This window comes from Ostrinia nubilalis, chromosome 12 (assembly GCF_963855985.1).
Source record: "Ostrinia nubilalis chromosome 12, ilOstNubi1.1, whole genome shotgun sequence".
In the NCBI taxonomy this organism is placed as follows: Eukaryota; Metazoa; Arthropoda; class Insecta; order Lepidoptera; family Crambidae; genus Ostrinia; species Ostrinia nubilalis.
In genome coordinates this window covers 1,903,574-2,040,198 of record NC_087099.1, presented here as the reverse complement: position 1 = coordinate 2,040,198, position 136,625 = coordinate 1,903,574, and the positions used below count along the sequence as shown (strand labels likewise).

At 36.1% G+C, this 136,625-nt stretch overlaps 1 protein-coding gene across 1 annotated transcript; it reads left to right on the top strand.

Moving 5' to 3' along the window:
* Positions 1–15,876: 15,876 nt before the first annotated feature.
* LOC135076772 (uncharacterized) lies at positions 15,877–125,301 on the top strand. The gene is made up of 8 exons (XM_063971199.1): positions 15,877–16,556; positions 76,714–76,925; positions 78,036–78,171; positions 93,119–93,327; positions 99,340–99,475; positions 100,292–100,425; positions 116,332–116,533; positions 125,015–125,301. Exons 1-8 carry the CDS (start codon positions 16,478–16,480, stop codon positions 125,098–125,100), a joined length of 1,194 nt encoding a protein of 397 aa, XP_063827269.1. The 5' UTR covers positions 15,877–16,477; the 3' UTR covers positions 125,101–125,301.
* The last annotated feature ends 11,324 nt before the right edge of the window (positions 125,302–136,625 follow it).

Sequence of the window (136,625 nt, the reverse complement as noted above, 5' to 3'; positions counted from 1 at the left end):
AACAAAGAGATCACGATATGTTTGTGATACTCGTAAGTTGTTGTAATTTATGTTTATTTGGATTTTATGTTTGTGTTTAACAGAAATAAACCTTGTTAAGTACACATTTCAATTATAGTTTTGGACCGAGATTATCAAAGCTTTTTTATTATGAGATAACAGGTAACTATTGGTTATCGAAAAGATTAAAAACATTATTTAAAAAAGTTAAACGGGCGTTGGACACTGTCTTCTTTAAATTTACATTATTTTAGTATAGAAACACAATATTTTTATACATAACCCGGACTCTACATTAAATAAGCCTGTATTGCTAGCCCACAAAATGTTTATGCGAGTATACAGTATGTACGCCTTAATTAATATATGTATACCTAGAAGTAAGCTCTTATTCCGATTCTGATACTGAAAAACTCTTAACACGATAGTAAGACCCGTGTCTTACTATTTTAGTTAAAATGGAACGCGAAAGTTTAAAATCTTTTATCATAACACAATTCTAATATTAAAATACCAACAAGTCAATTTTCTAGTTATAATTTTTTTTTAGAATCACATTTTGAACTATTTTTTTAAGAAACTTAAAAAGTTCGAATTCCCTAGGTAATAAACTAAGTCACTTTTCTATTTTACTATCTATCTTCATTATTTACACACTCTAGACGTTAGTCTAGGTCATATAAAAGTCTAGCTGTAACTCATAACAATTCGAAGTACGCAGGATCTCCAGACATACAACAAATAAATAAACACAAATAACAGCACTTCACTCAAGGTTTCATCACAAATCTAAGTAACTGTCGTTAAACAGATATTCGAGATAAAGGAAAACATAGAAGCGGCTACGAAAAACATTAAATTAAGCAAAATAATTTAGCGCCTTTATGTTATTATAACAGGCACAGTTTTACTAAAAAAAAAACATAAGTTATTATAATAATATAATGAGTTATGGAACCCAAAAAAAATTACATGCAAAAATTTTGACGGCAACGTTAATTTTATGTTAAGTATGCTATGAGTGAATTTACATTAATATTATTATCAATTACTTTTTTAAATTCTATTGATATTTTATCTAAGTTTGTTTTTAAATAATTAAACCGCTGCCTGGTAAATAAAATAAATAAATATTTTTTACTGGTTGTGAATATTTAAGTTTTGGATTTATTTCAAAATCCGGTTAAAGTAATAATAGGGGTTTAAGACCAGTTTCACTGTGGATTTATGAGGTTGTTGTACTGGTTGACTAGTTGCTTCTATGGTGGGTGTTTCTAGAGACATCTAACAAAAAAGTAAGTACCCATTATATCGGATTACAGCCTTTGCCACCCCATTGACCTAGAGTCCTTCTATTGACCCAGAAAGCCGTTACACGAAACAAAGATGTAGTAACGCAATAAAATCCAAAATATGTACATCGTATCGCGCGCAAATAATAAACTCTACCAAATCGAGTGGCTTGAGTTATGTGGAAAGTTGGCCCATACTGTACCGTGTTTGAGGACTGAGATGTAGGGCGGATGGATGCGGCTTAGGCCTATGAAATATTGATATATAAATTCCCGATGGTAAATTTATTGCACAAAACTGGGAGTTACAAATAGATACTAAGAAAGAAAGAAAGAAACATTTATTGCAATGGACATCACAAAAGACAAAATAAAAAATACAGAGGTAATTCCGGCGTGATTAATACAATAACCTCCACAAAATTACAGCTCTCTAGTGCCAATAGTTTGCAAGCAAAACCTCGGACGGACAGACAGACAGACAGACGAACATGACAAAACTATAAGGGTTCCTTGTCAAAACTACGGAACCCTAAAAAGTAAAGTGAGTAATATTTTTGAAAATAAATTAAAACTAGGGGTAATTTATTAGTATATTATTATTATACAGAAAATAAATTAAAACTGGGGGTAATATTAGTATATTATTCCTAAAAAATTACTTTAGTACTTCAACATGTCACTTCCATAGTCCCTAATTCACCTTAAGGGGTACATTCGCAACCATAAATAATAAGTGAGAGACCGGAGGCGCCGTGGATCCGTACAAAAAGTAACAAACAGATCTCTTAAATAAAGAATACGCGGCGTATGTTCGCATCTGTCGGACGGTACAGACGCGCGGACAAGTGTTTAACGAAGACTCAAAAATAACTGGACTGTGAATTATTTTTGTTGTCTGAGCTAACTAGGGAGAATGTTTAATATGCTTCTTCTGTCGCTGTTTTATGTGAGGTCTTCCCTGGTTTTGGACATTGTGTGGCTGATCACACTACTTTCCTCCACCAATGGGTACAGTAAGTACCTTGGGCCCACTTGGGGCTCGGTATATGACCAAAGCCCCCAAAGTTGGGTAGAGGCCTGTGTCTCTACTTTAAAACATTGGTTTAGTTAAGATGTTTTGCTTCTATGTACTTACTAAATACTGGTTCAAAATCAATTTCCGATCCATCTAAATTCTTAAGATTCTCTACTGGCGAAATTTGGTCTCAAAATCACTATCAAAACTTTTTTATGCCTAATGCTGCAAAATATTATTATGTTGCAGAAAGATAGACACGGTTATTTCAAACTTGTACGGTACCCTAAATACTACACTAGACTAAACGGGAAGACCAAGTTTTAGCAAAACTTACACACAGATAATTTACATTCAAGTAAGTATAGGCGTTATAGTTATGTAGCTTCTACAACTCAGAATTAGTATCAGATTTTTTACCCAAATGCGCCAGAAGGAGGATTATTCTCATATTAATCCCTAAAAATAAGTATTTGCACGTGCAGTGAGTAAAAAAGCGTGTAAATAATGAGAAAAATCCACCAATTTTCCTGGTCAAGTTTACTGGAAAGAAATCCATTATTTATTTTCCTGATAAGGAAATACTTTTACCTATTAAGTAATTTGGTTTTGTGTATTTTTGTAACTTCAGTGTATTTTTTTTAATTAAAAACGACAAAAGAGGTTTTTTATCCTATTTGAAAAGGAAAAACTGAGATTGTTTGTGTTCAATTAAAATGAAAATATCTTTATTACAGTTTTTGATTATATTTTATTATCATCACGATTACAATCTTTGTCTCAATTTGAGTCTCTGAAGTATAATTGCATTAGTATCTTAATTTTAAAATTTTAATAAATCAAAGCAAAAATCTACACTTTCCGCTCGACTGTAAAATGGTGTAAATCGACCTCATTGTAACTAATTATAAAATTGTAACCCTATCCCTGCATCTTCAACCTTAACTCAAATTATTTGAGTTCAAAATGGTTCAACATTAGTTTTAAACACTTTCCCTGTTTACGTGAAACACAAATCAAAACAGCAATTAAAGTGCATTTTACACGTTCTATTTGGGATTTGTTTCCTCCAATAAACGGTAGAGGGTCGTTAAGAAGTGAATTCTAGGGCAGAACACTTTTAAATCCTTTCTATGGTTTTATTTTTGGAACGAGCTCTCGCTTTTGTTTTCAAAGTTAGGTGTAAACAGTTCGAACGGGTTCAAACAGGTTCTGTAAACATCTGGACAAGGAGGTTTTAGTGCTGTTAGGATGTTTTTTTTTACTTACTGGTTCCCCAACGACTTCGGCTCATACCTACAATTCAAATAATACATAATAGGTAGTCATAATTATACATGAAAGAATATGTTAGAAAAATCTGAGTAAAAATCCATAATTTTACTATTTTAAAACAGCTTATTTTTACGAAAAATTCATAAGAGAAATTTTGATGGAATACAATGGAAGAAGACAAAAGATTTGTATGCAAGTGTAGTTACATTTGAAACTTGAATACAAAGCTACTTTGTAAGTTACTAACAAAATATTACTGTCTGAATAAAAGACAGATTGTTCCGCGCTTGTACACATACAGACACGTACGGTTTCTAATTTTACACGAAAACTCAAATTTAGACGAAATGAAGACAAATTTGAAGCGATACAAGAGTTCAGACAAGGGGACCAAAATAAGCGTACAATCCGACACGACATCATTTGAACATAGGGGGTGATAAAAAGCTTAGAAGCAGCTGGACACACATCTATTTATATTAATTTAAAAAAAGAATTAATAATGAGCAAAATTTGATTATGGCACTGTTCGTCTTGTGTATGCAAATGAAGAAATATCAAAACAAAACAAAGATCAAATCCAGAGTTCAATTCTGAAATTGTTTGAATTTTAATGTAAAATCCATTGCAGGCAAAGCTACTTAAAATTGAGTGTAATTTCATAGTAGAGTATCATACATATTTTGAAATTATGAAAAATGCAACAGAAAATTTCAAACCTCTAATATTTAAAAGTACATAATATTCGACAGGTCTGAGTCGATGACAGCCTGTTTGAGCCTCATGTTGTATGAGTTAAGTAGGTATGTGAAATATTCTAGCAAGGAAAAAAGCTAATTCGCTATTCACTGTCACACCTGCATCGAGGTTGAGTACTTTATATCGGGAATCGATTCCGAAACTTGTTTTCTTCTTCTGTTCTAGTTACGTTCTACGTTTTTTCCGTTCGTTGTTTTAAAACATGACATTTTTAAAAGTCCCCCTCGGACGAGCCCGATATAGTTTGACGTTTCGCATTTGTCGTTATTTATCAACGGTTGTTTTGGTATTTTCATTAAAGTCCAGATCTGTTTTGGTGTTTTTATCTGAAAAGCAATTATTAGAAGCGGCGCGCTCTGCTTTAATTTTTACCTTCAAAATGATGTATTTTTCACATGGCTATATCATCAGTTTAATCTTTGTTTTATGTTGTTTTAAATTAGGTACTGTTGGGAAAATAGACATAGCAAATACAGAAAATAAAACAGTTTTCATGTAGTTAAATATTTTATTCAAGTTAATTATCAATCTAAAAATAACTGCCTCATTCTACATATATGAAAAATATTTTTCAAGATTACTTAATGTTGTTCTACTTCAGTAACAATTTAAGTGAGTCCCAACCCATTCCGCGGCCAAAATTAACCCAATAACTTTTTACACCAAAAAAATTATCACAAACAAAACAGTCGGATCGAATAAACAAAACAATAAATACGCCCAAGAACGATTCCAGAAACCCAATAGGCAGCTCTATTAAGAAGTTTTATCATTCGAATGGCATTCGAAAACGAAAGTTAATTTCTTGTGACATAAATTAAAACGAAACGAGAGGGAGGACTCACCCTCCGAGGAAAAAATAACAAACATATCTTTGGAAGTAAGAAAACAAACAACGTATGTTAACATCTGTCGTGGCACGGGCGGTACAGTGGCGTGGTAAAGCGTTCTGAGAAATTCTTTTTTTGATTCCCGTGTCACTGTCGCAGATTCGGATTGACGTTTTGCGATTTTCTTTTTGCTTTCAATTCAACCGTGACCGATGTTCATTTGTTTTGAATGTGCGCGACTTTCGTGTCAGTTAACGGTTAGTCCTTGATCACATTTTTGTCCGGAGTCGGGATATAAAGTGAGGTCAACTACAGTTTCTTTTTGAATTGTAGTTACTATTGATTATAATATTTTTATAACAATTTTTAACGATTTAATTTTAGGCGTGGAAAACATATTAACCGTATTGTGTTTAACTAACAGTTACAAGATAAACAAAAAGGCAATTTTCGTAACTTTGAAAGAACGCTAACGGTTCATGCTCGAACAGTTTGTTATCGAAGTTTCATTTTAATCTTTTTACATATTAAACTTTCTGTTGCTTTGGTTGGTCTTGCGGTAGTAGTCAAAGTAAAGTTAAAAGTATGCTATAGAATTTTAAAATAAAATCAAACATGAATATGGAAAACTTCAAAAGTAATTTTTTGTTCCAAAATAGCACCTATTACAACAAAGCAGAATTCCCAGATAGCTAAATTTTATTAAGAAGTTAGTTTTTTAACTGTTTTCAGCCTCCGTATAGGTACGTCATTATTTTTAGTTTTATCATAAGAAAAAAAGTAGCAAAATCTTAATGCGCGCTGAATAAGTACAGCGCGTAATTTTGTTCGTTCAGAAACAGAATTTTGTAATATTAATTTTATGAGTGACGGTACGGATGCCAGAAATTCAATACGTCAGTGTTGATTGCAGTTAATTATAAATTCGTCTCTCTCTTACGGGCTATTCTAATTTTGCTTCTGATCTTTGCCCCATTCAAGTTTCAGCTTTAACTTAAAATTACAAAGTAGGATTTTCTTTGACGGGATTTCGTGTATTACAGTTCTTTAATCTGCTCCGATCCTAAATCACATTGGAATCAGTGTTTAAAGGAATCCTTTTGAGGCGATTACTTCCGGCGATGAGATAGCCTTGTCCGGCAGTTCTGTTCGACTGAAAAATCGCTCGTTTGATGCTGTTTGGGTCAGCTCAAATTATCATCTGATTAGTTTCGATTCGACTCTTCGAGTTTTCGAGTAAATTGCCTGCGAAATGGGCATTCTGTAGCAAAGTCGCTTAAGTAAGTGCTTTGAAACCTATTTGGGGTTTGGATTGCTGCGTTAAGGTTGTTATTTGAATGTAAATTGATTTAATTTGTGTTTATCTAATGATATAAATAAATAAGTTGAAGAGGGCGTAAAGATTCAAATGTAGAGTTTTTACCTACTTTGAGTATTACAATGTCTCACAGCAAACTAGATTCAATTTAATCCGTACTAATGGCCTTTAGCAATATTACAAACCAATGCAACGGTCTACAATAATATTTACTTGCATAGGTATACATTGTTGGTAGCAAAGTGAGTTTGTTGGCGAGAAATACCTACTGATCCTCTATTCTACATGTATAGAGGAGCCTTTTCATAGAGTCTAGTGTAGTAATACCATCGTTTAACAGAAGAAAAATCTTCTTATGACATCTCATAACAAGACTTTATCCTTAATTGATTAATTTAAATCATGTACCTAAGCGCATCAAAAGATATTTTTTCAAGTTCCATGACAACCATTTATGCTATAGACATACAATTAGTTTTCTATAACTAAATCTTCCATCTAACAAACATTCTCAAGCACAGAGGCGAAGTAACTTAACCTAACCCAAGTCTTAGATGCAATTATACGCAAGGTAACCGCTGCATAACTAAATTTAGGGTAAACTGTGCCAAAACGCCGCCACCGCTCTACCGATTAACTAAACAATGTAACTAAGTCAAACCACAAATACTGGCTTTTGGTTTAAACCAGGGACGTTATGGATATCCGTAACCGTAACAAAAACCGAAACTATCGGATATCCGAAAAAATATATCCGTAACCGATTCAAAAGTGTCGGATAGTTTCTGATAAAGGCGGAGTTTTTTGTTACTTGTCTGGTATCCCCTGGCACCATTCTGATATACCCGCCTGTTTTACATTTATAATAGGTACCGTCAAAGTACTGTAGTGGCTAATGTGGGTCGCGCAGCATCTTGCTATTTGAATTTTACCATTTTAAAATTCTAATATCTGTAACCGAAATTATCCGAAACTTTCGGATAATCCGAAATGATTTACTACCCGTAACCGTAACCGAAACCGGTATAATATTATTCTAATATCCGTAACCGTATCCATAACCGAAACTTCATATCCATAACATCCCTGGTTTAAACCGCCCAAAATTATAGTAGTCTATTACCATTCATTATTTCGGAAAGCGTTAGTTAGCGCTACCCAATTTTAGGGTTAAATTGTAACATCAATTGTGGAGATTTTAGCGTTTGTGTTATTATGGCGAGGATTTAAGACGGTTAATAAAGAAGAAATGTGACTCTCATAGTCTGTTTATCCCTTTAATAATAATTGGAACAGTCGATAGCTTATCAGACAATAATATTTTTGTTGCAAATTATCACGAATTACCAAAACATAAGATAGTTATTGCAGTGTTAAGGTCGATGTGTCTTTGTCAGACATCATACACGTATGTTTCAGCTGTCATCCACTGCTAGACAAAGGCTGGTTCCACAATGACTAGTCTTGCGCTACCCGCATCCAGATACTTTCCGCGACGATCTGGTGACAGCACTAGATCGTCGGTCCACCTTGTGATGGTAGTGCAAGACAAATTATGCAAATATTTTAAGGCACGTCTACACCACCTTGAATGGGATTTGTGATCTCAATCAAGAACAAAGTCACAAAATGTTAGAAAGAAAGAAAGATAGAAACATTTATTACGATGAACATCACTTAGTTAAGGACAGAGAACGTATACAGAAAAAAAGACAGAAATAGCACATAAATATAACAAGGAAATAAAAAGTGAACTGAGCAGTGCTATCCTGTCGCAACAGCGATGCCCATCGCAATGGGACTCCACTCAGCATATTATGCCGTGGCCCACGGTGGGGAAGGCCACGACCCTGGTTTTCAGTGGGCCCATTAGAACATGTACCTAGCTCTATCCAAATACATTAGGAATGTACTAAAATAGACGTATGAATATTATATGCGCAAACGTCCATATCTCCAGGCGTAATGCTCAATGCTCATCCCAGTAACATTTGCCGCCGGCAATTTGTATGTATAATAAATGTGTGAGACGAATGGATTACTCCCAGGAGATTGTTTGACACTTGTAATTTTTTTATTAACATTCCATAATTCAGCCCTTTTCGGGGAACTTAAATACCTTCGAGAAATTTTCTTTGCCGCCACTTGACGTATTCCACTTTGTGCACCGGCCCAAATAGCATCTGCACGAATAGAACCTGCCCTATTCCACTTAGATCCTCTATCAATATTTTGGGCAGGTGCTCTAAATCTTCGAGTCTTTCGTCATCGTAGTGCGCACTCGCTAAAATAATATATTGTATGCCTATGTTTCTGAAAGTGTTGTGAATGCTTATACTAAAACGTTTATTTTTATTTGTATAGAGAACAACAGTGTCTAGACAAACCTCAAGAGGATTTAAGACACTATTTAAATCAAAGATGTAATGGCTAAATAATGTAATAATAATTAAATAAATAAATAAATGGAATTAAATTTATTTTTACGACGTATTCTACTTAGAGCACCTACGACAACAGCATAGTGCTGGCTGCTAATGTATTTGATAGGGAGAACTTAGTGGAATAGGCTAGGTGCTATTTCAACTGGTGCTCAAAGTAGAATACGTTCACCACATAAGGATGGCATAATATCAGCTGTCGACAACAGCATAGTGCTGGCTGCTAATGTATTTGATAGGGAGAACTTAGTGGAATAGGCTAGGTGCTATTTCAACTGGTGCTCAAAGTAGAATACGTTCACCACATAAGGATGGCATAATATCAGCTGTCGACAACAGCATAGTGCTGGCTGCTAATGTATTTGATAGGGAGAACTTAGTGGAATAGGCTAGGTGATATTTCAACTGGTGCTCAAAGTAGAATACGTTCACCACATAAGGATGGCATAATATCAGCTGTCGACAACAGCATAGTGCTGGCTGCTAATGTATTTGATAGGGAGAACTTAGTGGAATAGGCTAGGTGCTATTTCAACTGGTGCTCAAAGTAGAATACGTTCACCACATAAGGATGGCATAATATCAGCTGTCGACAACAGCATAGTGCTGGCTGCTAATGTATTTGATAGGGAGAACTTAGTGGAATAGGCTAGGTGCTATTTCAACTGGTGCTCAAAGTAGAATACGTTCACCACATAAGGATGGCATAATATCAGCTGTCGACAACAGCATAGTGCTGGCTGCTAATGTATTTGATAGGGAGAACTTAGTGGAATAGGCTAAGTGCTATTTCAACTGGTGCTCAAAGTAGAATACGTTCACCACATAAGGATGGCATAATATCAGCTGTATATTGTTTTAAACTTTCATGGTCACTAACATTACATTAATTATTTTGAACGGGATTTAACAGGATGGCAGCAATCCCGTTAAAATTAATTATTGTAATATTAGCTGTCGATGACAGTATCTTTTATATTTTATATGAATATTAAAAGTAAGCCACAATTAATGCAAACAAAATATCCTAATTTGACAGTGATAAATACGTTTATCAATATTGTACGAGTGCATAATTATATTATAACCCAGACCAAAGTCTTCTTGAAGGTCAGTTAAATAGACTCAACATTGATAAAACATTACCAAAACATATGACACAGTAAACAAACTTGTTTATACATGATTTATGCAGATCACAATCAGAATAAATTATATTTCAGAGCTTTGGACCCTGAATCAATATTATTAAAGATGACCCGCTGGCTATCTGTATAAATATTTAGGTTTAATTTTAAGAGGATCTTCGTACAAAGGTAATACATAATTAATTTTATGCAAAAATCTAAAATGGAAGGGTCAAGCGGTTATATTGTGAACCCTATCTTTGAACCGTGGTCAGGGCACTTCTGATTAAAACACGGGCTTAATTATGGTAAAAGTAACTTCCATTTGAATTTAACCACTCACTGGACCGTTTGTCAGGAGTTCAGAAAAGACAAGTATTTTGAATGAATTTGGCAATTTACTAATGATAACTAAAGACACGATTACGAAATTTCAACTGTATCCTGAACACAAGTAACTATTACTATAGTAATCGTTTATTAATCGTATTCCTTAGACTACTTTGTTATTCAAACACAAAAAAAAAACAATAATCATACCATAATGAGAACGGTATTTATTCGTGCTCTGGATACTTAAAATAATGTTAAGATCATACTACCCCTCCGTATGTATTGAATGAATCAGATTTTTTTAACTTTATGCCTGTATAAACTCTACAAAGTGAAGTTTAAATCATTGAAATCCTCTTAAAATAAGATTACTCATGATACATAAATGTAGTACATTCCCCAAATATGGGACAGATCCAATAAGTTAAAATGGCAAAAAATAAAACCATGTATCATGAGTAGAGTTCTATTTTAAAAGGATGCCCCATTGGCCCTGCCTTGTGATTCCCAAAGTATCCCCTGGGCGTTGCGCTTGAACCGTTGAGGCAGTTGAGGTGTAGGCCGCCGCTGGGAAGGCGAAGGGCATGCGATAAGCGATCCTCGATTTCACTAAAAGAGGGACTTGTTGATGGTTAAAAGGTTTTTTGCTTGGGTTCAACGAATAGGAGATTCTAGTATATTTGAAGGGAAAGAAAGAATGAATGAACAGTAGAAACTGTCCCGCGGAACAAAGTTTATCCGTAATTTGTCTTGGGACTGAAAATGTTTGTCAAAATGCCTTGTTTCTTTTTTCAATAAGAGAATGACGTTAATGGAATATATTTTTGTCAATGAAAAAGGTTTGAAAATAAAAAAGGGATTGAACGTCAGTTAATGAACTGATAGAAAGTATATTTAGGGCATAGTGAAGCTCATAGCTATAATACATAATAGGTAAAAAATATAAAACACCTTCGCACCACCCATCTAAATTCAGATCGTGGCGTCGGTTGCTCAACTTCGATGATCACTGGGAAAGCTGCATCATCATCATCATCATCATTTCAGTCACAGGACGTTCACCGCTCCCTACATAGGTATTCCCCAAAGTAGAAAAGTTGCGTCAAAGCCAAACCACCTTTAGCAGAACGCGCCAAAATTCCCACCTTTCCAAACGCTCAATTCACTCACTTCACCTAGACTTAACCCAATCGCGTCAATTTATCAGAAAAGTAAAATAATAGAATAATCACAACACCCGGATTGTCAGCTCAGATTACCCGATTACCCGGATCGGCGCCTTTGTCCCGCTTAATCCTGTTTCAAGCATCTCAATCGCTGGAAGGGTTGAGCTGATTGTGTCAAGAGTTGTGAATAATTCTGATCTGATACAAAAGTGTGACTGTTTTTCCGGTATTAAACAACGTAACCTTCTCATTTGAATCAAAAATTTGGTATCACTCTTATAAGCACTGGGCCAACATTGTTCTCATGCATCAAACAATTTTGTGCTATAATAATATTTACTGAGCCTGTATGGGGTACTTCAATTTAATGCATTTTTACCTTACTCTTTAGTAAGTTTGTCTATCATCTATACTTATAATAAATCTGTAGAGAGGTCAATTCTGTAATGAAATATATTTTCAAAATAACTATCAGGGGGTGATTAGTGATCGATACTGATGCCAAAAATGCAATCAGTAAATTTTTGTCTGTCTGTCTGTATGTTCCTTATAGAAACAAAAACTACTAGACGGATTTTAACGAAACTTGGTACGATTATTCTTTATACTCCTGGGCAGGTTATAGTATACTTAGGAATTCCTACGGGAACAGGAATTAGCGGGAATATCCATTTGTATGAAAAATCTAAACCGCTTAAGTTAGACGCTTGAAATTTAGCATGTAGGTACCTTAGTAAACTTAACCCTCCGTGTACGAGGTGACTAAAAGTTACGTCCCGTACCAGGTGGGGTATGACATACCCCAATATACAAAGTGATAAAATTTTCATTGAACATTTTTTTAGGTGGAATTTAATATTTAATATAGATTATTTACGTATGCTAATTAGGTTTAAGAAAAGCTCTGAGCTGAAAATATGTATTATAACATTTTTATCATAAAAAAAAACAAAAAGACACAATTTCCGTTGTTCTTGTAATTTAGGAATCAGTTTCTTATGTATAATTTTTAATTAGTGCCTTTAATTATGACAACCGTTTTTATTTAACGAAATACAAGATATTTACTTATAATTTAAAAGTAAATTAAAAACTGGAAGGGTATAAATTTATTTTGATCATCGGTTTTCAATTTACCACAATTCTGATGAAAGAAAATGAGTATGCTCAATGCATAAAATGGGAGCGTAACAATTTTATTTATTTATAAAATATGTTATTCCATTTCAGTAGCCCATAAATTGTACCACCAAGTATAAATTGTAGCCCATAAGTGTATGTTCACATACATCTTCGGATCTCAGTACCAAACTTCCAGATTCGCACTAAAAGTCATCTCATTTGACTAAAAGTGCTTGAAAATTTCAGATACCGTGAAAATCACGAAAAATATTATTTGTATTGAATTTTATTCAATTAACAAAGCTAAAAATATATAAATTACAACAAATCTGTTAGATTATTTTTAAAACTTTTTAACAACGTCCCGTACCAGGTGGGGTGTGTGACACCCACACGCACGTTAAAGGCATGTAACTCAGTTGGTAGTCACCGCTGGACTGATTTTGCAACGCTGATCGAAGCAGCAGCGCCATAATTCCAGCTACTGAGAATTTCAAATTCAGCACTTGCAAATTTTTAAAATTATGGCGATTTTTATAAGACTGGGGTGTGTCACACCCCACCTCGTACAGCGAGGGTTAAAGCTTAGTTACAACAAGGAATTCCCGAAATTCCCCCGGGAACGGGAATTCGCGGGAAAATCCTTTTGTATGAAAAATCTAAACCGCTTAAGTTAGACGCTTGAAATTTGGCATGCAGGTACCTTAGTAAACTTAAAGCTTAGTTACAACAGGATATTGCAAAATTCCTACGGGAACGGAAGTTAGCGGGAAAACATTTGTATGAAAAAATCTAAACCGTGTAAGATAGATGAAGGGGTAAAACGGGATCCACGCGTACGAAGTCGCGGGCGGCCGCTAGTCATTCATAACACTCTTACAAAACGCTATGATGAAGAGAACGGTTTGAATACACGCACATTGCACCTATTGTAGTCTTCCACACCTTTTTACTTACTTCAAAATCTTTATTTTATTCTTCTGACACGACACGATTAAATTTACAGTAATAAAGTACATTGTGCGTGCTTTTATTTTGTGCATTTACATTTACAAAATTAATGTGCATTTGATTGTCTTTTGCGGGAGTTTGCATCGTGCGGTCCCACACAGCTTATGACCGCAGTCTGTGGAGGAACACTATCTGTGTGGATCCTCATGAGTGAGGGACCGAGGAAGAAGAAGAAGGTTGTCGTTTTATTTCACAGTAGGTTACTAATAATGAAGAAAATAATCATTAATAACTATTAGATTCGCGGGGTCAAATGACACACCCATTTTAAAAGGTTGGGTTTTTCAGTACGTTTGTCAATTGGCAGCTTAATAAAGTGCCCTTTCATTAAATAAAGGTCTTTGAAAAGGGACAACAAATAGAGCCCTAAAAGTGACGCTTGACATACTCAGGGCCTCACTTTGCTAAGTTTGCCAATTACTAAGACAAGTAATTTGTAAATACGGGTCGGAGATTCTTTTGTTGTTAGGGTCCCGTAAAATTTTGATACATTTTGAAGTATCGAATGAAAACTATTTCTTTGCAAATTTTTACAAAACCATTTTGGAAAATCCATACAAACGGTTCTGTTCTTTTAAGGAAACTGTGGGTAAACTAAAAAACATCGCAGAACAGAAATTCTCATAGTCTTAGGGAAGATTGCAATTATACACAACAAAAACAAGATAAATAAGAATGTCAGGATTATTTACAGGTAAGATCACCACTAACTTTCAATTAACATAGGTAGGTACTTAAAAATGTATTTAATCAAGTACCTACTCAGAATACCCTAGAATTTATTTGCGATATTTTATTATGAAAATGTACGAAACCCTTAGAACATGAGTACAACTCGCACCAGACTAGTATTTGTTTTTGTTTCAGACTAAAGATATTGAAGGAGCTGCGGGCTAGGTTTTCATTTGATTGTTTGTCTAATTTCAGAACTTCTGCCTATTTATTAGGTCTACCTTATACGTCTACATACATAGTCTCAAAGTTACTTCAAGGTAGATGTGTAAATAACAGACATGTACAATTACCGTCTACTTATAAAATTCAATAAAAAAAAACTCATAAAAGTCATTTATTTATGCAAGTAGGCTTTTAAAAAGCACTTTTACACGTCCCTGTATTAACCCTACCACTGCTTCAGGGAAATAAATGGGCCAGTGCTGGAAGAAGTAGCGCGAGAAACTCAGTCACTATTAGCAATAGTAAAGAAAGAAGTGAAGTGTGTGAGTTTTTACTTATCTTTTTATACCATCTCTCTACTGGGAAAATGTCACTCCCAAACTCTACCACCGATTTCCGTCTATTCATCGCCAATCACTTCCATTTTCATGTCAGTCAGTTTGGTTAGAGAAAAGACGGTGCGACACAGCACCGTCTTTTCTCGAACTTATCTCTACCAACTACTAATCGCAACTCTATATTTTTTTAAAGTTCTTACATTTTTTCAAAATTGATAATTTATCTATTTATTACCCCCTTACTAGTAATAAAGTTACACGCTCGTTGAACAGTGTTTTAAAGTGACGTTTAGTATGGAAATGTCATTTTAAAACAGCGTTCAACAACTGTGTAACTTTTTATTAGGGGGTTTAAGTTTAATTCCATTACCATACCTACATAAGATTACTATTTGCATTGGGTAAAGTCCATCTAAAAAGGTAAATCTACTTATGTCTGGTTTAAGTCATCTAAATCTAAGCTTAGTCAAATAAAAGTTCTGGTAGACATTTTTCAGTATTAAGCTCGGATAGCTCCATGAACTCTCGCTTTTCATAGGTCAATATACTCATAACGGCTCTTTATCTACTCAGTTGTGTATAATTTAATGACACGAGTGCTAAAGACAGGCAAAGGTAACGTTATTAACTCAAACCCGAAATAAACGAGTACCGTAATTGCTAATCAAAATGGAACGCGCAATCTCCCACAATTAAGAGTGTTTATGCGTTTACGGCGGATTAAACACTTATTATCACAGGTGTATGCCCTTAAAGTATCTCTTTCGGATTTAATTGCTTCTTCACACAAGATTTCAGCGCGATTTCAACGAATGCGAATCTCTTCCATCCCTCTCGGCTGGGTGCCGCACAACCTGCAACCCTTACGGGGATGTGTTCTGTCCTTGTCGCTCGCCACCCGGCTGGCACGGGCGATCCCTTATGTAAGCCACGGCTCCAGTGCCGCGAGTCGTCTCCAGCTGAGCAGACGTGCGTGCCCCGGCTACGCTCCTCAACACGAAATGCCGAAAACTGACTACGACAGTGACAGAACGTGTCCAAAAAAACTATGAACCGACAAAGCTGTGTGTGTGTGCTAATCAAATGGGGTGCCAAAGGGAAATTTACCACCGGATTTATGCCAAAAAACAAAACATTTAACTTATTTTAACACCGTGCTCAATATGTTTCTCAAACTAATCTTAAGGATTGCGCTGAAAAAGATTGGGATTACACTTAATGAGACCCCTTAGAAAAGTAAAAATAGACGCGCTAACTAACTTTTAATATATGGGTGTCATTAATTTAAAAGACCAAACTCCGTTGGGTATTTGTCAGCGCGTTAATTACGAAGTAGAATAAATGTTGACAGATTTAGTGGTAACAGGTAGAGTTGTCAAAGTAGATAATTTGTGACAAGATGCTTCAAAGCTATTTAGTAATTAAGAGATAGTAGACTATTTTAGGCAAATAGGAAACGTAAATAAGTGGTGATATTTTAAGTGACGATGAAAAGAAGAAGAGTGTCAAATTAAACTGTAGTTTAATGGTGTTATAGAAGATTAGGAAAAATGGCTGGAAGTTTGAAAATTATGAAGAGGCGTTCTTATGTCTTGAACGCGATTCTGCTGATCGTCTCCATGATTTATGGTGAGTTTCGTTTGTTTTTGCTGATCATTACTTTTTGCACGAATTCAGGGTCTGTGAGGTTATCTCTCATAAAACTCTTGGAAGTTATTTCTTAATAAGTAAATTCTTTTTACTAAACCAATTGTGGAACAAGTAACATGCAGTAACAGTTTGACGAAAAATATTAATAGAATCAGTGAGAAATTGCTGCTCTATATTTTTCTGTTATAATAATAATAGTAACATATTATTATCAGTAGATATTATTTTATTCAAGTAGGTGAATTATTGTATAATACGAATAATGATATACTGATAAAAAATATCTTATTCCTTAGCGATATGTATGATATGACTTCTTAAATCTTGGGGTCTAACATCATGCAGATTTTTCCTCTGTATGTCAAACAAATGAAATAAATTGCATTAATGACGCAACCTTTAAAATTTATTGCTCAAAATAAAAAAAGGCACTTTTCATAATTAATTTCATCCAGTTCATGGTATCTAAGTTATACAGAGTTCCGTAAAATATTTATTTAGGTGCATAATTAGAAACAATAACAATAGTATACTAAATCCAAATACTTTAAGAAAATTTGCGAGAATTCTAACTTCCCGTGAATTGCCGGGAATTACCTGTACAAACAATGCTTCGAAGTCCTTCTCAGTGCTGGTATTGAAATCCTCAATAAATAGCAAAGTAGCTTGTAGAGATCATCTAACCCAATTAGTCCAGTAGAATTAGCTTTTAAATCGGAAATAATTCCTACAAAAGATTTTATTGTTTTAATGGCTTCATTGGTTGCCCATTAAGACTCTCCTAAGTTTTCGACTTCGACGGAGTTGTGCTTAAGTGGTGGGGGCCCCCGAAAGGGGCATTTTTTCGGTTTTCCGGTTATACCGCGTAAAGGACTTACCCTATCAAAAAGTGGTCTTCATGACGGTTGAAGGGCACTTAATCCTGCATTGAATAAGATCAAATTCATATGTTTTGGACAAACCGTTCTCGCGCTAAAGTTCGGCAAAGTAGAAAATATACGTATAATTAATGACCCCCTCCATGTCCAATGGTTTGTTACCCACAGGCTTCCAAGTCTTGAAAAGGGCCACCTCAACCAGTGTAACCCTATCAAGGCTTACGAGCTTGATGCGCCTATCCTTGTTCGTCCCAGCCGTTCCTTAACTGCGGTTGCTGCACCTCTTCCTGGCACTCACCTGAACGACTCTGTGTTACCTACTGTGGCTGCCCCTCTTCCTTGTATCCTCCTGCATGACTACGTTGCCTAGCCGTATGCCTGGTCTAAGGTTCGACGCCAAAAATCAACAACAACAAGTTCATATTAAAACGCTGAAGAGTTTTTTGTTTGTTTGTTTGAACGCGCTAATCTTAAGAATTACTAGTTTGATTGAAATCATTATTTTTGTGTTGAATAGCTCATACATTGAGGAAGGCTATAGGATATATACAATCACTCTACGACTAATAGAGGCGAAGCAGTAAAGAAAAATGTTGCAAGCACGGGAAATAGTATTTAAACTATTTTCACTCGTACGAAGTTGATTTTGTGGCGTCGAACCTTGGACCAGGCATATGGCTAAGCAATGAAATCGTACAGGAGGGTACAAGGAAGAGGGGCAGCCACATTAGGTAACACAGAGTCGTTCAGGAGAGTGCCAGGAAGAGGTGCAGCAACCGCAGTTAAGGAGCGGCTGGGACGAACAAGGATAAGCGAATCAAACTCGTGAGCCTTGTTAGGGTTACACTGGTTAAGGCGACCCTTTACAAGGCTTTCAAGCATGTGGGTAACAAGCCATTGGACGTGGAGAGGGTCATTAATTATACGTATATTTTCTACTTTGCCGAACTTTAGCGAGAGAACGGTTTGTCCAAAACATATGAATTTGGTCTTATTCAATGCAGGATTAAGTGCCCTTTAACCGTCATGAAGACCACTTTTCGATAGGGTAAGTCCTTTACGCGGTATAACCGGAAAACCGAAAAAACGCCCCTTTCGGGGGCCCCCACCACTTAAGCACAACTCAGTCGAAGTCGAAAACTTAGGAGAGTCTTAATTGGCAACCAATGAAGCCATTAAAGCAAAAAAATCTTTTGTAGGAATTATTTCCGATTTAATCAATTTTTGTGTTTAATTCTACTGGGCTAAATAACTTACCCAATCTTAGGATGTATGTGCAAAAATACAGGGTGTTTTTTATAATTGATCCAACTAAAAATTTACTCTACTAGTCAAATACAACTACATTTCTTTTAAAAAAAGATATCCACATACTAAAATAAAAGTATTTTTTTTTTATTTAAAACTTCAGTCAGTTAAGAAAAGTTGTTACAATTATTGAGCAGTAGAATAAAACTTTTTGGTTTATCTAGTATAAAAATAACACGCTGTGTACGATGATACTGCTGAGGTAGTAAGCCCGTATTATGAAAAGATGCTTGAACCTTATCAAAAAAATATTTATAATTGATTTGATCTAAATATACAAGCTTAAGTCTAAAATTAAATTTGAATCGAGCTTTGAAAGTTCATGTTAATGTGAAACACAGAATATTCCATTTTGCCTCCCATATAACGCAGCTTCCATCAACTAGCTTCACCAAGTACATCCTAGCTAGTTTCATCCTTACATAAATACTCACCTGGTCTTAAACTAAGCACTGCGCCATCTAGTCCTAATTAAGCAAAATTTGTATCATCAATGGAATAATACCTACTCAAATACTTTTCTATTACATACTTTTAGTTTACCTAGTTCATTAAACAGAAATGTACGCAAATGTATGTATAATAATAATAATACGTGTTGGATCTGTATCCCCACGCAAGCCTCATAAAGGACCGGGCCACTTTTGACCCGTGAGCTCCAAAGCGTACAAGTAATAATAATAATAGAAACTGACGACTATTACACTCCACTAGACTTAAAAAACAGAGACATAGTATTAAAAACCAAAGAACAACACGAAACTGAAAAATTTGAGACATGGCGTAGGAAGGAACTTCACGGTAGGCACCTACATGACTTAGAACAGGCCCATATTGATACAACAGCTTCCAACAAATTTCTAAAATTAGGGTCGCTTTTCCCAGAAACTGAAGGCTTTATAATCGCAATCCAAGATCAAGTTATTAACACCAGAAACTATAAAAAATTCATTTTAAAAGATTCTCATCTCCCAACTGACAAATGTCGAAAGTGTAATAGACAGTCCGAAACTATTCAACACATCACTAGTGCATGTCCAAGTCTCACCCAAACAGACTACACTCACCGACACAACCAAATCTGCAACATAATTCACCAAAAATTGGCTCATAAACACAAACTTTTATCCGGGAAGACGTTGCCGTACTACCAGTACAAACCACAACCAGTACTGGAGAGCAGCAGCCACAAGATGTACTTTGATCGAGCAATACTCACTGACAGGACCGTACATAACAATAGACCCGATATAACTCTTATAGATAAACTAAATAAAACAGTACACATTATAGATATAGCAGTGCCAAATACTCATAACTTGCATAAAACTATAACCGAAAAAATCCATAAATATACAGAACTGAAAGATGAAATACTAAAAATTTGGAATATCGACAAGGTATACATTGTGCCACTGGTGCTCTCCAGCACTGGGATCATACCCAGACACCTACTTAGTGCCCTCCGCAACCTAGACATTCAGGAAAATATTTACATGACAATGCAGAAAGCCGCTATCCTTAACACGTGCCGCATAGTTCGGAAGTTCTTGCAGGACGACAACACCCAAAACTCCAATCCAGCAAACGCAGCTCACTTGGCCTAGGCCCGTGAGTCAGCCGTCAACACCGGAGAAATTTTCTTTCTTCGAGGTTTAATAAAACTTAACAATAATAATAAATATTAAAACGGCCTCTACGTGTTGGATCTGTATCCCCACGCAAGCCTTATAAAGGACCGGGCCACTTTTGACCCGTGAGCTCCAAAGCGTACAAACATAATAATAATAAATCTTTGGACAATTTCACACAGCGCCAGCTAGCCCCAAAGTAAGCAACTTAATGCTTGTGTTATGGGTGCTAGCTTAACGGATATACTACTTATATACTTTTTTTTTTTAAATACATAAATATTATACATAGTCACACCCAGACCCGTCACAGAAATTAAAATTCATCATTTCAATTTCTGCCCGGCCGGGAATCGAACCCGGGACCTCTCGGCATAGTAGTCCGTTCTGAACCACTACACCAAACGGCCGACAAAATGTATCATTCGGGAATCAAACCCTCGCCCTCGGCTTCTAGCATCATAGCGGCCGTATTTGTAATCTATTATTATAAAGAGGAAAGATTTGTTTGTTTGTTAGGAAGGAATAGGCTCCGCAATTACTGAACCGATTTGAAGAACGAATTTCACCGTTAGAATCCAAATTTTTTCACATTTATTTTAACGAAGTTCGCCAAGCCAGCTCTTGTCAAATTATAGGTTTCAAACAGTACTTATTACATTCAGAAATTAATACTGCGATTTTATAGATAAATTAAGACAATTTTTACTGACGGTACGAACCTCGCCGGGACAGCTCATAACATTAATTTACTTCCACAAATTTCATAACGCTCGTTCAAATAATGACCAGATTTTAATTATCTTCCATCATCAAGAACTTCTCAATGTCCCAAATAATCCGAATGGCAAGATTTGTTAGGATTGCAATAAAGATCCGGGACATTAATTCGTTCTGTCCAAGTTTATTAACTGTAACTTATATATTTCTGTGTCAGAACAGTTGTTGGAGTTGTGAATGAAATTGTCAAAGTTTCTGAGTACCTATTTCGTAGTTTATGCTGTTACTAAAGGTGTAAAGCTTTTGTTGCCTTGATTTCTGCAACAAATTTCGTTCCCTTTTCTAGGAATTTAGTTCCCCTAAGTAGTGTTTAGATATACTACCGTAGTCATAAACGATGCTTGCTTAAGTGAAGCAGAAAATCGAACGCACAGCGTTGAATAGAACTCTCTGATTGGTTCGTGTGTCACCCTGTGCGTCCACGCGCACTGTGATACCTCATAGTAATGTTAGTGTATACGGCCGATAAGCTTACGTAAGTGGATTAACGGAGCAAAGCTTGTAGAACACGAAAAAGTTGTTAGAATATTCCTGCAAGCGTATCAAGAAAAACTATTATCATAATAATATAAACTTTGTATCAAAAAAACTATATTTTGTAGACTGAAGCTTAATCTAATATTTATATTTCTTACTTGATAAAATGATGGATACCCCAAATCTTAAATTTAGGTTTTGTGATAAAAAGGCTAGTCATAAGTACCTACGCCAAAATTACAATATTGGCTCGGCGAAAATCACAAAACGATTAGACTTATCGATATTTACCTATAACTTGTAAGTCGGTGGAGAAAAATATTATTTTCTCGTTAATCAATTACATCCCTTAGGTAACGTAGAGTCATGATTACTATAATCATGTATCATCATCATCAGCATTTCAGCCATAAGACGTCCACTGCTGAACATAATCAGCACTAATGGATATATAGGGATTCTTCTGAAGGTATAATAATAATAATAATAATAATAAGTCTTTGGACAATTTCACACAGCGCCAGCTAGCCCCAAAGTAAGCAACTTAATGCTTGTGTTATGGGTATTATTGATATGTATATGACAACGTTAAATTGTGAACTCTGTCAGTTTATAATATAACGCGTTAGATTGTAAACTAACAGTGGGTTAGGATAGGTTAGAGCACCGGGGTCTTTTTAGTGGGTATGCCTTTGTCCTTCTGACTTGGTGAGCCCCACATAACCTACCCTGTCCCCGCAGGATAGGTATGCAATTCAATGCATTTTTTCCCCAAAAAAAAAAAAAAAAAAAAGGTTAGATTGTAATTTAACTACGTCAGATTATAATCTGACGGAATTCACAATTTTACGGTGACAATAAGTGACCTGTAAAGGACCTACATAGGTACTTTTAATTATTCATACATTTTTACTGTGGGATCGTAAATCTTCAACATGGTATGACGGCATCAAGCGTGGCGTCTTGTAGTTATGTGTATGTGTTATTTTGTTTATTAAGTTTTATTATACTGATGAAGCGGTATGTTACATAATGTACATTGTACAGTTATTTATAACCAAATACCCTCAGTTCCGCAAACAAAAGTATATTAGAACTCCTAATTGCTCCAACTTGAATAGTCCTTACGTAACTCCCTCGTTATTAATTTTGAGTCCTTCCTTCCTGTTTAATTGCTTGTGACGTGTCCGAGAATTATCCGACTTTGAGTCGATTAATCTACATATTAGAGAGATTTTCTATATTAATCCAAGAGGTTATTGAGAACCCAAGAGAACGACAAGAGTTTAAGATATGAAACTTGATGCTTTACCATGAGTTTCCATTAAACGTGCTTGTTAGCAAGTGCGTAAAAAATCTATGAATATTTTAGTTCTCGAAAGTAACCGGCACTGCTCTAGGGGCGCTGTACATTTTTTGCGCAGTCTCTTAGCTCATGCTCTTACGCCCGTATTCACAAACGATGCTTGCATAAGTGAAGCAGCAAATCGAATGCACAGCGTTGAATAGGGCTCTGTGATTGGTTCGTGTCTCACCCTGTGCGTCCACGCGCACTATGAGACCTCATAGTAATGTTTGTGAATACGGGCGGTAGATATTGAGATGTGTTCTAAATTTCAAACATTTAACGATGGAAGCTTGGCTGGATGTGCTGACAAAAATTTTGGCAATAGTTCCTAATCAATGCTGGACGTACGCTGACCTTTATACACGACTTCAATAGGAATTTGAGATTCAATGCTCGATACCAAGTTACATTAAGGAAAAGTTATGAATATAAGTAGCTAAATTTCCGCCCGCGGCTTCGCCCGCGTGGAATTTTGTCTGTCACAGAAAAACTTTATCGCGCGCGTCTCTGTTTCAAAAACCGGGATAAAAACTATCCTATGTCCTTTACCGGGACTCAAAATATCTCTATGCCAAATTTTATCAAAATCGATTGTGTTGTTTAGGCGTGAAAGCAAGACAGACAGACAGACAGACAGAGTTACTTTCGCATTTATAATATTAGTATAGACTAGCGGCCGCCCGCGACTTCGTACGCGTGGATCCCGTTTTACTCCCTTCATCTATTTTTCAGATTTTTTCATACAAATGTTTTTTCCCGGTAACTCCCGTTCTCGTGGGAATTTTGCAATATCCTGTTGTAACTAAAAGCTTAAAGTTTACTAAGGTACTTGCATGCCAAAATTCAAGCGTTTATCTTACGCGGTTTAGATTTTTTCATACAAATGTTTTATCCCGCTAACCCCCGTTCCCGTGGGAATTTTGCAATATCCAATTGTAACTAAGCTTTAAGTTTACTAAGATACCTGCATGCCAAATTTCAAGCGTCTAACTTAAGCGTTTTAGATTTTTCAGACAAAAGGATTTTCCCGCTAATTCCCGTTCCCGTGAGAATTTCGGGAATTCCTTGTTATAACTAAGCTTTAAGTTTACTAAGGTACCTACATGCCAAATTTGAAGTGTCTAACTTAACCGGTTTAGATAAAAGAATTTTCCCGCTAATTCCCGCTCCCGTGGGAATTCCTAAGTATACTATAACCTGCCCAGGAGTGTGAAGAATAATTGTACCAAGTTTCGTTAAAATCCGTCGAGTAGTTTTTGTTTCTATAAGGAACATACAGACGGACAGACAGACAGACAAAAATTTTACTGATTGCATTTTCGGCATCAGTATCGATAACTAATCACCCCCTGATAGTTATTTTGAAAATATATTTCATGTACAGAATTGACCTCTCTACAGATTTATTATAAGTATACCTAGATTTAAAACCTGCCAAGTGCGGATCGGGCACGTGTAGTGTAGAGTTCACAAAATCTCGTTATAATGACTATTACACGTTTTCACGTCTATTTTTAATGTTTTTACGAAGTTCATGGATTTTTCCTCATTATTTTTTCAAATACGTAGAAAATCACGAAGTAAGCGTAATAGTACCGAGAATTCTCATTAAATCTGTAGGTAAGTAGATTAACTAGACTAAAAAGTAAACATAGTATGTTTCTGTGTTAGTAGAGGAATAATCTAGAAATTATTCGTTTAATTCCGAAAACTCCTTTGGCTTTAGAAAGCTGAAAATACAGCGTAGCCCAATATTATATACCTAATTTATATTAGTAGGTAAAAGGGAGTTATTTTGACATACCTATTTAGAGCTTTATTGGTAGGTACTTGATGCTAGTAGAATATCCTTCAAGTTTAGTTTAATAGAACACAATTAAGTCCAAAGTGAAAGGATTTGAAACAGACTTTTTTCGGCTTCTAATTTGTGAGGAATTGGCCGATACCTACTTACCAAATCGGTGTAATGTGCGTACTTTTATACTAGTTCATACTGACAGAGTAAATACAAATGAGTAGGTCATCTTCATAGAAACGCACGGGCGCGGTTTGTATGTGAGGGCGCCAACACGTATTTTGCGACAAAATTTTGCGGGGATTAGAGGGGAGCCAGTTGTGGTTGCGCCGAATTTTGTCAGTGTATGCGTGCGCGCCGCATACGTATATTGGCGCGCTCACATACAAACCGCGCTCGGTGCGTTTCTATGAAGATAACCTACTCATTTGTATTTACTCTGATACTGATTAATAGCACAAAACATAACAGAAGGTAAACTCATGTATGTACTTCGCTTCGCGAGCCTGCGTATCGTATTTCGTTACGATAGAAAAATGTAACTCTTAATACTATGGAAGAAAGACAATAAGCAGATATCCACATTATCCACGTATAATTATGTAGTTATGTTTAGTACGTTATTATTATAGTAATAGTTTGCAAACAAATACACGAGAAGGAAGTAGTATCACGTAGTATGTAGTTGGGTGGTTGACACTATTATCCAATAATTCCTAAAACTTCGATATTCCTAATAATTGAGTTGGGTTTCAATTTGTCAACGTTAAACGAACTATTGAAATACAAATAAATACCTTACTTACCTCCCGGAATCAACTGGTAGTTTAAAAAACGAAATTTTAGTTTTTAATGTTGAGTGTAAGCAACCATCTACTTAACAAATATTATAATATCCCTTTTTTGTTGTTCACTCATTTTCGCACAAACAAAATAATTTCACAAACGCGTCACTCAAGCGAACGCAGTCGCGCCTCGCATTCGTCCAAGACAGTCTTGATAACGCGTACGTGAACGGTGTATATAGTGTGCGTGGCTCGAGCGCGCTTAGTATGGAGTTTACCTTCTGTTATATTTTGTGTTAATAGTGCGACCAAACTATCAGCCGACTAAAGTTTGTAGCCTAAGCTGCGGGGAATATAAGATACCGTCAAACTATAGGTGTAAGGCTTAACACAGACAGAGGTTGCCTGAGGTATGGGAGCGGCACGGGAGCGTGGTTTTTAGGGTTCCGTAGCCAAATGGCAAAAAACGGAACCCTTATAGATTCGTCATGTCTGTCTGTCTGTCCGTCCGTATGTCACAGCCATTTTTTTCCGAAACTATAAGAGCTATAATTGAAACTTGGTAAGTAGATGTATTCTGTGAACCGCATTAAGATTTTGATGCAAAAATAAAAAAATAATAATAAATATTGGGGGCTCCCCATACGTAGAACTGAAACTCAAAAAATTTATTTCGTCAAACACATACGTGTGGGGTATCTATAAGAAAATGAAAAATCTAAAAAAAAAACTACCAACGAAAATTGTTTTGAACGAGATCTAGTAAGTAGTTTTTTTTAATACCTCGTAAATCGTAAACCGCTTATTATTACCGGGTAATCTTTCATACAAATAACTTAAATTAAAAAAAAAAAATTTTCATAAATCAATGGTACGGAACCCTTTGTGCGTGAGTCTGATACGCACTTGGCCGGTCTTTTTTAACCTCAAACATTAGCGAGACTTCAGATCTCCTTCAGATTTATATGTACTCCCATTCTATTACGTACGGGTAGTACCTACCCAACGATTTTCAGTTGACTCATACGTTTTGGCGCGCTTTTAGCAGCTGTTCGAATATCACACGTTGCAATAAAATATGTCAATGTCACTCACCCCTCCCGTAACCGCTCCCTTACCTCAGGCACTGACTAAATAAAGGGATAGATCTTTAAATGATAGGTCGGATACTTTTCGGACAGATCAATGCGGGACTATTAATAAGCCAAGCAAAATTAACGCTAAGTACGTTTCAGAGTACGCACGTGAAATTGTGATTGATATGGAATACTAATGGCGCCCGATAATGAAGCTAACTTAGTCAATCAACTGTTTCCCTAGAGCAGTGGTTCCCAAACTTATTTAGTCTACTGCCCACTTTGAGAATAAATTATTTTTAGCGCCCCCCATTTTTGTAGTCAAGAGTCGAGCTCAGTCGATGTCTAAGAGTCCTCCTAGTAGATGACGCCTCCCAAGCCTCTACACAACGTCACGATTTTTTTTCTGGGTCTCTTACCGCCCCCCTTTAAGCCTGCAGCGCCCACAAGGGGGCGTTATCGCCCACTTTGGGAAAGACTGCCCTAGAGCGAGAAACACTCAGAGTGTATCCGATGCCACTAATTACTGCTTCTATTGAACTAATTATAAGTAGATAATAATATGACTAAATTTGCTCGAGCAGAAAATTATTTGGGAAGTAAATGGTTTCATACGTCTTAAACATCATCATAATTTTGTAAAATTATTGTCTCGCGTCATTGGTTTTTTCATTTTACTCGAAGTAAATTGCGAAAAACCATTCTATTGTTTCAAAACTCAGTAAAAGAAACTTAATAATAACTCAACATCCAATTAAAAAACATTTATTCTTGTATCAAAATAGCAGTAAAAAATACGTCTTAAAACTTTTCAAGACTTCCTGAGCTTTGTATGTTGAATACCTAGTACCTAAATATTTTCAACTAAGCAGATGGTTTTACCTTTCTTTCGAAAACACTTTTACTAATAATTAAGTTAATAAACACACTTAATATTATAACGGCGAAAGTTTGTGAGCATGTGTGTGTGTGTTTGTTACTTCTTCACGTCTAAACGGCTGGAGTGATTTTAATAAAATGTGATAAGGAGCTAGCTGACTCCCTGGATTAACATATAGGCTACGTTTTACCGCGGGTAACACCACGGGGCACAGCTAGTTTGATATATTTTCTCTAAAAAACTGAAACCTAAACAAGCAAAAGCTGAAATCAATATCAAACAAAAGAGCTCATAGGTCGATTCAACATACCTTTGAAACTGATAATATGTGTAAACAGCTTGAGAGGTACTAATCCATTGAGCTTAAGTTAATTTTGGGATTAATTAAGTTACAGGGAAACACAGAGTGCTGGTGAAATATATCGAACGAAATAAGTATGTTTATTCTGCATTCCTATTTTTTCGCGCACTTTTTATGTACTCAAATTACATGCACCAATATGATAAAACTTATAACATAGTCATAAATACTACGACCAGTCTGAGCATCAAAAAACCTTTCTAGTTCATCATAATAATAAATTAAGCAATCCATTTTGATAGTTAATTACAATTCCGCCAATCACACAGAGGAACTACAATTTCAGCCACGTCAAACACTTCCATTAAATCCATTAAGTGTTGCGCCACGTATTTCCTGGCTAAATGAGCGTCGACATAACCACAAACTCGTCTATGCTGTTACTAGTGACAGTGGATTGTTAGTGAAACAAATGAAGACCGAATTCTTTTGACGAAAAATAATTTTGAATTTCAAAATGCATTCCAAGTATTTAGAATGTTTGCGATTTTGTTTTGTTTCTGTGGAAGTTTTTGGCAGATTTTAAAAAGCAACAAGGATTCAATGTTGACATTCTATTGATAACATCGTTGAAGTTTCTATGACGTCACTATCTTTGCCTCTCCACTGTACCGTAAGTAGTATAATGTCACTCCACAAATACCTTCTGCCTAGTGACCTAGTCTAGTGCATCTCCGTCAGAATACATTACACTGATATGGTAGAGTGAATAAAAGGTCTTTTCATACAAATTTCGAAGCATTAAAAAGGCGACACTATGCCAAAAATATCTTAAATGTAAGTTTGTGGTGGTAAAATTATTTATCCCTTTTTAGCTGGTATAAAAACTATAGGATTCAACTCGTCTTTATTTATCCACATCTGTATTAAATTTTTCTTCTACCAGAATTTTTAATTCAGAATGCCACTCCAAAAAAATGTACCCACCTATCATGATGAAAAATTCACAAAGATTTTTCGGTAACTGGCTGTCAATAAAGCACTCTGGCACGAACTAGTTTTCTTTTAAATTTTTTGTATTGCTCGGCGTAAAGCATTGGCTTGACAGATTCCTTTGCAAGAAAATTAGGCAGCGTGGTTTGAAACCTTTGCTTGTCATTTGCATATTAATTTATAATGCCAAGCTAAGAAAGGCACTTCTAGCGAATTGAGTATTAAATATATTTTTCGATTGAATGGCTTGACATGTGTTTGATATTTTTTAAGGTAAATAAACTTTGTTCAATTTAGGCACAAAATTAAATGACCAAGTTCAGGCCTACGTTATTTTGTGTAACAGTAGGCTGGTTTCCTAAAAAAAACTTCACTCACGGGCCTCATCTTTTGAACTTTGGCGTGCTTTATCTCTTTAAGTTTTCATCAGTTTGAAAAAGTGAAAAATACGTGTCGAGTATTTTTATAAGTAACCGACGGACTAATTCAAACTCTTGCTTTTTTTTACCCAGGAAACATCCCTATTGCAATAGTGCTGTTTCTTCTCAGCACTGGCCCATATAACTGTCCCGAAGCAGTAGTGTAGGGTTGGGGATCTTTAGGAGCCTACTTGTAATCTATTTAGGGTACAGTTTTATTTGTTATATTTTATTTCCCTTTCAAATACCAACATTAGGTAATCCTAACTATATTACTGTAGCTATGTATGAGAAAAAGGGCCCAAAGCTGAGTAACGGCGAGAGTCCGCGTCGCATATGCCGGCTATGGCCCCAGAACTTTCGCTTTTTATGATACTTTGTCTTACGAAATTTTGCCGACGCACAAGTTGTGTTCTTACAACTATTTATTGGATAAAGACGATTCTGTTTGTGTTTACTTATAAACACGGGAAGTTTCTTGAGTTTTATTCATGCTTCTGTAGCTACATGAAATGGGACTGATTTGATATACTCTTACTTATTTATTTCTTTCAGGTCCATATGTACTGTATGAAGTGGTATTCTATAGTACCACTTATTAATATTTATGTATGAATCTTTAGTGTGTAGATAGCTGAGGGAAATTGTTACCATTTTATGAAAAAAATAAAAAAATAACAAATCACACCGTGTGGTTCTGGCAGAACAGGATAAGACTACAATCTTCCTCTGAATGCCGTAAGAAGACTAAGTAAGAAGACGACTAACGAATAAATACCTGAACATCAAGCCTCCTTAATACTCAAACTCATTGCCCGCGGAATTAAGAGGGCTTAGCGGATCTCAGTTTCAAACCAAACTGCATGCATGGCTTGTGGAGAGGTCGTTCTACTCATTAAATGAATATTTTAATTGTAATGTTAAGTGACATACAATAAGTACATTATTATCCTGAGGTGACATTTTCAATATGATATGACAATAATTATTAAATATGACATTCTGTATTAGTTTATAATTTAATTAATGATAATTTATTAGTTTTCTGTTTTTAATCAATTAATGTAATATGACATGTTAGTATTATTTTCGATATAAAGTCTACTACTCTTTTTAATATTTGCACGCTTCCTAGTTTGAGCAAATTTCAGTGAAACCTACCAAATCTATGTAAGACCACTTATGTACCTGGAATTACGCAAATAAAGAAATTTGATTTGATACTTCCAGCGTTGGAAGAATAGGGTCTTGCTTCTGCTGACTTAATGACGATTAACAAATTAAACCAAAATACTTTGGTTACTAGTAACCAAACAGGTGATAGTAAGTATAATTTGGTTTCAAATGCTGAAAATATGCCCCCGTTGGAATTCAATCCTGTAACCGCAACTGGCGCTACACTTCTTCCAATACCAAAATCACCGAGCCATGTGGCCGTCTATTTCAACCTACACAATACTGATATTGATGACAAATATCATGTGTATCAGTATGCTGTACAAATAAAGCTCACAAATCAAATGTAGAGCCTTCAATCGAAAGTAATATTTGTGTTGAACCAATTGTTTTGGCATACAAATCGGCAAATTCAATTAGTTTCGCCCTATTCATACTGTGACAAAGGATTATTAATTTAGTTTACAATGTCCTTGTTATATTTGCCAGTCCACGTTTTACATTATAAACATGATTAACACTGTGTTATTAATGTTTGTATTCATCTTAAGTTGGATTAAGTTGATCATTCATACCGCTCTCTAAACTAAATGTCAGTGCTTAATACTATGATAGTTCCATACATACACTTAATCTCTTTTTATTTCAATAAGTAAGTAACGAAAGATAGAGGCAAAAATGTATAGAATAAGGCATCGAACTGCGCACACGGCTGTTATCCGTGTGTACAGTCAACATAATATTAGTTATATTTATGTTGCACAGCACCTTTTACAACTTCTTATGCTGTCGTAGGATGTAGGATGACGTTACTTCGTCCATGAAGCAGTGGTAGGGTTAATATTGGGACGTGTAAAAGTGCTTACATGCATAAATAAATGAGTTTTCATGCGTTTTGTCAGACCCACTTTTAAGCAAAGTAATTAATAGAAACAGTTTGTCTCTATTGTTTACCTAAAAATAGAGCTAACCGCGTTCAGTTATTACAAATCAAATCAAAATCAAATCAAATCAAATAAATTTATTTGCTTAAAACATGGTGATATACATATATGTGGATAGATAATAATAATAACTGTGCTCATGTTTTACCTTACTACAAATGGCATGCAAATATTTACAATTTAATAATAATGTTAATGATGAAGATTAATTATTAATGTCAAAAAAAATACAATTTCCAATTAAAATAATATGATGTCAAAAATAATTAGTCAAAATTTCTTATTACAATGTCTCATATTAAGAAAGTCCTTTACCCTATAAAAATTCATGTCACTTAGCCATATTATAAGCGACCTTTTGAATCTTGCATTTGGTAGGTTTTTGATATGGTTCGGGATACAATTGTATATCTTAACACACATGGCATCACACTGATCAAGATAATGTTTAAGTTTAGGTAAGCTATCATATACTAGATGACTAGGATCTCTAACATTGAAGTTTACAACATCTTTTCGCTTTTTGAATAAATTAATATTATTTCTCACAAACAAAGCTACCTCAAGGATGTACAGACAAGGTAGAGGCAATATTTGTAGCTTTCTAAAGACAGGCTCACAGGATTGACGAGGGGACATACCACAAATTGCCCTTACGCATTTTTTTTGCGCTTTAAATAATAAATTCATGTCAGTAGAATTTCCCCAAACCAAAAGTCCATACCTCAGAATTGAGCCGACATATCCATGATATGCTGCAAGACAAGCATTCAAGGTAGATGTGTAGCGCAGTCTTCTCAGAACAAATACATAACGGTTTAATTTATCCCGTAATGCTCCTATTTGTTGCTTCCAGCCACAGTTATCATCTATGATAACGCCCAAAAATTTAGTACTATCTGCTTCTTGAATGTCTATATCATTATAATGTATATTAAGTTTTTGTTTAGTCTGTCTATTTGTCCCAAATTGTATAAAATTAGTTTTGTTTAAATTTACTGTTAAATTGTTATCATTTAGCCATGTTATTATTTTGTCAATTGTACCATTTATGTCAGTTTCATGTTCCTCAGACTTTTTTGTGGACGGGATTACTACCGAAACATCATCTGCAAAAAGTGTACATCTATGATTTGTTACATCAGGAAGGTCGTTTATGTAAAGTATAAAAAGTAGAGGTCCCAAAACACTACCTTGCGGAACACCGCATGCATTCTCTAAAAACTGTGATCTATTATTTATTACAATGTTATTTTTATCTAAGCTAGTGATTTCAACTGCCTGCTTTCTATTCCGCAAGTAAGATTCTAACCAACTTCGAGCCAAACCCCGCACTCCCATGTTTTCCAATTTAAGTAGCAGTAGGTCGTGGGACACAAAATCAAAAGCTCGTGTCATATCAAAAAATACCGTTGTTGTGGGTATTCCAGCATTTATATTCCTGTTTATTTCACGCAACAGATGAAACATGGCAAGAGTTGTAGACCTATTTGCCTGGAATCCAAATTGCTCATTCTTTAGTATGCCAAATTTGGAGATATAGCTAAGCAATCTGACTTTCATGGCCTTCTCGAAGATTTTTGACAAAACCGGCACTAGTGTTATAGGACGATAGTTTTCTAGCAATGATTTTTCTCCTTTTTTATAAATAGGCCTAACAATCGACAATTTTAACAATTCAGGAAAGCAACCAGTCTCAAACAAGTCTTACAACAATCGATTTATTTCAGAAAGTTAGAAGTTTTATGTCATAAAATAATTGATAGATGTCATACTTAGGCTAAGTTGCACCAACTATTACATTATTTTTGTGTGGAGTTTGACAGATTTTTGACGTTTGCTAAAGTTAAAGTAAGATGGTGCAACTCAGTGTTATAATCAGATATTTGCATTTTTATTGTAAAATCTTCAAAATATTTTTTTCAAAATCTTTGAATATTTTATTCTCCAATGACGTCAGCTTTGATTTAATTACAGGCCGTCATACTTTAGCAATTCAACTTGCCCAAAAACTCCGTAAGTACGTAGCTTAACAAAATTCAAATTCGGGGGAACAATACGGAGTCAGCCTTGTCTCCATTCGTTCAACTTGCGCCGTACTTACGAACTTGTTCGGGCTTAATATGTAAAGTGTCACGGTGTAGATTAGGGCCTTCTTCGTACAGTCAGCAACTGAAAACTCTACACTCTGTGCCAAAATAACCCTTATCAACTGCCACATAAAATGATAGAGTTCTGACTTGATGGCGTGTTAGTACAATGAAATTGTCGCTGTAAAGTTTCGAGGTCGTTGTATTTTTATTAGGAGTTGGATGTTGGGTTGTGATTGTTCTCTTCATTTTTACATATAAATGAGGCTGGATGAAGAAACTGATGTCGTTAATTTGTTTGGGAAGCTTAGAATTTCACAATGGTCTAGCGCTCGAAATAAATATTGAGTGCATATTGTCTGTAGCATTATCACGATTAATTCACTGAATAAATTTTGGTGCGAAGATATCTTGAATCATAAATTTATAGCAATAAAACAAAAAACATGGGATGTCGTCCACCCACAAGGTGACCGACGACCTGATAAAGGTAGCAGGAAGGCGCTGGATGCAGGCCGCTACCAACCGTGCGATGTGGAAGTCATTGGGGGAGGCCTATGTTCAGCAGTGGACGTCCTGTGGCTGAAATGATGATGATGAAAACAAAAAAAGGTGTTGAACATAATATTATTATTATTAGTGTTTTTATTATGTGGATATGTCGTCATTTCTCAAAATACAGTCACATAATTCTCAATAAAGAGAATAATGTTTTTGATGACGCTTTTGAACCTGTAGCTTTGACCTTTGTTCACCAACACAATAACCGCTGTAGAGTCCTTAATCCACTACTAAAGGGACATTACATCAATTCCCAAAATACTATGTTTGTTATTCAAGGTAACGCCCATATATCAATAGTCCAGGCCCGTATTTACATATGATATACTGTCTTTGATAAATATTTCATGTTTTATTCAAATTTTTGGGGAATTCCAATTCAATGTCGGGCATGTTGTACATCAAAGTGTTTTATTTACTTATTTACAAGCTTGCCTTGAATAGCTTCTTTCGAATATTCAAAAGTTACATCGACCTTTAGTATTTTATGGTATAAAACCTGTCATCCACTTTAGGAGATTACACTCCGAAATCCATTCACAATTAATGTATCTGTTACGGTTAATGTGATAAATTGAAAATTATTAATAATAACCGGTTATTATGAATAATTACCGACAGTCGCGGTAAAAGTGATAAATTAATCACATTTAACAGTGATTATTTAATAATTCAACCTTAGTACTAACAAATTTCATAAAAGAGAACAACATCTTGTGTACATGCTCCTGTACAGCCAAACTTTTGAACGTTTTGATATCATATATTAATATAATTTGGCATAATAAGTTTGGAATGTTTTTTGCATAATATTACTTTTCCATGATGTCTATAACATAATGTTTTGATTTAAAGTGAAAAATAGGTTAAGGTGCGGCGGGGGTGGCCCTTGGGCCACCCCTAAGCCGCCTATTTAGTTTTATACACACATAAATGACCTCATATTAATCACATTTACCAAATCATGCGGTAATTATTCATAATAACCGGCGATTATTCATAATTTTCACATTTATCACCTTGACCGTAACATATCCATTCAGTAGTTGAATATTACATAGGTACAATGGCACTGTATCACATATCACTATGGCATCCCATTCAGTTATAGATATGATTTTGTAACCCATATAGAGCGAAGCTTGTAGTATAGGTACCGAACAACGGATGAAAAAACTCTTTGTAAATGTAGTATAAATGAAATAATCTCATGAAATAAACCAAGACCAATATTAACCTTTATTTGTTTGCGAACAAAAAACGTGGCGAAAATTCCTGAAATGAATGTTAACTCACTATACCCATCAGAAACATTTTTTTCATAGTTTCTGATGGCAAAAAATCCTCACTCACTCAACCTCGTCAATTTTTACAATTATTCTATTGCAAGAGAAAATATGGCGGGAAACCGCTCGTCGATGATTGATTGGTGTGTTAAATTAATGGGAGCACCGCCATTTGTTATGTCGTGAGGGCTGCGTTTCATTACGCGGAATGATCGCGTCTAATAGTTGGAATGTTCGAGAAATAATTGTACGAGATCTGGACGGAAATAGAGCATTCACGGAGAATATTTGAGCGAATTTGATCTGCATTTGGTGCGCGAGCATTTGTTGACACAGACATTCTTCCGAACTATTATTCGGAACTATTAGTTTTGCGCACGTAAATATAGTCTTTTCTTTTAGTCTGTCCATAAAGAGTTGTACCTATTCGCGTGCTTAAAATATTCGGTTCGCGACAGAATGTGCTCGCGTAACAAACGCTCATGTGATAAAAGACTACGCCCGTATTCACAAACATTACTAAGAGGTCTCACAGTGCGCGTGGACGCACAGTGTGACACACGAACCAATCACAGAGCTCAATTCAACGCTGTGCGTCCGATTTTCTGCTTCAAAAAGCAAGCAACGTTTGTAAATACGGTCGTAACAAAATTTAATAAAAACGAAACTCGCGTGATACGGAAAGGGACACGGAAAAAAATAAGGGCTCGAATAATTTGTTAGAAAATCTTTAACCTGGATTTATGAAATTATGCTAAGAAACCACGCAATTTAACGCTGTGAAGGATCATACACCGAGCGTATTGTATTATTAATCAATTTTGAACAACCCAATTAATTACGCATGAGTTTCGTGTTTACCCGGAATTTCAATGAAACAGGATTCAAATAATGTCATCTCAAGTCACTCAAACGACTCCATGATCTTGAGTAGGTATAGATTTATTATCTTAGATGTAACTCTCATGATAAAGAAAAAACCAGCCAATTATTATTTTTATGGGACTAAGGGTGAATTCGACCAAATAAGAGTAAATATTAATCTCAGAATAAATCGTCAGTTTTGACATAATCCCATACTGAAACTGTCAATGTGTTATACCAGAAGTTATTAAGTTATTCTCGGATAAAAGTTTGGTCAAATCGGGCCTAAATCACATTTTTTGTTGTAGTTCTAAAAACCCATCTCAAAAGATAAATGAATCTGCTGTCGACTGCACAGAATTACGTCTTAGTTCGTAAATATGCAAATTCTTGCTGAAAGTCTAAGTCACTATACATGATTTCACTCGACAACTAAGTGAGATCTGCACTAAAGACGCCGAGTCACTATGATACAATTTTCTCTTCCACCTGCCCCGATTATTTGCACGTTGTATAGCATTACTGAGGGTAGGCACGTATTAACACGTCGCTGTAGACAGCATAAGCCGTCTCATGCGAGAACCGCGGAAAGCTCTCTAATTACTGAAAACTAGATCGCTCCTTAGTTTCAGTTGAATTTCAGTTTGTTTCACCATTTTCAAGAGGCATTTGAAGGAACTCGGTAATGGTTTGTGGTACGATTTTCAATTAATGTAGGTATCATTTTTGCAAAAGGTAAATCTACCAAAAAATCGTATTGTTAGAAAACTGCACTTATGCATAAAACTGTGCTTGTACTGACACAGTCATATCTCTTGAGCATGAAGTGATGTCTAATTTAAATTGTAATATTAAAATTACTTTGAACTTATTAGATACTAGCTTTCCGCCCGCGGCTTTGCCCGCGTGAAAAAAGGACTATTTTTTACGCGGGCTTTCCCGGAAATTATTCAAATTTTTCTCGCCGTAAAAACCATCCTTGGACTTCAAGGAACATTTAAAAACAAAATAATTTGTAAAATTGGTTCAGGCGTTGTTGATGTACACATTTTGCGATTAATTTGTATGTTATTATAGATTAGCAAACAAGCTCTATGGAGAAAAATAGCTTCAACATCTTACAAAAATGCCTCAAAAACTTGTCCTTTTATGTAGAGAACCATAAAACCCATTCCTACCTAAGCTCTAAAAATTCAAGACAATGCATTAAGTGGGAACTTCCCACTTTGAAATAATTAACAGACCATAGGATTTGCATGCGGAACCCACTAATTGTTATATCTAATGAAACTGCAGGGTTAGTTTCCGACCGACTTCCGGCACCATTGTTCTTCCATCTCATTCCCACGTATCGATAACTATCCTCCATCCTTTTCACTCGTGGCACAATTTTCGTACGTAATTTATTTATTTCCGCAAAGGATCCAGTTCGCTGAAAACGTGGGCTTTTGGATTGCTCTTTTAGAATTTATTGCCGATAAAGCTTGGGTAGAATTAAATTAACTAAAGAATAAGTCTTAGTTTCTTCTACTTACGCAAAACTATAAGTGAGTTGCACCATCTTACTTTAAGTAACTATAAAAATAACCGGTGTTTTTTGTATGGAGTGACAGATTTTTGGCGTTTGTTAATGTTAAAGTGGTGCAACTCAGCCTACGGGTTATTATTTTTATCACCCAATTTATTATCTTACTTTACCAGTAAGTACCTAATCGTACTAAACATTGCGTTAATTTTTTTGTTTAAGTTTTGATTTTTCCCACAAAACTATTAATAAATTAGTAGGTATTTAGTCAATAACCATTTTAATGAGAACTTTGTTGTTAGAAATAAAAGCATTTCAACTTCAACAAAATAAGTCGTTATTAATTATTTTATTTATTTCATGAAATATTAATTGATCTAAGATTCCTAACGATGTTAAGCATTTCTCAGAAACTTTGCCTCTATCATCTTTCCCAGGAAAAACGTTATTAGTTTGGCCTATGAAGACTTAATTAACTGAATCGAACTGAAAGTTTAATTATGAACGACAATATTCTATAAAGATATTTAACTGAATAATGACGTGTCAAAATGTTATTTAGGACCCATACACACCACGTATTTTTTCTGGCAAGACGTCCGATACACATTTTACAATCGCGCGTTTGTTTGTTGTTAAATTCCTTTGCTGTATGTATAGTTACACTACTTATATGTTTAAAGATTTTTTTAAATAGTTTTTTTAAATTATATTCGTGGCCAATAAGTATTGCCAAACTAAAAGTCTGGCTACGAAAAGTTCTCCCTAGTAATAAATACCTACACGGAAAAAATACCTCGTAGTGATTACTAGAACTCTGGTAACCAACAAAATTCTCGTGCATATAAGAAGCATAATATTTGTATCTGCTAGGTACAATAGCAATACAATATGCTTGCTCGATGATATTTCAAAGCGGTGCACATCGACATATTGTTCGAAATAAATTGCTAGTGGACTCGCCAAAACTAACAGATCGGGCTTGATCAGCGCTACACTCCAGGTGTCTTGGATTTTTGGAAGTTTTCCAATGCTACCGACAAAAGGACAGGAGATTAACCATTTTCCTGTCCAAGAAAGCGGGCAATTGTACAAAACGGACGGGACACTCATTAAGTTGAGAATGCTCTCTTTGGAACACCTGTATGTTTCTAATATTTTATTGGAAATGTTCGGTTGGAATCGGAATAGCTGTTACGTTTTTGTATTCTGTATCATTAGGATTTAGGGATGTTCTGTAAATTATAATGCTCTTAGGGTGGATTCGACCAAACAAGAGTAAATATTAATCTCAGAATAAATCGTCAGTTATTCGATATTTTGACATATTTCCATAGTGAAACAGTCAATGTGCCAGTTATACCAGGAGTTATTATCGGATAAAACTGTGGTAGAATCTGGCTTTAGTGTTATTGCTTCATTATTTAAATTAAAAAAAGGAGAAGTATGTGTACTTAAATAACGTATGTAATATTCTTAACTCATACATGATTGCTTGATAGATTAGCGATGTTTTTTTACAGATTCTAGTATCCCTCAAGATGTGTAGGAGATAAAACATAATATAAGCATCACTGAAGAAGTTTATGAAGCTCAACGTATATCCATCACTTGATATTTTTTATTTTTCCACAAAAACGGCACGGTATGTCGTAGACGAAGCAAGTTTCGGGTGTTCCCCGAAGAAACCGCTACGGGCGTCCATGGCCCGCCCGCGATATCATATACTACTACATCGTTTCAAAATAATAATTTCTTTTACTGATTCTAGCATCACTTGCAAAAGCTTCGGTTATTTAGGAGTGAATAGCACCATAATAATTTGCGTCTATGTTGTCAAATCAAAAATATAACTCAATATAAATATTTGGACGCTACCCTAAACTATCCATAAAAGGCCTAGTGTCCATAAGACGGCCAGTAGTCAGTATCTCATACTCATTAAGTATTGTTACGACTTTTCTATCGAGCGGAGGCTGAGTAATATTCCCAGTAGAATTAATGACGTCGTTTCCTTTAGCCTTAACTACTGGTCCACAGACAATTTAGTCGTATAGATGTCACATAAAATGGCTATCGTTCTATCTGAATATCCCATAGTTAGTATCTACGGGATAAGTGGGCATCTTTTGCTACTGTGCCAATTTCTTGCAGACTGCTATTCTGTTGATATTCTTTTGTTTTTAGTTAGTCTTCTATTGTTTTTGGGACTACCTCATTGATAAGTAGTTTTTCTACCACCATCCTCAGGCGATGCGGTGTGACAGTGATGACGTATGAAAAGGAAACGTGGTACCTTACTATGAGTATTATAAGAAGGCTCAACGATATCAACTAATAGCAATTACTGTTTAAAAATTTCAAATCAAATAAGAAATATCTTTATTTGTTTACACTAATTTAATTTGTTCTCAAAAATCAAATGCTCTGAAGGAGCCTTTACATATTTCATTATTTTTATTGCCCCACATGCGGTAGGTAGGTACCTACTCGAAAATCTACTTGAAAATTCTATTTCCCAAAATGGTCTCTACAGCGAGCAGTTATCTATGATCTCTACTTATACTGCAGCGTCATAAAATTGCGTGTGTTGTACATAATTTTATTTTTGCACTGTTCCGTAATGGACAATAAATTATAGCACTTTTTGCTAAACTAAGCAATTAATTGCTTCATCATCATCATCATCATCTCAGCCATAGGACGTCAACTGCTGAACATAGGCCTCCCCCAATGCCCTCCGTGTTGCCCGGTTGGTAGCGGCCTGCGTCCAGCGCCTTCCTGCTACCTTTATGATGTCGTCGGTCCACCTTGTGGGCTTATTTGCTTATTATTAATTGCTTAGGCTGAGTTGCACTACCTAACTTTAACGGTAACTATAACGATAACCGATGCTTTTTGTATGGAGTTAGACACATTTTTGACGTTTGTCAAAGTTAAAGTAAGATGGTGGAACCCAGCCATAGTTTAGCAAAAACTAAATAATTAATTGACTAAAAAGTCCATTAAACTTAGTTCCAGATTTAAACTTAAAATAAATCATTAGAAAACATTCCTAAACAAGTCGGCTTGTTATCTATAATAATCCAAGAAACTTTTAGCCGTAAATATTTTTGTTTACGCGACACAAGTTCATGTTTACTAGACTATAAACACTTCAGATTGTTTATTTATATCAAAACAAAACAAACACCGAAAGCAAATGAAACTGGTGTTGTTACGGTTTATTTTTATTGGAATCGCAATGAATAACTGATTATGCCCCGCCTTTGAGGTTTCCATCGGGGTTGAAAAGGAAAGCCTTGGGACGAATACCGACGTACGTACACACAGTATCTATGATTCTGTTACAAAATCATCCCTATTGCAAGGACATACAATTTATGTAAACTTACTTTGATATCCCATTGCCGTCATCCGTACAAGTTAAGTGATCTTATTTTTCTTTGGTCACCAATAAAATAATATAACTAACAAGAAGATATTTTTTGCCATTAGTATTTTCTGAACAGTTTTTGTAATATAAAGTAAAATGATATCCTGAGAAAAATTTATCAGTTTCTGGTGAACATTCTTATGCATCTAGTTCTTATTGTTCCTTTTTCGGAAATTAACACACCTAAATACATGGAAAAAAATGATACATACAGTGGAACATAGAACCTCATCTTTTTAAGCTCTAGAAAAAATTCTAATCTTATGCAACATAAGATTTTTTTTAATTGTGTCGGAAAAAATACTAGTGTATTTTCCCCAGCTTTTCATTTTGCAGTAAAAACTACAGATAAGCAACACTCTGGAAAACCAGAACCTTAAGCTTAAGCAGGATTTTATTTTTCGTTCTTTTTCAACACAGCGTTGTAAATCTACTGCATACAAGATGTTTCATTTTTTCTCACAAAGGCTTGCATTAAAATTGTAATAAAAGAACACTGGATAATGAATTACTAGGATCTAGGGTGTTCTTTTGTGTTTTGAGCGTTGGCCTTAATTTAAGCTTTTATTATCGCCTTCAAATTATAACAGCATCTAGTAATTTTAAAGTGGAATGCAATCCGAAAAGTAGATAAGTATTATGGTAACAAGAGTTGGTATTTTTTCAACAAACAAAATTTAATTTTATTGCAATGATAGTACCTATCGACTTACATCTACGAACAATTTATTACAAAATAGTAATCAATTCGTGTTCCAAGAATCGAATAGACCTTAAAATAAAAGTAAAATTCTACTGCGAAAATGCATAAGTATTTAAATATTTCAATTTTGTGAATGTTTTAACTTCTTGGAACAATTTAATTCAGGCCTGTATACGTAAATAGGCAATTAAAGATTCTAAGATAAATGCTGTCCAAAAATAAACCGTGTCGTAACCTTTTAAAAATCGCTAAAACCTACTCGTTTAAACTCAACTCAGCACCACGGAAAAATATTTCGCCACAAGAATTTTTATTCATTCTAGCTCTTATATTTAGTGGGATTCTTATACAGGGTGATTTTGAAAACAGTTGTTATTTTTTATTAATAAGCTCTATAGAACAATATATTAACTTTATCGTAATTATTTTTAATTGAGGTATTTTTCGAAAAAAAAAAAATTGAAGATGCAATTCGCGGATGGCCATTTATCTTAAGTTTAAAAGGCTAAGGTTTATTTTCGCACACCATAATTATTGTTTAAGCTTTTCTATGAATGAAGTAAATTATCCACGTGTGCCAATTTTGAAACCACGCACATTGGCTAAAAATAATGAAAAACGTTTTTTTTTTGTTTTCTTTACGTAATACGATTAAGTTACTGATTCTGAATCGTTCCTAAAAATTAGGCAACTGTCTGCAAAAACACCCTGTATTTTTACGCTGGCTCATCCATGAATGCCTGCTCTATTTGCCTTCAGTTGTAAGGAAAGATATTTCGTAATATCGAGGCTTACCCTTTCACGATTCTCACCTATGAGTTGAACTTGGACCCGTTTTTCCCACGTTAGATTCGTATGAATAAATCTACGGATAGTTCCTTTCTTCTTAACTGGGGCAACGTAGATATCGAAGTGAGAGGTAAAAATACAAGCGACTTTTTCAATGTATTTATTCGTCTCTCATAACTGAGTTATTTCCAGTTAAATGTTGAAGAAATATGATGAATATTAATATTGCAGTTCTATGATATGCATAAACAACCAATTAAGATCGTCTTTGGAAGTCTTATGCTCGTTTTTACCATCAATTCCTAATTTTTAAGTGACCCCTGGTAACACATAGCAGGATTTTTTTTCATAGGGGTCACTTAAAAATGAGGAATTGATGTTGCTGTTTTGTAGGGGTGGTATTACCTTCAACTGGATTAAAGGTTATTTTGACCTTCATCTTCTTCAGTTCTGCTACTTTTTAATCATTGGTCGAGAGATTTTAATCTGCACCACATTCGCTTCCAAAAAGACATACACCCGTATTCACAAACGATGCTTGCTCAAGTGAAGCAGCAACGCTATGCGAAGTCGAACGCACAGTGTTGAATAGAGTCTCTATTCAACTCAATTCAACACTGGTTTGTGTGTATCATTCCGCCTCTCAAGTATTGTCTATGAATAGGTTTTTGGGACCCTGTGCGTCCATGCGCACTGTGAGACCTCAGTAATGTTTGTGAATACGGGTGATAATCTCACTCTTTTCCCACGTCTTCACTTACATTTGTCTAAACGTTTTTAGCATCCAGCCTATGTAAGTATATTTATTTAACGCTGGTGTCAAAAAGCGAAACCCGGCCGCTTCGTCGCAACACGTGTCATCTCAAAAAGGTGCTTTAATGAATCTGCTTCGAAAAAATACTGATGTAATTAAGCCCAGATATTCTGCCCGGGCGAGTCCCTAATTTGCTCCCGTTGCCTCTCATTAACGATTTCGCTTATGTTGATTTACTTCTCTCCGCTTTGGCACTTTGATTAATATTACGAGCATTTCAAGGTAAAACTTGGGAAAAAACTGCCAGCGGAGGATTTTTGGAATTTGCATATTTTTATCTAAACGGAACGCGGAATTAAAGTATTTTAGTTCCCTTTTTGGATTCAAAATGAGTTGGAGAGCAGACTTTTTGAGGTATGTTATGCAGTGTAGGCTGTATTTTTTGCAACTAAGAATCTGCTTTTTCAGTGAATTGCATTTTTCTTTTAATATGATGAAACGTTTTTACTGGCCTCTATTAGTCAGATTCAGTTTAGTGTGGCCCTAGGTGAAACTACTGCTCAGTTAGGTAAACAGATTCAGAAACAATTTCTTGGGACAATTTAAAAAAGGCACGACTTCAAAACTATACTTAATTGCATCTTTTGTCGTTTCTTTGTAAGTACCAAATTCAATCTTGTCTAATAGCAGCCTCTTAGGGATTAAATAAGTTATATTTTGATGGCTACGAATGAAACAAAAATAAGTAAAATGACTTACAGCTAAATTTGTTTTCCAGCCAACTATTCAAGTATTTCAAAACAGCCTTGCAACGATTTGTACGATCACGGTGACTATTAACAACTCCGTCCGTTAAGAGGGTTACTCTAAACTTCTTACTCGGTTTCTGCTTCACCATTACTTGGGTAAAACTTCCCTTAATTGCATTCAGGGAGAGTGAAACTAGTGTTAAGAAACGCCCGTGCGTCGCGGTCGAAGAGTTACAAGTTGTAACACAAATATAGGATGTATAAAATGATGGCGATCTTTGATTCCCGGCTTATCAGTGTTTCATTAGATGTCAATTAACTTTATTTATTTATTAATTTGATCACCAACAAGGTTACATTGAGGCTTCGCAAAAGTATAAAAATGACACTTGTTAAATGCAAACTTAATTATAGGTGAAAACATCATGCGTTAGAGACTAAAGCAACAGCAATTATGGGTTAAAAACTGAAAATATTTAATATGGTGTAAAAAAGTCCCTACACTTTAATAAATAAATAAATAATCCTTAAGTATTTGCAAAAACAATCTGGAATTTTATTTAAAAAATACCTAATTGTAACTCTTGAATTTGATGTACGCGGCAATTTCCTAGGACATTTTCCGTATTTTTATTAATAAGGAAAAAATGTTTTGCCATCCACTCCCTCACTCAAAGCAAAATGTCAGCTCTATAGGTATTAGCATCCATAGGTTGATTGCCATTATAGTGAAAGCACTTAAAACATAGTTACTCTGCTATTAATCATTAAGGCCTGAAGCACAGCTTCAAAGTTCACTAGAGCTCAAGCTCTACGGTGATATTGCTACGTATTGTATATGGCACCTGCCTTCTACTCCTTTATACAAATTATGTACACCGCATATTTATTAAGAAATCCAAATCAAACATGTCTTTGTGTGTGCTCATTAAATTAGTATTTACAAATTTTCTCTAAGGAGCCCTTACAATACGAGTGTCATGTCTTATGATATTATTATTTGCCCTACCAGCGCTTCCAGTCTAAACTTTTGGCTGAGAAGAAGCGCTGCAACAAACTCAGTCACTATCGTCTGTCAGTTTTAAAATAGAAACAGAAAGGGCTACAACATTTCAGAAGAAAGTTACCGTTGCCGTATCATGCATTCTCTTTGATAGAAAGTAATCACTATTATGCCTATCTGTGTTACGAGACCGCGTAGCGATTTTGATTATCTCTTTAGACATACTAGATTGATTTACAAGAATACAACGTTTTAATGGGTGTGTAATGTATGATATAACTACATATCATATAATACTTAGAGGATATAACATCAAATTATATAAAATCGTTTAATATAATAATTATTTACTATAATAAACGAATAATATAATTTTAAAACGAATAATTTTAAGACAAATAACTATTAACTGATATAAAATGGTTTGATATAATGAATATTTTCTATAAAACTTACAATGTATACTATCTAAAACAAATAACATTCAAATCATATAAAAATAAAATGTCGAACAATCAAATGAGATAAAATTCTTTTCCTATAAAACTTAAATCATATAACAATAATAATTTTATATATAGTTCATTTGTTATAATAAGCATTGCATGCAGCAAGCAAGCAAGTGAGCAAGCAAGCAAGCTAGCAAGCAAGCTAGCAAGCAAGCTAGCATGCAGGCAAGCAAGCAGGCAAGCAAGCTAGCAAGCAGGCAAGCAAGCAAGCAAGCAAGCAAGCAAGCAGGCAAGCAAGCAAGCAAGCAAGCAAGCAGGCGAGCAAGCAAGCAAGCAGGCATGCAGGCATGCAGCATGCAAATTTGACTAAAAACTTGAGACTTCTGTCACGGCTCCGGCACTGCGGGGCTCTGGCGGTCCCTCGCGTGCTAATCGTCGCAGATGGCTTTCACTCGACCTCAGCCCGCGGGCCGCCTCGCCCCTCCGTGCCTACGCGCTTCTAAATTACACTCTAGGGGTAGGGCAGACAAGACTACGTGGAGTCGGTTTTATGGCGATTCGTTTTTGTCACTAAAGTCATTTATAAGTCAAGCTAAAAAAGAACATACTTAAAGTTATATCTATCAGAAATTATATCAATTAAAGAGTATAACAAATAATATTTATTACATGTAATGGTTATGTGAAGTAATAATGATATTAAACAAAATTACATCAAATGAGTCTTAGATTAAGTAAGGTTTATATCAAATGTCTTTATGCGTTGTGATTGGTATCTGAAATGATATTATTAGAAATGATTTATTATATGAAGTAAACATTATATGTTAAAAAATTATATCAAGTGTTATTATAACATACGTTTATTATACAATATGAACGTTATTGAAATGAATTTATATCATATAAACTTATATAAACTGTCACGCACCCCGTTTTAATTATATAGCTATACCTACAATTATAAATTCCCGCGACCTTTACCAGATCGTCGGTCCACCTAGGAGGCCTGCCCACGCTACGTTTTCCAGCCTATGGTCGCCACTCGAGAACTTTTCTGCCCCAAAGGCCATCGTCTCTACGAGCTATGTGCCCCGCCCACTGCCATTTAATTTTAGCAATCTGGATGCGGGCAGCGCAGGACCGTGCATTGTGGAAAACCTTGGAGGAGGCCTTTGTCCAGCAGTGGACATCATTTGGCTGAAACGAACGAACGAACGAACAAATATAAATAGAAAGGAAAAATATGTGTGTATGTAAATAGGCTTTAACAGCGAACTCGAGGCAGTGATTTAAAACTGCAAGGGACGTACAACCGCAGCCAATCGCCGCCGACCACAAGCGCGGGAATTTGATCAGTTATTTACGATTTGGTCGGCGGGTTTATTACGATTGATGCGAAATGAAGCGGGATTCGTGTTCGCGATTGTTCTTTTAATGGGGTTGGTAAATGTGGACAAGCTGATTGAATAATTATAATCTATAATATTATTGTCTTTGGTGCATCATACAAACGTAAAGGTTTTTTTTATGCTATACAAGGCAGGTATTTGACCGCAATCGCACCTGGTATTAAGTGATGCAGTCTAGGATGGTAAATATCTGCCCTGTAAGTGCCTATTCACTCTCGCCTTGAAAAGGTCCGGATTATAGTGTTCAGTTCAGTTTCAGGTGTAAACTGATAACTTTTTATAATATCGCTAAAAAGTTTTTGTTTAGTAAGTGTGTGATGCCCGTTTTCACCATCAATCCCTAATTTTTAAGTGAACCCTATGTAAACAATATTCCTGTTATTTGTTACCATAGGGGTCACCTAAAATTAGGGATCGACAGTGAAAACGGGCATGAATGTCTTAACACTGCAGTACACGCGCCCCTTTTTTTACACGAATACACGCGCGGCCTACTCTGGTAAGCCAATTTAAAATCACTGTAAATCAGTTTATAAGCAATTTATGAATAGAATTACTGTGTAAATGATAAAAGTGTTTATTATATTTATTTTATAATCAAAGTTTCTTTATATAACTATTTGGGATCAAACATTATAAACAGATTTAAAAGTTGTAAATTTTTTGGACCAAAATTGCACTCTGAGACCAATGTTAACAAAAAAAATTCACTGAAAAAATATGATTAGTTTTTTATCTGTCATAGTACTCATGACTTTTTAGTGCCTGGTACATGGTGTAAATCCATTTGTTACAAGTCTTTCATAATTTTTTTGTCGAGTGATTTCGGGCTTTTGAGTAGACCCGCAGTTTTGACGGCCAATTTTAGAAAAGTGCGCAGACTCTAGCGACCGAAGCTTTAAATTTAGTAAACGAGGCTTTCCTGGAATGCCAGCTCTCTGGCGCAAGTTTTCAAAAAGTTATAGCGTAAAATGTTACCCTGGTCTACTATAGTAGTCCGCGCGTGTACTCTAGTGTTAAGCTCACAAAGTAACTCTAGATGAGATTACTAACCTCAAATCATGCTCTAGCAAGTCATTAGCAATGTTTATTAAGTACATCTCTCTTCATTAGCAACCACATCGATTCGGCTTACCTTGTAACGCGATGCTCTCTAATCGAGTTCATCATACGTCGATGGATACCAGGAGTCCGATTACTGATAATCGATTAGACTTGACGTATACTGTCCTAATAAAATTAAGGGCGTCAGACAGTTCTAGCTAAAACTGATTCGATAGCGTTAAATACTCCTTCAATTTCAAAATCGCATCATGGAGCGAAGTAACTACCTAAAATACCGGAGAGAAACGATTTCGGGATAAAAACTGCCTTGTCTAGCTAGGGTCCCAGAATCATTCTTTTTTTATTTATTTTTTAACGAATAACTTCATCATTATTAAACGAATAGTTTTCAGAGGCACTCGTAACGAATCGATTTACATAGGTACTTACACTCCGTTACTTAAAAACCGAACCTCATAATATTGGACGAATGTTTTCAGAAAAAGATTTATAACAAAGTCACTCACCCTTGTCTTGTGTCCGTTGTAAAATATAAAATCAAAAAGTATAGTTATTTAAAAACCGAACAAAAATAGCAGCGACCACGTCAAGATATTTCAGTCAACGGAACTACGTGATTGAAATCTCGAAAGTATTTGTTAGAGTTTATTGAAGTTTATAGTAAAGTCGTATAGACAAGTTTTCCCGAGCGTAGCAGCGGTAAGGTGGCTCAACTTGTTGTGGCTTTAGAGGTTCTGTTCTGCGCAGAAGTTCCAATATTTCACTTTTATCCGTCTCTTTCAGTCACATAGAGATTGTTGCTTGAGAGAAAGAGACGGGATAAAGGTTGAAGAAATAGTTTTGCGGAATAAACCCCCAGTCTGGAAGTTGTGGCGATCCCAGTAATCCTATTGACGTGTTTGCGCGGTGGCTTCCATTGAAACTAAGAATTCTGGCTCCACATTCATGGATTAATTTAAATTCAAACTCAACTGTGAACTCGACCATAATCAAATAGTGTTGAACTAAACGTACAACTTAATAGAGGAAATACTAAGACTTTGAATAGTATAATATTATGTAACTTAATAAGCTGGCAAATGGATAGGTATTTATATATTTATTTTATTTTATTTATAGGTATGGAAAAATGCAGCCCAAGAATAATATTTTTTTTTACAAGATAACGTGCTTTAGAGGCTCTTTTTAAATTCACCTCTGTTACATATTAGTCCCATCCCAAAAATGTAACAGTTATAAAAATAAATGTGTTACTCGTAGATAAATAAAAAAATGAACAAAATAAGATCAAGATTTAACACGTTCATTTAAAAATTCTCTGCTCTTTTTTGTCCAATAATTGCTTGCCAAAAACATTATTTTGTTAAATTAGACTTACTAACATTGCAAACAATAATCTAACGGTCTACAGAAGTTATGTTTTTGTTTTGCCAAATTCTAATAATAACAGTCATGTAATAACAGCGGTACCCAGGGATATTTCATCAGATTACGCTCATAGAGAAAGGTCAAAATATTTCGTACAATTGTTATTTTCCTCCTAGATCTAAAAATAGCTGCACAAATATTAGCTTTGTAGCTGTCAGACAATTTTTGTGGCCGCTATGATATGGGAAGATAAAAAAAATACAGAAATAAACGTAGATGGAGAAAAGCCTGACCTCTATCTTTCAGTCTCAATGGCATATTGGTAGTTCAAGAGGCAATAAGCATAGTCCTGAGTCAGATTATTAAGTTTTCAGTTTTTACTCGTATTGTTTACTGCATTTTACGGTCGATAAAGGTTATTGCTAGGTACTTACTTTTGGTAGTATCGATAAGGTATAAAATGGTTGAGCCTTATAATTGATGACTGGAGTACTTACCTGAAACAAAAAAATGATAATATGATATACTTAGTTCCTTTGAAAATAGTAGAAATTGATTTAATTAAATAAGCAAAAATGTCTTATGTCCTGTAATAATAACGTACATTCAATTCAATGTCATAAACAAATTCCTTCGGTCGCTTTGTCACTTTCCCCAAAATGTAATCTAATAATCTAATACTCGAACGTTACATGTTGTAAAGAATAAATTACCATGCAGAATATTCCAATATCCGAGGCTTATTCGCGTTGACAGCTCACTTTGGGCAAAGAAACCTAATATTTGGCGAATTTCCAGGTTGGGGAAAAAATATATTCCATCCTAGGCGACTGTCAACCCGCAAATGCGTCATATTGTCACGCCGATAGAAAAAATATTTGATAAAGCGATACAAAACTCGAAGGTCGGACTACGTTGGTACTTCATAAAATCGAATGAATCGACCAGTACCAGTTGAGCGGTTCACCATAGTTGACCTTAAAGTCAACTAGGTGCCAAAATAGGTTGACGTTCGCTTCGAAATTTGAATGAATTTACAGGGAGACAACAGAATTCAGTTTATCGAAAAATGCTTTTTGCGAACCCCGTGAGAGGGCACCGAATAAAATAATGGACACGGGCGCTGATGGCCCACCGCGGTTGACTGGTACTCCGAATTGAATTTCGACTCGGTAAATGGTGTGCAGAGCAATCTTGCGTGAAATCCTTACAAAGAGACTAAATGCTACATTTCACCGGCATAAAATCAGGGTGACTTTTATTCGATTGCGCCTATAAATTGGTTAAAATCATCCCTCTGAGTTTTAATGCTGTTATCATTATATTGCAGCGTTGAGGGATTTCGGAACGTTCTTTGTCTCTGAATACGCAAAAATAATCAAAAGGTGAATCAGCTTGAAACTCATTTATGAATACCGTGTGGAATCTGACTTAAAAAAAAGTAATGGATATATCGTTATTAAATTAAATTTAGTAATGGAATTATACATTGTATTTCTTTCAGCTTTCAAAATTAATATTATGGTGGCCACTGACACTGACACTGCTACTGCGTATAGTTTAGATTTATTAATTTAAAAATTACTATTTAACAAACTCAATAGGTAAGTAAGTTAGTTCGTTCGTTCGTTTCAGCCGAAAGACGTCCACTGCTGGACAAAGGAGTAAGTAAGTAGGCTTATATCAATGAAATTCAAATATCCTACTAAAGTGCTGAATATAGCAAACTGTATAACAGTAGTTTTAGTAACTCCACTAAACCAGTTCCACGTATGTAATGAACTTAAGTTTGTAGCTGTATATCCAAAACACATTTAAGTTTGCGAAATAAATCACAATCCCTGACAATCCCACCTGCTCCAGAAAGTTCTACATATTTGGGCAGAGAGCGATACTGTGTATCTCCAAGCATGCCTATATTAAATTCCAGAGATTCCAAGCAGACAGGAGGTCTTACTTGGTATTAAGTGAATTCCTTTAGCGAATGATTTGCATGGAAATAAAATCCTTTATTTTAATGCTATATCTGTGGCTGGGGGTCTAAGTGCGTCTTCAAGATTAAGCTTTATAGCTATGGAAAAAGGTTTAACCCGTTTTCCCAAAATGTCAACCAAGTGATAGTTCGCAAGATTGTTTGTTACGTGGTGAACCCACTCTTAATACAAGCATAATATTTAGCTAAGTTGAAGGAGTTAGAGTGGAAATACCCTCGGTTGCACCATCTTACTTTAACTGAAACAAACTTCAAAATACTGTCAAACTCCATACAAAATCACCGGTTATTTTATAGTTACGGTTAAAGTTAATGCAACTCAGCCTTAGTAGGTAATTGGTGCAGTGATACTCTTAAATAAAGCAAAGTTCGAATAATAACATCAAAAGTATGAATAATTTTAAGTAAATAATATCGTATTATTTAATAAAATTTGTAGCATGCACGTATAACTCTAGTTATGGCGTGTATTACCGCACTCGCCACCACCATTTTTTGTTTAAAAGACTTTACAGGCTATTTCCATCAAGCTAATTTTGCTCGTCGTTGCCAAATTAATTTTATTATCGTGATAAAATTCAATTTGTGAGGAAATTCAACCAAAAGTTTTTGTTCACAAGCGCTAAATCCTTGCACTAATAAAACTGAATTTCTGCCATTTTGAGTGGTTTCTATGAAATAATTTGTAAAGTAGAACATGGGTGTTTTAATTCCATTGCTTTTCGTGGAGGCATAGGTACTTACCCGCAGCAGTTTTCAAGACGCCATCGGGTTCAAAGCGGGTTGTTCATATGACAACCCATTCGACACTCGATGCGCGCTCAAATTTGAAGTGTTTCAATGTTTTTTTTTATATTTTATCACTTCACTGCACTTTAAAACACAAAATAACACCGTGTTTGTACACTTATGTCCATTAAATAATAAATGAAAACTATTAAAGCAGATCGACCATGCTTTCCGTTCAACTACCCTCCACGAATTACGAATTTTTGAAACGTAAGGCGTGACTGTAGTGACGTTCTGCTTAGATTGACATCTGTCGTTCTTAAGTTGACAGCCTTGAGCCGAGGCACATTGGCCGCAAATCACTACTATATTCTTTTTTTTTACTTATTGGTCGTTGCGCTTCTTTTTCCTTTTACAAAATCCACGTGAGTCCAAGCATGTTTTGACGTCTCACAAAAAGTACTTTTTGTTTTACCGATAACAGCAGTTACCTAATATTTTATGTATATTGTAAGAAAAACTTGTTTATCGGATTTTATTACAAAGATCTTCAAAACTTTACTTCCCAGAGTTTTCCCAGTATCGAACCATTTACATCTCATACACTTAACAAGTACTTTCTCGATCCATAATTTCTTTATGTTTACATAAATCGTTAGTGAAGATATTTACGTAAACTCCTTTGGTAAACATAATAACCGTATGTAAACAGATTTCCGTATTGAAAATATATTTTCTTATTCGTAATAAATAAAATTTACATACGCTGGGGTTCTGTGAAGAGTTAAAGGATTTGTAATATCTAAGGGTAAACACCTTAAAGGGAAGGAGATCAACAGAGTTTTTATCCTATCCTACTAATATTATATCCTACTAATATTATAAATGCGAAAGTTTGTTACTCTTTCACGCAAAAACTACTGAACGGATTCTGATGAAACTTTACAATATTATTGTTTGTAATCCAGAATAACATATAGGCTATAATTTATGATGATATGTGTCAAACTTAATTTCACGCGGATGAAGCCGCGGGCAAAATTTAGTGTAGGGTAATCTTACTGTAAATCTGACATCTTCTTCTATACTTATAATAAATCTGTAGAGAGGTCAATTCTGTACATGAAATATATTTTCAAAATAACTATCAGGGGGTGATTAGTGATCGATACTGATGCCAAAAATGCAATCAGTAAAATTTTTGTCTGTCTGTCTGTCTGTCTGTCTGTCTGTCTGTCTGTCTGTCTGTCTGTCTGTATGTTCCTTATAGAAACAAAAACTACTCGACGGATTTTAACGAAACTTGGTACAATTATTCTTCATACTCCTGGGCAGGTTATAGGATACTTAGGAATTCCCACGGGAACGGGCATTAGCGGGAAAATCCTTTTGTATGAAAAATCTAAACCGCTTAAGTAAGACGCTTGAAATTTGGCAAGCAGGTACCTTAGTAAACTTAAAGCTTAGTTATAACAGGATATTGCAAAATTCCTACGGGAACGGGAATTAGCGAGAAAAAACATTTGTATGAAAAAATCTAAGCCACGTAAGATAGACGCTTGAAATTTGGCATGCAGGTACTTTAGTAAATTTAAAGCTTAGTTACAACAGGATATTGCAAAATTCTCACGGGAACGGGAGTTAGCGGGAAAAAACATTTGTATGAAAAAATCTAAACCGCGTAAGTTAGACGCTTAAAATTTGGCATGCAGGTACCTTAGTGAACTTAAAGCTTAGTTACAAAGGATATTGCAAAATTCCCACGGGAACTGGAATTAGCGGGAAATTCCTTTTGTATGACTGACTCACTGACATACCCACGCACAGCCTAAACGGCTAAACGTAGGCACTTGAAATTTATAAGGGACGTAGCTTAGGAACCGCAGAGGTGCACTAAGAAAGGAATTCCCGAAATTCCCACAGGAGCAGGAATTACCGGGAAAATCCTTTTGTATGAAAAATCTAAACCGCTTAAGTTAGACGCTTGAAATTTGGCATGCAGGTCGCTTAGTAAACTTAAAGCTTAGTTACAACAGGATATTGCGAAATTCCAACGGGAACGGGAGTTAGCGGGAAAAAACATTTGTATGAAAAAATCTAAACCGCGTAAGATAGATGAAGGGGGTAAAACGGGATCCACGCGTACGAAGTCGCGGGCGGCCGCTAGTGACCTAATAAAACAATCAAATACTGGTTTTGAATAAAAAAAAATAATATCTTTACTAAAATCTGAAAATATTTGAACATTATTATATTTCAGTATTCTCTTTATTTGATTCCCATACATTACACGCATAAATTTATCCTGTGGTCTCATCTACTGAGAATTGGGATTTATGCTCCATAACTACAAATTTATTCCCGTGACGTCATTCGGTTACAAGAGTGGATTCACATTTGTACAATTCCATTTGGGTTTTCAATAGTATCTTATATCGAATATAATATTATTTAGACCGGCCATTTCAGTCCGCCATTATGTGTGCTATCTCATTTGTGACAGGAATGAAAAGCTGAATGTTAGTTTTGCCGAAATAGAACGAAATTGCTTGATGAAAGATTTGAATTCAATTTGGATGTTTGAGACAAAGGTAATGAATGAGCTGTTTGCTTGAATATGAAATGGTAAAAATATTGGTAAAAGTAAATTACAACATTTACAACACACTAAAGCTCTTTCCCTCGGAGACATCCCGTTTTATGCAGGATCCCGTTCAGTAGTGCGATACGTGTTTCAATACTAACAATATCCCGGTTGAAAAAAACAGAGCCGCTCGAATTTTGAATTCGAATTTAAAACACACATTTGTGTGTTTCTGCGTCACTGGATCCTGCAAAAGTGGATTACCTTGGGAAAGGACGCTTATTTGAATCAATGTGTTCTTAAAACTTTAGGGATAATAATAGCATGATTTTTATACGCCAGTATGTAGGTGGAAAAAATATACTGAAACACATCTGCACTTTTGCCTTTTCGTATATTTTAGGACATGTCGCTTACCACCCTGTATGTACCTACAGAAAAAGAAGAAAGCGTAGCTTTACATTAACTAACTACAATTTTATTATTTCATGTAAGTGTTTTGCTTTGTACAATTAGGCATCTAAAGTATTCATAAGGAAAATCTTATCTTTTTAGTCTTCAATTGTTAATTCCCACTTTATAAGCGAAACGATGGTCTTCAAACTCAAAGTGCCTTAGTTCGCATATTGGGTCGCTCCGAAATAGTTTCGTCAAATTATTCGGGCCCGGTTAACAGCCAAGCGTTTATACTGTAAATCAAATGACTTCAAACCATTCAAAGCGAAATATCTTTTGGCTCTGAATCGAGAATGGCTCTTAGAAAAGTTACTACACAGGAAATTCAGTCTTAATGCAAGTGTTTAAGGTCGGTTTTGGACTGAGGACCGTAGATACGACAAGGTAATGCTGATCAGTATAAAATGTGGGTCCTAACTATATTCTAGGGGCTAGGTGGAATTCCTTTGTCGGTATTTTAGACATTGTTATGAAAAAAGTTTTATGTAGTCCATTACCACGACGGGTAGAATAAAACTTGTGCTTTATTTACCTCGTATAAGGGTGATATTTCGATGTAGAATGTTTTACACCATTGTTTGTAGAAGTTATGCTGCGAATTCATATTGCATAAAAATAAAACTGTAAAAAGATAAAACTTGCACCTTATATTTTTTGAGTCGAGTGTCATGTGGGTCTCCCCAATTGGTTTAGATACCTACTTCGATATTTATATTACTATTTAGGTACCTACTACAAAAAACAATATAATACGTATCTCAGTCATGTTTCATAGTTTAACATTTAGATTGTGTACTAAGACATAAATTTATGAGTCAGTCTATTTGAGTTATTCAACTTATTAAATTATAGGCTGACTGACTGGTCAACGCTATTGTAATCATGAAAGCATACCTATGGCCTTCCACAAAGCAATTCTCCATTTAATTCTACGCTGACATCAATTCCATTGAATACTAAAAAGCATCCATGTTCGGAGCTTTCCAGTCAGCAATTCAGGAACGCATGAAAACCCTGCTAATAATCCTGCGGACGCAGGTTATTTGGTCAAAGCAACGTTTAGCCGTGCCGTGCAGCCCTCCGATGCGATTCAATGACACTTAGCACGAATTCTGACCCGTGAACTGCCTATGCGTGGCCCTGTTCACAGAACTGATGCATGGTCAATGCAGTTAGGAAGTGTGAATTAAATACTTGCGGAATCCGCATGAATTTCTGCCAGCCTTCATTTGAAAACAAATGAAGGCTGGCAGAAATTCCCGCGGAACATAAAGCATTTCACTTTTCAGTCGCACCACAATAAGTGTTAACTAGCTTTTGCCCGCGGCTTCACCCGTGTGAAATTTAGTTTGTCACAGATCGTCATAAATTATAGCTTATATGTTATTCTGGGTTATAAACAATAATACTGTGAAGTTTCATTAAAATCCGTTCAGAAGTTTTTGCGTGAAAGAGTAACAAACATCCAGACATCCGCACAAACTTTCGCATTTATAATATTATTAGTAGGAAGTAGGATTTAAAAAGGAATGTTTAATGTTCGGAAAATTTAATCACTGAAGGTAATTTTACCAGGATCCACGTGGATACATCGAGCGGTGGATTTTCCTGGAATTCGGTTCGGAAATTTAATTTCAAACTTTAATTCCATTTGTTAACAGATAATAAAATCCTTTGGTGACATCAGCTCTAAATTAAGCCATAGCAATCCGTCATCTTATCCCATTCATATTACGTGTGGGAAATTAACTATCTCGTACACTGCAACGATACACCGTCCGAGCTGGAACTAATCTCGACACTTGAATTAGCGCACATCACTAGACTTCAAGGCGCCATTGTGCTACCCGGCCAAATTAATTTAGCGGCCGAAGAACGAGTAACTCAAGCAAACAAGGCACGTAGGCCTTTGGCATATGGGCCATGGGAAATTGCCGCGAGATGACAATTTAATCCGAGCGGGTTCTCTTCATTGCTCGCAGATGGAGCTCAAGCATTCCACTATTACGAAACAAGGTGCTGCGACATGCGTGTAATATATTTGAAATTGTAACGGTTGATACTATCAGTAATTTAATGAACAAAGTTAGATAGAATTTGACTATTTTTCAAATAGAGATAAAAGAAAATAACATTGTCGTCATCATCATCAAAATTAAATCTATGTACAACAGTATATCCAAAAATTTTGCGGGGTCTTAGTAACGGACCATTAGATATCATGATGACCGTAACACCGCCCTCAGTTTTCACGGGATATAATCAAATTTATGCTGTCGTGTATTCTTAATAATGGCAAAAATGAAGCTTAAATACTTTGTGGTCATCGAAACTCACAGTAACTTACAAGTAAATACGCGGAAGCTTAGTCTGAAGGTTTAGCTCTGAAACCGTGGAATACAGTTTTTCACGCAAAAAGGCGCAATATATTTGAAGTCTAACATATACGCTATTAAAATAAGGGTTCCTTGTCAGGACTATGGAACCCTAAAAAGGGACAAAGATCAGTAAAACTTCCTGCTTTATGAAAAGCTTTATATGACATTAATTCATATAATTTTATGCTAGTCAACTTACTTCATCGACTCGTGTTCATAATGTGTGTTTAATTAAGCTGACCAAGCCTTCCGCTAATAATGTTCAAGTTAATATTTGAATTATAGAATCGTTTGTTTTCAAAGCGAGTTTAAATTGGATACTAAAAATTCTGCACGTGTATTGCCAGCTCGTTAACAGTATTCGTTGTTTTCCCAAGCCTTTTCGGTCTCAAACGCGTCTGTTGAAGCAGATTCCATCTTTTCTCTATCGACAGAAGCATAGTTTGAAGTAAAAACTTCTGGTATGCCGGATAAAAAATGTGAAAAACTTTTTACATTTTTAAAAGTTTTGATTAAAGGAAAAACTGCTTGTTTATTGAGTCATTTAAGTTGCCTTCGATTAATAAAATTAGTTTTACTCTTAGTTCGAAAATATTCTTATCTTAACAAAATTAAATGTTTTTAGTTTGAGGATAAAAATATAAATTGTTAAAATATTGTTACTCTAATCACTCTATTATTTGCTAATTGGACTAAATAACAACTCTTGTAATATTATTACCAAATCTCCTTCATTGATAGCAAAAATCTTTGTTTTGCTGAAAAAGTGGCATAACTCACTTTATTGTAAAGTGGAAAAGAGTCGCACGTAATCGTGAAATACCCCGGACGGTGCAAAACCCATTTATCAAGAAGTTAGAGACCGACTTAAGTCTTTCAATTCGAGCAAGATCGTCGACAACAAAAAAACTGTTTAACTTTGACTCGCTGCAGGATCGTGTCCACTGCAAAAAACTGTTTTAGTTTGAGTGGGTGACTTCGCTCTTTCTCAGATGGCTCTTAAAAGTGAGTTTCAGGATTATCGGTGCAAGATGTTGTTGAAGGAAATGATTTAGTGCTAGCTGAGAGTTGGTAAAGTTTTTGTTCGGATTATCGAGAATATGTTTGTTATTCGGAGTAGTATCTAGATCATTGCATCTAGAAGTTTTTCTTCTTCACTACTTTACTTTCTAGTGAAGTCGTTAATAATTATTACTAGACAGTTGTATTAATACTTACGCACAAAATTACGTTTCCAATAAATGTTACCAAAAAATACAATTATGCTTCCAATTCTTCCGTCAAATCTGGAGCTTCACAAGGACGTCCTCCTTGACCACTTTTGTTCGTCCTTAATTAAAACGATGGCATTCCCAATATCTGTCTGCAAAAAATCACCCCTTAAATTGGCACTCATTGAACCCTTGCTTCAAAAATGGTCAAATTTGGGATTTAGGTATTGTTTTGATAGATTAAGAAAAAAATATTTACTTTTTGAAAAAAATTCAATTAGTATAGAAGTTATGACATGTCACTCAAAACGGACATTGCCAATTATTTAGCATTACAACCATGTCACTTAGGGCGGACATTGCCAGTTTAGAAAAACAAACGTAAAACAACTTTTCTTAATAACAATACAGGAATCCCTGATAATCATCCTCTGGCTAATCCAGCGCCTTTTGCAATCCATCTGGACTATTTACTGTTGATTTTACATAAATTTATCAAAAAATACCCTGACATACAAAAACAGAAACTGACTGCCTGATTTATCAACATAAATCCCAAACCGGTGGGTATAAAGACACAAAGTTTGGCATGTAGCTTCCTTATTAGGGTCTAGGGGTGTTATCAGAAAGGATTTTTCCAAAATTACCCCCTAAGGGGGTGAAATGGGGGTCCAAAGTTTGTAGGGCGAAACAAAATTAGTTACACTATTTAATTCGAAACTTTACAGGATACATTCCTATCGATAAATGAATAAACACGTGTTTCAGGTTATTTCAGAATTCAACCCCTAAAAGGGGGAAATTGGGTAAAAATGTCTAAAAATCAACATGAGTATTTATTACTGATACATGGCATTGTCCGTTTTAAATGACATAACATTTGTAACCTTGAAATGAATGGAAAAAAATCGATATTTTTTTACAGTTTTGGCAATAACCGTCAGTTTTATTCGTTAATATTCTAAAATCAATCAATAAAGCACAAGAACAAGTGTAATACCTACAGTATTGCCACATTTATCAAGAGAGAAAACTTGACATTGCTATTGCATTTATTCAACTGTCTTTATTTTTAAAATTCGCGGCTTTTTATTGAACTACAGCCCAGTGTTTCACATAAAATATCATGCTTTTTATAAAATATCCCTTGAAAGTCGATAAATTGCTTTAATTTAGATTCTGTAAGCAATTATTTGACATGTCCTTTAAAACGGACAAAAACAATTTAAGGGTTAAGAAATTTCCCACTGAAATTGGGCTATAAATATTTTCTTTGGCAGACATTCTGAGTACCTATAGTTTATAAATATGGAGTATAATGAAGTGGGTTTATTTTCGAAGATGCCTTTGAGGGTATCACTCAGTTTGTGTTTGTTTATTTCATTCCTTGAAGGGTGCCACCTTTACCATTAGCTGTTCTAATGTGTTTATGTTTATTTTAGGATACTGAGTATTTGGAGCATTGTAGTGCACGAGGAAATGATATTGTGTTTGATTTAAGCGATAAAATGTTTGGTACCGTAATAGAATTTTGATTTACAATCTTGATTTTGTTTGTAAAAGTTCATACAAAGAGACGTACGCGTAAGCATGTAAGAATACTGCCTAATTTGTACCTCTCGTATTTGAAAGTACATCTAGTTTACCATCACAATTGATATTATTATCATTATTTCACAATCTAAAGGAAAGTCAACGGCACACTAGATTTATTGCAAAATCGCACCTACCTATCACAACTACCTTAGGTGCCAAAATGCTTAAGTTCTATTTGTACATAAAACATGTTTTATGTATATTTCCCATTGGACTGATGCTTCTTTACGTGGATCACCAAAAATAGATTGAAGTCGTTCCCCGCTCTCTCAGTGTATTCGAAATATTCGCGCCCACAAATCATATGCCATCTTTTTAAAACCACAAAAGCATTCTGAAAACAAAAAGAAAAAAGTTAGTGAAACGCTAAAAGCATCATCAATGTGAACGCTGAAGCGGATTGTGCATTGAATGAAGTATTGTGTATTTAATAAGTATTAAAATTACTACACTATATTTTGCTAGCTTGATAAAGACAATAAGACAGTGTTAAATTACAACTGTAAAAAATATAAGATCCTGTAAAGATTGTACAGGAAAAAATGTGAATGACGAGAAAAGAAAGTGGCCTTTTGCAAAAGTGACCTAAATTGTTGGCAATTACATTTTGCGAAATGACGTTAAGTATGCATCAAAATCATGTAGTTTCAACAAATTATAGTAGTTTGCTGAGTGTTACTACAATCTCCGTTCCTAACCGCGTCTAATTTGGACCACACGATAAAAAGGACGCGTTTGAAATACGCCCGTGAATCACAGTAGGAAGCGGGAATGCGTTAATAAGTCCCTAAGGCATTCCTGGATTCTGTGATTGTATGCGCGCATAAAGTTTGAGGAGGCCGCCAGATGAACTCATGCATATTCAGGGGCCTTTTAAATAAATTGGAATTGCTTTAGAGTTGTTATTCGGATTAGGATTGAGCTGACATTTATTTGCGTTAGTAATAAACCTAATGTAAATGATCAATTTGGCAAAATGATAGCGGCGTTTGCTGCTCCTTAAGGCGATTAGAGTCCTCAATCCGCGCCAAATGGGCATTTTGTAAAGCCTACTCCTCTTTTACTGCTGGACAGAAATAGTTGAAAAAAATATATGTTATACAACAGTTCAAGGACTACATTTGTGACGTTTGAATTTTCGCTACGTCTCTTTGTTTTGGATTAAAAAAATAAATACGGGACATCGATTTTTTACTTAAATTCCCTACTCCTCCAAAACGGCTATGTTAATTTAAAAGATTTTTGCACGAATAGATTAGGAATTCTTTAATCTTTAAATGACACGTTGCGTTTTTCAATCGAACATTACTTTCATTCATAAATTTTACTTTTGATAAATTCCGAACGTTTTGCTGTTGAGGGGGCCTTCGCGGGGTGCGGGCGGCAGTCGGCCGCTGGCCTTCAGAGGGGAGGTTGTGTCACTCGCTGCAAACTGACATTAGCGATCAAAATAAATTTTTTCTTTGGCTGAGTTGCACCACCTGACGTGACCTAACTTTGACCGTAGCTTTGGCGATAACCGGTGTTTTTTGTATGGAGTTAGACAGACTTTTGACGCTTGTCAAAGTTGAAGTAAGATGGTACAACCCAGCTTTTGTTCGACAATAGATTTTATGTCAGAATTGTTCATAGAGTACGAGCAGCCAGACAATACAATTGAATTATGACGCGCTCAGACGCTATTTTCTACCTGAATAGAATCTATTAGTGTAAAAAAACTATAATTGACTCCAAAACAACTGCACTAGATAAATACAAGTAGAAAAATTATTACGTTATTTATTTACTAGGCCTTTGCAATCGGTATCCAAATTAGGAGCTAGTCAGAATCTGTAACTTAATCGATTTACGTGAAGAAAACAATTTATATTTTTCATACTTATTAGAATTAGATTTTCAATATGTTTCTTCGCGAAAATACCACAATTAAAAATAACACCTGTAACGCCCCTGGGTCTGCGGGTGTCTATGGGCGACGGTAATCATTTACCAACAGGTGATCCGTTTGCTCGTTTGCCTCCTGTCACATTAAAAAAATTAAGATAAAGTGGTATTGAATTGTTCTATAGAGCTTATTAAAAAATTGGATACTGATTAAAAAAATAGCCATTTTCCGAGTCGGTGGCAGCCTACCTTTTGGTGATTCGTTTTGGAGTTGGTTTTAATTTTTAGTGAAATTAATCTATTTCATGCCTTTAGTAGACTCTATAGTATACTACTACAACAAGGTCTACTGAGTACATAGGTACTCAGTAGACCTTGTTGTAGTAGTGCCACTGAAGGTGCATAGGTACTCAGTACATTGATACCATATTTTTCATGTTAAGTGCAAATAAACTTCCCTAAATTACCAAACCAATAACTTTACAATTACTTGTTTAATTGACTCTGGCTTCTCTCGCTCGGCTGGTGCGTTGTGGTCACAGTTCTAACCTAACCTAAACCAATAATTATGAATAGGACCGATTCGTTTCTGGAACTTGACTGAATGACTGGAGCGGGACTCAAGTATACGTGCTAATGCCAACAAACTTGAACTTTAATATATCGTCAAAGAAAGAAATCTAAACAAAAAAGATATGACTTTGAATAATAGTGTAAAATATGGTTATGTTTAGAAAATCTAGGAGAACAAATATAAGTATAATAGATGTTTATTGCTAATGACATTATGAAGTTGAATGATTCGGAGTTATGAACATTAGAGACAGAGTAGTTAGGAATTGTGATTGTTAGGATGAAAAATTTTAGGCAGAACATTTTCGGACTTCCAATTTTCGGAGTTGAAAATTTAGGTGAACTTTGGCGCACCCAAAAATATCACCGTTTTCAAGATTTTTAAGTTTTTGCGCATTTTTAGAAAATTGTAATGAAATTATTTAGGTATAATAATAAATAAATACAAATCAAACGAGCCTAAACTCGATGGAATTGTTTAATCCCGGAGTTGCTATGGGGCCACTGGCATTCCAGCTCTACCATCAGATCAGCTCCATGTCATCACAATATTGCATTGTCACCCGAATTACATGTATATCCGCAATTTTAACTCAATCAATTGATGAAGGATTTCTAATAAAAAGACAAATACATTTTCAGTTTATTCTTCATAAGTGACACAGAGAGAATGATAATAGACAAAAGCAGAAACATTTGCTTTTTTAGGCCATAGACAATACTAGGTACTAATGCGTTCCAATAGGGATGATGACTGGGTAATGAAATCGAAATTCTATTTAGTCCGTCAGACAGATAATTAAAAAATATTAGACTCATATTTTTTTATTTTTTTCCATAACGACGTCACATTTGAGTAAAAATTCTACTCAAGCGTGACGTATCGCGCCATTTCAACTCGATGTAGCACTGTTATTATTTAATTATGAAAGAAAATAAAAAATATGAGTCTAATATTTTCTAATTATCTGTCTGACGGACAAATAGTTGAAATTTTGTCATCTAGCCTAGTTGTCGTCAGGAAGTTGGTCTAACTAATTCAGCTTGCAAGATTCCACCCGAACAAACATTTATGTAATTACCTACATACATCATAAATTGCAAGCTAAATAAAAGCTTGTAATAAAGTCGGGTTTGTTTGTTCAAATTTCGAGAACGACTGAACCGACAAAAGCATTAGAAAATTTACGAAAAATAAAATAAAATTTTATCCCGTACAAAATGTTCATGGATTTTGTTATTTTTATTAAATACCTTTACGCCTGAGTTAAATGACACCGACGTCAAGGTTCATCAATTTAAGTTTAAAATAATAGGCAGTAATGTATGAAGAAAGAGCTTCTATTCTGTATCTACCTATGCCCGAGTATTTTTGATCGGTGTCAAATCGGAGTTTTTGGTGCGGGGTACGCGGGTGTTGCTCGCGGCGTGAAGGTCAAACGCCCAAGGTCATTGAGGACTCTAATCGCCTTAACTCAATGACGACATAGACAACCAATTGCAAGAATACAATTGTGAAGATGATGAAATTATTTTAATTTATGACATAGCATGTGTGCGGGAGTCACTTATTAATACGGTTGGTGGCACTTTTTTGTCTCTATTTTTAATTTTCTTGGTGTTAATACATACATATAAACAAAGAACTAAAATACCTACATTTTTACTTCAATGTTCGCAGGAATGTTCTTTGACTTTGTACAAATGCTCCCCAAATGATGCCATATGATTTACACAGAAAATATTTTCAAAATAAATAAATAATCTTTTCGTATAAAACCAAATTGAAAGTACATTGAAGTGGGATCCAATTCCAATAAAATTACATCAATAAAAGAAGATATTCGATATTAATTTAATTGATTTTGCGTTGAAATCCAAACTTTATCTAAGCCCTTAACGTACCAAGCAGTATTGAAGAAAAGTTTATTAAATAACTTAAGAGCCCCAAGTTAGATCTTGAAGAAAATTTCATTTCGTTAAAATATGAGCCTACTTTAGAAATTCTATATCAACATGATTATAATACTTGAAGGTTTCTACACACCATATTCTTAATTGTTTTTGATTTTCCAAGTAAAATAATTTTTGGGGATACGCTCAGTGATCGTTTGATGGATGGGTGACCGTTTCGTCCATATTATTCTGATGATATTTTCATCGCGTATTTCGTCTTCTTCTCTAGTTTGTGTAAAGTGTGTTATTAGCACCCAATATGAACCACATATACGGGGATAATGCGTATGCCTAATGGAAGAAAGTGGAGGGCTAACTTTGCTTTTTGACTCAACAAGACACATTTTCTGTAAGACAATTGAAGAACATAACTTTCTCTAAATAAGGTATGATAATTACGATGAAAAATGAAAAAAAAAAAGAACATGATATCTTAGAACAAATTAATGAACCAAGAAGTAAAACAATTTCATTTCTGTATATAGCATGAACACAAAACGAAAGACAAAATGCGTACTAAATTGTGCGAGCACCGATTTTCACAGCTTTTTACTCAGAGATTTTTCAAGAGGGATTCTTTGCTCCAGCAAATGCCTAATTACGTCTTGTTTGGAGCGCCCCCTATATATCCCGTGTGCCTAATTGCTTCGCACTTTTGAGGGCTCTCCAGAATTGTAAGGTAATGAGAATTGGGCTTGCAAACTTGGAAGTTTATTTAAGTACACTTAGACAAGATTTCTTAGGGCATTCTTACTGAATACCCGTGTTAGGTTTCTGGTTAGGCTAATTGAGTGAATAAGTTTAGTAACTCGAGTTCTGATTTTCTTTTTAATACCTTACTTTTTGCTGACTTTTTTATTATTAAAGCTTGTTTTATTTTCTTGCTGTCTTAATCAAAAATTTCAAGAATGTATTTTTTTCCAAGGATTTTATTTAGATCGAAAGGTGCATGGTCATTTAAATAATTTTATATTCTCTAATTGTTGAAAATCACGTCGGTTCGTTAGGCGAGGCTCTGGCGACGCGAAACCGACAGCTGAATTTGAATAATTAGATGTAGCGCAACTTTAGCTCTTGTGGTACAGCGGAGCCTCTGGAAATTTCACTCCAATAATTTGCAGCACGACAAATAAAATGGAGGAAAATAAAGGAATTGGAATTCTGAAGACGAGCAAAATGTTTGGACTGAACGGACCAACGCTCTGCTAACGATTGTACGTATAATTGACTTTGAGGATCCTGTCTAGGTATTATTGTAGTTCAGTTACGAGTTTATTTCATATCAAAAAGAAATATTGCTTTCTTCATTGCAATTATGATTAACATTTACACAGTATAGATGGAGAAACCATTGGTTTTTCTTACTGTTTTTTTCTTATCTTTGAGTGTAGAAAAATACTGCACTCTAATATTGTACTTCAAGACTCCAGTACTTAAGTTTGATCAAGTTCACTATTTAAAAGTCTTTTGTTATGCATTGTAACGAAAAGTTATGACACAAATTGAATAACACCTTGTTGAATTGTATGTAGGTATTGTAACAAAATAAAGTGAGCTGATTTTGTCATAATCATTAAGCAAACAGTCTAAAGCAGGACTTCTGCTGGACATTGGCTTCGCCTAATCATGTGTGAGTAGTTTAATAAATATAGTTTTAATGATAAAAGCGTGGAAAAAAACACTTGCTTTAACCTTAACCTAACCTTAGAATTAAAACGATGCGTGGCGAGATAATGAAACGGAGAAAACCAATCTAACAAAACCAATCCCGGACATTCCCAAACGTATCCAGCCTAAAACAGGCATCTGTACTTAAATGAAATTACAGCCGGCATTATATTACCGGAGAGGTAAAATCGTAACTCCAAATTGAATTCGGGGAAAGAATGCCGCATTTATCATCCAATTTATAAAATAGACCGAAATGGGGAAGCGCTCGAAATTAATCTGGAATCACTTGGCAACAAGATAGAGACGAACATGATAGGATTACGGACGCTGACGGCAGTAAGCCTGTAGATTTGTGTCTCCCTTTGTTCACAACAATAAATGTGCCTTGTACATGTACCGTTGACAGACAGAGACCTGGATGAAATATAGAAAAAGTGGACGTGTTGACAAGTAATTCGACATTAAGTGCCTTTGAGCCACAAAGTAGTTAATACAAATTGTTTAATTAGTTAATTTTCTGAATGTGGGAAGAAAATTAAGTAAGAATATTCAGAAAGAACAGCTTCTTACAATTTTATTTAGATACTTTAAACTTTATCATAACACTACAAAAAAAAAATCATTTGTGCTTTGCCAATGATTCCTTCACATTTATTTAGTTGTAATCTCCCTCGATTATTTCTAAACTCATACAAAATATCAAAAATCTGGTTACCGATCATGAAACTACTTCATGAGTTTCAATTTCCTAAGGACAGCTGAATGTCTTAGTCTGATATTGAATCACACATTTTTCGAGTTGTTTCACTATCACACTTTGAAAATCTTTGATTGACAATAAAAAATGATGGGACATTAAAATTAAATTATGAATAAGGATTCTGTTCAATATAAAACGCTCAGGGAAAATAACAGCAGAATGAAAATCGTCAAAGGGTGTTTTCCTCCTACATAAAATGAAAGTGATCATCATATTATACAACTCTTAGCTTTATAATGTATCATTATAAGAACAGGGTAATTTGTCATTGTCAAAAGTTGTACAGCTTGAAAAATATTTCTGCCTCAGTTTATAAATGATACTGGGACGGTTTCGATATTGGCTTCATTGTTTATTTCATTTCTGTTCATATTTTAGAAGTCATGCCTTATACAAGATTACATTTTAGAGACAAAGCGTTTATAATTTTGTTTAATAATACCGTTAGAGTCAAGGTGCTTTAAATCTGTATGTTTATTACACTTCATGAATCCTGCTCAAGCAAATGAAATATTTCAAGCAATAATGTACCTTGTTGGCAGCATCAAAACGAACAAAACAATCACACCATATTAATACCAAACGTTGAAGACTGTACGCTACAAAATTTAAGAGCGGGCTGCCTGTAAGTCGCAACAGATTATTATTTATATTATAGATAACAGATTATGAATATTTAGGAAATCGATGTAATATAACAATTATTATTGATGAAACTCAACATTTTGTATTTCCCACTCAGAATAACAACCACTTTATTATTGTTCTTACCAAAAAATACCCTTAGATAAAATTCGTGACTTAGGTCTGTATTATTTACTTTACAAATGAAAAACTTATTATCAAGATGGGAAGTTTTTTTGATTTGGTCAGGAACTTCTTTCTGGTTTGATATTATTCGCGGAAAGCTAAATGAAAAATGTAGCAAAAACGGAAAATTATTTAAACAATTGTCACGCGAACGAAGTCGCGGGAGCATCTGTCTTATATTAGGCGTGCCTAGTTCCAAAATCCTACAAAACATTTCTAGATAAATAGGCAAAAGCCGTCAATTCCAATTAGAAATTTCTGGAGTGGAAATTTCCAAGTAGGACACATCCCAATATATTGAAGCCGTAAGAAACAATTAGCACACTTAACAAAGGTATTCCTATAAGGCAATGTAGCATCAATCGAATGTTCTATTAGTTAAAACAAGTATACTCGTATTGCCAGTCCATGTATACGTATATTCCAAACCTAATTTTAGGTTAATCGAGCTACCTAATATACTTAGTTTATATGATGTATATGTTACGGCTAAAGATAGGCGTAAACATAAACTTAAGATTAGCCGGCTAAACTTAAGTTTATCTTCGACGAGGTGTTAATGTTAGTTTCTTCTATCTTTAGCCGGCTAAACTTAAGTGTAACCGCAGGCCCTTGGCTAAAAATGTAGAAGGAAATGGAAAAGGAAACAATGTAATAATGTTTACTATTTTGACACGAAAACTTTATTAAAAAATAATCATTTTCATTACACATACTTTTATGTACCTATGTAGGACTTGTAGGTATTCAAAATTACAATTATTACAATAACAAAATATTAATTACTTAAAAAATATCTACCTAATCATTAAAAATAAAATAATAAGGTAAACCATTTTGGTCATTACAGAATCTTCTGTAGGTATTTAAAATTACAAAATAAAACAAAATAAAACTGCGCACGCGTTGTCTCCCCACCGTCCCCTCAAGCCCTCCGCCGGCCTGGCGCGCCCATCGAATACATTTTTAGCCGTTTCGTTTTGGCTAATGTGCACATTAGCCGGCTAAAGATGGAATATCACGATGCAAACTAACATGTTATCGAACTTTAGCTGCTTCTCGAAGATAAACTTAAGTTTAGCCGGCTAATCTTAAGTTTATGTTCACAACTATCTTTAGCCGTAACATATACAATCTACATGTGATTAGGCGGGTGATCTCGGATATTATGTTAGCTGACTTGTGTCTGTGAAGCTTGTTCTATTGGAGGTCTCAATACGTGCTCGTTTAATACCTTACTAATTAACTCACATGATAGGTAATATGCTTACTGTCCATAGAAAAGGAACCACCATAAATACACCTTTTCTTAAAGGCTAACTAAACTTTTGTTTGGTACCTGTCTTCCGCTTTGATTTGGCGGGAAGACGATACTTAAAATTAAACTTCTATGTTCTTCTAATTAATTTCGTTGCGGGTACAATGATAGTTCAACTTTACCTCGGCCCCGGGACAAACTAGCCTTCACTGGTTGGGTTTTTATTGGCGGTCAAACTATAGAGGAGATGCAGTGATGAGAACGAGAGGTGGGAATAGTCCCGTGTACTTTTCGTTCGTTAGTTCGTTTCAGCAAAATGAAGTCCACTGCTGGACAAATGCCTCCGTACACTACATTTTCTTGCTCATGGTCGCCACTAGATAACTTTTTTTCCCCGTATACAATAACATTAGTATTGTCGAAAGCTAAATGGATGGCCTCTGATCCTAAAATGTCCTCGTACCAATTTTGAAAACAACGTTTCAAAAATGACAGTAGGTTCGTGGATTACTTTCCCATGGAGATATAAATAGCGGTACACCCAGCCCTGATCCCCAAGAGTCAACAGTTGCCTCAATCAACAAAATTGTGTACAAAATAATTCCTTAATCCTTTACACGTGCGCGCCTTCTTTGTGTAAAATAATTTCTGCTTCACATACTTATATGTTAGAGAGTTTTCTGATGTAATTGACAGTCTTAAAAGCGACTTCCTGATTCAGCTTTAAGAGTCAACTTGTTTCTCAGGTACCCTTAGACTGAGTTGCACCAGCTAACTTTAACGACAACTGGAGCTTTTTATATGGACTTTGACAGATTTTTTTACGTTTATCAAAGTTAAAGTAAGATGGTGTTACCTAGCCTTAGTTTATTGAGAATAGTGCTTTGGAGCCTAATATGACTCCAGAAACGCCTATAGCGATTTATAAAGTTACTACTAGAGTTCATTGTAACTTCAGTTGTTACAACTCTCGTGCTATAAAAAGAAGATTGCTTGTCAGTCTTAGAGAAATGTTCATCCAAAGGAATCCTATAAATAAGCCTTTAAAATCGCTGCTTTCCTTACTTTGTGATTAGCGTTAAAACAAGAAGACATCGCTAAAATACATGGAGCAGGTGGACGCTGGGCAAATAAGACACGATCGCTCTATATCGGTACGGACTTAGCACGACTCGGATATTTATGGCCATACAAAAGTAAACTGCATTTTGTGATATAATTGGGTACAAAAGGAATGTTGTGAAACTTTCAGATTTGTCTTTGTCTACGTAATTACCATTTTCAATTCTAGTTTTTCAAAAGAACAAGTTATTTAGGCTAACAATTTGCAGCTACATTAAGTCCACCTCAAAATAAAAGTAATATCCCATCCTATCAGTTCATATCATATCTGCGACAGTTAAACCTAAACCTAGGATAGTATATCTAGTCTGGTCATAAGTTCTGTCACATGATCATAACTTTTGAATTTTGAATGAAGGTCTCAAAAATATTTATTGAATTAGAATTTAGAATATTTAACGAAATTAAAAATGTGCACTGTTTTGAATTTTATTTGTTTTTAAATATGTAGTGGACGCATAAAGAAGACTGAACAGCAGTTGTCACGCTGCATTGGTGCGGTTACGCGCCCAAGCAGATTTTCGATGTGCTGAAAAAATTTAATTAAATATCAATTTTACATTTATCGTTTCATCAGACGATATAATTAAGTTTTAAGTGTAGAAGACACAAAACAAAAGTAATTGTCCTTGCACGGTTAGGACTCCAGCAGTGTTAAAAGCTGCGAAGGCGCGAACTCAAAAAAATTCCATGCGTTAGCAGACTTTGCCTGCCCTAGACGTAGGCTTTAGCAGAACCAGGGTGAAATTGGTATTTATGAAGACTCAAGGCTTCAAACTTTTTTAATAATAATAAATAATAAATGATTCTTTATTCAAGTAACCAGGACTCATTTTTTTAATGAAAAAAAAAAGGATTTTAATGAAAGGAGGATTTTTTAATGAAAATCAAAAATCACTTGGATGCGCGTTTAAAAGACCTGAGATTGAAGAAATCCCACATTTTGCTTAAGCGGTACGCGGGAAAAAAGTACCTTGAAAAGTTTTTTTCGAATTTTTTTTTTACCATGGAAGAGAGTTATAAAAAATCAAAATGGTAAGTTGGATGCGTACATCAATGAATAAGCACCAGCTTAATTTCGGCTGTCCAGCTAGGCCAGCTTTTATCGTCACTCAAGGTTTGTCTCAAATTTGGGCTTTTTTGAGGTATTTTTTGCATGTTCGTTCGTTCGTTTCAGCCGAAAGACGTCCACTGCTGGACAAAGGCCTCCCCCAAGGACTTCCACAAAGACCGGTCCTGCGCCGCTTGCATCCAGGTACTTCCCGCGACCTTCACCAGATCGTCGGTCCACCTAGTGGGAGGCCTGCCCACGCTACGTCTTCCAGCTCGTGGTCGCCACTCAAGAACTTTCCTGCCCCAGCGGCCATCAGCTCTTCGAGCTATGTGCCCCGCCCACTGCCACTTGATTTTAGCGATTCTGCGATTTTTGCATGAAAGGCATAAAAACGAATGCCATTCTGTATCAAAATTCAGTTCTCACAAAGCTTATGGAACCTTTTTCACATATCATGCCCAATAACAGACACTGGGAGTTCCAGCAGGATTCTGAGCCAGCTCATAGAGCGAAAAGCGCGCAAAACCCGCTCGTAGGGCGTAAAATTGACCTCAGCCGGCACGAAGTCTGGCCCTCATCCAGTCCAGACTCTAATCCGTTGGATTACAAAATATGGCAACATTTGGAGAGGAAGGCCTGCTCTATGCGTCATACTGTTTTGGAGTGCCTCAAGGCATCCTGTATTAAACCAGCCGCCGATATTGATACGAAACTCGCTCGTGTTTCTAGAGACCACTGACCCCGCAGTTTGAACCCTTGTATTCATAATTGCGAGGAAAATTTGAAATATTTATTATAAGCATAAAATCTTTGTTTTAGTACCTTTCTATTGGTATATAAATGATTACCGTAAAAACAAATATAGTATCATTTATTTCACTATAAACATGTGACAGAACTTATGACCCGACTAAGTATATGTTACGGTCAAAGTGATAAATGTGAAAATTATGAATAATCGCCTGTTATTATGAATAATTACCGCATGATTTGGTAAATGTGATTAATATGAGGTCATTTATGTGTGTATAAAACTAAATAGGCGGCTTAGGGGTTGGCCCAAGGGCCACCCCCGCCGCACCTTAACCTATTTTTCACTTTAAATCAAAACATTATGTTATAGGCATCCTGGAAAAGTAATATTATGCAAGAAACATTCCAAACTCATTATGCCAAATTATATTAATATATGATATCAAAACGTTCAAAAGTTTGGCTGTACACGAGCACGTACACAAGATGTTGTTCTTTTTTATGAAATTTGTTAGTACTAAGGTTGAATTATTAAATAATCACTGTTAAACGTGATTAATTTATCACTTTTACCGCGACTGTCGGTAATTATTCATAATAACCGGTTATTATTAATAATTTTCAATTTATCACATTAACCGTAACATATAGACTGAGTTAACCAATATTTGTGACACAAAACAGTTTTGTTTATTTTACAAAAAATCAAAACAAATGCTCCCGGGAACAATCTCATATCCTATTCCTATTACGAAGCGTAATCATAACGTCAAATTATTTCCATTGAATAACGACTCCTTTTTCTTCACTTTCATCTCAATTTCATTGCGCCTTCACTTTGATAACTCAAGTTTCCAATCTCTTGAAAGGTGCTTACAGCAGCGATTGAAGCCATTCTACATCAACTGAAGTATATTCGAAGGGAGGCCTCGATTCTAAACAAATTCTGTATTTATTGCTATATCTGTCTTCGTCACACACCTTTAGATGTGATGAAAGAGAGCGACAGTCGGACGAAAATATGGAAACATTATTCAGAATAGGACCTCTGCCGTAATATACCAAGCTTCGGGGATCCAAAACACCGCAATGTGGCTTAGAAATGTGAATTAAATGATAGGCTTTAGCTTAACAATGGAATGTTAATTTTAGCTCCAGCTGATGCTAAATATCTTTGTTACAGTACATGAATTAATATTTAGATATCCCTTTGTTTCTTACTCGTATGCTGCAACTAAGTTTTCTCCTAAGGAGGAATTAAGAGAAAACTTAGTTGCAACATTTGTCTGTCAACTTGTCAGTCAATTCTTTGTATTTTTTTCTATAGTGTTGGTTTTAAAAACGAAGATTGGATTTACCTCTTTTTACATGGCTCAATTGGGCCGCACGACGGCTTTGTGAAATCGTCTTTTTACGGACAATAAAATTGATTTTAACTCTCCAATGCTAGGACACTAAAAGGATCAAATATTTACGTAAAACATTGAGAAGAATTGTGTCTATTTACTCTGAGTAGAAAACAATAGATTTACAATGTTAGTAAAATTTGAGTCTAACCAATCTTGACGAAATACACAAAGGAAGTTCTACAAGGCCTTAGGGTTATTCTAGTTGTGCAAACCGCATAACTGGCAAACTGGCAATCGCCTAACGTCTAGAGTGGATATCAATTTTACCGGTCCAAGAAACACTGCTGTCCAAATATTTTGGCACATTCAGTATGTGTTGTCTTAACTCTGGCTACGGACTATTGACATACGTAGATCTAGATGGCGAGAATATGGATCTTAAAGGGTAGTTATTATTTTTTGGGTTATTTATTTTATGTCTACAATCGACCTACAAATTTCTCAAGAAGAGAGCTTATTTATATCCTTCGAGCCTGTGGATGTCTATGGGCGACGGTAATCATATACCATCAGGTGATTTCTCTAAAAAAATGAAACTCTATGTTTAGTAGGTATAACCACTCTCCTAATTTACGCACCGTCTTAATTTCTCTGTCTGACCAATGATACCAACACTGCTCTAAAATTAGTTTATTTCTCGGAAAATGTGTCATGTCCACCATTTTACAACCTTCCATGCTTACTTATAACGCTTTGGACAAAATGGTAGTTACTTTTCACTGTAAACTACTTACGCAAACTTTACAGCTAGTTATCGCAGGTGCAGGAGACATTGAACAAATAGGCAAATGTCTGCCATTATCGCGTGAGGATAAAAATATTGTTATGGGTTCTAATAACAATTTTAAACATAATTTGTTTTTCGCACATGCTAGGAAAACCTACTAAATACTGTGGGAATAAAAACGACTAATGTAAAAAGGTTTGAGTATATCATTATGCTAAAGGAAAATGTCCAAGTGGCTATTGAATATAAGGCTTGAATTATAATTCTAAGCTCAAGTATGGAATATAATACTTTGAAACTCAAATCGCATACAATATAACCATTAAATATCAATAGAAAATCCATTTTCCTAAACCAAAGCATTGCTTTAGCAGTTTATCCGTATGTAGAGCCGTCAGCACACCAAAATAAACTAACTTTAGAAGATATGAGTCGTGTTAATCTTGATATGCCATTATTCGTACTTACGCCCGTATTCACAAACATTACTTTGAGGTCTCAGAGTGCGCGTGGACGCACAGGGTGACACACGAACCAATCACAGAATACATAATTCCTCGATTTTTTTTTAAATTATGGTAAAGTTAAATTAAATTTAGCAACCCAGTATGTGTGTATGGTGTGGTGTGGTGTTGTGTTGTGTGGTGTGGTTATGATTATTACTATGAGGTTTCACAGTGCGCGTGGACGCACAGGGTGCAATCACAGAACTCTATTCAACGCTGTGCGTTCGATTTGCTGCTTTACTTAAGCAAGCATTTTTTGTGAGTACGGGCATTAGTGTCGATGTAGTGATTGTAGTGGATCTACCTTTTTTATAAGAAGTTGTTCAATGTCAGAGATCTTTTATTGTATGGATGATTCTAAAAATAACCCACTTCAGAAACTCATTTACAAGATAGAAGTAGCCGAAACGGTCTCTAATACATTTTATAGCGGATTATTCTTAAGGCAGATTACTGTGGGGCGATTCGCTAATGATAGCCCGTTCCAAGTGGCTTTGTACCCGGGTTTTTGGCGGCGACGTTATTTATTAGCAAGGATTAATACGTTTTTCAGGCCGTCGTCTGCCAAGATAACTGGTTTGATTCCCAAGATATATGTTATTTGCTAGTGGATTTATTCGCGCACTCAATTGCTTGCTGTTCATTTTCTTGGTTCTTTCTGTTGGACGGTCTATTATTTTTTGGTGATTCCATCATTGATATATTATGATTTATTCGAAAGAATGAGATTAACAATAATTGTATGTCGTGGTTTTACGTAAAAAATTTTTGTTTGTGCAAATAAATTAATGATCATCATAATATTTTCTACTTAGGTATGTCACTATATGTTCATTTTGGATATGGTTTTGAGGCCATCATAATTATTACTTATTTGAATTTTAGGGGAACTTAAATGTGTTCTAACATGTGGAATTTGAAATAACTTGTTAAAAGATTCGAACCTGATTCCTAAGACACAAGGATTTTCTCTTTGTGTGATTATAGGTACACCTATCCCATTGCAAAAATATCCAATTAAATTTTAATAGTTACTTTTAATACCAGTTCGAAATACTCCGATCAAACAAGCTTACTCAATAATGTTTTTTTCATCAAGGCTACCGTTTGATGCATTAATTTCGTTTCTCGTCAAGGTTTCATAAGTGCCCACTTTCATTTTGCCCAGTTTTAGTGCAATACAGTTTTGGTTTTGCAATTTTGATCGAGTGATATTAACTTCTCTGCTAGCTAAAAATGCTGGATTTTGGAAATTGATGAACAGCTTGTTTGAGTTTTTGATATTGAAAAATAACGGTACGCTTATGTGATGAGCTGAGAAGGGAAATAGCTGTGGTAATTTGGTGTTAATATTTGATTAACGTTCATATTTTTTTGCAAAAGGTAAATTAAAGACAGTAATGTAGGTATTACAATCTGAAATTGCTATCGTAAACTTGTTTTCTTTTATAACCTCCATGATTTGTGTTGGAGAGCTTTCGACCCGGGAGCTTTGGTTAGGTCAGGTTATAGAGAAAAAACCTTATGTAATCAGATCTAGATCCCTCCTCAGTCTTAGGATCTCGAAAAGCACGTTAAGCTATACTCGTAGCAGCATTGATTCCATTTAGCTATGTCTGACGCTAATATAATCTGGCACTAGTTTTCTGTTAAAAGAAAATAAAAGAAAAATACTTTTCTCTGATTCCGAAAACATCTTTTATGAAATAACAAACAGATTGAAGTCTCTAATAACCGCAAAATTAACTCACCTAAAATATGCCTTAAAATCAAGATAACCTAATAACCCTTATCAAATAAAGAAATGAACAAAACAATTTTTAAGCGTAACCAAATTAAGCTTCTTCTCATTTGTTCGCAGAAGCGGGCGGCCTCCGTACTGAGCAACTGCAGATCACGCCGCGTGTCGTTCAGAAAGGGAGGAACGTGACTATGGACTGTATATACCAGAACCACCACGATTACGGTGTCTATTCGGTAAAGTGGTACAAGGGGGCGCAGGAGTTCTACAGATACTCGCCGCTGGAGTCGCCGTCGACTAGAGTATTTCCTGTTAGTGGAATTAAGATTGATGTAAGTAAACCATTTTATCGTGGTGTTACCCACAAGGTGGACCGACCACCTGATAAAGGTAGCAGGAAGGCGCTGGATGCAGGCCTCTACCAACCGTGCGATGTGGATGTGGAAGTCATTGGGGGAGGTCTATGTTCAGCAGTGGACGTCCTGTGGCTGAAATGATGGTGGTGATGATGAAACCATTTTATAAATTAACATCATTATCATCTCAGCCACATGACATCCACTGCTGAACATAGGCCTCCTCAATGCTTTCGATATCGCCCGGTTGGTAGCGGCTTGCGTCCAGCGCCTTCCTACTACCTTTACGATGTCGTCTGTCCACCTTTCCGTCTTTTATCAGTCAGTCGAACATTAACTTCGAACTCCTCCTATGTTCTATTGATTATTTTTTTTGCGGGTCCAGTGATAGTTTAAATTAGTAACTTTCGCAATAGACTAACGCCCGTATTCGCAAACGATGCTTACTTAAGTGAAGCAGCAAATCGAACGCAGAGCGTTGAATAGAGCTCTGTGATTGGTTCGTGGGTCACCCTGTGCGTCCACGCGAACATGTCTGAGAGACCTCATAGTAATGTTTGTGAATACGGGCGTGAATTACTTGATCGCCTCGTTTAATTTTTTTACGTATTTAATTTGCTCCGTGAAGCGATTGCGAAACTGAATTTGTCACGATTGTCACTTAGTCTGGCGGTTCGGGCCATAATCTGAGTAAGCTTAGGCGCAGACCAACGACTTTTAGTTGGCCGATAGTTTAGTTAATCAGTATGGGCATGTATGGAAGTGCGCACATTACACCGATTTCGATGTCATACAAATTAGATTCGGGCCCAACTATAGGCCGACAAAAAGTCGGCTAAAAATGATTTTTGATTGTCTGTAGCGATAGCGGAGATTGATTGAAGTTTATTAAGTTCCGCTTTTGTCATAAAATAATGTTTGTGAAAACAAATTTTACCTTCCTGAAGTATTTAATAGTTGTAAATACTTGGAATAACATCGTTTAAGACAGGCAATCTATTTTCTTAGAAAAATCGAAGTTGACCGCTCGAGGAAAATCTTGAATTTCTTGAACATCAAATACTGATCATGCCGTCTCTTTCACAGAGGTTAAGATCGAACGAGACGCACGTAATCCTCGTCAGGGTGGGGACCAGTTTGAGTGGGAACTACAGCTGCGAGGTGATACTCAACGCGCCGTCCTACCCTCACTCAATATCTACAGCACGACTAGATGTTGTAGGTAAGTAAATACAAAACTTGTCGATATTATAAGATAAGATTTTAAACTTTCGCGTTCCATTTCAATTAAAATATTAAGACCACGTAAATAAGTTGTGACCACGACAGTAGAAGTTGTAGCAGCCGAAATGTCTAGCCGTGAGTACATAATGTAACTCATTATTATACATCGCGTTAAGACCCGTGTCTTACTATTTTAGATATTATTTAAGACGCTGACAAAAGTGACTAAATGAAAGTGAAAACAAAATTCCTGTTATGTGTTACCATAGGGGTCACTTAAAAATTAGGGATTGATGGTGAAAACGGACATGAGTCTCATCTAAGAACCAGCCCTTATGTTATTCCAAAATGGTGGTAAAGCAAGTTATATTCGGAATATGTAGGTATAAGTTCTCCGAAAAGGGCCTACATACTAATAAAGAATTGAATTTGATAGGAAAGGAAGAAACGTTGTCGTCTGTTTGTATTTTGGCACAGAGATACTAAATACAGTTGGGAAAGTAACAATCTATTTGTCAAAAAACTTACAAGAATGATGAAAAAATGCTTTTGGTAAGAATCGTCGTATTTTTTTATTAGAGAACGTACAACAAATACTTTCCAGCAACAAACTTGAATCCCCACTGCCGAAGCTACGGGCTTATTTTGCAGCTTCTATTTTCTTGAAAAAATATTGGCACAGTTTAGTAAAACCTATCACAACCTAAACAAGGCACTGCTCTAACTCTATCTCTGTCCCTTTCTCTCCTAAGAACGAAGGGCCCGTAATTAGCGACCACGTCAATTAGTACAATGCTGCTTAAGCGTTTTTTATCTTCGCAATTCCGCAGTTTTCTTTGAAATAATAAAGGGGCTGGTGTAATAGATTTGGTTATGTATGTACCAAAGGGTAGGGGTTTACTTTAAGTATGCTTGGCCTTTTTATTAATTTAATTAAGTGATAGACGGTAAATAATCCCTCTACGAACAAGTCCAGAATTCAATTCAGTGGTAGCTACCTACTATTAATTTTAATTCAATTTTAAAACATTATAATTATGTGTCCTAATGAATGATAAGGCTTTTTTATTTAAGTAGGTACCTAGCTAATATCAAGATTTTGCTCTCTTTCTAAGACAAAGTCATTGTTTAGACCAATTATGATAGGTAATGGAAGAAATGAAACAAAATTAATTATCTTTCTTTGATCAAGACTTGCTAAATATGCCTACTTCAAAATAATTCACAAAAAAGTAGCTCTTAAGATGTTATTTAAATGTTTCCTTATCTTTTGGGATCTAATGTTTTTATTTATCTTTATTGTATTTGCTTTTGGCTAGCCAAAAACCAGACAAGCTGACTAGCTATTGATTACAGTTCCACACAACCAAACGGCCATCCAAAGCAGTTAAACTAAACTAGGTCAATGTTCCTTATAAGGAACTTTCGGGATAGAGTCGAAAGAAATCCAATTAGACATAAATTATTAATGAATCTTGTCCTGATCTAGTTTGCCTTAGGGCTGATTTTTCAATCGTCGGATAACTTTTAACTGAAGAATAAAATTGACATATTGACATATTTCCCATTCTGGAACTGTCAATGTGCCAAACTTATTCTTCAGATAAAACTTATTTGAGGATTAAAAAATCAGCCCTTAATAGAATACGGGACAGTCAACGGCACAAACTAATTCGAAATAAAGAAATAGATAAGCGATTTTGAACGTTAATTCATAGTGAAAGGTGAAAAAATCGCTGCTACGCTGTCGCCTGTACTTTGGCCGGCTATTTCAAATAAACCCACTAGATTATACGATATTTTCCTAAGAAAATTCTTTAGCAACTTTCTAAGCTACCAGAGTTGGGTTATTATCGTGAACATGGTTCTGAGATACGATCTATAACTGCAATATTGAGGGAAAAGTCTGCGATAAAATACCAGTTGAAAGTCAGGAACATTATCGAAGTTTACGTCAATCTAGGTGCTTTCTTTGCTGGATAAAAGTAAAGCAAAATAATCTTTGTGATTCTAAAAACAACGTTGAAAATTTATCACGTAGTTTATCATTTGATTTCTCTTAATATACCTACATCTATTGTACCAAAACAGGTACAGTGCTGTCTGGACATCAGGCTATAAATATTTTTTGCAATAGAGCACCTTTCTAAACTAAGTCTGAGTTACACCACCTAACTTTGACCGTAACTATAACGATAACCGGTGTTTTTTATATGGAGTTTGACAGATTTTTGACATTTGTCAAAGTTAAAGTAAGGTGACGCAACCCAGCCTTAATAATATTATGCCACAGTTTTATCTTGATGTGCTTTCGTCTTAGATAGGCCAGGTAACTTCATTTGTGATATGTTGTGTTAAGCTAAGCGTCCACTTGTCGGTATCGTACGCAACGGACGCATCGTACGAAACACATCGTATCGGATGTGCGATGCGTACGATGCGGACAGGTGCACGCACTTATATGAGTTTCCATATTATAAATAATACTACGATCCGTTGCGTGCGATACGTCCGATGCGTACGATACCGACATGTGGACGCTTAGCTTTGGAAGTAGGTCTACCACAATAGTGTACAACTTATTCAGTCACGTGTCAAGTTTCAGTCACGTGTCAAGTGAAGAGTGTCAGTCCGTCAGTCGCTGGCGTCACTCGGTAGAGACACGTCCATCACTATGAATGTGTTCACGTTGTGGTTAATTGACTCAGGTATTTTGAACAGACAACTTACTATAAACTAGCGACGCGCCCCTGCTTCGCACAGGTACAATGTTACTTAAAAACCTTCCTCTTGAATCACTCTATCTATTAAAAAAATCAAATTCCGTTACGTATTTCTGATCTAAGCATACATGGAAAGACAGACAGGAAAGCGACTTTGCTTTATAATAATAACTAGCGGCCGCTCGCGACTTCGTACGCGTGGATCCCGTTTTACCCCCTTAGGGGTGGAGTTTCGTAAAATCCTTTCTTAGCGGATGTCTACGTCATGACATCTACCTGCATGCCTTTCAGCCCGATCCGTCCAGTGGATTGAGCTGTGCGTTGATATCACTATGTAGTAAAGTCTTGAATAACACAAAAATGTTAAAAAAAAACAATTCATTAAGAAACAAAATATGTTAGAAACCTAAGTTGTTTTGTAACTTTTTCCTTTAAATAACTTCGTCTCTGATGAAGTTACGACGATATCGTTATTCTTTCCATTTTATTTTGCCTTTGACATTACTAACTTAGTTAAGAAAACAAAAAGTTTACTAAGTAATGCCTTAGCTAACTTTGACGTATCTATTTGTGTCATTGGGTATTTTTATATAGAACTAGCTGTGCCCGCGACTTTGCTAACTTGAAAATAGTTTGAATATTTTCCCCGTTCTTTCAAAATTTCGCTCCGCTCCTTTGGTCGTAGCATGGTGTTATAAAGCCTAGTTATTAAAAAAGTATGTTACTTAAATAGCCATCCATAATAAATGAAGTATCAATCCCAAATGGTCTAGTGGTTCCTGAGATTAGCGCATTAAAAACCAAACAAACATACAAATTCTTCAGTTTCTCTTCTTTCTAAGTAAATCAAATACCCTCTGAATCAATGTCACACTACTAGACATTCAGATCACATCCATTTATCGCAATGAGGTTCAACATAAAATCGAAGTAACAAAAAACGCCTTAAAGTGAATGATTTTGTTCTCAAAAGAAAATATGGCCGAAGAATTCCATTAAAAGAAGCTCATCCCTAGTAGGGGGTGACCATTTTATCGGATAATATAAGGATCCAAAATACCTATGACGTTAAAAATTGCTACCATAAACAGGGAATAGCCTTTTAAACGGTAAAACTAATGGTAATTAATACTGTAAAAACATCCTTCGAGATCCTAACTCAGAGGATGTTTTTACAGTATTCAGTCTTTTTTTATACTCGGCCCTATGGCGTACCTATTTGAAACGCGCAAACGATGCGCGCTTTTTTCCTACAAAAGTTTTTTCCACAGATTGAGTCCAACTTTCGCGTGTAGTGTAGGTATCGCTACAAACGCGCGTCGACGGCGTGCTTAAAAAACGCCGTGTGCATAGGCTCTTACATATTATTATCGGATCGACGATTCCCACATTGAGCATACTTTATGTAAAACCACTATGATGCTTCGAAAGGCTTACAGCAATATACTCTTATTTTAGATCCATGCTAAACTAGTTGAAAAAATCCATGACGTTAAGTTATCTGCGCTAGAGGCAATGAAATAAAAAAGTCCGAACTCGTGTCCTATAATACCCGGACAGGTGGTAACCCTCGTCCCTAGGGCACAGGTGGCTTCGGATTCACTCCGCTGAAGTATAACGATTTGTTTGTATTTTCAGATGTTAGCTTTGTTTAATTTGCAAAGGTTTTAACGTGAGGCTATAGCGTGGGGACTGTTATTCAACGATTCTTGGAAAAAGAAGTGTGTAGAATATCAATAAGGGACGTCCTACACGGTTTTTGATTCTGAGAATTGTGAAAAAATGTTTGGTTTGTAGCGATTGTACAATCCAATTATTTGTCGCAAAATAGCACTTTTAACCTAGGCCTAGACCACCGACTTTTAGTAAGCCAATAGTTGGGTCGGCTGTTAATCAGTATGGCCATGTACAAGTGCAGATTACACCGATTTGATATCGGCCGATTCTTCAAACAAATTAGAATCGGGCCCAACTATCGGCCAACTAAAAGTAGGTGGTCTGCACCTAGGCTAAATAATATTCTTCAGAAAAACTCTCGACAATGCACTTAAATGATTTATTGTCAAAGGTATTATTAAAGGCCGGTCGATCTATTCTCATAAATAAAACACTGGATACTCATCTTTCACATTATATTGCCTTATTTTAGATACAATTCATCACTTAGCACAAAAGCGCGCGGAGTCGTCTCCGCGCGTCCCTCTATTCTGACGTTTGATGCTAGCGTGACATTGACAATACGTTAATGTCACTATGACAGCAGCTCATTGGCTATAACGATACCGCTATTTTAACGTTTTAGATTTTTCATAATTAACAGTTCGGCCTTCCTGCAATTCCTTCGCCCTCGAAGGTCTTCTCTACCCAAGGCACACTTGACGCCTCGTATTGGGATCCGCTGTGCACCTTGCTAGGTCCACTCTGCCATCTCCACCACCATTCGCGCACCACACGCGCGCCCTGCTGCTCCACCACGCGCGCACCGGCTCCGCCCGCGCGTTCTTGCTGCACGCGCGGCACCTGCTGGACTCCTGCTGCGCCGACCGCGCCGCGCACCACGCTGCGCTCGCCGCGCTGGCGCCGCTCGTGGCGCGCCGACTCGCCCGGCTGCACCGCCTGCTTGCGCACTCGCTGGCGCGCGACCTGCTGCGCGCCGAGCGCGAGCCGTTGCCGCTGCTGGCGCTGACCGCGCTGCTGCTGCCCGATGCACGCGCGCTGACCGCGCTGCTGCCCGAAGCGCCCGCGCTGTGCGCGCTGCTGCCCGATGCACGCGCGCTGACCGCGCTGCTGTTGCCCGAAGCGCCCGCGCTGCTGCCGGAAGCGCTCGCGCTGACCGCGCTGCTGCCCGAAGCGCTCGCGCTGACCTCGCTGCTGCCCGAAGCGCGCGCGCTGAACGCGCTGCTGCGCGAAGCATCAGCGCTAACCGCGCCAAACATAGTTCATGATGTCACACAGACATCCCACACAGAATGACAATATCCACATAGTTTCATGACAATGTCACATGTCCATAGTTCATGATGTCTCCCACACAAGGCACGACATCTTCACAATTCCTGATGTCACACAGACATCCCACACAGCTTGTCACGACATGTCTCACATAGCTTGTCATAACATGTTACACACAGCTGGTGGCACCCGGTGGACACGCGGCAGGAGCAGCCGCATGCCGACCGCGCCGCGCGCCACGCCGCCCTGCACCGAGCTGGCTGTCGCGCCGCTGCGGCCCGCCGCGCTTGAGCCGCCACCGCCGCCCACGCGCGGGCACCTGCAGCTGGCGCCGCTAGGCGCGCTGCACTCCACGCACCTTTGCACGCTGACTACTTTCGGCTCTGCTGACACAAGAAATCATCATACAGTACATCTATACACCATCATACAGTACATCTAATGTCATCATCCTAAATGATTTATGGGATTAGTTAGGGTTCTTTGAACATTTTCACTTTAAACCCACACAGATTAGGCCATTCCACATAGCTTGTCATGTCGTGCCACATGTTCTCCTCACACAGATATCAGGACATCTCACGCAGAATGACAATGTCCGCCCAGCTTCATGACAATGTCCACTGGTGTACAAGTACATCATATACATTATTATTATTATTTTCAAACCATTCCCATAACCACAACATTATCAAAATATTAAGATGAATAACACAACTACATAAATCATCACTGACAACAAAACAATGCAAGTGAAACATTTTGATGCTTAACATTGTGTTTGGGTGAACACGAAGTTGCTCCACACACAAATGCAACTTTATTATTATTATTATTTATTATTTATTGACAAAGATCTACCAACAACACAACTTTACATAAACAAGTAATGCATGCAATGATGACAAGACCAAAAGATGTGTCTTTATAGGTAAATACAGCTTATCAAAATAAACTTCTTGTTTATCTTAGGTAACAGCACAATTGCAAATACTTCAATGAAGTTACCATCCTCAAAGCATTCACAAGAAATACCCAAGTACTTTAAATAACTTTTTGCTTAAGGCTGTTAGCGGCAGTTGGGAAGTTCTAAAGTCTAGCAGTAGACTGTAGCCAATTCATTATTACAATCTGTTCACACTCAAGTTAATTGTATGCAATTTCATGCCAATGACAAGAATAAGCACAGTTAAACAACCAAGCCGCAGTGGCACTGCTAGTCTCAGCTCAACCCTTGCAATAAAACATTAATTCAACTCACCAAATATCACAGCTGATTCCTTTTGTATTACATTTTCACACAGCAAATATCACAGCTGATGCCCTTTTGTATTGCATTACCTTCTGTCCAACTCCAAATCACTTATGTGAAGTACCCTTGTTCAGTGTTCAGCTTCACTCAGGTATTGTGCTTGACTGATTTGCTCACCACAGGGCCAACCCGCAGACAGATAAGTCACCACATCTAAAACTCAAGTCAAATCTAAAAATATGCACACACAACATGCTACAACCAGTAACCTTTTTATTAAACAGCTAACAGATAACCTCAAGATTAAAATCATTTTCACCATGCGAGAATAACAATAATGGCTGGTACACAAGAATACCTTTAATGTACCACATTCTATATCTTTTATGTAATATCATAATTGGATAAATTTTGGTCATCCACACTAATTTTCAGTTTTAGTGATACAACCCAAATCACTACTGGCAGCAGAAATTAATTGATAAGTTGTAAAAGTCTAATATTAACATTATCTTTACTCAAAATATAGCATCATGTAACATAATAATAATTATGTTTCCCAATAATTGAAGTATCAATCACTATTAGAGTACCAAAAATACACCACATGTTCAACGGCATAACTGGCTGCTTTACTTAATTTCAATTTACAAATTAAGCTAATTAATAGATTTTATCTCATCTTATAGTGCTCAACATCAAGAAAGAAACATCATGATACTAAAACTGGTTTACACAACACAGACCTTAGCTTCAATTTACTTGAATAAAAGTAATTATTAATTGTTCTCCAAAATAATGCCAAGAGCTTACTCGGGCATGATTACCAAACTTATTTAATTTATCTGACCATATTCTATCTATTCTTTATAGATTTTGAATCTCAACAGGTTATTCTTCGCAGAATGTTAACATGAACAAATGAACACCGTGCAATTTAATTTGCTTTACTAAAATAACTTATTTGGCATTGAAATTAAAGTGAGCACATACAATAGCTTTCACACACATTCCTGACATTATCAGTAAAGACTGACAATACCTATAACATTTGATGCTTCATTCACTTCCATGCATTATTTTGCTCAAAAGGAAATGTGTTAATATTGTTGTTGTTGGAATAATCGATAATAATAATAAATCGTACCTGCTCTGGGGCCATCGTTAGTCAAATTGTTCACCACTTACGTGACCACAAGCCAAGTTACGGAAGGAGCATCTTCATCATTCGAGTCCATCATTTCTCGTACATAAATACTTTTCTGCATCTCACACAGTTGTCAGCGTGTTTCCATGACATTCTCTCTTCATCATATTCCATTATAATCATAGAATCGTGGGCGTTTTATGTTAATATTCGTGACAAATAACACGAAGCATTGGTCACCTGGAACACTTTGAAATCACGTTACTGTCATAGGTTTCAGATCTCACTTCTGAACTATTAAAGGCCGGTCGATCTATTCTCATAAATAAAACACTGGATACTCATCTTTCACATTATATTGCCTTATTTTAGATACAATTCATCACTTAGCACAAAAGCGCGCGGAGTCGTCTCCGCGCGTCCCTCTATTCTGACGTTTGATGCTAGCGTGACATTGACAATACGTTAATGTCACTATGACAGCAGCTCATTGGCTATAACGATACCGCTATTTTAACGTTTTAGATTTTTCATAATTAACAGTATATACGAGGTGTGGCAGAATGGGTTAATCAAACTGCTAAGGGAGGTAGCGCTACTAATGTACTATCCATAAAATATATGAAAAATTCGGCATTCAAGTTTATTGCTAGAAAGTATTTGTCGTACGTTCTCTAATAAAAAATTACGACGTTTCTTACCAAAAGCATTTTTTTATCATTCTTGTAAGTTTTTTGACAAATAGATTGTTACTTTCCCAACTGTAATTAGTATCTCTGTGCCAAAATAAAACAGACGACAACGTTTCTTCCTTTCCGACACAAAAAAATTGATTTTGAAAAAGTGAAAATAAATCAGCTTTGCATAAGTATCTGACTATAATTGCTGCGTTTGGAGTTCATTTGTACTTTTCTTTTTATAAATATAATTGTACATGATCGCTGACTAGATATCGAGTTTAGAGCACTTTATTTAAAAAAAATCCAAATCAATTTTTTTTTTCATATTTTTTAGGGATAGTACATTAGTAGAGCTACCTCCCCTAGCAGTTTGATTCACCCATTCTGGGACACCCTGTATATTTACAATAAATTGAACCTACCTACGTAGTTTGTAATGAGCAAAATTTGATATCGAGTATAACATAAATTAAGCTTACGGAACTATGATAATAATTAATAACTTTAGTTACAACGCACTCTCACAGAATTATGTACAACTTTCATAATAATGATATTGATTTTGAAGATAGTTATTTGTTTCTTCCTCATTATACCTATCTAACGTGTACATTTTACATTTTGAAATACTTTCAAATACCTGCTGTATAAAAATGTTAACCTTTTTTAAAACGTCCGAAATGAACAAAGTTTCAACATCCATTTAAATAACCCCAAACATACATAAATATTCCGACTAGCCTTTGTAACAATTCGTTGAAATTATGAAACAGTTTGTGTACCCGAAACTTTTTAGTATGTAAATTAAAAGCTCGTACTATTACGGCAAATGTAATCCGTCTATGTGATAATCCTTATTGTGTTTTTATTACAAAATGCTTTGGAAGTTATATTAAAATGTGGTTATGCGTAATTTGATTCGGAATTCGACAGTGGTTTTTTTAATTTATTTTTTTATGCATAACAAGGCAGGTATTTGACCACAATCGCACCTGATGTTAAGTGATTCCGGCATCATCATCATCATTTTAGTCATAGGACGTCCACTCCTGAACATAAGCCTCTCCCAATGATTTCCACAATGACCAGTTGACAGCGGCCTGTATCCAGCGCATTGACTTACTTGACTTAAGGTCCTATGTCTAATTAAAACCAACCATAGGTGAGGATAAGGATAAATCACAAAATTAGCTCTATCTCCAAAACTAAGCAAAATCCTAGAACATACATGGGGGTGATTTAGATTTAGATACACCTATTCTAATATTATAATAAAAAATGTATCTGAGTTTGCGCAGCCCCTAAGTAGCTAGGTAGCTGCTAACGAAAGAAACTCAAACAAAGAGAGTCTTGCCCTGGATAATTCTTACAAAGTTTCCCCGGGGGATTATTGTTCATATTTTTTATCATTCGGGTTCTGTATATTATGTACAAAAGGTTTGGTGCTTGTGTAAAAGAGAACCGCTTTATGGATGACCTTGATATTGTTTGAAGACACTTCAGTTGGCTACAAAAATACTCGTATTTATTGGGAAATTCTGTGAAATGTTATGTCATCACCTTTGCTTAGCCTAGGCGCAGACAAAAGTCGGCTTTTCAACCGACTTCAAAAAAAGGAGGAGGTTCTCAATTCGACCCGTATGTTTTTTTTTTCTATGTTTGTTACGCGATAACTCCGCCAATTATGAATCGATTTGAACAAATCTTTTTTCGGCGTATAGGTAATACCTCAAGGGTGGTCCCATTTAAATTTAATAATAAAAAAACAACCCCCAAGGGTGGAAAATTGGGGATGAACTTTTTTATACGTAATATCTCCGCCGATTATAAACCAATTTGAACGATTCTTTTTTTGTTGAATAGGTATTATCAAAAGAGTGGTTTCATGCGAATTTGAAGAAAATATTTCACCCCCAAGGGTGGAAAATTGGGGATGAACTTTTTATACGCAATATCTCCGCCGATTATGAACCAATTTGAACGATTATTTTTTTGTTGAATAGGTATTATCAAAAGGGTGGTTTCATGCGAATTTGAAGAAAAACTGGTCATGGTAGGTACAACTTCTTAATGCTTAGGAGTTGTAGGATAATTCTTTAAATATTATAAGTACAATTTTTTTTTATTTATTTTTTTTATTTATTATTCATTATTGAGCAATTACATATTTGATCCAAATAGCGTCCTAAATAGACCAACAGTTGTATTTTTTCATGTTTTTAAGGTGGGCTGACGGTTTAAGGTCTTTTTAGGTTTCCTATATGATAACCTGTATTTTGTAGGGAATATTATTTTACACTAGACATGAAGAATATATGGTCTCAATGTACTGCCTACCTTCAGTGGTAACATCAATGTAATAATTAGTTAACTAAAAAGCAAGAAATAAGTAAAATTTTATAAAAAAAAAAAAACCGACTCCAAAAAACCTACATTAAAAAGTAGAAAAATAATTACTAATTACCTAGGTACTTATTAATTACGACGAATTATTAATATTTATGTAGGTATACCATGATTGATACTTTTGGAGTCGGTGCAGGCAAACTTTACATGTTTCATAATCTTGGCACCGACTCCAGAAGTATCAATCATGGAATACCTACATAAATATTAATAATTCGTCCTAATAAATAAGTACCTAGGTAATTAGTAATTATTTTTCTACTTTTTAATGTAGGTTTTTTGGAGTCGGTTTTTTTTTTTTATAAAATTTTACTTATAGTTAGCCGATAGTTGGGTCGGGCTGTTAATCAGTATGGAGATGTATGAAAGTGCGAACATTACACCGATTGAAAGTTGGTGATCTGCGCCTAGGTTTAATCGATAAGCCAACCACCGAAAATCGCTGTTCTGATACGTCGACGCCACACGTCAGAAAACACAACCGATTTTCATGACCTTAAAATTGAACTTAACATTTTGTAAAACGATTACTACCTACTACCTACTTCTAACGTCAGATAAATATAAATCCGGCTTTGGTACCGTAATCGGTAAGGCAAAAGTCTTTGCGGACCCAATTTGCTTGTGAAAAGCAGCAAGAGGTCACTGCACTTAATCACGGCATCATCCATTTGCGCCCAAACAGTGTCGACCCCGAAACAAAGGCCAGTCCACTGGAATGTAAAAAAATAAGCCGCGCCCGTTTTACAATTAATCCTTATTACAAGGGACAAACGACGTTTCTTTTCCGTTAGGATGGCCATGAAGTCTGTTTAGAGGGAACATTTAGCGCCTTTTTCCTGGTGTTGCGGATTGCGGCACGCGTGCGGATCTGTGGCATAATTTACGTATCAAAACTTCAACGACATGCAAGCGATTTGTCACTTTTCGTATTCAGGTATTAATCGCCCGATTTTGTTTCGATTTCGTTTTCAACCGACTTCAAAAAAGGAGGAGGTTCTCAATTCGACCCGTATGTTTTTTTTTTTTTTTTTTTTCTATGTTTGTTACGCGATAACTCCGCCAATTATGAACCGATTTGAACAAATCTTTTTTCGGCGTATAGGTAATACCTCAAGGGTGGTCCCATTTAAATTTAATAATAGAAAAAACAACCCCCAAGGGTGGAAAATTGGGGATGAACTTTTTTATACGCAATATCTCCGCCGATTATAAATCAATTTGAACGATTATTTTTTTGTTGAATAGGTATGATCAAAAGGGTGGTTTCATGCGAATTTGAAGAAAATATTTCACCCCTAAGGGTGGAAAATTGGGGATGAACTTTTTTATAAGCAATATTTTTAATTTTTAGTTTTTTTTTGTGTTCACGCATTTGAAGTCGGTTTTATTTTTTTAAAAAGGTAATTATTATCCGTATTCGATCATGCCTCCGCGGTATTCACCTATTACTTATTTTGAAGTTTGGTGCCAGTGATTAAACGTCAAGTGACAAATAGCTGAGTTGCGATCCTATTGAGTAATCGTTCTATCGAAATGACACGTCAATTCAATACGGATGGACTGTTTTTCAATAGGACGACTTCTAAACGTCAACGATATTTTGACTGTTTCAAAATACGTGAATTAGGCCACTGGTCTCTCTAATATGTAGCGTGCATACAGGGTGACTATTAAATCGTTGGCATCTTTTTAAACTAAGACTCTACTCACGGTATATAGTAAATTCCATGAATATGTATCATGAGTAGAGTCTTAGTTTAAAAGGATGCCAACGATTTCAAAGGCTAGTTGCGTGTATGTAGCTGGCGCAATAGATAAAACATGACTTATGAAATAATGAAATCCGGGCAGCCCGCATGCGGACGAAATCCGCATCCCGAGAATCCGAAATCCGCATTGTAAGAAAAAGGCATTTACTAAGAGAAAAATGTGCCAGAAACCTCAGCAATTTCAGACAATATGCCTGATTCGCAGGTGAGTGGGGTAAAGCGACAATTTGTGACGCACTGCGAAGTGACGAGATGTGGCTTTTCGTGACACAAAAATTAATTGTGACACATTTGTGTCTTATACTGACTTGATAATGTAATAACAAAGCATTAAGAAGTCAGCGATAAACGGATTTTTTTTACTAAATGCCCTTAACTGAATACTTTGGAATCTCAAGCTTTTTCTTTATTCCCCTAACGACGTGTGCTATGACTGAACCACTCATGGGTCTTATTTCCAATCACATAATTCTATGACTCCACGGTCAGACAACGTTTTTATGGCCTTCACTGTGCGGAAGTTTTAACTTTAAAATATGCAAAATACTTCTGCAAATTTCTTCTTCTTTATTTATTGTGGATGAAAAATAATCCCATCACCTCCTGAAAGAACAAGACTCGAGCCCAATATTATATTTTATTGAAGGAAAATTTCGATACATAAGTAATTGGATGGTGTATTTTATTAAATATCAAATTTTTATTTTTAGGCCTAACAATGCCCCAAATACAAAAATGAATATTTCATAATATCTCCCACATTGTGAGCAATTTAATCATTACAACGTACCAAACAAGCAGCGGGAAACGTTTAGGTGTGCGAATAATTTAATTAAACTTTCGAAATCTTGTAAGGCGTCCGAAATTTAGGGCACAATCCTCAAATTTCAGGTCAAGAGGTTTGTTAACTTAGGCTAAGGACTCACGGCGAGATTTTCGCCCGCGCCCGTGGCGGTTGCGGGCCCGCAGCTTCTGTAGAATGCAGATACTTATGTAAAAATTAATGCACAACTCATGAAGCGGTTTGCGCCCGCAGTGTGCGCGGTTGTATGCGGGTCCCGCTGCACCGGCGGGCAACTAGTAGAATCGCACCGGCCTCGGTAACCGCAGCCTCTGCGGTTTTCGCCCGCGCGCTCTGCGATCGATTGGCGGGCGACCATTTTGTACCAGTGACTTAACTATCCGTCTTGCAACCGCCTGTCTTGCGATTATTGCCCGCCACGTTTGCGGGCGATGATCGGCGGCTGCGTAACCGCGCAAATAACCGGTCCCGTGAGTTTTGAAATAAAACCGCAATTCCACAACCGCCGCGGGCGCGGGTGAATATCGCGCCATGGGTTCTTAGCCTTACATCTGCTTCGCGGTCGATGGTTGGGAGGCCACAGAGTTGCGGTTTACAAAGCATTTGCCACATTCTAAAGTGATAACTAGAGTCTGTATTAGACCAAGTAAACACTGTATTAAGAATAAACGTTTAAAATGAAATTCTGGCAATCACAGGTTTGACTTATGTTTGAGTTTGAATCTGGTTACGAGCTTCGTTTTAGGATTAGTGTGACAAACTGAATTGCATAAAACATAAATTGCATATTACAAAACTGAGGTAAATTTGATTGCAAAATTGATGAGGTATTTTTAAAGAGAGTTAGATAATCCTGAAATGGTCGTACATAATAGCCTTTAAATTAAAGTGGCGCTGTAGTTCGCTTGCAGCACCACTACTAGTTTTTAAATATTTTAAAGAAGCGCAGTTGCAGCGCCATGCACTATCATAAGCGTTTGTTACCGTAGTACGCCTCTAATTTGAAGGCGCCCTAATCCAACATTCTAAGGCTGGGTTGCACCATCTTACTTTAACTTTGACAAACGTCAAAAATCTGTCAAACTCCATACAAAAAACACCGGTTATCGTTAAAGTTACGGTCAAAGTTAGATTGTGCAACTCAGCCTAAGTCTTAACATTGTATATTTGTTCCTTATTACTTCCAGATCTCATTCAACCTTCCCTTCCAGGTGTAGGCGGTCTCCGCGCCATAGAGTTGCGGATATCCCCGCCAGTCGTCCAGCGGGGGTCGGACGCAACTCTGGCGTGCCTGTACGAGCTGACGGACGCGCCTCTGTACTCCGTCAAATGGTACAGAGGGCGCCACGAGTTCTACAGATATTCGCCCACTGAGACGCCGGCGACTAAAATATTTCCCTTCGCCGGGATCAACGTTGATGTAAGTGAAACAGTAGTGAAATACTTTATACCAGTTATCATAATATCACAAAAAATAGCTGCCACAGTACCAGTTGATAATACGACTAACGTGAACTAAGCAACCATTATCACATGTTCCACGCCCCATATAAATACAAATTAACATTTAACTTCGCCTTGTCTACATAATTTCCTTTACAGAATAGCTTCTGACTAATTAGGTAATCCTTGCGGACCACGTTGTACTATACAGGATACAAATCCTTTAGTAAGGCTTAATATAAAAATACTAACTACTTAGGTATACAAAAAAGAAATTGTGACCAAACCAAGCAAGGCCATTTGCTCCGAAAAATAAATTTCCCTAAATCAAAACCTTGCAAACTGCATCCGTAATAAAACTTATCTCCTTCCACTTCCAATTCACCGTTTCTCATTTGTAAAACACGAAACACTCATATTTCAAACGGGCCGAAGATGGATGTACGCACTTTGACAACTCCAATGAATTCCTACGTTCAACGAAACTCCGCATACAGAATGATTTGTCCCCGTTGAAATGTCGTAAACGACTACTCGCGTCATGTAAATGCATAAAAGGGCGCTGCACACTGAAGGTAGCGTGAAAAGCTATATTTTTTAAGGGCTGGAACGACCAGACCAAAATTACTAGCTGTACCTACATACAGGATGTGGTTTTGTTAAACAACGCCCATCTCAGAAGTGGTAGTATGCACGACACTGATGCCAAAAAAAATATAAAAAAATACCTTATCATTGAAAAATCCATGACATCAGGAAAATTTTATTATTACGCGGACGAGCTATCGGTCAGTCCCCCCGCTCTCACGGGGCGGCGGCCGCATGTGCTCGGTGGTGTAGCGGGGTATGCGGGGTTGGTGCGAGCGGTGACAAGCACCGTCTCGAAAGTTTTAGGAGACGTTTGAACAAGGTTTCTTACTAATAAAGTAATTAGTTAACATTTTATTTATATTTTTCTTGTAATTACTTTCATGTGTATCGCCACCCCTGAGATGGGTGTTGTTTAACAAAACCACAACCTGTATGTAGGTACTTGTACTGTGGAGCTTAACTGAGTCAGTGCCTCAGTTATGGGAGTGGCACGGGAGTGTTTTTGTGACGGTCAAACGTCAGCGAGACCTAAAATCGCCTTCAGATTTGTATGCTCTGTGACGTCATGATATGTCATTGTCTCCCTCTCGTACCGCTCCTACTCAAGCACTGATTGAGTTAAACGCTGTACCTATAATAAACTATTCACTCGCTCAACCTTATGTAAACGCTTCGAATTGCCAAACTGACACACATAGGGGACTACTTTAATTTGAAGACGTTCCGAAAACTTATCGCGTCTTCAGGTAGAGATGTCCAAAGTCATTTGGGAGTGTTAGCGAGAAACACTTATCGCACGGAATTAGGAGTTGCGAGAATCGTTTCCACGTTTATCGATATCTTTATATACCTTCGTGGTATCGATTTAATAGAGCCCCTATTTCATATACCTACTACTTTGCTACATTGCAATAACTTAGGATTTTGTCTACACAAACTTAGGCTGGGTCACACCATCGTGCACCATTTTACTTCAACTTTGAAAAACGTCAAAAATCTGTCAAACTCCATACAAAAAACACCGGTTATCGTTATACTTACTGTCAAAGTAAGATGGTGCAACTCAGCCTTAGTTTCACTTGAGGCCTGATTCATATTTTTCATAACTTCCATGTAGTATAAAAGTACCCTTTTGTCAAAAATTTTAGCTGAAACTCAACACAGATTTATGTCATCGCATTCGCTTAGCTCCAGCTGCGTTTCATCCGCTGATTCGCTCCACACAATTTATTACAACTGATGTAAAATTCCTTGTTGCGGAAAATATTTTCAGCTAAAATAGAAAAAGAAAAATCCCCGGAGACAGAGCGAATGCTCCACGCTCGTCCGAATTGCTGAAACATGCCGTTATTTTTACCTGTTGATTTCGAGACAATGAACATTATGGGGACGAATTTGAATAATGAACTGTGAAATTTAGTAGAACGCCCGTAATATGCCAGTCCTGATTTCATGACTGAGGACTTATGAAACTCTTGGAGAATGCTGAAGACGTTCCTATTTCTGTACAAGATTGTTGTTTTGAATTTCCCTTTATTGTTAATTTCCTTCGAGTTGTTAGCTTTTAATTAAGTTCTCAGTTCGTGATAAATATTTACGACAAGTTTGCTCTTAAATTAAACAAGTCAAAGTGAAAGACAAACTATATGAATGTATATTATACTATACCTGTATATTTTGTTTATTTTCTTAATTATTTCTAAGTTAATTAAGAATTATATGAGCATTCTATAAAGCAAAATTTGTATATTTATACTTTGTTGTATGTTTATAAATATTAATACGAAGTCCTAAGTAAGTTCAAAGTTGTATAAAAGACGTCATGTATACTCGTAGACTGTTTTCACTCTTACAAATAAAGGACATCATCCACGTTTCATATATTTTTGGTCCAAAATCAAAAGTGCCGGCCAACAAAAAAAAGTGCTGTATTCTGACAGAATACGTCTGCCTTAGCATTTGTTACTATGGCACCAAAGCCGTAGCTCCACTGTGCGTCGGGTATTTGAGATCTAAAAGTCATCGACTATTCATACATTTTTTGTTCAAAATCAAAAGTGTCGGCCAATAAAAAAAAGTGCTGTATTCTGACAGAATACGTCCGCCTTAGCATTTGTTACTATGGCACCAAAGCTGTAGCACCACTGTGCGTCGTAGTATTTGAGATCAAAGTCAGTCGTTTCATATATTTTTAGAACTCAAATACTACGATGCACAGTGGTGCTACAGCTTTGGTGCCATAGTAATAAATGCTAAGGCGGACGTATTCTATCAGAATACAGCACTTTTATTTTTTGGCCGGCACTTTTGATTTTGGACCAAAATGGATGATGTCCTTTTCTCCACCCGAATAATATAATTAATGAACCGTCTGATATTTTTACATGATTTATATATGGACCTTTTGTTTTTGGGCCTTTTTTCAAACCTTTGTAGCCTATAAATAATTTAAGCCGCAATATAGCTAAGAATGACACAATTCCCAACTAAAATCCGTGACCTTCCCAAAGGTCGTTTATTGTCCGAAACTTAGCATCAACTGCCTCAAATTCACTCCCGGGCGCTATTGCAGTAAAAAGGCACAAATGTGCCATAGTGTTATTATCACGGCAGTGTAAATCAGTGGTTCCCAACCTGGTACGTGGACCACCGGTGGTCCACAGGAGTCAAAATATCCACGAAGGCATTTAAATTTCGCGAGCAAAGCACGTTCGAGTGTCAGGAGATGGTCAAGTGGTAAGACCACCTGCTTCAGACGCAGAGGTCCCGGGTTCGATTCCCAGTGGGGGCAGATTTTTATGTTCGGTTTGGTTGGTGGTAGGGCTTGTTCTAAGTCCGCCTGGCTAGCTACCACCATCTTACTTACCTAAGTCTGTCGCCATAACAACAATGTTAACAGCGTTGTTGTGTTCCGGCAGTTAAAAGGTCAGATAGCCAGTTCCTCCGTGGTTGAGGATTCCGGGTGAAGCTTGCTTCCACCTTCGGCCTGATCGTCACTTACCATCAGGTGAGATACAGGCCAAGAGCTTCCTCGTTGTGGATAAAAAAAAAGTCTTAGTCCTAGATTTATCGAAATAGTACAGAAGAATGTTAGTTCAAAATCACATTCATTCATTGGTAATTATGTAATTGATTTGGTATTTAACAGTTTCGCTAGCTCTTTTATAATGCAAACAGCTAGGGACTGGAATTCACTGTCTGCTGCTGTCTTTCCCTTTATAATACGGGCATCTTCAAGACGAGAGTGAATAGGCACTAGAGGATGCACATCGTCAGGTTTGATTGAGGTCTAATACCTGCTTTGTGTTGCATAAAAAATAAGATGCCTTCCATTGAAATAATATTTGAGAGGTTTTGTAATGAGTTTATTTTCGGAATCATTTGGTATAATTTGATATGGCATGGTAATAATGAAGAAAATCAAAGTGGTCCCTGGTCAAAAAAGGTTGAGAACCGGTGTGTGGAGGAGATAAAGAGTTGTATTTATGGACATATGGCGCTAGGGTGACGGGGGGATCGTTGTTCTAAGAAAACGCGGCAACGTGAGGATCAAATAACATATGGATGAAAAGCATTTATGTGGGATCTTAGATGAACAAGGGGTTAAAAATAAAATTAGTTTAGTCTCAACTGATGTAGCTCCATACCTACCTCTACATAGAGCAAGTAAGTAGGTACTAATCTAAAAATTTAATAACAGAATACGTAGGCTGAGTTGCACCACCTTAATGTAACCGTAACAATGACCGGTGCTTTTTGTATGAAGTTTGACAGATTTTGACGTTTGTCAAATTTAAAGTAAGATGTGTGCAACTCAGCCTTAGTTAATAAAAATCTGTCGCATAATAATAATATGTGAGAAAAACTTGAGAACGGTTGAAATAATGACTTTTTCGAGTAGCTATCACGGTACCTAAGTTCTTATAAACAAATATTGGAAAAGTTTCCGAATACCATTTCATATTCGAGAATAATGGACCATTCTTGTTCTACGAGGTGTGGATTTCTATATATTTTAAGGACAAGACGATCGGGTCGGCTAGTTACTCGGTCTTGAGATATATTATCTTTATTCCATCCTCCATCTTTACTCCAATAAATACAGGGTGATTTTGTAATCGGTGTCCAAATTTTTAGGAGCGACAGAATCAGTAACTTAATCGATTTACGTTAAGAAAACAAAAATTGTTTTTCCTATTATTTTTATCCGCAGCGCACGGTTTCAAAATGGACACACGTAGATAATTTGTTTTGTTCATAGAAAAACACGTACACACAGTTAATTGCAAAGCTTAATAGACACAATGGTGCGCGAAAATAAGTCTTAACCTTTAAACATTAAGGCTGGGTTGCACCACTTAACTTTGACCGTAACTATGACGATAACCGATGGTTTTTGTATGGAGTTTGACAGATTTTTGACGTTTGTCAAAGTTAAAGTAAGATGGTGCAACCCAGCTTAAGATAATATGGACAGCCGCGGATTAGATATTCAATATTTTTTTCCGCGAAAGATGTTGAAGTTCTATAGAGCTTATTAAATTGGATACTGATTGCAAATCACCCTGTATAAAATAATATCTACAGGGCTTAGTAAACGGGCAGATATTAAAGGCTGTTAGCACAGCTGGGTAAGTACTAACACCCTCTTATACTCGTAAAATGATGCGAAAATAAAACCGGAGCATCGGTTATTATCGCGGGTTGTGTGAAAGCAAAAGATAAAGAGTTGTATTTATGGACAGCCACCGCAGAGGTGACGGGGAAGGATCGCTTGTTCCAGTAAAAAGGGGGGAACTCGGAAAAACTCCGGAAAACACGGGAAAAATGAAACTAGCGCACCGTCCTTTGAAACGTGGGAATTTCGCGATAATTCTTGTAACATGGGTATAAGCTTTAGTCAGTTTCTGTGTTTGATGTTTGTACTCGTACTTTACTGGAACACTTTGTAGCTCATGAATCTGGGATTTTGATTTAGTAGTTCAAACAATACAATAGAATGATAACGTTATGAGTTGTCAGCGTCGTATGTTAACTAATTAGGTTATGGCAGTGGTTTCGATTGCGTGAGTTTTAGTCTATAGCAGAAAGTTTTTCCAAACGCTACAATGCAGTATTATGTGGCGACTACATAATACTTAGCATCCGTGACGCATTATGCTTCATGTAATGTAAAAATATTAAAATACTGTCAAAACTGTATAATACAGTTCCTTATTCCGGATCCACATCAGTCTTTCCTGTTCAACCTTCTTCTATAACCACCACTGAATTCAATCCTCGTCTATTCTTTACTCAGCTACCTCACCTATTGACGTTCTACGTATTGAAATACTTATTCTTTGGTTTTATCTTATCTCGTATAGGTATCTACTAACTTAGTTTCCCTTGTTCACAGTTGGCGCGGTCGAATCAAAGCCAAGTGGTGCTGACGAGGGTCAGTTTCGGGCTGTCGGGCAACTTCAGCTGCGAGGTCACGGCTGATGCACCCTCCTTCGCTACTTCCATCGTCTCCAATACGATGGAGGTTGTTGGTAAGGCCTAGTTTTGTTCATCATCATCATCATCATCATTTCAGCCATAAGACGTCCACTGCTGAACATATGCCTCCCCTAATAGTTTTGTTCTAGCTCTACATTATTTTGATTTGACTTGATTAAGCTGACATCACGAGCATAATGGCTTAGGTTATCTTTAGCTATAAAGAACAGCATGTATCCAATGGCCATCAAACAAGATCTATTGCGTAAAAATAATGATCAAGATGCTCGGATGGCCATAGACTGGAGTAAATACTGTGGGTAGGTAGTAAAAATGTTGCAAGAAGACATTCGTTCGCTGAAGCATTTTATAGGAGCGACCTATGTCCAGCAGTGGCCTATAGATAATGATGAGATTCAACGATTTCAAACATTTCTTAGTCCTTTGAAAGGTTCTATGGGAGAGAAGGTAATAATGATGAGATTCAAGGATCATAATTTAGTAGGTATTCTAAATTAGCAACATAATTTGTAGAGGCTGATATTAATGATAGCAATGAATAAATTTACAGTTCTCTTGTGAAATGTTGTGGGAAGTCGGGAGATGTAATACTTTTCCTCTATCAAAGGAAGCCAGATCACTATACAAATAATTGGTCTGAGTGGGTTTGAAGCGGAGGTCTCTGTTCAAACTCATTCATTTAACTAAAATGTTGCTGTACGATGTGACATGGTCGCCCAATGTTGATCAAGCTCCTTAAATAAAGATTTTAAAAAAATATAGCAATGAAAAACGGCTGTAAACCTTCCAAAATACGACAAATAAATCAGTAATCACAATAAGTAACACAATTACCTGTCCCTCTCTAGTTCTGCCGCCGTCGTCGCCATCCATCCACACCAGCCAGCACCACTACACGCCGGGTGACGTCATGCGAGCCAACTGCTCGGCCGGGCCCAGCCGGCCGCCGGCAGAGCTCGCGATATACATCAACGACTTGCCTGTAAGTAGATATGTTACAGTCAGTTATGGAAAAATCAGTCAAAAGTGATATTGACCAAGGGCATCAGTCAAAACCACTTCTGACTGATTTTTGCAGTCAAAAGTGGTTTTGACTGATTATGAGTTTTGACTGCAACAAATGCATGGTTTTATTACTATTTCAAAGTGAGGTTGGTGGCCCATGCGCGTTTAGAGCAGGGGTGGGTGGGCCGTAAACACCCGAGAATGGTACCATATCATGGCATTTCAGGGGCCAGGACCCCCTGAAATTTGGCCTTAGGTACACCAATGTTGTGGCCTAATGCTATATGAGGTTACGATGTGATCTAAGTAAGGCAATGGTGGCCGGGCAATAAGCAAATGGGTGACCGGTGTAGTTTTCGAATCTTTGCAAACTATGTAAGACCCAAGGGATATTTCCCTCGGAGAACGTTTTTAGCAGGATTCCGTTTAGCCTCCCGAAGCTCCAATTTGCAGTGTTCCGCAAAAAATCTATCCGTTAGAATTTCAAACACACTTGTGTGTTTACACAACCGACAAGTTTTGCGGGATCGCCGTGTCCAAATGTACCAACATGATGCAATAAACATTTATGACTATGACTATGAAAGGGCCCTAAATTTACTTACTTATTTAGAAGTCTCATAGCCTACAAATTACTAAAAAACATACTCGTATAGCTGTTTTTATGAACAGTCCCTCATTTTTTGACAAACCCAATAATATGACTAAAATCGTAATAATAATATCAAACCAAGATAGACTGCTTTAAATGTTTACAGCTTCCACGTACGAGAAATATTCGAGATACACGTACATTGGAAGCATTCCAAGCATCCATGTAGATGCAATCTCGAGCCAGAATGCTATGCGATGTAGATAGTACGAGGTACCTATAATATCAACCAGCTCTGATAGTTTTGTAGGATAGTTCCGATAAACTTGAAATATGTATGTCGATAGAGGCATATTCCTGCCAAAGAAATGATTATAATCGTCGATTCAGCTCGTGGATTTCCTTGGAGATCATATCTAAAGAAAAGCAATACCATGCGTCTCAAAAATCATCTATATTATAAAACTCAAAGGTGACTGACTGACTGACTGACATAGTGATCTATCAGCGCACAGCCCAAACCACTAGACCAGGGGTCGGCAACCTGCGGCTCGCGAGCCACATGCGGCTCTTTGGATGTGAGGCTGCGGCTCTTTAGTTCCATTCGCAAATATTATTTATTTTATAAAAAAAAAATGTTCTGAAACGATTAACGAGGTTTAGGCATTCTCTCAGCTACTTATACTCGCGTTTCACCGCAGCAGTTTGCTCAATTGTTTGTTGTTGAAGTTCCTACAAGTTAGTGTTGTAAGTAAGTAAATGTTTAATTGTTTTCATTTTTATCTTATTAAGATAAGATAAGAAGCGTTTATTTGTCAGAATACAGGTTATAAAGTTCTTACAAAAAAATTTTAGTACAAGTATTCAACCTGCATGCAGGTGTGCAAATACATTTTGTCAAGAATAAATAGATATTTTTCTTATGAATAAATAGATTACTTTTTTTATCAACAAACTTTATGAAAGTATAGAGGCTATTTATTGTTGGCAAGAAAAAATTTTGTGGCTCTTTAAAAACTTGAAATTTTGAAAAAAGTAATTTTTGGCTCTTCCGACTCAAAAGGTTGCCGACCCCTGCACTAGACGGATCGGGTTGAAATTTGGCTTGCAGGTAGATGTTATGACGTAGGCATCCGCTTAGAAAGGATTTTACGAAACTCCACCCCTAAGGCGGTAAAACGGGATCCACGCGTACGAAGTCGCGGGCGACCGCTAGTTTTTAAAAAAACTTAACTAAATCTAAATTTTTGTATCTTTACAAATCAGCCGAAATCTTGCCCCGAAGTGGTAGTAAAGAACGCTACACTCAGCCCGTCACTTCATAAATCCACAGCTCCATTTTAAGTTTTCTTAAACAGTTATTTAAGTAATTTCCTTCTCAAAAATTTTTACAAAATCAATGTAACTTGTTCATCACTAGAAGAGATAACATTAAAGCTATAAATATTTTTGGTCCGTAAATAATACCATCCCACTATTTTTTCCCGTTATTTTCATTAAATCAAACATTGGGAAACTTACTCCATTCTAGGCTTTATATTAATAAATAATGTCTTAAATTCTAAAGCAAAGAAGTCACATATTATACAGATAGTATTCGCGTTGACTTGGCAAACTCGGTCTAACGTAAGCCTACATGTATGCTAGTTCACTCCACTGAGCTGGTATATTTGATTTACTGTCTCGGCTTCTAGATTGCCCCAAATCTATCCAACTTAAGACTGTGTTATGAAAAGCAGTCTAATTTTCACGAAAATTCTAGATATTGTGATTCTGTAAATTGACGAGAAAAAGTTAATGATATCTGATTCTAAAAATAGCTAAACTTGAATGGAAATTTCTTTTATGAAGTGAAATTAATGAATACCAATTCATTCAGCTGGCATTCATTCATATTTTGTGCTGGTGATTTATAAAACTTTTACTTTGTAGTTAGGTACTTAGAGTAAGATAGGTAGTATAAAATCTTTTACGTAGACGTAGCGTAGGCAGGCCTCCCACTAGGTGGACCGACGATCTGGTGAAGGTCGCGGGAGGTGCCTGGATGCGAGCGGCGCAGGACCGGTCTTTGTGGAAATCCTTTGTCCAGCAGTGGACGTCTTTCGGCTGAAACGAACGGACGAACAATAAGATCTTTTGGAGATCTTGGGATCGATTTCGATGGGAAACAAGAATAGAAAAATCACGTTGTAATAACCTAGCCTTGTATTATCTTGGCCTACCAGTCCAGTTAGGTTAGTGATTGATTACGCATTAACCTTAGATCGCTAAACATTAGTCTCTCAGTCAACCGGCATCCGGCGCAGTCGGTGTGCAGGTATGTTCCCGTCACTTGGCTACCCTGCCCTTTTCAGAAGTTAAATTATATAAGGTTAATAGAATCAACCTTATGGTGTGTCTGGTTTTTAAAAGGAAGAAGAAATAGATCATTATATTATGAATAGGCACTTACAGGGCAGATATGTACCATCCTAGATTGCATCCCCCGCGCTAAGCGGTTTTCACGCCATTTATCGATTTTGCCTAGGTATAGCATACATTTTGACGTCGATAAAAGTTATCACGGCGCGCATCCTAGGTCTACTGGTGTGATTGTGGTGAAATACCTGCCATTTTTATGTATAACATAAAACAATCTTGAAATAATAACTTCAATATTATCTATCTTTACTACGATTTTTAATTTACTGACTGTAGTGTAAACCAAAAAAATATTCTTATTAATAGCGTGTGGTTTCGTAAAGTGAGTTTTGCAGCATTTCATCCACTTCAAGTCTATTAAGTTGTTCTTAGAACTAATAAGTTGCCAGCAACTTCATTAAAACTTCACGAGAAACCTTTAATAATCTTAGAGGCGGTGAGCAAAAATGCATTTAGAAATAGCAAAATTATGAAGCCATAAATTGAGTGTGCTCCGCGAAAATACAATTTTACTGATTTTGTGTTAATTTTTTAGGTTTCATACCTCAAGAAGTGTCCGTCTGTAAAAAAATCTGGGGGAATACTTTGAGATATTTATTTGATGCGAATAGAGCTAGTTTTACTGATTCTTAAAAGTTTCAGATATAGTTATTTAGAAATCAAAGTTTTTTTTTTTCTTTTAACATATTTTTTTTTATTGAAATGAGGTCTTGATTACTGTAAACAAAACATAAAACGATCAAATACTTTCCCAAATACCGTTATTTTTGTAGCTTTTTAATTACTTCATCCCCTAATCAACTATTGTTTGCTTCAAAAGCAATACGTGAACTCTACCATAATTTTCTACTCTCAATCACAACAAGGAAGTACGTCAAACCCCCAGATGTTAACACGTTTGATGCGGTAACTAAATATTCGATCGATTTGCCGTACTCAGTTTCAGATTTCGCATGATTGCTTTAAGATGAAAGTGAATTTACGCACACAGCGCTTTATAGGTTAATATTTGTGCGTATAGAAATTACACCATGTATTTTAGAAGCGTTCGAAATCGTCTGAGATTCGTGCACGCAATAACGCGTAATTGATTTCGTTGATTGATTGTTGAATTGGTGATATTAGAATCACTCCAAACACAAACTTTGTCCGTAGAGTTCAATACCAACACCAATATGAGTAGGTATCAGTTTTATAGCCAAAATAAGAAGTTCTATCTTTTTTTCTTTGCCCTTACTTTAGGGTCGGTTTTTCTCGTTCTGAGGCACTAAGATAATAATATCCTAACTACTCACAATTTAGCCTAGTTGAGACAGATACATTATTTGATGCAGATGATAATGCTGGATTCCTGGCTTGCGTTAAATTCTCAAGCTAAATTTTAGACTTTACTCAGTCGATACTACGCTTCCACGCAATCTATGCACATGTCGTGGCAGCTTGTATTAGATTTTAATGTTCCTTTTCATTTGATCGTGTATGTCTTGTTAGCTGTCCTTAAATAAATAAAAGCTTAGTTTATTTAAAAGTGTTATACATTTTGTCAAGACCTTATTTCTTGTAAGCTTCCCTTTACTCAGGATATTAATTTAGGTCTTTAAAGAGCAGACGTGCCCTGACACAGAACAGATCCGAATTATATATTTATTTTACAGAACTAGTCAAGCGAAGTGATATTCCGCTATATGTGCCAGATATTTAAAAGGTTCATCCTTATAAAGATAGTCACTCATAGTTGCCAACTTACACCTTTATAATATCGACTTGTTTTGTAGGGTTGAGTTTCTCGGCTGACAAGCGGGGTGAAGGGCTCCAAATAACAACACCAAGTTGTGATGCAAAAATGGGGTACTTTATTGCAAAGTACGGGGCAGGTACAAAAATGTGGGTGCGGGCGTCTCCCGTCCGTAGACCAATTCCCGCAAGGACGTTGGACACAGACGCGGGAGAATCGCTGGCAATTTGTAATTAGGCGTTCGGAAGTCCCAATCTGTGATTCCCCTAAAGAACGTCACAGTCGGATGCAACCTTGGCTTATTACTTACGCCTCACAAAAGTTCCAATATTCAACATAATCGTCGGAAGGTCTTTAAGGGAAAAAAATCTGGACACCGCGGTGTAGAAATCGACTCTCAATGTGCTAGTGTCATCTAGCGGCGAGCGGCGCAAACACTTCCTAAACTAGATACATCTTACAATAAGCACGGTGATCCGCGGAGGCTTGGTAATGCAGGCGAACACCATGAGATGGCGCTAGTAGTATTGATTGATAAATGTGACGTTGTTACACTTGTAGTTAAAATTATATAAATAGGTATAACAGATTTATTTATTTATAGTGTGGAAATAACTCGACTTTCATAACAAAAACACCTGCAGCGAAACATTAATTTTGCTTTGAACAATACAAACTCAAACCATCTCAAAACTCGGTAATGCAATTAATTTCGTCTGCAAACTCAGTGATACTGAATTTAAATTAATTAACACATCAGGATTTACCTGTGCAAATTAGTTTAACTTAATTTATTTCTATCAACAGACTTGTTCGGCTAACTTACAGCTAACTTTAGATTTAAATACTTTATTAACATGCGAGAAAGCAAACTCCAGTTTGGAATTGGAATAAACCTAGTTCCAACTGGAATTCTATAGTGGCAAGTTTTAATGCCTCCAAAGCCTTCCATTCTGTGGATATTGCTATGCTTTAGTTTTGTTTGGAACTCGGTTTTAGTATTGTACTAGTTGGATTTTAAATAAACTGTCCCTGGTTTATGTGGCTGCAAACTATTAAATCTGACTTGTTTGAGAATGCCAAGACTGCCAGTTTTGTAAACTACACTGCTGTGGACTAGTTGCTGTTGTTCACTGTCATTTGGTTTCTTTTTCTTCTTCTCTTTTTATGGTGTAGGTCACAATCTTACTGTCAAGCTTAGTGTGCCGCCAAAGGCGTCTGAATGACTTAGTAAATTGTGCATTCCATAACAACGTAAAGACCGTTTGCACCGTTTTGATCACTAATTGACTTACTAACTAAGCAAATTATATTTGTATTGTTTACCATAAATCACACCAACCATTTACATTTTTATCTTATTTCAAGCTGGTTCTCTCACGTTACGGCCATTTTTACTACCTATATCTTTACCATAATTGGACATAAAGTACCTATCATACTCCTTTTGCCCAAAGAGACTCAATTCATAATATTTACATACTTACAAAATATTTGAAATATTCCACCTACTCGTATAAGTCCTAAAATAGTAACTGTTTTAGAGCTACCTCTTACTTTCAATTCAGCTTATTCCCAATAATATATATATTTATATATTTTAATTTACTGCACTTAAACGCACAAAGTATTAAATCTAAGGTAGACCAACTTGAATTATTAATAGAAGAAAAAAACATTGATGTATGCTGTTTCAGTGAGACTTTCTTAAAAGAAGAGGAAGTTGATATTTTCCAAATAAACGGGTACAAAAAAGTTGCTCACTTCTGTCGTAAACGGAAAAAAAGAGGTGGTGTTGCTATTTATGCAAAAAATGCAATAGTCTGCCGTGAAATAGATTGGATATCAAAAATGTCTGTAGAATCTTATTTTGAATGTTGTGGTGCTGTAATATCTGGTCTTAACTACTTAGTAATATGCATTTATAGAACGCCAAACAGCAATTTGGATCTTTTTTTGACTAACATGGAATGTTTGCTCCGTAAAATAACTATTAGGACTAGAAATAATTTCAAAAATATTTTCATTTTGGGCGACTTCAACGTTAACATACTAGAAAAAAATAAAAAAAGTGAATCTTTTTTGAACATGTTTAGATCTTACAAATTGCATGCTACCATTGAGACACCAACAAGAGTTACTAATCACTCTCAAACATGCATAGACAATATTATTACTAATATAAAAAAATACCAAGTTGAAGTATTGGATGTAGGATTGTCAGATCATACATGTCAATTAATGACAATTGCCGCAAATCGAAGCTTCTATGAAAAGTCGTGGTACATTTATAAATATTCGGATAGGTGTTTGGAAATATTTTTGAAATACATATCTCAATTTAATTTCAAAGATGTTTATATGGAAGTAAATCCAAATTATGCATACAAAAATTTTTTTGATATATTTGAACTTGTTTTTAAACTCTGTATCCCAATCGCTAAAATAAAAATGACATACAATAAATCTCCAAATTGGAAAACAAAAGGAATATCAGTAGCTAGCAAAAATAAAAGAAAATTATATTTACAGAATAGGAAAAGAAATTGTCTAGCCTCAAAAATCATTTATAAAAAGTACTGTAAAATCTTGAAATCAGTAACAAGACAATCAAAAAGAAATACAAATAATAGATATATAAATCGCAGTGAGAATAAAAGTAAAGCTACGTGGCAAGTAATAAAACAAAACACAACAAAAATAAATACAATAAATGAAACAATACATACTATAAAAAAGGACAATGAATTAATTAACAATCCATATGACATAGCCAAATCATTAAATGACCATTTTATTAATACAAATAATCAACAATTGACTAAATCAAACTGTACATACAAACCTCTAATCAACTCAAGTTTAGACAGCATTTTTATGACTCCTGTTACTGTCTCTGAAGTAAAAAACATCGTAAGAGAGTTTAAAAACAAAAAAAGTACAGGTTACGATAAAATACCAATGACATTAATTAAATCCAGTATAGACTTTATAGCTGAACCTCTTGCCCATATAATAAACTTAATGTTTGAAACGGGAATATTTCCAGATGATCTGAAAAAAGCTCTGGTAAAACCTCTCCACAAAAAAGGACCAAAGGACGAACACGAAAATTACAGACCTATAGCATTATTACCTAACTTTTCTAAATTATTCGAGAAGATAATAGCAAAAAGGTTAACAGCATATTTAAATAAAAATAATATCTTAAGTAATAACCAATTTGGATTCCAAAAAGGAAAAAATACAACAATAGCTATATATAACATTTTACAGAAAATATGGACAGATATTGACAATAAAAAAACCTGCATTGGATTGTTCCTAGACTTGTCTAAAGCCTTTGACTGTGTGGTACATGACATATTATTAAAACAACTCAATCATATAGGTATACGAGGGAATGCCCTTAATCTTTTAGAATCTTATCTGACAAACAGATTTCAAGCGACAATCTTAGACACATATGATGAAAATACTAAGACAATCAAGCAGGTGCAGTCTAATTTTGAAAAAATAATTCTAGGCGTACCGCAAGGCAGTGTATTGGGACCTCTCCTATTTCTGATATATATCAATGAGCTTCCCTTAATAGCCAGTCACCTGTGCGTCATGTATGCTGATGATGCCTCAATATTTATATCTAAGGAGGGATTGGATGATGGTGGTTTTGTTGATGAAATATACAATACGCTAAATAGGGTTATAAATTGGTTAGCATCTATAAATTTGAAAGTAAATTTAGGAAAGACCAAATTTGTTGAATTTAAGAACTACAAAAAAGAACCACTACAATTTAATGTTAATATAAATGGAACGAAAATTGAACAAGTTAGTGATACACGATTTTTGGGAGTCACTGTTGATACAAATTTAAATTGGAAAGCACATATCGAATCCATTAATAAAAGAATCTCTAGTAGTTGTTATGCTATCTCAATATTGACAAATATATCATCAAATGACGTTGCGAAAAACGCTTACTATGGATATGTGTACCCCCTCTTGACTTATGGCATAATTTTTTGGGGTAACTCTGTAAATGTTGAGTCCACTTTTATACTCCAAAAAAAATGTCTGCGTATTATGTATAATATAAATAAATATGTATCATTAAGAAATGTATTCAAAGACTATAAATTCTTAACTGTGACGTGTATATATATACTAGAAATATGTGTTTTTGTCAAAGACCATAAATATTTGTTTTGTAAAAAAAGTGATACTAAGCACAATCTACGTTCGCAACATAAATATAATATGTGTGTTGTAAAACCCTCTAGTTACATTTATGAAAAAAGTACATACGTAACTGGAATAAAAATATTCAATCGATTGCCAAATAATATAAAACAATTAGAGGGAATCAAATTTAAACGAACGCTCAAAGACTGGTTATTTGACAAATCTTTTTATAATTTAAATGAATATTTTAATGTAATGTAATGAATAATTTTATAATAACTGACATTGCAAAATAATAATCCAATTAATAATTAATTATGTTTTTGACAATTTATATTGTACGTCCGAAATGGATAAATTGTGTACTTTAGCATTATGTGCCTTTTATGTAACACCACTGTATCAACACAATTAACAATAAATGCTTATCTTATCTTATCTTATCTTATCTTAATATTATGCAAACAAACTCACTCTAAATCGCACTCCAGCAGCGTCTATTCATAATAGATGAGTTAGGTACTATTATTTTCTTTTGGTCATTAAGCTCCAAGTCTAATTTCGCATTCTAGCTGCAACACCTGTATCCCCGTAAATAATCATATTTGTTTCGTTCTCTTTCGTTAGCTGATTAATGTGTATTCTCTCAGTAGTTTATTGCCAGAAAACCAATTTCGGTTTGCATGAAAAATACGAAAAAGTTCCTGTTTTACTCGTATATTGTTAGATTGTGCTAGTTTAAGCAATGATTCAACATTCGCTCTTTTGTTTTTTTCCTATCGAGTTTCGCTTAGAAATGTGTGGGAAAATATCTAATTGCGAAAATGGGTCGTGATTGAATCCGTAGAAAGTGCACTTTTGAATAACAAGTCATTTGGTTCCCATAGAACAAACTTAATTTGCTTAGTTTGGAACTAGAGGGGCAGTGTGAAATTATGTTCAAAGATTTCTTCCTGTGAATTTACGCAAAGATGTAAATCCTTACAAAAATGTTCATCTATCCGTACAAGAGCCAAAATATCTAACAGATTCTTCATAAATATTGTCAAACTTAAGCGGCAGTTGGCGGGGCACATAGCTAGTAGCTGATGGCCGCTAGGGCTGAAAAGTTTTGAGTGGCAATAGTCAGACCTCGCTCGATGGACTGACGAACTAGTGAAAGTCACGAGAGACCTGGATGGGGGCAGTGCAGTGCAACGTTGTAGAAATTGGGATGTCCTTTGATTGACACGACAATGTGCCGACAGATTAAAATTCTAGTAGGTTAAAAATAAATAAATAGACAGACATATCGTGCCTTTTGACAACCAATTATATTGTTACAAAAATAGTTGTTCAAAGTTTAATTAAGACGCAAACCAACCTAAATAAAGAAAAGATTAAACCGTACTTTTCCATTACTAAAAGTTCTATCCCAAATTAATCTAGTAGAATGTTCACGGTTTTTCTGCCTCAAATATTAGCCCGGACTACTTAAGTCTGTAAATAATAATATTTTTATTTAATTTGGGTAAAACATTTTTAAGCAATAAACTTTTCGAGGCCAATATTTCCACTTGGACTTTTGTAAATAAAATTATGTACAAAACATTGTACGAGTAATAAAATAAAATCGCGTACGTCAAAAATATGAGTTGGTATTTTATTTCAGTAACAATGCGATTAAGTTTTGAAATTCCCTCACAAATATTGTTAACATTTCTATTTAAGCTGTCATGTTACTTGGAGGGGTTAACAGGGGTTTAAAAATAACTATACAGGCTATACAGGGTGTTAGGTAAATGGGTATATGAGCCGACACTAGCCCATGTTAACATGGGCATATAAATGGTATGGTGAAGTCAGAAATTTGATATCATCATTTTATTTTTTTAAATTTTCATATAAAATAAATTTTATAAAATCCGATTTGTATGAAAATTAAAATAATTAAAATGAAGATATCAATTTTCTGACTTCACCATATCATTTATATGCCCATGTTAACATGGGCTAGTGTCGGCTCATATACCCATTTACCTAACACCCTGTATACTATTAAGCCTATTTTCAACCAGAACTTAGAGAAAATAAAGACCAATTAACCCGAATTCGAAAACCGTTAACTACAGTCTAATAAATCCAAGTCTCTCATTGATTTATATTTTAAAATTCAATTTTATTAATCACTTAAATCTTCGCTTGAGTTTGAATTTGTACCTCGTTTTATGATACGGGCTTGAAACTCAATACCTATCATAGCAAAACGAAAATAGACCGGCCCTCAAAACAATGGTTTACGTAGGTGTTTTAAGAGCCATTTCTCGCCGTAACATTTCATTTAGTGCCACTTGCTCTATTTTACAACTATGTTTTCGTTCGCATATAATTTTATGTGGGATAAGCTACTAAGCGTGCGTTTATGGCAGTTTGAAACATAGCCAAGAAGAATTTCAATGGCTGCAAGATAAAAATAGGATATGTGGATGCTTAACCTAAATATGAAACAATGGATTACTGCTAAATATGTAGAGTGTATGGCACTATGTAGCTTTTAATGATGCATTATGTCGAGCTTATGGTACTGTAGATATACCAGTTGAAGCTATAGGAGTTAAATGACTTTAAGCTACACAACCAAACTAGTAGTTTTATTAAAAATTCAAACTGATCACCTAGTCTCACGCTAAGCAGAGCTTGTACTATGTCGACTAGAATCTTTAACACATTAAAGTAAAAGGCTGCTAGCTCTCTAACATTTGCTTGGATTTGATTCAAATCAAAGAAAACCATCAAAATTGGAATAAAAAATTATTTGATCATCTTCTTCTTATTCGTTTCGCTCTTGGTAGAGCGGTCGTGATGACGTTGAGGCCACAGTATATATAATCTACTGTGTTGAGGCGTTGTGATTGATTATCTTACTTACAACCTAACTTTTAAAAAGTTCATTTTGTTTATCTCTCTCATCTCATTGATCTCATTTCACACAAAGACCACTCCGATCTCAGCTCACGAAATATTCCTCAACAAATAACTTGACAAGTCCCACAAAATACGACGTGAAAGTTTGTTCTATCCGAACGATCGGAGTTTCATCGTTGGCCGTACAAAAAAGTACTAAAACCAAATTACACTCTAAAAGCGAAATTTCCTCAAAACCCGTTCCCGCCAACTTCGGGAATACATTTTTACGCGACCACAGTTTGCCCATAGGAACCTGTGAAACTCCGCGCTAAATTGCGCCGCCTTGTGTAGAGTCCTCAGCTAAATTCTTTTGGACATATCCTGTGAAAGACAAAAGCGTGGATGTAACTTTAATGCAATAAATAATGAATGGTTAGCCCGTTAATTGAAAGGCGACATAATAATTATTCCTAAGTCGGTCTTTGAATATACTAGAAAGATACAATATTTAAGTTGCTGGATGATTGATAACCACTAAGATTGGTGCGCTAACAGTCATCAAAAACGAATTATGATCAATAAGTTCAAAGAGCTGATAACTCGTGGATACTATTCCCCACCAAAAGCTCCCGACCGACCTTTCTTCTTCTTCTTGTCGTGTCGACAACAAACCTACACAGTGACAGCCCAAAACTCCGCTACAAGAGTGGCGTTGTCAGTAGCCTTCATTAATCTTCCCGTATGCACCTGAACAGATTGTCCTTACTATGGCCGACCTGCGTCCGAAGTTTATTTAAAGACTAAGATATATATTTAAAGGCAAGTCAGGGGAGCACATGTCCAGGTGGAAGACTGTCAGACATAGAAACAAAAGGGCAGGGAAGATCAGCTCCCTCTGTTGATCGATCGTCATGAAGGAATTTCAGCCTTTTATTTAACCTTTTAAAAAGCTCACTACAAATTGACCATTGTTCAAACATGAATTCACTCAGAATTTCATAACGCTTCTATGATTTTACCCACCCATCCCATACCCGTAGTTTAAAGGAAAATTTCGCTAACCCACTTTCATTGTGGGCAGCATATTGTCTATTAACTACGATAACCAGCGAAAAGCTTCCGAAATTGAAATTTCCTGCATTTTAAAAGCTAATGTGGTTTCTGAAGTCAACTCGGCGTTCCGATGAACTTTACGGACAGAGACGAGAATCTAAACAACTTTATTAACGTTCTATAACATAAAATGTGTTTACACGAAATATTTGCTTGTCCTTTTACGGGTCCACAAATTTGGAAACATACGGAATCTTGTTTTATGAAAAGCGTCTTAGGAAACGCGAGCCAAGCTGCAGATGGCATAGCATGGTTGAATGGGAAATTATTTCCCATTCAACTGCTTTCAGTGAGACTGAAACAGAATGCCTTTATATCTCTTAAAGTTGCAATAACATGGGACGCTTGTGTTGACCATTAGGCTCTCTATATTACTTTTATTATTTAGCTTTTGTACTTTGAATAAACTATGATGGCAATAAATTTTAAAAGCGAGAAATGAGTAGGTACGAAATAACTTAATGCAATTATTTTACGGTAATTTCTGTCAAAAAAGAGTCCGTGTGTTTCCAATGAAGCCAGCGGATAAAATTTTGGGGCAGAAATGTTTGTATTCTACTGTTGATATTTCTAATTTTCTCAAAGAGCGTGGGCGAATCCAAAGGTACAAATAGTATACTAAATGTACATACAGTAAGCTCAGTACATACGAGATCCTATAGGCTTTGTCAACCATTAGGGGAAACTATTGAATATTGATAGGTTACTCAATAGTTCTTTTTCTTCTTCTTTTCGTGTCGACAACAAACCTACACAGTGTCAGCCCAAAACTTCGCCACAAGAGTGGCGTTGTTAGTAGCACTCATCAAATCCTCCTGAGTGCAGTTGCTTGGGCACTCAGGGCATGACATCAGGTGCTTCATCGACTGGGGAACAAAACCGCACCTGCACTCCATGTTTAAGCCATCCAAGAATCCCCACCTGTCTAGTAGTTAACGGTAACATTATTTTGTGTCGATGTCAAATACCTCAATATTCGCTTTCAAATACTTGTAACGACTTAACGCTTTAAATTAACTGAAACTGAGAATATACGCAATTTTATGAAGAAAAAGCATTTCAATTCGCAACATATCAACACGCCTCTTCGAGTTACAAGCATCGCAGCAACACCACCTGACCAGATTGTTTATTGCGTTTGTGGCGATGCATGAACTCCACGCTACGCTATGGTGTAGTAGACTATCCAGAAAATGTATATAACTACACTTAGGCTAGGTTGCACCATCTTACTTTAACTTTGTCAAACGTCAACATTCTGCTAAACTCCATACACAATACTCCGGTTATCGTTTTAGTTACGGTCAAAGTTAGGTGGTGCAACTCAGCCTTAGAATATATCAATAACTACCAATACCGACGACGACACTCTTTTTACGGACGACAGCATATAAGACTAATTTTTTGTTGCAAAGTAAGTAAAAAAAGTATTTCTTGCATCTTGACGTAGGTACTGTCATCTTCCGTCCTGCCACGTGTGTCGCGGCGGTGCGGAGGACACGGCGCACCATACCCTTGCGGTATGTGCGGCGTGGGCTCCGCAGCGCAATACGCTTATCGCCTCGGTAGGCCGGGACCTTGTGCTGCCCAGTATAGTCAAAGCTATGCTGGACAGCAACGAGGCCTGGGTGGCAATGGCCTCCTTCTGTGAAGACGTGATGTCTCAGAAGGAAGCCACGGAGCGAGAGCGCGAGGATGATCCAAAGCGGAGGACAATATGATCGCCTCCAGTTTCCTCTCCTCGGTAATGGCCAGCGGGCCAGAGGCGTGGGGGCACCCCCGCCTGCATTGCACAGGCCACCACCACCGTCGGACTGGAACAGCTGTGTGCTTCCAGCTGCTCCTGTCGCCCCCCGTCCTAGGGTTGTGGTAGAGAAGGCTTTGTCCGGAAACCCACAGTTTCCTCCCACTTAAGGCGAGTGACGGAGCACCGGGGTCTTTTAGTGGGTATGCCTCGTCCTTCTGACTTGGTGAGCCCCACATAATCTACCCTGTCCCCGCAGGGTAGGTATGCGATTCAACGCATTTTTTCTCCTTAAAAAAAGGTACTGTAATCTTATCTGTACCATCACAATATTCATAATATCAACCCAGTTGACAGCTACGTTCATTGATCTTTCTCTAGAAACGTTTTTCCATCCAAAAACGGTTTCAATGAAAATCAAAGTAAAATAAAACGGGCAGATACCTACACAACCTGCTTCTTTAGTATTAACGAAGGTATTCCAGTAGACACTTCATAAATAATATTCAGGAATCAAACCTTCATTTAACAAAGCAAGACTCTCGGTATTGTTTCTGAGAACCGCCCACGTTTTCTTTGATTGCTACCTCCGTTGTTTAGTAAGGTATTTTCTTAGAAAAAATTGCTGGAATAACAAGCCTTCAACTACAGTTAACAACATGTAGCTACAATCATTACATGATGGTGCTTTGTAAAATGAAAACTTTAACAGTAATATGGATCGAAATTCTTGGATGTTTTGCATTTACTGTGTTAAATGGTCCACTTGGAAAAAAGGTAACCAAAACACCTAACCGAAACACAAAATAACATATAGGTACATACAATAGTTTCTTATCCATAAATCTTAAGATATTACATGTAATTTGATTGTAGATACATAAAATATTTTGCAAAAAGTTAAGAACTAAGTTTAAGAAGTGTTCGATTATACCTACGTTACGAAAAGTAATAATATTATACCAGTCTATAGTATCAGAGCAGCAAAAGCTAGCATTCAGTGCCCTGAGCATGAATAAATACCTATCGTTCTCGTTATGGCATGGTAACTATTTCTTTTGTATGAAAAACAAAACAGCGCCGTTACGGTTGTGAAATACGATTACTATACTATCACAAGAGCTATTTGTGCTCAGGGTACAGTTGATCTCGAACTTTCATGGTCTTATAATCAGCCTCATGATACTTATCCAGGTTTTTCCCACAGGTAACCCCAGGCATGTACCAGGTGCACCCAGCGTCCGAAGGGCTATTCAGGTCCGAACTGTACGTGCAAGTGCAGCTATGGCCAGCCCACTACGAGCGGGGCGCGCCCATACTCCGGTGCGAGGCCAAAGTCACGGACTTGTATAGAGACGACTCGGCCGTCGCGCTGTATTCGGCCAACAGCGATCCGAAGATTGAGAGAGGTTGGTATCGTTGTTTTCTATACATTTTCTTTCCACAAGCGTACAAGAAATTGAAGAATGAAATGAATGACGACGGATTGTAAAGCTTGCCACCAAAATAGGTGACGACCACGACCACTCTGCCAAGAGTGTAGCGACGACGAAGAGAAGAGTGTATCTCATATACATTTTTTAAATTAATTTAGACCCGTTAACCCCTGCTAAGTTAATATGATTGTACACGAGTAATTTTACCACAATAGTGAAGTTCGAAACAGCGTTCCTCGGATCTCGGGTCGGTCAGTCAGACACCTTTGACCTTTCACCGTTCGGCTTTCGTCGCTTTTAAAATATCGCCTTATAAATTAGTATTACAGACATCGGTAAACAAACTACATGATCACTTCCTACTACTACTAATAAATGGGTTGTCTCTAGATCCAATCTATGATAGAACGAGTGCTCATAACATAATTATTGTATTCGTGCTTAATATGTTGGGGCTGTGAATGCCTTTCAGACGCAGAGACTATCAAAGATACAGGCATAATTAGTCGCCTAGGTTGATGACGAAGAGATCTCGCTCCTGCTTAATAACTGGGGTCTACAACTTGACCAGTGAAGTTTTAAGTGGATAGTTAGCAAACTCTAACTTAGCCTAGATCATTAACATCAGTCATTACAAACTTTTTATTATATTCTTCTCAAACATAATTACCATTAAATTTTAATAGGTCGACATCAGAAATGCGACACTGATCATACAAAGTTTAAGGAATCTTCCGAGAATAGCACGAAAACAATGTACGTAATGAAATGTGACTATGACGAGCAATATTGCTATCCCTTTTTCCAGAGAAGCGTATTAGTATTTGGAGTTATGAAAGATTGGGCAGACATCTTCATTCATTCTTGTTAATAATGTTTTAAGTTTCTCGGCAAGCCACAACATGACTAAAAGCTAGAGAGAAAAAATAAATATAAGTTGTTATGTTGACATGGGTACAATGTGGCATCCGTCAACCACCACCCGTATAATTGTGGCAGCTTGCTTGAAGTGATTTATTTACATATGTGTATTCATATTTTGTGGTTATTTTTTGTATGTACACATACGAAATTACACTTACAATACGGAACGGAAAAGTTGGAATGGTACAATGTAAGCAATTATTCGTTAGAATAAACAGACATGAATGTATTAAGTATACATTATACCAGTAAATGTATACGAAATAATTACTGAATAGGCTTAGGATGGATATCCATTTCGTTTTATAGAGTTTTCACGCATTCAAATCGGATGCAATCACTCATACATACGAGTAATACCATTTCGGGCCATTATTTTTAATTCTGATCAAATGATCACTCTAAAAGCTTACTCATTCAAACTTTCATCTCCTATTTCTTCTTACAAGATTATTTTTCAAGAAAGCACTACAATTTATATTACAGTAGCTATACATAATTGCAATGTGTTAATTGTAAGTTTTTGCTTACACTCTGTAAGCAAAAGCTCTTGTTGGAGGTAAGCTACAAGCGCGGCCCGTAGTCGCTTTGTATTTCGCTCGCTGCACGCTGCGGGTTTCAATTTGTATGTTTGTATTTAAGACTGAAACGCAAACTATGAAGCGTTTTTGAAAGGAATGCGTTGTGATGATACAGTTTTGAATTTACGCAAATTCTTAGTTCATAATTTTTCAAATGATGTGTTTGTGCTTATAAATTGTAGTAAAGTATGTAAACGTTTAGTAGGTATTATTATGGGTAAAACGTAAGATGATACAATATCTATTACGGGCAAAACAGCTGACACATTATCGTATATAACAGTCACTGAGAAAAACATTATGACTAAGATTGAAAATCTCGACATAAATAAAGGTCCTGGACCTGACCTACTTCCTCCGCTATTTATTAGACTATGTGGTAAGGAGCTTAGCATCCCATTATGCATTATATTTAATAAGTCACTCAACTACGGTATCTTTCCCAAGCGATGGAAAACAGCTCACATAATACCCATCTTTAAAAGTGGTGATAAGACCCGTTGTGATAACTATAGACCAATTAGCATCTTATCTTGTTTTGCAAAATTATTCGAAACCTTGGTCTATGATCAGCTATATATGCATTTCAAGCCATACTTATCAAATAAACAACATGGCTTCGTTAAGGGTAGGTCTACTATCACCAATCTGCTAGAATACAAACACTATCTATGTAAGAGCTTTGCCACAGGCGGTCAGGTAGACTCTATCTATACGGATTTTTCGAAGGCCTTTGATAGTGTCAATCATGGATTGCTTTGTGAAAAACTTGCGCTTTACGGTATTCATGGTAATTTGTATCGCTGGATGACTTCCTACCTCAGTAACAGAAGCCAATTGGTCGCTTTAAGGGGATTCACCTCATTACCAACATTAGTCACTTCCGGGGTGCCACAAGGGTCTCACTTGGGGCCTCTTCTGTTCGTTGTTTTTATTAACGACCTTATCGAGCTTCTATCTTGCGAATGTTTGTTGTACGTAGATGATCTCAAGATATTTAAAACTATTTCTTCTGATGCCGACCGCATTAACTTACAAAAAGATCTGAGCACTATTTCGAACTGGTGTAAGAAGAACAACATGGATCTCAACATCAACAAATGTTTTATTATTACATTCACTAACAAGCGTTCCAGGATCGTTAATGATTACACGATTGACGGACAGGTCCTGTCGAGATTCTCTGTTGCCAGAGACCTTGGCGTTTATTTTGACGAAAAACTATCTTTTCGACCACACTATGAGCACATAACATCAAAAGCCAATCAACTCCTTGGTTTCGTCTTCAGATCCACTTAAGGTTTTAAAAAACCCCGGTCCATGCTTTATTTATTCTCCGCTATCGTCAGGAGTATCTTGGAGTACGGCAGCCCCGTTTGGTCTCCTCACTACAGGGTACATATTGACGAAATTGAGCGGGTACAGCGGAAATGTTTACGAATGCTTAACTATCGCCTGCGTCTGGGTCGTCCAGGTTTCGATTATGAAGCAAGTCTTCAAAAATTTGGCATTCAAAAACTTGAATTGCGTCGAAAATATTTTGACTTTGTCTATCTTTACAAAATAATTAATTCGGTTATAGACACCCCTTACTTGCTTTCTCAAATATCATTTAACATCAAACATAGTGCTCGAAGATCCAACAAAACTAACCTTTTTGCATTACAGATTTTTAAAAACAATACCTCCTTTTACAGTCCCTTAGTTAGAATGGCTCGTCAGTATAATGAATTGGCAAAGCATTACCCGGAGATCGATATTTTTGCTTCCAGAATCACACATTATATCAAATCACTGCAGGATGTCCTCTACGCCGCGCCTGACGGGCTCGGTGATGGCTTTGAGTCGGCTCGACGTCGTCGCTGAGTCTCGCCTGATTAACCTACCTACTTATTTGTTTGCTCGCGTCCGTACGTTACGTGCATGACTGCGGTGACGTTTGAACTGTACTGACCTACCCACCTTGCTTTTCTAATAACACATACTTCTGAATTACAATCTAGATCTAAGCAAAACAATTTTGTTAAAATATTTTTTTGAAAATTGTAATTTGTCATGTGTTTTATAAAATAAAATAAAATAAAAATATTAGTTTAGCTTGATCTACCGTCATCTTCACGACTATTTACAGTTAATAAAAGGTGCCAAAAAGTTAATGTTTTAGTGAAAATGAGTGATTGACTGTCATAGAGATATAAGATTTTAAAATTTCGCGTTCAATTTCAACTAAAATAGTACCCATGTCTTACCTACTATTTTAGTCATAGAGATGTTCTTTAAAAATAAAATTTTAGGATGTTTTCGTGTTGAACTTGTTACACACAGTGCACTAAAGCCTTTAATAGATAGTTATTCAATTAATATTTCAATCCTAGTTCAGTTGTTATATCACAGCAATTTCAACATTTTAACAGTTCCTATTTTTATTATAAAACATTCAAGAATGCAGCAATATAAAATGAAATTGAAATTATTCCGGAATAGCATATAAAAAGTTATCGCCCCGAGCTGCATCACAATAGTGACGTCACGCCATTTGTAGTTAATGACGTAGATTATGATAATTTTACAGCCGAGTGACGGCGAGCCGCTTCGGAGTAGAATCAATTTGAATCGGGAATAGTCGTTTAAGGCTAGTCTTTCCGAATGTTCTGATTTTGAAATAATTGATGATTGTATGGTTTTCATTAGAAAAGCTTCTCTCAAAAACTTCAGTAGCTTCGGCAGCTTTCTTGGCGCGCGGTGTCCATCGTGCTTTCAGGTTATTCACTCCAGTATTTATGAAACATTGGCACACCCTTTGTAACTTTGAAGAGTGATTTATAATCTACAATGATACAATTTTATTACTAAAAATGTTAATTTACGGGTTCGATTGTTTCAGCCATATGACGCACACTGCTGAACAATTACTGGTATTTCTGTTTAACTTCTAAAAAAAATTGACTCATTTTGTCATTGAGTCATTTTTTTTATTGTAATAAGCTAAATATTGCAAAAAAATTCTAAAAACGAAAATCACAGCCCAAATCGTGTCACCTCCGTCCGCCGACCTCAAGCCAATATCGCAAATAAATTTCGTTACAAGACATCTCGATCATATTCCGGCATTCCATTTACATTTCAGCCGCTTCCAACTAATAAGATTAGCACCAAAGAGGGCATTGAGGGCGATGAGTTATTGCTTCCCGCGTCATTTGCGAAGACAATTTCCTCCGAGGATAACAGAGGCGCTGTACGAGAGTAATAAATTTTGCTTCGGCGCTACAAACAACGGACAGTGAGCCACGTAACCGCGCATCCGTCTTGGTTTCCGCGAACTGTTAGGTACTTGGAAGTATTTTAAACTAAGAAGCTATAAGGAAATTGTAGAAAATTAATTAGAAGATTTTAAACTTTCGCGTTCCATTTCAACTAAAATAGGAAGACATGGGTCTGCTTGCAACCACGGCTGCAGCATAGCAGCCGAAACGTCAAGCCGTGAGTACCTACATAATGTAACTCATTAATAAAAGTCGCGTTAAGACCCGTGTCTCTATTTTAGAAAATTAATATGATATCACTACTTTGGAACGCAACTCAAAAGGAAAGTCAATCACTCGGTGATTTTGTCAACTGAAAAACAGTCACAGGTATTGTGCGAAGTATTATTATAATGCGAATTATTTGAAGCGATAATTGCCGACAGTGAACTAACCGACTCGAGATTCGAGTAACACTAGTTCGAACCTCGCCGCCGCTGGACTATTGTGGTAATCCCACTCATAACACAAGCATAATTATTTAGATTACATGAGGGGTTACCGGGACTGTGTGTATTTACACAACAACACGGCAACAACTAATATTCTCTGTATGAACTAATCGCAAAATGTAATTGTCAATCATTGTATCTCATTTTTTAGAAATAAATAAATAAATAATAAATAAAGTACGATAGTACTATCTATTAATTCAACAGTTTTATGTCTATCTCGCTCACTTGTGCTCATGTTGTGATTACTAACAAAATCAATTTCCTTCAAATAACGAAGCTCTGTTAAAGTTGATTTTCTCCATGCGTAAAATAGCAACGGGTACTGAAGACTACAAGGATTTTGTCGATAGAAAACTGTAACTGAAAATAGCTTTACTTTAGATTAAAATCGACAACTCGTCTTCAGAGAGATTAATTAATTTATTGATCACCTTAAATAGGTTGAGCATTCGCTTTTCTATTTTGTCGGCTTTATCCTAGTACTCTATCATAATAAATTATTTAACAAGTCAAATATAAATATCTCACTCCATTTAAGTCCCAAGTGATTTCATAGAATTACACGATCCCTAAAACCGTTTCAAATCGTAATTTGAAAGATCTTTTATCAGATAATATTTTTTTATTTCAAGTATCACCAGACCTGTTCATCTCCGCGAGTTTACATCGAAAACAAAACACGCACGATGGCCCACCTACAGGATACTATTCGACAAGGCCTCACATACGAGCGAACATTGACTCACACACGCGTATTCTTGTGTATGATGGAAGAAAATAAAGAAAATGGTGTACTAAATACTGTGCAGTATTTAACTGCCTAAATAATAATAAAAACACAGAATGTACTTTTTTAAGTTGCCTCAAGACACTGAGAGGTAAATAAGTAGTTAATATTATTCATGATAATTCATGCTAAATCATGTATTTCCTCCGCCATTTTCTGCAGTTTGGCACCTCACGTCACATCATTTTACCGAAATCAGCCCTATAGCTTCGGCGCAGTGCCGATCACTGACGTTTGTCAACAAAATGGTGCTTGACTCTTGAGACAGGCTAAATTACACCATATTGTTAATGACATTGAGCATACATTTTTTTAAATACCTTCGCGAAGTAAAACTTCTGTACGTAGTACTTATTATTATTCTGTGGTATCACACAAAATATTACATTTATTGCCAGCGGAATTTGAACCCACAACTTGTAAGCATTTGGTCCGGTACGCAATTCAGTCCAGACGCTCACTGAGCTAGCCTTTTGTAAATTAGGTAAGTATCTTATGTATTTTCCTCAATTAAAACTAAAGAGAACAAAACTAAATTGAATTGGTTGAGATTATACAGGGAATCGTTTTATCTCCAAGATAAAGAGCTATAGGTGTAATACATTTGCCGTATCTCGTCGGTGACTTAGATGGGGCCGCCAGATTGGCTCTTAATTATGCTGTATTTGCATAATTCTGATTCTGTTTGATGTTAGGTAGAGTTGTGAGTAAATACGTATTTATCGATACAATCGGTAGCGAATAAAGGAGACGATGAAAACGATAACGATTTTATGAATGAACCTTATTAATAAAAAGTTACACCTAGGATGAACTCTGGATTAAAATGACATTTCCATACTAAATGACAATTTGAGCCAGAGTTTAACTGCGGTGTCTTTTATTAAGAAGAGGGAAAGAGTCTGTTTATTTACTTATAAACTTACTCTATCCTTAAGGATTTGTCACACTAGACCGTTAGGTCAAAGTGAATGCAGCGCGCATAATGTACTCGTACGATTACTTTGACATGGCTTCAGACCGCATCTATTGTGGCAAACCTTTAAAGTAAACAAAAACTAAAACGATGTTGTTTATTGTTTAAATTATGCCAATTACATGAGAACACAGTAAAAAAAAACATACACGTTGTCGTACATAAAATAAATAACAATTAAAAGTAATATATAGGATGGCATAAAAATAAACATCATTATTGGTGTCTATTGCATAGTAGCCGATTTATAGTGTAAAATTAATTAACAAATTACAATTGAGACTGTTTTATTTATTTAGTTGTTACGTTAAACTTAAGATTATGTTTAAAACTTATTCCTGAAAAGCCAAACACAAAACCATTATAAGTTCTTTTATACGCGTTTTACACGAGGAATGGCGCCGTTTTGCGAGGAACATCACTCATCGTGATTCACAATGACCACGACCACTCTGACAAGAGTGTACCGACTGAGAAGAAGATACGCATTTTACGATAACGTTATTTCGATAACGATACTTCGTGACCGTGGTCCCATTTTGCCAGTTCATCGATAGATCGATTAATCCACGCACGCTTCCACCACTAATCCCGCGTTAATACAGCGTTAGGACGCCCTTGTGTGCGCTGAGCTTATAAAGCAAATTAAATTACAAAGGCTTTCAAAAGCAATGAAGAAATGTTAACTGGAAGGAGAGCTTTCATTAATAGTTGCTAATTTCAAGTAACGCGGGAATTAAAGATAGGAAGAAAATATCTTGTAAAGGAGGTTAATTACAATTTTTGTGTTATACCTACTTACTAATTTTCTTTTTAGTCGGTTCTTTTAATGTTTGATAAATCTTATACTATATAAACTACACGCCCAAAAATACCAAAAAGTAAATTTTCATGATCCGTAATATTAATTTCTCTCAGAAAAAGGTTTCAGTCTTGTTGGTCGCGAAAAACGTATTTACATGCTAAATTAACGACAGTGTATTTGGCAGATACCAGTTGTCTAGGTACATAGAGTTATCGATTATAATATTAGCTATTAAGTGTAATTTTTATTATGGTCTTGTACCATACAGCGATGGTACGGGACCCTTCGTGTGCGAATCGAACTCACACTTACTTAGCCGGTTTCTTAGATCAAAATCATGTTATAACCACGATAGCCGAACGGTGAAGGGGTCGGAGTGGCCGACTCGAGATTCGAGGAACGCGGGTTCGAATCCCACCGCCGCTGGACTATTGTGGTGAGCCCACTCGTAACACAAGCTTATTTAGCTTAACACGAGGGGCTAATTGGACTATTAGTAATTTGGGCAATACAAATTGCTAATAATAATTTTAAAAAAATGTTACACCGTTCTTTAAGTGTCCCATATAACCAATACATATTTTGTTAGTTTTTGAGTGTCTAATTTGTGCTTTTCTTTCACAGTAACCTCCCCCGGGGCCGCGTCTCACCTCCATTTGTGCCAATTCCTGCTCACCGCCACAGTCCTAGTATGGGCCAACAACACCTAATTGTAACATAATGAGTTGTAATACTTGTAACATACGCGTTCTTGTAACATAGTTAAGCTAACTTTATAAATAGATAGATGTATTTGGCGCAATCGTGAATTTAAATATAGTTAACTGTACCTAAACGAGCTGATGATTATACCAAAGATTGTAAAGACTAAGAATATTGTTGATTTAATACAAATATATATGTCGAAGGAATTTATTGTTTTATTACAGTGTAGTGACCTTTTTTCACCGTTAAAATATCCTAGAAATACTTGTGATTTTTAATGTTTCAAAGATCGTCTCTACATAACCCCTGAAATATTCACTTGAAAAACTATAAATTTGTCTACACAAAGTAGAAATTTAATGAGAACTTCTATAAGGTAAGTGAAGTATCGGCAACCCAGCGGTATGATGAGTGACCACTAGGAAAGTTATGTGTGTGTTATGTTATGTATAATATTGTTATATGATTTCGAGCCTCAACTGAGAGAGTCAGTCCCTATTCAATTGATTTTAATTGTCTTACATGGAAAATTGAGAAATTGTAAGTATATTCTCGCAACATAAAAAGGATTGGTATTTTATTTCACATGGAGTACTTTTTCAGCAACTTCAAAAGTTAAAATATACGAGTATGTCCTCCTTCCTTCATAGCTAGTAAAATACCTACTATACTTCATTTACCTAGTAAAATAGCTTCTGAAAAAATTACCTGTTACAGGACAGTCATACAGAAACTCACACCGGGCTTCAAATAATAGGTTTTTCGTCCGGTATCTGAAACAAACAAGAAAAACAATGAGCACTGCTTGTAGAGAGCAATGAGCACTCACTGAAAAGTGCAATCAGCCCAAATTGAAATACGGCGAGCAACAGAATTAGAGTCTATGTGCTCGGAGCCGACCGCATGCGAGTGGCAGCTCGCATTGATCTGGAAGTAATTCCACAAATAGCCAAATAGTGCGCAATCCGTTCATTAGTACAAGCTATTCTAACAGCAAATACGCAAACTGGACCGCAAATAAAAAGGATCGTTTAGAAAATCTAGTTCAGCTAAATTCATAACAGCTATTTGATCATGAAAACCTGAAACACAAACATACTCCTAAAACATAAAGTTGGAATCGTTTAAAAAGTCTTCCTAACAAAGCATTCTACTAATATCAAAATGTTGCCACACTTTGTCAAAAGCTCCACGATTTTCGTATTCAAACCGCCGCGTAAACATTTCATATCTTAACCGCAAATAATGGTGCATGTCAACATTTTTCGCAAATGAGAAGTGTCAGAGCCGAGTCACAACTGGCGGTAAAATAAAAGGAGGAAATGTAATTAAAAAGTTCATGCGGTGTTGCCGCTTTTGAAATGAGTCTGCATCGAGTTTTGACGACTGGTTTAAGGGGCGGACTAAACTACGGCTAGTCTAACGCTGCTACTGTATTTTTGGGACTTTTGTCTCAGTTGATATGCCAAAATCTCGCCGTAAGAGGAATGGAAACGTAAAAATATAGACAAAGAGTAGTTCTGTTTTTTTTTGTTTTTTTTTTTTTTTTCAGAAAGGTAAACGGACAAATACAGCTTCTGTGTTTCCATTTTCATTCGATGGTGTCAGTGCTTACCTTATTATAACGATGTATGATGGCTGGTGGCTGGTGATTAGATGGACGTGGATCGTCCCGAGCTTGAAATGGGTAATCCAGTGTTTTGTCCCACTACCCTTTCGTCCCATTATTGGTAGGAATCACAGAAGTGACTGACGTGAAGCTGCACAAGTGAGACGGAAATGGCAACACCTCCTATCATAGGCCAAGATTTTAGTTCGCTGAGCCATCGAAATGAGTATATTATAAATACTAAATGGGTCTGCGGGTGTCTATGGGCGACGGTAATCACTTACCATCAGGTGATCCATGTGCTCGTTTGCCTCCTGTCACATAAAAAAAAACCCTTAGGGCTATATTTCACCGGGACACCATGGCGGCGAAACCAGTCGCCGCTACCAACAAAATGTATGCAGCTCTATAGAGAGTTACTCACCTGGTGTCCGTTTGGTTGCGCAAAGCTGCATACATTTTGTTGGTAGCCGGCGACTGGTTGCGCCGCTATGGTGTCCCGGTGAAATATAGCCCAAAGTGGTCTACATCGCTACCCAGGCATCGATCTCCAAGGCGTCTATGCAAAGAGAAAAATAAAATTTTATCGTATCCGGGTCCACGTAGTGACTTGGATTTTTTCCTTAATAATGATTGAATGACTTGCTAAAATAAGGCTGTATATTTTGGACCAAATCGTAAGTATAAGTACTATTAAGTACCTATATAAGGAACAATTTGGTTTAGATATCAGACTCTAGGTTATTCTGTAATTTTCTGCAACTATACATAATTAACAATTGCACATTAATTTATTAATGTGGATTAGCTACAACAAATATTTAAGATCGCTATTAGTAGGAATTAAAAATTAATATCTGATTTTAGTTTAGTATGTTCCGCCCTTTACATGTAAGTAATCCTTAGTTCACATGTCATTGGTATGACATCCGCTTTGTGGTAAATGCCCGTACGTTTGTTATATGGAAGCTCATCAATATGTCGCCGGAGCTTTGGGCTTATTGGACAAAGAGCAACGACTATTGAATTTACTTTGGACATTTGGAAGCTCTCTTCAATGATTGCATTAGTAAATCTAGGACTAGTTTAGTCGTTTGCTGATAAAGTCTCAGGAGCTTATCTGTCAAATAAAACTACGTTTAATTTCACAGGTCTAACGACCCGTATTCACAAACGATGCTTGCTTAAGTGAAGCAGCAAATCGAACGCTCAGCGTTGAATAGAGCTCTGTGATTGGTTCGTATGTCACCCTTTGCGTTCACGCACACTATGAGACCTCATAGTAATGTTTGTGAATACTGGCGTAAGATAGCGAATAAAGTCACCGATAACCAATAGCTAGCTCCCTAGATAAAATAAGAAACATTCGTCATAATTTAAATTCCAAAATCTCTTTGCTCTGGCATTTTTCATAAGTAAGCAGTTACTTCACTCCGTTTAGCGATTTTGGAATCATAACTTTATTTATTCCGTGGTCACGGTAGGTTTTGAGAGAAGAAGAAGAGGGGAAAAAATCCCCTCAAGAGAAGTGGGGATGGCTGAAAACCAGCGCCGTCTAATACATATTGTCATTGTAGTCCTTGGCAGCACAAGCTGAGCCACCTCCAGTCGCTTCCACCTTTTTAAAGTTTTCTTTTGTAATTCCTTTTTTGTAAAGCAATAAATGATTTTTTATTTATTTAATTTTATTGTGGTATGTAGCGAAACGATGACGAAATTGAATCTATTACGTATGTAAATATTATGAATGCTAGAAGTCCATTCTAGAAACATTATGATGTTACACATTATTTATTTAACTAGCTGAGTTTACCTCGTATTTATTGCTGACTCTATCAAGCTACAGATAATGTAATTCTCGCGATACCTAATTGCAATTAGGTATTGATTTTGAATCGTAATATAGCTAATGATTTTGCTTTGCCTGAATACGTTGGATTAAGTCCTTATTAATATTGCACGATATTCTATGACTCAAGTTTCATACTGGAAACAGATTTTGAAGGTGAATCTACACGATATGAAATTAATGTCTACCGACATTAAACTATGTATGACGTATGTATGTAATCATAGTGCAGCTTAGGACAATCGTAATGTATTTGTGAGCTACTGCTGAGCACAAGAAAATCACCCACTATTGGCATCCTCTTTATTTCATACCCAATGAAATAAAGAGGATGCCAATAGTGGGTGATAGGGGTTTTTTCTATACAAAAATCTATTTTTTTAGTTTTTATTCAATTAAAATATTATTATAGTAATGGAAGGTTCAAGTTTTGTATGATGGTAACAAACCGTTAGTGTGTAGAACTCACATACTTAACTGGTGTTTAAAAAGTTTATTAAATTAGTAGTAATTTAGGTAATTATGTTGGCAAGCGAAAGGTTATAGGTTCGACTCCCACCTTAGGCAGTTGATTTTTTTCTAGATATTTTAAAATTTAGATTTGATAACTAGTAACGCACAAATAAAACTTGTGCAATTCATCGAAATTCCTACCCTATTTCACCCAATGCCCTTTCTGAATGTATATCTATTACGATATCAGTCTGTCAATCAGGATTAAGGATAATACGACAAGTTAATTCAACGGCGTATGAGATATTGCGTCAGCGGTATACTAATGCACTAATGCCGGTGATGTATTGTGATTACATCCTGACAAGCAATATTCAGGACAAGTGACGCTGGATGACCATATGGAACCAGTTTAGGTAGGCCTATGGCCAGAGCTAATTCGTGTGGTAGTAAGTAGGACCTAAAGATTAATCACCAATAAAAATCCAAAGAGTAGGTACGTACATGTTAGGATATTTGTTCCCTTCTATAAAAGGAAAAAAGAATCTTATTAAGATTACATGTCCTGCACAATATTCAGGGCTAGCTACCTTTAAGATGTTACATCTTTGCTTTTAATAAAAATGTTTTGTTAGTTGTTATCTATGCCGACTCGGAGAACAAGTCAAAAAATTTGTGCAGTAGGATTTAGGTACAGCTTGATCGTCAATAAAATCCCAAACAGTACGAACATATTGTCTACTTTTTGCTCTCTTCTCAAAAAGGCCAAAATAATGTCATGAACAAGATCACGTATCAGCACAATATTCAGGGAAAAGAGAAGCTGAATGACCAATGACCATAATTATGCCATGAAATAGTTTAGGTAACTGGCATATTCCCACCACTGCCACTTGTGTTTAGTAAGATTAGACTGCAACAACTTGACTGCCAATAAAAACCCAAAAAATGGTTGTTTTTCTATAGGTCAAGAAAAACTTTTTTCTCCATACTCGGACACAGAATATCTAATAATAAGATTTATATCAACGAAAACAAAAGTTATGTTCGTTAATTCTGCATACCTAATTCCCCATTCGAAACATAAAGAAATTATAGCGTATTAGAGTTATGTCATATCACTGAAAATAGCGTATGATATTCATAAATCTATACTATTTTTCATTAATATTTTTATTCGAGTATGTATTGGACTTTATTAAAAGTTTATTCATTTCAATATTTGCAATATGAATGCTGAAAAATTAATATAATAGTTTTATTTATAGGCTCTTAATATAAAGTGTGTTTTTATTTGCAATACAATACCTACTGCAAAATAATTTCCCTTCGCATAATTAAAATAGATTCCATTTTAATTTACATTTATCGCATTTAATTCAAAATAAGTAAGTAAGCATTCAATAAATATATATTTGTGATTTAGTTATGTAATACGATATGCACAATTAAAACTACTTTTGTTACAATATATATAGACTTATTAATATTCTGATTCTTTCATAGGTAGACTAATTACTTTCACCTCATCTATGATTCGCGTTTTAATACACATAGAGCAAAAATGTAGTTATATCTATTTTTCTTAACGTTAAAACAAAATATCGAGAACAAAATATATTCATGAAAAGTAGACTTTAAACTTCAAGAATTTATGTTAAACCGCTTTACAGATTCGAACAACAATAACAAATTTCTTTCGTGGTTGTTCCAAGATCAGAAAATAAGCTACGGGCATATTCAATCCAAACAAGATTTCAATCCCAATCGTCTGAAACAAACTCAATCCATTTGGTATTACATGCAGTGGAACAGTTATGTCTAGCTCAAACTAGTAAATTCGTTTAGGTACTGAACATAGACTACTTGAAACAATACAATCCTCTTTATCTTGTAATTAGGCTGACTTGCACCACCTAACTTTAACTGTAACTGTGACGATAGCCGGTGCTTTTTATAAGAAATTTGACAGATTTTTGACGTTTGTTAAAGTTTAAGATGGTGCAACTCAGCCTTAGATTTTACTAAAGTTAGTTTAAAGTAAAAGACATGAGCGCGAAAGACGAAAAGTACCTAACATGTCTTTATGTTTGTCTTGCATTATAGCTCCTGAATGACTGAAGCAATTTCGATTTTCTCTTCTCGCTTGTATCTTGAAAACGGTAATGGTTGAAAACAACATAAATTTCGCCCCTTTCGTTAGGCTCGGTTTCCACCAAAAAAAAATCATTTCCTTGTCTCCGGTTCTTGTCCGGTTCGGTCCAAAGCGGAGAAGACTCTTCTCCGCTTTGGACCGAACCGGGCCTTACTCTGTCTCTGAGAGGCAGTTCATTCTGCTCCCCGTAGTATCGTGCATGTTAGTAAGTAATGTAGTTTTAAAGACGTTTTCATTTAACCAAGAATTTCATAATCATAATCATAATCATTTATTGCTTCATAAGTATACATAGGTGGTGATCTTAAACTTGTCTCAACTTTCTGAATGATTAATCGATTCCAACTTAATAGAGCTTTCCTCGCGGTGTCTACAGACATAAGTTAGCTGTAGTACGAAGTCAGCGGCAATAAATTGTTGGAACTAAAGCATGTCGCCGTCACATTTAACGATTCAGCTACTATTCTTTGGACTAGCTTGTTAAAACTCGAAGGACGATTGCTTTGCCTTTGACGTACCTACTAATTTTATAAAGCAAAGAGTTTATTTGAAAGTAGTTTAGAAACGCTTTTCTAATTCTTTCTTTGTCTATTTCTTATACAGTTTTGGTTTCATTTTATTGTTATATTGCCGAGGGAATAGTGAGTCCGTGAACAAAAAAGCGAAATACCACTAATATTATCACGAAATATAAGAAACTATAACACCTTCATACTTAAAATTTAGCATGTAGTTTCCTTACAGGGTGTAGACGTCCGTTAGGAACAGATTTTACTAAACTCCACCCCTAAGGGCTATATTTCACCGGGACACCATGGCGGCGCAACCAGTCGCCGCTACCAACAAAATGTATGCAGCTTTGCGCAACCAAACGGACACCAGGTGAGTAACTCTCTATAGAGCTGTATACATTTTGTTGGTAGCCGGCGACTGGTTGCGCCGCCATGGTGTCCCGGTGAAATATAGCCCTAAGGGTACCCCCTTTCGGAGTCCACGCGTACGAAGTCGCGGGCGGCCGCTAGTGGGTAAGTAATATAATTAAGTGGAAGGAGAAGAAATTTGGTGGCTTTTAATTTTCTTTTGTAATTAATTAGATTAGTTTAATTCTATCATAGATTTTTGTAGCCTACTTCATTTAATCTCTAGTTAGTAAAATGAATTTGTGAACTTGGTACCTACTTGAAGGTATCGTATCTCATGAGACAAGTAGGTAATTCCAAGAAATACGATAAGTTTTAACGCGCACAAGAAAATTTAGGGTATCTTATTATTAGAAAGGTAATGAATCTTAGATAACCCGGGAACAGTTGGATAAAAGAAAAGAGATGGCTAAAAATATCACACGTAATAAATTGTAAGAAATCGACCTAAAAAAGGTTTAGTTACTTATAAAAACTGATATTAAATTGAAGCAAAATCTAGATTTTCTTTTGCTTTAAGAAAAGGATCTTCAATATCCTGCATTTTCAGAGCAAAGTAAAATAGCTCCTCTTACAAGCTATAATAATGCTGAACCTATTAGCTAAGGTTCTATTAAGTTAGACAAAGAGTTCTAAAGGACGTAGCACATTTATCAACCCGGAAAGAGACCGTAACCGTATCAACTCAAGGCGGTATGAAACTCCATACTGCAACGCACACAAAGGCCCAGAACAGACGGTGAAACGCAACTGCAACGAAACTGCAACTTTGTGATGATTCTGATGATTGAAACTGAATCTGAAAGTTTCAAACTGGTCGCGTCATGTGTAGTCTCTCAACGGACGCTATGGCAGAAACTTAGATGCAACTGTTTTCTTCTGTCTGTTTTTATAATTTCTTTAAATATCCACCACAATTATATCTGTGGGGACCTATAAGTGGTTATCAAGTGTTATTAACTGTAAAATAATCAATTATCTAATAATAATAATCTACCTAATATAAATAAATAAATAAAATAACTCAAAAGTATCTAGCAGTTGCAGTTTCGTTGCAGTTGCGTTTCACCGTCTGTTCTGGGCCTTATCCGCACCGTAATGTAAACGCCTCGCTTCGCAACTGGCAGCGCGCGAAAGGCGATGACAGCTCGCGAAAGGCAATACGATGTTGATCCCTTTCCGAGTTGATAAGACGTCTGCTATGAGCTTAACGCGGACCGTAATACCTATTGGAGTCGGTAGAGGCGCTGCAGTCGCTTTGAAACTGTTAGAAAAGAGCGCAATGTTTGAGAAAAGGCTGAAAAAAGTGGAAAGTTTTGAGAGTAAGTTCTCTTAGTATTAACTGGTTTTTCTGATAGCCCAGTAATTAGAAAATTGTCTTGTTTGACTCAGAGACTCTAGATTTGATTTCCAAGAGTGAAGTGTAACATTTTTAATCAAATTTTGTACCAATTAGAGATGAATACAAAACGAAATAAAGATTTTATTACAAATAGAAATTAATTAAAATTTATATTTATTGCATGTGTAGTCAGACAAATATTTGTAATAAGTATTTAATTAATATCATGCGTTCATTCATTCGTTATATTTTTAGCTGCGTTATTAGAACATTCTCAAATACTTCGAAATATCGTCTGCCATCCATACACATACACATGCACATCGATATTTAATTAAAAACCAAGAGACCGTTAATGACCGTCTATGCGTTTTGTCTTAATTCTGATACTTGAAATACCACTCGAGACAGTCATAAGAACCAGCCAATAATAAGGACTGAGAAAGTCAAATGAACTCTGAAACGTTCAAGAAATATCTGACTTGAGTGTTGAATCAATAATTGGCAATGTTCTCTTCAAACTCAATGTTATCTAACACATAAAGAATGGTGATTATAGAACTTTCTCTTTATCAGTTGTCTTTTACTTCTACACTAAAAAGTGGTAAAACAAGCCTTCATGCAAGTATTATGTTATATAGGGACATGTTCACCACACAACAAGTATTCAAACGGACGACCACGATCTTAAGATTTTGATGGGTTTTATAACAAAAATAGAACAAAAATATTTATTCCAGTCTCGTCTCTCGTTTGAGCCAAATGACGTCCACTGTTGGACAAAAGCCTCCCTCAAGGATCCCCACAACACCTGTACTATGCCGCCCGTATCCAGGCACTGCCCGCGGCCTTCGCCAGATCGTCAGTCCACCTGGTGGGAGGCCTGCCCACACTACGTCTTCCGGCTCGTAGTCACCACTCAAGAAATTTTCTGTCCCATCGGCCATCAGCTCTACAAGCTACATATGTGCCCCTCCCATTGCCACTTGATTTCAGCAATCATAGTATTACTTTTTACGCCCTTAAAATCTTTAAAAGTGTAAAAACTTTCCATACACGGTTTAATTGTATTAAACACTCCGTCAAAAACACGCGTGATCACGATCTTCTCTGAGAATACAAAGGATTTTCCTGGATGTGATGGAAAACATAATTTGCCCGCGGGTTCAAATGAAAATTTAAAATTTCAAGAATAACCTCTATAACGCCTCACTGATCAAATACTCGTACATCGGAAATTCTGCTCTCGCGAAAGCTTTTATCTTATCTCTTAGGTAAAAACCACATCTAGATAAATACTATGGCATCTAAAGCAGTTGTTATAGGTGCGCTTTTACTACAAAAATTCTTAGTCTGATATTTTTGCTTGAAAGTATAATCTGAAGTGTTGTGACTGTATTCTGGAGACGTTAGGGATAACTATTAAGAGAAGTATCCTATTTAAAATAAGGACCTGTCAGTTAACAATTAAAAATAATTATATTAAAATGGATAAGTAGAGAAAGTGCTTAGAGGCATTGCAAGTTCACCTTTTAAATAAATAAATATCCTTGGACATTTTACACTGCGCCGCAAGCCCCAAACTAAGCAAAGCTTGTGCTATGGGTACTAGACAACAGATATAAACATACTTAAATACTTTTTTTTGTAAAAACATACATAATTATTATACATAGAAACACCCAGACCCGTTACAGAAATTAAAATTCAACATTTCAATATCTGCCCGGCCGGGAATCGAAGTTGGGACCTCTTGGCATAGTAGTCCGTTCTGAACCACTAAGTACACCAAACGGCCGACCTGTTTAAGAACTTTCCTCTAGGACTTGATAGATATCTATAAAACTAACGTGTACCTTATATTATTTCAGTTTTACTTTTAACTTCCATTTTAAATACTAGATTTGATAATAAATGCCAGTTTTATTAACAGTTGTTGGCAACTAAAATTTAAACAATATCATAGCCAACCCAACACATAGGGTGGGTAGCACCATCTTACTTTAACATTGACAAACGTCAAAAAACTGTCAAACTCCATACAAAACACACCGGTTATCGTCATAGTTACTGTTAACTAGTTTCAAGTTTATAATTCGCAATCACATTTTTCTTACATCCATTAACTTTTTACCTTGAACATTTTCTTTCGATAAAACATTTAACACCGGGGTGCAATCGCGCCATAAAAAGCGAAAGTGCGGCCGCCATTATGGAAAATGACGTTTTAATTTTTCCGCCATCTTGCCAAAGACAATCTTTTTAAATATACTCTGTCTGGCACTAATTTAGCTTTTTACTTGCAGATGGAAATCGTAGGTTTCTTTTACAGCTAGACTTTGGACCTAGAAATTGGATTTCTGTCCGTTAAAAGATGAAATTTTACGTAGTTACTGCGTAATGTAGGAATATTACTAGATACAGTTTTTCGTAGGTCCTATGACTCTACCTATTTACTCTACCTACATTGCAATTTCAAACAGCTGAATCAAAGTACCTTTACGTTAAGTTTTCAGTCGCTAGTTTTAGTATCTGTTACATCGGACATGTCAGAAGGCAACTAACTACTGAAATATTAAGCTGGTGAGTCCATTGAAATTATCAAGTGTCAGCATTTTACTTTGTTAGCCGGCGCAAAATACATTTGACAATGACACTCATCGTGTGGTTTTAACCTCATATTTGGCGTTTTTAAAATAGTCTTGTCATACATCTGTACCATTTCTCTCAACTGCAATCAAAACAAATAAATACACACACGCTCAGTCCAGTTAAACCGGTGTTTATGCCACTTACAGCGTTTTAAACTGTACCAGCGAGCGTCGCGCCTGACCGCCCTCGAGCTCAATACTACCGGGATTACAAACGATGCTGTACACTTTTATACAGGGTGTTGATCTCAATAACTCGTCATATTTACGTGCTTGTACGTTGTAGAGACATTTTCGTTCTTCGGTCTCAATTTCGCTAATGGCTGATGCGTAAAAGTAGCACAGAAGAAAATAAATACATAACCGTTTTAGGTGGGGACTAAGGCTGGATTACACCGTCTTACTTTAACTTTAACAAACTTTAAAAATCTGTCAAACTCCATACAAAAATCACCGGCTATCGTTATAGTTACGGTCAAAGTTTGGTGGTGCAACTCAGCCTAAGTACTTGTCATACAGCGCTACAACACTACTTGTCAAATAAGTAGCCG

What these genes read in the sequence shown, in the direction of transcription:
- LOC135076772 (XM_063971199.1), top strand. Translation starts at nt 16,478, where the DNA reads ATGGCTGGAAGTTTGAAAATTATGAAGAGGCGTTCTTATGTCTTGAAC. An exon ending in GATCGTCTCCATGATTTATG is followed by an intron (nt 16,557 to 76,713) that starts GTGAGTTTCGTT and finishes ATTTGTTCGCAG; the next exon opens with AAGCGGGCGGCCTCCGTACT. An exon ending in AGCACGACTAGATGTTGTAG is followed by an intron (nt 78,172 to 93,118) that starts GTAAGTAAATAC and finishes CTTCCCTTCCAG; the next exon opens with GTGTAGGCGGTCTCCGCGCC.